At 41.3% G+C, this 144,179-nt stretch overlaps 2 protein-coding genes and 1 non-coding gene across 3 annotated transcripts; all 3 read right to left on the bottom strand.

Moving 5' to 3' along the window:
- Positions 1-32,099: 32,099 nt before the first annotated feature.
- LOC126412108 (odorant receptor Or2-like) lies at positions 32,100-77,671 on the bottom strand. Its single transcript, XM_050081539.1, has 3 exons — positions 77,585-77,671; positions 68,457-68,612; positions 32,100-32,209 (listed from the first exon to the last, which is right to left on the bottom strand). The coding sequence occupies exons 1-3, from the start codon at positions 77,651-77,653 to the stop codon at positions 32,153-32,155; spliced, it is 282 nt and encodes a 93-aa protein (XP_049937496.1). The 5' UTR covers positions 77,654-77,671; the 3' UTR covers positions 32,100-32,152.
- A 9,735-nt stretch (positions 77,672-87,406) lies between these two features.
- Positions 87,407-94,944, bottom strand: LOC126412974 (uncharacterized). Its single transcript, XM_050082866.1, has 3 exons — positions 94,100-94,944; positions 90,389-90,488; positions 87,407-87,589 (listed from the first exon to the last, which is right to left on the bottom strand). The coding sequence occupies exons 1-3, from the start codon at positions 94,942-94,944 to the stop codon at positions 87,407-87,409; spliced, it is 1,128 nt and encodes a 375-aa protein (XP_049938823.1).
- Positions 94,945-109,113: 14,169 nt separating this feature from the next.
- On the bottom strand, positions 109,114-109,188 carry Trnas-cga (transfer RNA serine (anticodon CGA)). The gene has a single exon. It is a non-coding gene; the product is annotated as a tRNA-Ser (tRNA).
- Between the last annotated feature and the right edge of the window lie 34,991 nt (positions 109,189-144,179).

Raw genomic sequence — 144,179 nt, 5'->3', positions numbered from 1 at the left:
CGCTCACGCCCCAACATCGTGCAGGCCGCCTCCAGTGGTGTCGCGACAGGCGTGAATGGAGGGACGAATGGAGACGTGTCGTCTTCAGCGATGAGAGTCGCTTCTGCCTTGGTGCCAATGATGGTCGTATGCGTGTTTGGCGCCGTGCAGATGAGCGCCACAATCAGGGCTGCATACGACCGAGGCACACAGGGCCAACACCCGGCATCATGGTGTGGGGAGCGATCTCCTACACTGGCCATACACCACTGGTGATCGTCGAGGGAACACTGAATAGTGCACGGTACATCCAAACCGTCATAGAACCCATCGTTCTACCATTCCTAGACCGGCAAGGGAACTTGCTGTTCCAACAGGACAATGCACGTCCGCATGTATCCCGTGCCACCCAACGTGCTCTAGAAGGTGTAAGTCAACTACCCTGGCCAGCAAGATCTCCGGATCTGTCCCCCATTGAGCATGTTTGGGACTGGATGAAGCGTCGTCTCACGCGGTCTGCACGTCCAGCACGAACGCTGGTCCAACTGAGGCGCCAGGTGGAAATGGCATGGCAAGCCGTTCCACAGGACTACATCCAGCATCTCTACGATCGTCTCCATGGGAGAATAGCAGCCTGCATTGCTGCGAAAGGTGGATATACACTGTACTAGTGCCGACATTGTGCATGCTCTGTTGCCTGTGTCTATGTGCCTGTGGTTCTGTCAGTGTGATCATGTGATGTATCTGACCCCAGGAATGTGTCAATAAAGTTTCCCCTTCCTGGGACAATGAATTCACGGTGTTCTTATTTCAATTTCCAGGAGTGTTTGTAGACGTGAAAAGGGTATTTGTGTACTTAATTTGAGAGTTCTAACTTTTGTTTTGGCCACCAATTTGATAAATATGAGTGTGTTAAAAACAATACTTGTCATAAACATTGTGTTTTGTGTTGTTGGCATATTTTTGCATTAATTTTTTGAATTGACGTTCTGGCACTTGACAAGCACCACAGAGAAATTTAGGTGTGGGATGGTAATTAAATTGAGGCTTTGTTGCACTTTACACAATGTATGGTACACAGATCGAAATTCGAACACTCACTATTGCTTCTTAACCAGAGTTCTTAGTTCTCTCTCTCTCTCTCTCTCTCTCTCTCTCTCTCTGTGTATGTGTGTGTGTGTGTGTGTGTGTGTGTGTGTGTGTGTGTGTCGCTGAAATGTTTTAGACATGGAAATACTGCGAAGTACTCCCTTTAAGTAATTATTTGGATAAATACTTTTGACCATGCCACATCAAATTCAGGTTGCATTTGAGCACAACCAAGATGGATAATTTGGGGCTACATTGTGATTGGTTGTTTCATTTAATGAAATGCAAAGTATGGGATGTGATTAGCTATTTCGTTTTAATGACGCCCACCTTTCCAAGAAATGAGGTGTGGCTTCGTGGAATGTGACTTACGTCATACATAATGACAGGTGTCAACTGTCACATGATAGGTGATGTATAAGGTGAGTACAGCTGCCACCATCTTCAATTGTGACATCTTCAGTGGGGCACTGACCAGGGTCATATTACATCGCCAATGCGTTCAAACGTAGCCAGGTAGAACACATAGTTTTTTAGTAATAGTCACTATTTTCATAAAATTTTAACTGATATGTATCTTAATAACACAAACTGATGTTCATGTGGATGTCTGTCATCTGCAGTACATGTTACTTTGATACGGTTTGTCATCTGCAACTCGTAAGGCTTGCTTTATTGCACACTACTTATATTGATTGAAAATGTTCGGCCTCAGAAGAAACTATTGGTGTTAGCCTTATTTACGGTGTATGATAATACGTTAATTAACTATAATTATTTATACGTTCCATTCTCCTGTCAACAGTGCTGTATTAATGAACTTTTCATATTTATTTGGTTGATTATTCTAACTGTTTTCGTAAACATTTCTTCTTGGTTGTCAAGCCATATTACTTGTGGATAGCTTTATAAAGTTGTTACTGCCGGTCAGAGAGGGTATGCCATTTTAATTTTACATGTACTTGCATTGCGATAGCTCTATGAAAATTGTGCTTCCAAACACTCTGTGTGTCACTGTTTATGGAAAGCTATAATGGCAACATATCAAATGGCAGTTAAAAGATAATTAGCAAATCAGTGTTGGCAGCACAACATAAGGTAATTGCAGTATTATAACACGACTTTAACAGAGTGGGGAAAGAAGCAATAGTTTAATTTAGGACTAAGTATTAGGAAAATAAATATCATATACTATAGAGGTATCATGATTGGTTGCACATGACAAACTTGGACAAAAATAAGCTGTACTTCAAATGACAGTTAGATGAACATCAATGTGGGATATTAAGATATATATTTTGTCAATAAATACCACAATCACAAAGCTGTATATGTTATCACGCTAAAAAAAATATACTTTATTAGATCGAAAATAAACTGAACACACTGACAACAGTGAAACTTCGCCAAAATAATGATTGGAATGCAAAGAGGAGATTGTGGTTGTTCAAGGCACAACCCACTTTTATTAATATTATATATTTCCGCCTAAATTTCCACAAGTTGTTTGACAGAAAATAAAATTAATCTACTGTAAAAATCAGAATCTCATAGAAACACATGTAAGTGAAAAAGATCAAAATATAAGACATTGGTTGTAAATGTTGAGTAACAAATTAGTTGATTTGAGAGATTATTCAGTTAAGTTCAGTTAAGTTAATTTTATCCAAGTTCAGTTAAGTAAGATATTTCAGTACACAGTTATGTTTTATTTATTCAGAAAAGTCATTAGTTTCAAATATTTCTAGACGAATGATATACTTTTCAAATTGCGAATTTTGTACAAAATTAAGGGGTACATAACATCGTTTACTTCCAAACTGGGTACAGGTACCTTGACCTAGCATTAATTTACAACCTGTTCACTTCCCACGCGAGTTAACGAACACTCCCGCGAAACCTCTCAAAAAAAGCCAATAATACAGTATAACAGCCCAAAAATTAATCTCTGATTCCGCACAACACAAAACTAATGTTAGTGCACTTAATTACAGCACATAAACGATGCTAAGAATGGCCCTTAACATGTCTGCCATCACACTGTCACATAAATACATGTAAAACTTGCCAAGGGACATATTTTAACATTGTTTCCTTGTGTAAATAATTATTCACGTTTACTTGATTAGCCAAACGTTTTGAGGCACATATGCGTTCAGGAACTTTTTCATGGTCTTTATCTGTGTCGTAGTTATCCATATCATCATTGGTTTTGTACAAATAGTCCCTGAAAATCATATTACTGGCGTGAGCATCACACACGTTAGTACAGCTGGCAGTTGTGTTTTCAGCACTTACTGCCGTTAGCATGCACACATAATGACAAAGTTGCCAGTAGTGAGAATCTAATATTAGAAACAGAGATTCCATTTGTGAAAAGATTAACTAATGTGGATAAAGTACATCACAGGTAGTAACTCAGTTTCTCATTGAGTGTTCCTTACCACAGTTTACAGCGAAATTCTTCACTTGTGTTTGCCCAGATCAGAATCTCTTAGAAAATACATCTATTTGAAAACAAAACTCGACAAAAAGTGACGTTTGTCTTCAACACTTAGTTGCCCAGGTCTTCCTTTTGTCACACAATATACCAGGTGCGCTCTGGGTGACCCCTATATCTAAATAGACACGAAAATTGCATTCAGAAATTTCAGTGGAACAGTTGACATTTGTGTAAAAGGTTGCATTAATACCACACAAAAAATACGTACAAATATATTTTAAAGTTAATTTTTTATCAAAAAAATGCGTTTCAGCAGAAAACGGTACAAAATGAACATAATATTACATGATAATGTTAAGGCTCTGAAAACTTGGGTACTTGTCTTGCTTTTTATCTATGGTGTCACCAACGAATTTACAAGCTTCTTCAACAATTAAAGCGGTTCTTATGAGTATTGTCTTTGTGAAGGACAAGCGCAGTCATTCCTTATACGCCCAACATGCGGCAAATAATCCCATTGCCCATCGTTGCAAGAGGCTTCAACGACGAATGGTATTTGTTTCGACCCACTGTAATGTGTTTCTAGCAGAACCTTTAGCTGATGATTTAGTTATCATACATGTGTCTTCACCACTTTGATCACTTACTTCATTCAAGGAATTCGTAGATGGAAAACATATTTGTCGTCGCATTTGCCCTGTTCCTACGCTGTATCATGTTCACTTCCAATTTCGTTGTCCAACATCGCTACCTAAACTGTCCTCAAACCAGTATCATTAAAATCAGTGTCGGTAACATCAATGGTAGACGTAGATCTGGCTACTGAATCGATGACAGAAAGTCCCAGGTATGGTCTCAGTCACAGCTAGCACGGAAGAAACTATAGGTTGCTATTGACAAAGGAAACCACGGCAGCTTTGGGAAAGGATGATTAGACAAATCTGTAATTTCCTAACCCACCATCATTCATAATCAACAGAGTAACAATACATGCCAGCAGTCTGTGAGACTGCATCTGGGACGTCAAGGGTCAAGATGAAAATCCAGTCAAATTACTCAGAGAACTCATAAAGGGAAGTGGTAGCTTCTTTTACAGAGTAACTAGAAATTAAATGTTGGAAATGAGCATATAATTTTCGAACCTGTTTTAAAGAATGGTTTGAGTTAGAAACTGAAATCAAAATGTATGATGTTGCCCATTTCATTAGAATTATTATGTAAATTCTTGTCTCTAGAATACATTTCAAGTTGCAAACCTATATCGACAGTTAAAGATATTTTTATGTTCTTGATCCCACCACCATCCTTTCCAGGGTGTTAATCAAATCAGCAGGTCATTAAGTCGGCATTCGCCACAGTGTCAGCTGCCACCGTGAGGCACTACCATCTGACCATCATCCTCATGGGACCTACTGCCAATGGCTCCAGCCGTAGTATTGACTGGTCAGGGTTCTAAATGAAGTCTTCCTAACCACCAAGCAAATCCATCATCCGCCAATACCAGAAGCCAACAACTAGATGTTGGGTCAAGGTTCCCTCTTGAGAAGTATATGCTCCAGTCGCCCACCATTGCTGCCAAGTTGCCAGTAAGTTCTACTCTGCTCTGTATTGCTGTACCAGTCTCCAACACCTTCTGCTGACGTAACTCGGGCCACCAGCCAGGAATATTTACGATTCAAAGGTATGCTGCACCTACAGTGCGCTGGGCGTAACCATTATAGGCTTTTTCACAACACTTCGCAGCTGAGATCCGTGGGTCGTTCTCCACCTTCCAGTGTCAATCGTATGTGTCCTTGAGATACTAATGGAACTGTTGGAAAGTAATAAATGGATTTTACTGTCATTTAGTGACCTTTATTCATCATGACCGATCGTCCTAGATCTGACAACATATGCCATACTGTCTAGAAATGGTTAGAAATAGGATCGGTGAGGTACTACTGCCATCGGCAGCACAATGTTATCGTTGTGTCCATTGCTCCTGGATTTGTTCTCTTCATGTTGTCTTGTATGTCTTGATTGCGTTAAGAATATACTGGGTTGTGGTACATGGGACGTGCCCAAGGGACGAACAGATGAAACTATCTATATGTACATTGAGTAAGCTTGAGTGGCTTCATGCCGCCTGCAGCTGTATTTTGGACAAGCCAGCAAAGAGGGCAGGTTGCTGGGCAGCGTAAAGAGAGTGACATGACAGACTATGAGTATCAGGGAAGTTTAGCCTTATGTAGAAAGCAAGCGATTGAAGGTGTACCTAATTTGTAAATAGTGTTGTCATGTGAATCATGAACTGAAGAGTCCTCCAAAGGTTTGTGCTATTAGATTATACGTGGTTTGGCGTCCACAGAGTGCCAGAGTCAGATGCGGAACTTACCTCTTGCACTCCATTTCTACACCACAAAAGCGCTGACTGAATAAAAAAGATCAGTGTCCCAACCATGTCTTACTATTTGGGTTTTTCTCTTCTCATCATACGACGCTAGCTCAAAACAGCGTAGCAAGGCAGTGAGGTACCACAGATGTCAGATGGGTCATTGGCTATGATGTCAACCCCTGCTTCTGATCCCTCGAAATTCAGTCCGCGTGTAATATTATTGATCAGATATACTCAGTTCACAGCTTGTACTCTTCACAATATACTATACTGCATCACTCAACTGATCAAAATACTGCTGTTGACCACCAGATCATCAGGCTGGGGCTCCTCTTTTAATCTGAAAGCCCCTGTTTATGTCTCAATTGGAATCGCTACCTAAGCCCCTGCACCTAAAATAACGGTCGGAATCACTGCAAGAAATAATGGGAGAACGTATGGGGTTTCAGGTAAATATAATGCGGAGAAAATGTTATCAAGTAATAAAAGTTTAATAAAGGGGCACATTTTGTTGCTGGGTCGGGGGTGTTTATGATGGCACGGACACCCTCCGGCACCAGATGGAGCAGCGCGAGATGGGAGCGAGGAGTCTTGGGGTCACCAGGACTAAAGTTGTTGGCCTGATCTGCGTGCGAGCAGACACAGGAGTCAGATTCTGGGCTGTGAGCAGTGGCCATTATTGGACTTTATTCCGGTGGCAGCAAGGAGCGGTTACCTGGAGTTGTTCTGCAGACAGCAGACATTCCTGACGCTGCATGTTCCACAAGCAGGGCGGTCAAAGCAGTGAGGTTTTTGCTGGCGGAGCAGTTGGTAGTGAAAGAACAACAACAAGCTTTCTCCGAACTGATACGCCAAGGATCTATCTACAAGAAAAAATAAATGTCAGCGTGGAGCGTGGCCTTCGTGTTGACACAAGGAATCCAGTGGAGCGATTAGTGTATCTTTCCTGACGAAAAGGTAGCGATTCCCATTGAGACATAAACAGGGGCTTTCAGACTGAAAGAGAAGCCCCAGCTTGATGATCTGGTGGTCAAGAACAGTATTTTTATCAGTAGAATTATTCAGAATAGTATATTCTGAAGAGTACAAGCTGTGCACTGAGTTTATCTGATCAATAATATTACACACTGAAGGGCCGTGGGTACAATGCGGCCATTATTCTGAGAGTGAGGATGTTTTCTCTAATGAGTGCGTCGTTGATTTTGTTATATGTATGCTGTTAGCCTGTTTGACGTTGTGTGTGCCATTGTACAAAGATGACATTATTATTATTATTATTATTCTGTGAGCATGACTTTTTGTTTGTACCATGGCATCGAAGATTGTTTTGTAATTTTATTCTGTAACTGTTACCTGTTTTATATGTTGTACAGAATTTTATAATGAGAAAATTCCGTAGGTACGCCCACAGATCGTTGGTAGTAGCTTTGCCTTAGTGACTAGTTGGAAGTGAAATTGGTAGTAGATCTATATTTCACTGAGTGCTAATGTAACTAGCCTTAATTAAGTCTGAAAGTTGTCTACTAGTTGTTGTCCAACAGTTCACTGCAGAAGTTAATTTTTCTGTCATTTTTATGTCTGTGTTTACTGGCCAGACATTGTAAGCTACTATTGTAAATTATTAGTGACCCAAACCCATCTGCTGGGACAAAGCCGATTTGAATTTTGTTTACATTGTGTTAAAGATGTTTCCTGTTCATATTCTCTTTTTGTGTCCTCTGTACTGAACTGTAAATTTAGTTGTTATTGTTGTCATTTCTTTACTGTCAAGACGAATATTTTATGTTTTATAAATTGTTGAGATCCCAACTGCACAACACCCTTCCGGAACTCCACACCACCAAAATCGTACGCTACAAGTTTTAGATTAAATTGGTAATTCTCGTGACGTAATGATCAAAAATGTGACTGCAGTGACGTAATCACGGATTCCTTTATTTTTTAAGTAGTTTATGTTAAGCCCATGTAGCTGATATTTTGTGATTCTTTCGCGATGTAAAGACAAGATGTAACATGCTGTTAAAATAACATATCACATGGGGAATAGGTTAACCAGGCTAAAATGTAAATATTATAGTGATTTTAGGTCATAAAAAGCCTAACCCTAATCATTATTTAGGTTGAATACGTCAGGATTTTTCTATTAGTATTTAATTCTAATTAAGTACTTTCCTACAGAGAGCTTGATTAGCTGCTCCACTTGCTTTTGAATATGGAAAATCATTCAAAATGCTTTTCAGATATGTGTGTACTGAAAGAAATTATTGAAGCAACCGCGCTGTTGTGTTTGTTGCTACGTTGCACCCACCAGAGGTAAACTCACCGTGGTCGGAGTTTTATAGTTTCAGTTCAAAAATTTTATATTCGTTCTACAAGCTGCTGTGGAGAAACTGTTCGACGAGGAAGAGTCAAGCTGGTTTTATTATACCTAATCTAACTGTGTGGTTGGTGTACCAGATCTTAACGAATATTCCGTCCAAACACTCATTAATATCAGCAATATTGAATTCACAGTTGATAAGTATGGGTGTGCCATGACAGCATGCTGTTCCGTTGGTCTACATGGTTCGCATTTATTCTTTATTTTTAGTTTTACCTTTCTCTGTCATTTCCTAGTACCGACAACATAAAGTATGTTCTCACACCTATACGAATTCCTAACGCTCTGAATGATCTGTTTGTTTGCTTGTTAGGTTTTACGTTTCATACGTAAACTGAGTTATAAGTTCGCTCTACTCTGGTACATAGTTATACGGTACTACGTACAATTCGATTCTATCGATGTTAAGTATTAAAATGTTGCCACACTGCTAAAAAGTGTAATTTATGTGGTCGTTTTTCATATGTTATATAGAGATCTTGTTATCAATATAAATTTATTTAATGTTCTTTGTATATGGTTCTGAGACTATTTTTTGGACACAAATGTTAGTTTAATATTGTCTATTGCGATTATAATAAAATCATTATTTAGAGCAGACGCCTTTCGCTTATTTTAAACCATCTTCAGGGGTCAGATTTCTCGTTTCATGTGTCATTCTTCAAGTTTTTTGCGTACGTATGGTAATTTAACACACAACACTTTCACTAATACTAAATATATTCATATTTCTATGCTGTTAAGGTCCGCTGTCATCTCCATCACAGCATAAAAATGTGAATATATTAAGTGTTACTGAAAGTACTGAGTGTTAAGACCCACCACGTATGTACAGAAGAACGTGAATGACATAAGAAACAAAAGTGTCTGCTGAAGATCGTTTAAAATAAAATGAAACGTGATTGGTCTTAATTAAATTTTTAATACAGCTGTGAAAGGCGCTATTGATATACATAACATGAAACGTTGTTACTATGGAGAAAAGAGTTCGTAAAACAAGCGAGGTTTTAGTTACTTATGTGGCTTGTCTCAATGTCACTATTCGTCTGATCGCTTCCAACAAGCTGCGTCTCGTGTAGTGTTATCAGTGTGGTTATCTTTTGGATCACTTGAAGAAATTCAGCTACCAGCTGCCGCATTTTTTTCATGTAATTGAATCCACAGCCACGCTGTTCAGCCATCATTGACATGGATATATTAATTGTTTTTTAGTGAATGGTTGTTTAACAGTTCGGTGAAACCTATGTTCGTCTTTTGCATTAAAGTCTGGGTGTGATATACATATTTATGTTCTTCTTGACTTTGTCATTATTTAGAGAATTGTTACAGAAAATTTTTGTGGGATCTACTATCCTCGTCATCTAATTTCTCTGCTAATAGTGAACGTACGTGTCAGACTCACAACAGGAATTTTTTATGTTAACAGGCACTTCGTTTTAACGGATTCTTCTGATTTTTCGCTCTAATTTTCTTCGTTTATTTATTTTTTTACCAGGAATCAATAATTCTCCGTTTTACCTATTTATGTCTATTACGAACTACATTTCATGGAATAAATATAGTCATAAAACATATCCTCTTGAAAAATGATTTTTTTATAATTTATTTAACTATGAGTAAGCTGGAAATTGTTGATAAAAGACTAAGAACCTCTGAGAAGTGTACTAGAGGCTAACAAACAAAGTAGATTTCCAAATTCTAAAACTTACCATAGATGGAAAGATAACTTGTTTGGTAGCAAAGCAAAATAACGCCTAAATGGATTGTTTGTCATTTCAGAAAACAGTAAGATCGTAATAGATTTTATATCAATACGCTTCAGTATCATGAAGGTGTGATATGGCAGATGACAGACCCTATACATTCTTTGCGGCATTTTCTCTACAGGAAGGGAATGTGTTCCAAGATTTTGAAAAGGCTGTTCTTCACCTAATGTGAAAGTAATTGCACAGGAGACCTGTATGAGAAGTTCAGCAGTCTTGTAGATTAAACTAGCAGCATTTTCAACAAAGATTGTGTTTATGTTACAAATGGCTTTAATTCATTTGTTCAGTACTTGAACAAGATGTATCAAATATTTTCAAAGGAATAGAATATTTGCTTAATTTCCATGGTTTCAATGTCTTTGTGGAGCGAATCAGTTCATTTATGAAGGCTAAATGGTACGACACAAAAAAACAGATATTTAACAGATTTAATCAAGGCAGAACTTCAGGTAACAGTGAATTATGAAACCATGTCCTGTTCAGTAATATTTTAAATTTGCGAAGTGTGATAGTCCATTACTGAAAAGTTCCAAAGATCCAGTGCAATACAATTAGAATCAATATATCATTGATTAGTTCTTGAAAATAACAAGTATTTATTTTTCGTGCCCTTTAGATGTGTCCTTCTGCACTATTCACTATTCATATTTCATGGACTCTATTAAATATATGGATCCGTTATATAATTTTATGTGTGATCTAATATATGTGCTAATTTTATTTTGACAATATTGTTGTAAACAAATAACTATTCGTCAGTCCTTTCTTTATTCTACAAAATCTGACAACCCTAGGAATTTGTCTTGTAAACCGGTGACTTAAACTGCCGTTAAAATATCATTGACGTGAAAGTCGGACTTCGAACTGCGGAGGCTGAAGAGAAAAAAACTGGAAGCATACGAAATGTAGGCTCTTAAAGCCATGTGCTTCCATGAGATGCAATGGGAAAAATTAAAGCGTATCCAGTGATTAAAATGACTCACGAAATGTATCAAGGAGTACAAAGAAAATTATGTGAATCCTTTATATTTAGCAAAAGCAGATAGGGCTACCGATTATCGATGGTGTAGCAATTTTGTTCACTTCTCAGAATCATCACTGATTAGCCTCGATATAAGGGCAATGTTGTATGCGGGACATCTTTGATGACAGTTGTAATTTGCTGAACGGACTTACGAACTACATCAAGATACAACAATCAGACGAATTTTAGAAGGTCACCCCGTCCAGATGCTCTTAAGATTTTACGTACTGGGAACTGTCCTTCCGCAGAATGGGCAGTTGGTCCTCCTTCCGTAGGCGTGACTTCAATGCCGGGATGCAAGTGCGATGTGTTGTTTAGCACGAATTTCCGCAAGCAAGAGATTTATTACAAGCGTTTTCCCGATGCCGCCTGATGCGTCTAAGTAAATAATTGGGCCAGTGTTTTTGTCGATCCGCTCCATGATAACATTATAAAATTCCTTCTGATTATCATTCAGGAGCTTTTTGTTGTGAGGAATTGTGTTATTTCGAGTTTAGCACATTGATAGGATTTTTTCGTGGTGCTTGCGTCCCAGGTTGTACTAAGATCAGGTTGTTCATTGTTGAACATTTATAGTCTAGGCGAATGAGTGTTTCATTGAAGATGTTGTCGTTAAATTCGATGTCAGTTAAGCATGAGCTTGTCGGATTTGGTACAGTATGTTATCACTCATACTGTCTTTGAAGGAGTCCCACAGCTGTTTCGGATTCAATGGGTTACATGTTGTTAGAATTGTGGCGAATAAGTCGCCCATTTGTTCAGCTTAGGCTGTGAGAGAGGCTTCCTGTAGTGCTAATTTGTTGGTATGCCTCTCTATACGTCTGGCTTAGGTAACCGTCTACAGTCTTGAGATCTGTGAAACATGATGGTTCCTGTATGTCCTGTACCAATATCCGGAGATAGAAATATTCGGCGTTGTTCGGATGAACGGTGTATAGTCGGCCTAGTGCGCCAAATTTTCATGATTCCTGGATAATCTTCTACTGGAGTTCCTTGTTTCCGTTAATGAAAGATTATTCTTGTTAAGTTCCACTTATAATAGGTAGGACGTCGACGTATATTAATGTTTCCGCGAATGAATCCGTTTGGCACAGTTGGTAAAAAGCTGTTAGTGTTGTGGTCTGAAGTGGTTCGCTTGTAGTTTTTCTGGCGATGTCTTTTGTGAAGTATTCTATTTTCGAGAAGTGCTACTAGATGTTTCACAGTTGGTTTCCTCTACGGGAAAACCGAAAATCCACCACGCTGCTTCGTTGCTGTCGATGTATCTTTCCATTTCTTACACGAGGATCTCGTCGTTTCTGTTTTGTCGTTCTCTGTCTTTGGCTATTTGAAACACTGCCATTTCACTGCCTTTGCTCACATACTTACAAACATATTTGATCGATTTCACTGAATTGCACTTATCTACGTTTATGTTTGTTTGGAACATTTTTGAAAGTAATGTGTTACATGGTAGTACCCATTGATAATCTATTTTCAGTTCCTCGCTGCATCCTAATCGTTTTTTTGTTGTCAAACCATCGTTTTTGGGTGACTGTCTTCTGTATTTGTGATAACCATCAACTCCGGTTTTTGTGTCGTCCAAGTATGATTTTGGGTATTTTTTTCTACATTTTCCGTCACTCATATATGGCGAATTGTGGTTTAATGGTACGCATAGTCCGTGAATTATGTTTTCCACAAGTATGTCGTACAGATCCGGATCTTCTTGTGGATTGGGAATTCAGCTTGGATGATTTTGTCGATATCCATGGAGTGAATCCTGCCCTGTAGCCATATGAGATTGTTTGAATGAATCAGTCCTCGTTTTTGCCTTTCGATTGTGTACATCCACCATCTAACGGTTCCAAAGATGTACTTTTTATGACTTCAATAAATCTTTGTTTTCCGGAAAACTCGGGTTATTGTGTCGTCTCGGTGCATGGAGGCATATCTTTATCTTAGTTGTTCTTTGAATTCTGCCTACGACGAGTTGCATCTGAATGATAAGAGCAGGTCCATTCGTACATATTTTTTTATGTAGATCAACGCCATCTTGAGTGTTTTCGTGCATGTATCTAGGACCTCCTATGTATGATGAGGGTAAGATTATCGTTGTTCCAATGTCGTCAGTGTTTCCGTCATTTATGACTGTGTCTCGAAGTTGGATGTATTGTACCGTGTGTAGTTTCTTCTAATTGTCTTACGTAAGACATTCGTTCCGCTTCTATTTTTGCATACACATCTGCCAGGAATTTTTGGAATAGACGGCGAGTGTTGAGAATGAAATTGTATGTTTCATTGTCTCGGATCATTAAGCTGTAAGCATAGATCTCCTTGGAAGCGATTTTTTCGTTTGTTTCTACGCCTGCTTCAGGTTGGATTTCTTTCACATTAAATTGATATCCGTCCTCTTCGAGCTGAAATATTAATGGGTAATAGAGGGCATCATATGAACGGTGTATCTCTGCAATGCGTTGCAGTCCTTCTGTTCTTCGCTGTATAATTATGTAACGGCTTGTATTTTCATTGTCCACAATTGCGATGGCCGCTTCGTCTATGTAACGTGCACTAAATCGATGTTCGTTTTCTCCAGGTGGTCTTTTCTCGGCTGGAATTATAACTTTATATTCATCAGAAAGCGTTCGGTCTAGTGCTGTTTTGAATATGTGAATCAGTTGATTGTATTCGTGTAAGATCCTCCGTACATCTCAGGCTACTTCGCATCTCAGTCCACTGATATTTTTGCATCGTTTATCAATTTCTGTTTCTTCATTTCCGAAGAAATACTTTCAGAAATTTATGGTCTTCGTTGGGCCGTAGTAGTAATGATCCTATGTTGCGACAGATTTGTCCTTGGACGGAAAAGAACATAATCGGTTTCATCTCCGTTACTGTTAATCGAAGTGACACCGAAAGAAGTCATTTGGAAGAGGGCGTTGTACACTTTTATATTATGAAGAAAGTGTTGATTCTGGAGTTTCTCCAGTCACGTAATTTAAAAATTCCTGCGGAGGCGCTTCAGGTAGTGGTAACCTAACTTTTCCATTCATCCAACAGAATCCTGGTGTTTCTCTACTGAAGTTTTTCGCGTTGCGAAATTGGCAGATTTTATCCTTTTTCCGACTACGATGTTCTTGTGTTTGTTATATTCGTTCGTCAGGTCATGATGGAATGCTTCATTTGTTACGTTGTACTGTTGACTTTTCCCCGTCTGCACTTCTCGTAGGGTGATATTTTCATGGCTGGCTTGAGTTCGCAGTCTTCTGTTATAAGATTGAGTCGCAATTCTTGACTGTTGAATCCACTCATTTCGTTGTTCTTCGGTTTCTTCACTTCTCACGGTGCTCACTCTCGTTCGTTGAGAACTTAAATGTGCTTCGCGCTCTTCGTCTGTTTCGATTTTAGGCTGAACTTTTTTCGCCATTTATCTCCACAACTGCAAGATCTCGTCCTCTTTTACTTTTGGGCGTTGTTCAAAATATAAATCAAATCAGATTTTTGTTAACAATTACACTAAGTACACTTTATACACTTTAATTTAGATTTATATCCGGTCACTGTATCACTTTGACTACTCACGTTCGCTGTTTGATTTTATTCACTCACTGCACTTCTTTTCTGGTTTCTCCCTTCATCACTGATAAGAAACTGACGTTCGACCCACGACGGGTCTTGCTTCATATACCCCTACAATTGCCTTATATACGCCTACCAGTGATGAATTCCAGAACATACCAAACAGGCTTTGAATTGTCGGCCTTGTTCCAGAACATTCTACAACATTCGAGAGTCCTCTGATATGTTCCACAACGTTTTCGATGTTCCAGGATTTTTGCGAACATTTTGGAATCTTCCCGATTTTTCCAAACTAATCTTGAATATTAAAGAACATCGCAGATCGTTGTGGAACATTCCGGAACATTCTAGAATGTTGTGGAATGCTCTCTAGTGCTCTCGAGTGTTGCGGAATGTTCTCTATCAGGTGAAGGCAGAAACTGGAAATCCGATCAAAATATTCTGAATCGGGAAGGCCTTTACCCGGCTGTCAGCCTGCTCGGACATTTGGCTGAAAACAAAATAGTTCTAAAACCGCCCTCGCAACTTTCACGAGTAGGGAGCGAATAATAGAAAAAATGCGCATATTTCATACGTGTAGTTCACTACGAAATGGAGCAACATTCTCATTTGTTTAACTGCAGCGAGGCAAGTACATTATACTTCAGCTGTCCGCACGCGTAGTTAAAAAAAAAAAAAAAAAAAAAAAAAAGTGTGTGAAATCTTATGGGATGTGGGACTTAACTCCTAAGGTCATCAGTCCCTAAGCTTGCACACTACTTAACCTAAATTATCCTAAGGACAAACACACTCAACTGTGCCCGAGGGTGGACTCGAACCTCCGCCGGGATCAACCGCACAGTCCATGACTGCAGCGCCTGAGACCGCTCGGCTAAACCTGCGCGGCCGTAGTTTACAGATGAATACCACTGATAACAACTCATACAAATGTTGTTGTTGTAGTTGTTGTTGTTGTTGCTGAGAGCTTCAATCCACAGGCTGGTTTGATGCAGCTCTCCATGCTACTCTATCCTGTGCAAGATTCTTCATCTTCCAGTACCCACTGCAACCTACATCCTTCTGAATCTGCGTAGTGTGTCCATCTCTTAGTCTCCCTCTACGATTTTTACCCTCCACGCTGCCTTCCAATACTAAATTGGTGATCCCTTGATGCCTCAAAACATGTCGTACCAAGCGATCCCTTCTTCTAGAAGTTGTGTCACAAATTTCTCTCTTCTGCCCAATTCTATTCAATACCTCCTCATTAGTTATCTCATCTAGCCATCTAATCTTCAGCATTCTTCTGTAGTACCACATTTCGAAAGCTTCTATTCTCTTCTTGTCTAAACTATTTATCCTCCATGTTACACTTCCATACATGGCTACACTCCATACAAATACTTCCAGAAACGACTTCCTGACACTTAAATCTGTACTCGATGTTAACAAATTTCTCTTCTTCAGAAACGCTTTTCTTGCCATTGCCAGTCTACATTTTATATCCTCTCTACTTCGACCATTATCAGTTATCTTGCTCCCCAAATAGAAAACCATTCTTTTACTTAAAGTGTCTCATTTCCTAATCTAATTCCCTCAGCATCACCAGACATAATTCGACTAAATTCCATTACCATCGTTTTGCTTTTGTTGATGTTCATCTTATATCATCCTTTGAAGAGACTGTCCATTCCGTTCAACTGCTCTTCCAGGTCCTTTTCTGTCTCTGACGGATTTGCAATGTCATCCGTGAACCTCAAAACATTTATTTGTTCTCCATGTTGTTGTTGTTGATGTCTTCAGTCCAGAGACTGGCTTGATGCAGCTCTCCAAGCTACTCTATCCTGAGCAAGCTTCTTCACCTCCCAGTACCCACTGCAACCTACATTCTTCTGAATCTGCTTGGTTTGTTCATCCGTATTTTTCTTTTGTTTCCTTTATTGCTTGCTCAATAAACAGACTGATTAGCATTGGGGATAGGCTACAACCATGTCTCACTCCCTTCTCAACCACTGCTTCCCTTTCATGACCCTCGACTCTTATAACTACCATCTGGTTTCTGTACAAATTGTAAATAGCCTTTCGCTCCCTGTACTTTACCCCTGTCACCTTCAGAATTTGAAAGAGAGTATTCAAGTCAACATTGTCAAAAGCTTTCTCTAAGTCTACAAGTGCTAGAATCTTCCTTAACATATCTTCTAAGACAAGTCGTAGCTTCAGTATTGCCTCACTTGTTACAACATGTCTACGGAATCCAAACTGATCTTCACCGAGGTCGGTTTCTACCAGTTTATCCATTCGTCTGTAAAGAATTCGCCTTAGTATTTTGCAGCCGTGACTTAGTAAACTGATAGTTCGGCAATTTTCACATCTGTCAACATCTGCTTTCTTTGGGATTGGAATTATTACATTCTTCTTGAAGTCTGAGGGTATTTCGCCTTTCTCAAACATCTTGCTCACCAGATGGTAGAGTTTTGTCAGGTCTGGCTCTCCCAAGGCTGGCAGTAGTTCTAATGGAATGTTGTCTACTCCCGGGGCCTTGTTTCGACTTAGGTCTTTCAGTCCTCTGTCAAAGTCTTCACGCAGTTATCATATCTCTCATTTCATTTTCATCAACATCCTATTCCATTTCCATAATATTGCCCTCAAGTACATCTACCCTGTATAGACCCTCTATATACTCCTTCCACATTTCTGCTTTCCCTTCTTTGCTTAGAACTGGGTTTCCATCTGAGGTCTTGATATTCATACAAGTGGTTCTCTTTTCTCCAAAGCTCTCTTTAATTTCCTGTAGGCATTATCTATCTTAACCCTAGTGAGATATGCCTCTACATCCTTACATTTGTCGTCTAGCCATCCCTGCTTAGCCATTTTGCGCTTCGTGTGTTTCTCATCTTTGATACGTTTGTATTCCTTTTTGCTTGCTTCATTTACTGAATTTTTATATTTTCTCCTTTCATCAATTGAATTCGTCATATCTTCTGTTATCCAAAGATTTCTACTAGCTCTCGTGTTTTTACCTACTTGATCCTCTGCTGCCTTCACTAATTCATACGCCTACGACATTATATTTTAAGCACGTCTGCAGTCGATTTTCTCCGTTGGAGTTGGGGTTCTTCCGTTGTTCGTCACTTTCAATCACAACTCTTTTTCAGCAAGTGTGTTTCATAGGAATTACTTCGCCAAGGTTTTTAATATTGTGACAAACCTTGCTGCGACTGTCCTTATAATGCGGTTTACCTTACCAAAAAATGTTAGCATGCTGAAGAATGCCAAATCACACTGTATTCTGGATATGTCACTAAACCATTATAAAGAAAAGACACAGTGTTATATGAAATAAAGACAGTGAACGTTGCAGCAATGTATAAAAGTGTGGCAGATTAGTTGCATTTTCCATACATCGTGTGAACGACTTTTTTTTTTTAATGGAAAGGCGTGGAACGAGTTTGTTTACAGGATATGTATACATGATTAATTTTATAATTAATGAGTATATTATTTTTCAGTTGTACTAATGGAAGTCCACATCTACATCTACACCTACATCTACATGGATATTCCGCAAATCACATTTAGGTGCCTGGCAGAGGGTTCATTGAACCACATTCACAATTCTCTATTATGCCAATATCGTATAGCGCGCGGAAAGAATGAACACCAATATCTTTCCGTACCAGCTCTGATTTCCCTTATTTTATCGTGGTTATCGTTCCGCCCTATCTAGGTCGGTGTCAACAGAATATTTTCGCATTCGGAGGAGAAAGTTGGTGATTGGAATATCGTGAGAAGCTTCCGTCGCAATGAAAAACGCGATTCTTTTAAAGATTTCCAGCCCAAATCCTGTATCATTTCTGTGACACTCTCTCCCATATTTCGCGGTAATACAAAACGTGCTGCCTTTCTTTGAACTTTTTCGATGTACTCCGTCAGTCCTACCTGGTAAGGATCCCACACCGCGTAGCAATATTCTAAAAGAGGACGGACAAGCGTAGTGTGGGCAGTGTCCTTTGTAGGTCTGTTACATTTTCCAAGTGTCCTGTTATAAAACGCAGCCTTTGGTTAGCCTTTCCCAATTTAAGTTGTTCGTAATTGTAATACCTAGGTATTTAGTTGAATTTACGGCTTTTAGATTAGACTGATTTATCGTGTAACCGAAGTTTAACGAGCTCCTTTCCGCGCTCATGTGGATGATCTCACACTTTTTGTTATTCAGGGTCAACTGCCACTTTTCGCACCATTCAGACATTTTTTCTAAATCGTTTTGCAGTTTGTTTGGATCTTCTGATGACTTTATTAGTCGATAAACGAAAGCGTTATCTTCGAACAACCGAAGACGGCTGCTCAGATTTTCTACCAAATCGTTTATATAGATAAGGAACAGCAAAGGGCCTGTAACACTAACTTGAGGAACACCTAAAATCACTTCTGTTTTACTCGATGACATTCCGTCAGTTACTACGAACTGTGACCTCACTGACAGGAAATCGCAAATCCAGTCACATAACTGAGACTATACTCCATAAACGCCCAATTTTACTACGAGCCGCTAGTGTAATACAGTGTCAAAAGCCTTCCGGAAATCCAATAATACGGAATCGATCTGAAATCCCTTTTCAATAGCACTCAGCACTTCATGTGAATAAAGAGCTAGTTGTGTTTCACAAGAGCGATGTTTTCTAAACCCATGTTGACTTTGCGTTAATAGACCGTTTCCTTCGAGGTAATTCATAATGTTCGAACACAATATATGTTCCAAAATCCAGCTGCGCATCGAGGTTAACGATATGGGCCTGTAATTTAATGGATTAGTCCTACTACCTTTCTTGAATATTGGTGTGACCTGTGGAACGTTCCAGTCTTTGCGTACGGATCTTACGTCGAGCACACGGTTGTATATGATTGTTAAGTATGGAGCTAATGCATCAGCATACTCCGAAAGGAACCTAACTGGTATACAGACTGGACCAGAAGACTTGCTTTTATGGAGTGATTTGAGTTGCTTCACTACTCCGAGGATATTTACTTCTACGTTACTCATGTTGGCAGCTGTTCTCTATTAGAGTTCTGGAATATTTACTTCGTCTTCTTTTGTGAAGGCATTTCGGAAGGCTGTGTTTAGTGAATCTGCTTTGGCAGCACTGTCTTCGAAAGTATCTCCATTGTTATCGCACAGAGAAGGCATTGATTGTTTCTTGCCGCTAACGTACTTCATATACGACCAGAATCTCTTTGGATTTTCTGCCAGGTTTCGAGACAAAGTTTCGTTGTGGAAACTGTTATAGACGTCTCACATTGAACTCTGCGCTAAGTTTCGTGCTTCTGCAAAGGATGGCCAATCTTGGAGATTTTGCGTCTGTTTAACTTTGGCATGTTTGTTTCGTTATTTCTGCAACAGTGTTCTAACCCATTTTGTGTACAAAGGAGGGTCAGCTCCGTTATTTTTTAGGTTATTTGGTATAAACCTCTCAGTTGCTTCTGATACTATTTCCTTGTATTTAAGCCACATCTGGTCAATTTGGAATGGGTAGAGATTGTCTGTCAGGAAGGCATCAAGTGAGTTTTTTTCTGCTTTTTTGGATAGGTATATTTTTCGACTGTTTTTCTAGGATTTGGGGATTACAAAATTCAATCTCGCTACGACAACCCTGTTTTCACTTATCCCTATATCGGTTTTGATGCTGGTTATTAAATCAGGATTATTTGTTGCTAAGAGGTCAAGTGTATTTCACAACCGTTTACTACTCGCGTGGGCTCATGAACTAACTACTTGAAATAATTTTTAGAGAATGCGTTTAGCACAATTTCGGATGATGTTTTATGCATACCTCCGCAATTAAACATTTGTTTTCGCCAACATATCGAGGGTAAATTAAAGTCAACACCAACGATTATCGCATGAGTCGGGTACGTGTTTGAAATCAAATTCAAGTTTTCTTTGAACCTTTCAGCAACTGTATCATCTGAACTGGGAGGTCGGTAAAAGTATCCAATTATTATTTTATTCCGGCTGCCAACAATGACCTCTGCCCATACTAACTCACAGGAAGTATCTACTTCAATTTTGCGACAAGTTAAACTACCAACAGCAACAAACACGCCACCGCCAACCGTGTTTAGCCTATCCTTTCGCAACACCGTTAGGCTCTTCGCAAAAATTTCGGCTGATCTTATATCCGGCTTTAGCCAGCTTTCAGTGCCTATAACGATTTGAGCATCAGTGCTTTCTATTAGCGCTTGGAGCTCTGGTGCTTTCCCAACACAGCTACGACAATTTACAACTGTTATACCAATGGTTCCTGTATCTATGTTCTACCTGTGTTCAGCCAGCACCCTTTGTGACTGAAGCCCATCTTGTGTTTTCCCGAGTCCCTCGAACCTAAAAAATCGCCCAGTCCACGCCACACAGCCCCTGCTACCCGTGTAGCCATCTACTGCGTATAGTGGACACCTGACCTATTCAGCGGAACCCGAAACCCAACCACCCTTAAGCGCAAGTCGAGGAATCTGCACCCTACACGGTCGCAGAACCAAGTCGAGGAATCTGCAGCCTACACGGTCGCAGAACCGTCTGAGTCTCTGATTCAGTCCCTTCACTCGGTTCTGTACCAGAGGTCCGCAATCGGTCCTCTCGACTATGCAGCAAATGGTCAGCTTTCCTTTCATCTTGCAAGCAAGACTGGCAGCCTTTACCACATCTGTTAGCCGCTCGAAACCAGAGAGAATCTCTTCTGATCCAAAGCGACACACATCATTGGTACCGACGTGAGCAACTACCTGCAGTTGGCTGCCCCCTGAGCTCCTAATGGCCTCTGGGAGGACCCTTTCAACATCTGGAATGACTCCACCCTATATGCACACGGAGTGCAAATTGGTTTTCTTACCCTCCTTGTCAGCCAGTCTCTAAGGGATCCCATATTACGCCTAACGCTGGATCTCCCAACTACCATTAGTCCCACCCTCTGCGATTGCCCGGATCTTGCAGGCCGCGTGGTTTCCTCTGTAACAGGACAGGCGACTGCATCTGGCTCAGCGACAGCGTCAGCCACAGACATAACTTGGAACCTGTTTGTCCGAAAAACCGGGGAGGCCTTATGTGCGGCCGCCTGGGAAGTCTTTTGCCGCCTGCTTCACCCCGGTGCGACCTCCCACTCAATCACAGGTTAGGGGTCAGCCTCAGTGCGAGCAGTAACTGGGTTGACCACCGGTGAGGACCTATTGGAGGGTCCTGACGTGCTAGACGTTCGTTGGATCCCCACGGCCAGCCCACAACAGTGGTGCCCATCCACTGCAGCCTCAATCTGTGTAACCGAAGCCATCACAGCCTGAAGCTGAGAGCGAAGTGTCACCAACTCGGCTCGCATCCGCACACAACAATCGCAGTCCCTGTCCATACCAAAGACTGTGGAAAACCAAACTATGCTGATAAACGGACTATGGGCACGTGCTGGGCAACTCTAATGTAGACGCTGACGAAAACGCACGAACTGTGTCTAGTAATACACAGATATTCAAGAACCTAACTACCAAAGCACTCAGGTGAAACTAAGTAATTTGCCCCTGATAAGGAACTTGTACTATGTCACAAAGTCGGTTTACTTTCTGACAGCCGGCCGTCGTGGCCGAGCGGTTCTAGGCTCCTCAATCTGGAACCGCGCGACCGCTACGGTCGCAGGTTCGAATCCTGCCTGCGGCATGGATGTGTGTGATGTCCTTAGGTCAGTTAGGTTTAAGTAGTTATAAGTTCTAGGGGACTGATGACCTCAGAAGTTAAGTCCCATAGTGCTCAGAGCCATTTCAACCATTTACTTTCTGACGCAAACAAAAACGCGAGAACTGTGGTTAATAAATTTTAAAATTACACGTAGAACTCAAGAAACTAAAGTATTAAAGCACACAGATGATATAATAAAATTCGCTCCTGGTTAGGAACTCGTGAAAGTCACAAAAGCGGTTTACTTTTCTGTTGTTGCGTCTGTCGCGGTCGGCTACTACTGCCTGACACATAAAAATTAATTTTTTAAAATAAAATATCAGATTTTAAACAAAAATTTGTCCGTGGAACAGAAATGGTTCGCAACAAATAATTTTAGGCTAGATTCAAATCTTTGTTTGGCAACTATCAGATATATTATGTTTTTGGCAAATGATCGAAAATTTTCGTTGGTTAGTATTGACCTCTTTTCTGAGCCACTGTCAGCCTTAACAATGCGTAAGAAAGGAAATTTTTTCTTCTAGTTTTGTAGGTATGGGTATAGCTATTCTACTTGATTGCGTTGGATTGTTTATGACGAATGTCACTAGCTAATACACTCCTGGAAATGGAAAAAAGAACACATTGACAGCGGTGTGTCAGACCCACCATACTTGCTCCGGACACTGCGAGAGGGCTGTACAAGCAATGATCACACGCACGGCACAGCGGACACAACAGGAACCGCGGTGTTGGCCGTCGAATGGCGCTAGCTGCGCAGCATTTGTGCACCGCCGCCGTCAGTGTCAGCCAGTTTGCCGTGGCATACGGAGCTCCATCGCAGTCTTTAACACTGGTAGCATGCCGCGACAGCGTGGACGTGAACCGTATGTGCAGTTGACGGACTTTGAGCGAGGGCGTATAGTGGGCATGCGGGAGGCCGGGTGGACGTACCGCCGAATCGCTCAACACGTGGGGCGTGAGGTCTCCACAGTACATCGATGTTGTCGCCAGTGGTCGGCGGAAGGAGCACGTGCCCGTCGACCTGGGACCGGACCGCAGTGACGCACGGATGCACGCCAAGACCGTAGGATCCTACGCAGTGCCGTAGGGGACCGCACCGCCACTTTCCAGCAAATTAGGGACACTGTTGCTCCTGGGGTATCGGCGAGGACCATTCGCAACCGTCTCCATGAAGCTGGGCTACGGTCCCGCACACCGTTAGGCCGTCTTCCGCTCACGCCCCAACAACGTGCAGCCCGCCTCCAGTGGTGTCGCGACAGGCGTGAATGGAGGGACGAATGGAGACGTGTCGTCTTCAGCGATGAGAGTCGCTTCTGCCTTGGTGCCAATGATGGTCGTATGCGTGTTTGGCGCCGTGCAGGTGAGCGCCACAATGAGGACCGCATACGACCGAGGCACACAGGGCCAACACCCGGCATCATGGTGTGGGGAGCGATCTCCTACACTGGCCGTACACCACTGGTGATCGTCGAGGGGACACTGAATAGTGCACGGTACATCCAAACCGTCATCGAACCCATCGTTCTACCATTCCTAGACCGGCAAGGGAACTTGCTGTTCCAACAGGACAATGCACGTCCGCATGTATCCCGTGCCACCCAACGTGCTCTAGAAGGTGTAGGTCAACTACCCTGGCCAGCAAGATCTCCGGATCTGTCCCCCATTGAGCATGTTTGGGACTGGATGAAGCGTCGTCTCACGCGGTCTGCACGTCCAGCACGAACGCTGGTCCAACTGAGGCGCCAGGTGGAAATGGCATGGCAAGCCGTTCCACAGGACTACATCCAGCATCTCTACGATCGTCTCCATGGGAGAATAGCAGCCTACATTGCTGCGAAAGGTGGATATACACTGTACTAGTGCCGACATTGTGCATGCTCTGTTGCCTGTGTCTATGTGCCTGTGGTTCTGTCAGTGTGATCATGTGATGTATCTGACCCCAGGAATGTGTCAATAAAGTTTCCCCTTCCTGGGACAATGAATTCACGGTGTTCTTATTTCAATTTCCAGGAGTGTATGTAGAGGGTGTTCCAGAAATGTTGCGACAAACTGCGAGGGTGTCTTTAGAACAACTTGACAATAGAAGCCATGTCCAGAGACGTCATCCAGCAACACTACAGAGCGTCAAAGTTGTACGCCATACATTCAGCAGCAAATGTGCCTTTGTATGGTGACGGACCATAGAAGGAACGTCTCCCATTCTCATTTCTTATTCAGTGATCGCGGGTGACTGCCACGATCGCCAGCCCAGAAGATGAAGCTAAATGCTGCTTCCATCCTCAGTTTATTTTTTTCCTGCGGCCTTATAAAATCTTTTTTTTTTTTTTTAAATCTTATGTTACTTAACTGCTAAGGTCATCAGTCCCTTAGCTGACACACTACTTAACCTAAATTATCCTAAGGACAAACACATACACCCATGCCCGAGGGAGGAATCGAACCTCTGCCAGGACCAGCCGCAACAGTCCATGATTGCAGCGCCTTAGACCGCTCGACTAATCCCGCGTGGCCCTCTAAAATCTCCATTGTTGTTCGAATTACAGGAGAAAAATAAACTTCGGATGGAAACCTATGTCCAAAACAGTCAGCCACTAAGGGAAAACAGACCATCGCATTCGTAGGAGACAAGGCCTATCTACACAGCAGCTAGCTCCATCTTCTCCACTGGCAATCGTGTCAATTGAGATCCCATCACAACATTGCTGCCGAAGGGGTGGCGTAGTGGCAGGCGCTAGTACTTCTAACTTAGACACACTGAAATGTTTTCGTATGATGTCCTACAGTTGTTGCTCAAGACACCCTTTTGAACCCCTAGCAATTTGTCGCAGCATTTATGGGACATACTATATGTTGTAAAGTTGCAGCTCAAGCGCCCAACTCCTTGAAGTGGTATCTACAAGAGGACTCCCAGTGAACACAACATATTATTTTATATTATTTTAATTTTTCTGTTTTGTGTCATCAATACTTCCACTCTACCTGATGAGTTAGCCAAAAAAATTATTCATAAGTCATTACCGGCTGGAAATATGCAGACTATTACAGCCGGCCGAAGTGGCCGTGCGGTTAAAGGCGCTGCAGTCTGGAGCCGCAAGACCGCTACGGTCGCAGGATCGAATCCTGCCTCGGGCATGGATGTTTGTGATGTCCTTAGGTTAGTTAGGTTTAACTAGTTCTAAGTTCTAGGGGACTAATGACCTCAGCAGTTGAGTCCCATAGTGCTCAGAGCCATTTGAACCATTTGACTATTACAGGACGTTAAATCGTTTCCTGCACTAGCAGTTATACAAAAAGCAAAAGTAGACCAACTCAATAAACTTTGCCCCAGAGAGAACGTACATGATGAGACACAACTTATAATATTAGAGAACAGTAGTTGATGTATGTCTGAGAAACTGTAATGATAAAAGCCTCCACTTGTTCCAAATACAGCCTCTGAAATTCGTGGCACGGATTCAAAGATAATACGCATACATTCTTGGGAAAAATCTTCCTCCAAGCTGTTTATTTGCGAGGCCACAAAGCAACGGTAAGGACTGTTGTAGTATCCTGACGAACAACATCCGAATAACTACATTCCAGACTTGCTCGACGAACTCCACGTCAGTCATATTTGCAGGCAAAGCAACCAGTGATAGACGTTGTCCTTCGGAGCACCTGTATATTTCTCACCACATTTGGCCAGAGATCTTCCTGCTAAACTATGGTTTGTGGATTGCTTGAAAGAAGGGTTAAATACGCCTGTGTAGCTTTTCCTGTTTAAATTTCCCGGAATATATAGTACTTGAAATCGATAAAGTCGACACAGAGATGCCCTATATTGCTAAACGTGGCGTTTTTCTGATGCAACAGTCGATGTAGTTTGTGTGACTGCAGTCGCCACGTCGGCTTCTAAAATATATGCAGCTCTCACTGTTTGACAAAATGAAGTGGGATTCGACCCCAAAATATTATACAATTCGGCTCTAAAGAGGTCAACGACAGCGTTCAAGTATCTATTGCGACGACAGTGAAACTCGATATTGTTCGCTGCAGAAAGTTCACACTACATACGCAGACTAGTCTACACACATAATAGTGCTGCAGCGACGAATAAACACGACAAGTTACGTTCCGATAATACGACAGTCGTCTCTTTCTGTAGCCGCACTTCGTGATTCAATAATGGCTTATCACTGCTTACCTGCCTATTCTGTCCACTGGCAGCAGTATCCCTCGTAAAACTGAAGGAAGTAATACAAGTCATTAGGATGGTATTGGGGGAAGATGGGGTTTGAACTCGGCTGTGTCCGTTCAGGAGAACTATCCCGGCATCTGCTGTTAAAACTTTAGGGAAATCATGGGAAAAACCTAAATCTGGATGGTCGAGAGTTAATTTTAACTGACGACTTCTCGAATGTGAGTCCAGCGTCTCAGCAATATCTCTTGAAGGAAACTAAATGTCATGGGAGAGAAAACTCATTTCCCACGGACCTATCAGATCACTCTGCCCCCCTCCAACTCCCTCACATGCTGTTATCGTGCCCTTTGACGTCGCCGAGACGATTTGGCTAGCGCCTGTTATTAGATTCACCAGTTAGAGTGACCGTTCGTCAGATTTTCTTGAAAACAGACCGATCCGGTCGCACAAGTGATACTGCGATTGGGCCAGATTTAATGACTTGTTATGAATGTAGTAAAATACTTTCGGTCGTTATAACGATCCTTTATGTAAAACTTAATAGAAACCGTTAATATCAACTGAAATGCACAAACTGCCTTAGCGAGTTGCCTGGCATTAAGCTTTCCGCTACGTGTTTCGGAGAATTCTACATCCACCATCATAAGGATTTTTTAAAGTTAATAAAACATGGACTATTTGCATACTCGAGTGTATGGTCAACTCGCGACAGTCGGCAGAAAACAGAAAACAATAAATGAGTTTTGAGGATGTTTTGATTAGGCAAGTATGCAGCGATATAAAAAACTCTCAGTGGTAACACTTTGATTTTCCCAGTCACATCTACGGTATGCATTTCACTTTTTTATGTATTGAAATAACAATAAATTGTAGACTAGGACGAAACAATTGAAAATAATTTATAATTTAATACCGTTGTCAACTGTGCTGAACTGGACGTAATATATAATTCTGTGTCAGTAATTATCCCGTACTGTAACTCAGTATGAGCGCTACTGCTCGAAATTAAACAATCGTATTCGCATTACTTTTGTACGTACCGCCAATTTTTTTAACTGTTACGTTGGCAATTTAATGTTTTTAAGGCACACAATGGTAGTCACTTGCAGTGTACATGTAACCTTGTAAAGTGACCTGTGAGGTCACTTTGCTTTGCTGCTTGAGGCAGTACTTTGGCTTTAAAAACATCGTGACTTTTACCAACGTTAGATTTTCATATGTTTTAGATGTATAGTTTTTAATTCGCTTGGCCAATTGTCACATTGCCAGAAACAACTAATTCGCCATTTTCTACAATTATCAGTCATTGGAAACACGTCAGACACGTGGACTTTACAGCGATGTGCTGTTTCACAACCGCGTCATTGTCAAACGGTGAAGATGTGCTATCATCGAGTGAAGCTCGGAGTGAAGTACAAGCCTCGCGACGTTGTAGTGATATGGTGACCGAAGTACAATAGGCAGTTATAGATAGATATTGTCTCAGATCCTGCAGAGGGATTACTACCTTAGCAACATCCACCGAAATGTGCAAAAAGAACCGAGGTAGTAAATTTAACATACGTATCATTTATTTAACCTGTGCGTAGCGTTCTGCAGCAAGTGTCCAAGGAGTTATGATTAAAGACAAACATACTTGCAAACTCGCACGCAAAAACGTTCATGAAACATCGTGTTTGCGTTAGCAGAGAAATTTCGTAAAGTGGAAGAACAGTACCAAAAGTCCGAAAAATCACATTAAATATGTGAAAAAGTAGAGATACATAAATCAGATAATGTAGTGCAGTTACAGCAGTTTGTCTGTAGCAAACAATGAACAGGGAACTTTTGAAACCACAACGGAACGGAAAATAATGTAACTACAACTTCTACGCTATGTTGACATGAGAATGACCAGCAAAATACCACGCGGAAGGACGAACTCCACTCAATACAAGGGCCATTCCATGGTATCCAGTGTTAGGTATTTTATATGTGGCATTTGTAACCAGAATTGGTTTCCTACAACAGTGAATAAACTACTTGCTCAAGGTTCTGTACCACATTTCTGTAATTTGTACTTACGGAGCTGAAAGCGTCTACAGAATGATCCAGGATTTGTGATATCTAAAAACAAAAACTAAAGACTGTCGTTGTGAGTCGGGGTGCCTTCTAAGCCAGTCGCCAGTTTTGCTATCTTCGATTCTGGTGCTAAGATTATTTTAATTTTGTGCAAAACTGTAACATCATCATCAAGAAATGTTACGTTGTTTCTCTGTAATACACTTATCCAAGCAAAACGCTTTATGTTACCTCCAATTCCAGCCACGGTATCCCTTTCTTAAGCCGTTTCAAAGAATTTCGCGTAGCTGAGAACACAAAATTTATTTCTCAACTGTGATGCTGCTCCATCTCACCACTCGTACCCTTCCGATACTGTCATTTGTGTCTTTAATGTCATATAGAATCCTCCCGTTAAACGTAAAAACAGTATATTTCTCATGCTTTAGCAAATCAGACACTATACGGTATTAGACTAACGAAAAATCTGAACTCTCATCTGAATGATAATATGCCACTGTTGAGCACAGAATCACAATTTTGTTGTCCAGTTAGATTCCATTACTTCACCTTGGTGTCTACACCCTTAATCCTCGGAAAAGTGGACATGAAACACAGGCTCTAAAGATATCTGTAACCTGTATGTCACCTCTTTATGGTATATAAATGCGTATTCTGATCTTCACGGTACCTTTAGAATCTTAAAGGTCTTTTGGCACCTTACTATTGTGCACACCATCAGGTTCTGCGGAGGACTCAATTGATCGTTCTTGCAGATTAGATATATCACCAAGGCTTTGGTAAATCCTGTTCCCACTGCACCTATCGCCCTCTTGTTTCATACATTACCAAGTTTCTGGTTGCAGAACAGCAGTAGTGATAATTTTTAGGTCTATAGGAAATGAAGGTTTGTCTAACAGCAACTCTGCACGTCCACAATAGTTATAGAGCCAAACATTTTCACCTTCGTTTGTTTTCTTGTCAGCGAACGATGTGCTGTTGCCGCTTCTACGATAAAATTCATGGACTGATTTTCGTATTTCACTGCTGGTTATACCACTATGTGTTTTGTGTTCATGTTTTACAGAAACTACGAGACTTATTTTTGTCGGACAGAGGCCACTTACAGTAGTTACCTGCTCTCTTGGTGGTTTTGGCGTACTACTGGATATTGTACTCACTGTCTTGCCCAGAGCTTGTGGAATACTAGCACACTTGTGACTTTGTGATACATTTCATGACCAATGACCTCGCTGTTTGGTCCCCTCCCCCAAATTATCCAACCACCGTATATCATTTATTAGTACAGGCATGTTACGTCTTTCAGTTTACTTTTCCTTTCAACAGATCTTTTCCTCTACATTTTTCTGCCTTATGTACCAATAGCTGCTTCAGAAACTCTTTCTTAGACTTTTTGAAATCTTTCTATTCTCAACAACTGTGTTTAAATCATTTTTTTATGGTTTTGCTTCTACATTTTTTCCACCTTACTTTCCCTGATTTTGAACGTGTTGTGTAACACTTTCTTATGTCTGATAAACTGTTTTAGAGAATTAGTCACTTCTTACATGCAATACAAAATTTATCACATCCCTACCGCAAATAGAATGTCTGTAACAAACTCCTCGCTTCTTATGACGAAGCTTCACATCAAGTCAAGAACAAATATTTATTACGTCCATTGTCACCATAAAATAAAGTTATAAGAAGTCTGTCTACACAAACATAGCAATGAACAGTACCTATGCCAACGGAAACTGATGTTTGTAAAAGCATGGACGTTATTGTGAACATGTGTCCGATAGCGTATAGTTCTTTATTTTCACTATCACGTCCCTAGCCCATTGTCATCAAGAATAAGTGTTACATCAGTAAAATTACCATAACAATGAACGATTACCCATAAAAAGCTTCACGGCGAAAGGTCTGAACGTTCTCTAATTGTTACACAAAAATGAGACCATAGAGCGAATGTTTATTTTTTTGGTGCTGATAGAAAGGCCCACCAACAGAAACGAAAACTGAAACTCGAACAAAAAGAATTTTAACGTTAGTAAGCGACATAAACATTATTTGCCACATGTTCAGTAGCAGCGATAATTTGTAATTACGTACGTTAAACATGCGTGATGATTTAGAAGTTTAACGAGCTGCAGCACGTAAAAGCCAGTACATTACACAGCATATCAATAAAATGCAAAGAACACTGAAAAATAAACTTTCAGTTCCAGATAAGTTAGTCGCTTAATATGACAGCATTACCATTATTTCAACCAAATTCATTTAGTATATAGTACGCCAACGGTCTGTACGTGTCCCGTTGGTGTTCTAATGATTTCTTTCCACAGACAAAGTACAACTACCTGTGCTACGTATGACAGAATAACAAATTAGACTAAAGATGTACCGGTTTAATGTTATACGTACACATCTCCACGTGATGCGTTTTCTAAATTTACTTAGCAGCCCAAGTAATAGCGTTAATACAACCAGAGTTAAAATTGTGACACAGTGTGTTTCTATGCGCTTACCATTCACCCGTGCACTATATTTTCCTCTATTATTTGGCAGTTTGTTGCTTAGTGTCTAATAAGCAGTTTCTGATTTGGTGCTATTTTATACAGAATAGAATGATAACACTAAATAGGCTGAGGAATACTAGAGACGTTACCATCCGTTTCTTTTCTGCTTTTACATTAGTAGTAGGAACAGTGTCAGAAAATTAAAAACAGGGTGCTCAAATTTACGTATTCTCTAGCGTTCTTCTTAAGCTCCACAGATTCCATTATGGTCATAAATTCATGTCGCAGTCATATAGTCTTTTATAGCCTTTTTAGGAAACATTTCACAGATTTAATGTTTGCTGTGGTGCTTACGAGAACATAAAAGAAGCTCCCTTCATTTTTGGTAATAACTGGAATCTGTTAAATGTATTCAAACCATACAGAAGACATTTCAGAACTCTTTAAAAAGTGGTCTGTAATCTTTCAAGTAAAATGATAACGACTGGTTACTCAAAGATAAATAGAAAATAGTAGGTGCAATTAATATTTGTAACTTCGCCATAATTATTGAACTAGCAGAAACAACAATTGTAGGTTATTTGGTTTTATTCCACGAATAGAGTTTCATATATGTTTTGTTTGGCATCAGCGCAAACTAGTTCTGAGGTTCCATAAAAACCAAAGCAGTGGTGTATAGCCAATGTGCACTGATTTTTATTGCTGACTTCTGCGCAGATCAGGAGAGTTTCAAGCATCTAAAATTGAATCAACTATACTAGAGTATGCAGAGGTGCACAGATTTACAAACAGAATACTTACGTGGCATTCTGGTGAAACTACAATACAATCAGCATTAGTATTAGAAATGTTGTAGCTGCTAACTATTTCAGCAAACCCTTCACGTACAGAAAATGTGGAACGTTACAAAATGTAGTATAATCTTAGCTGGACTTATGCTCAGTTAATGTTGTTCTATTCTTTTAAATATTGTCTGGTGTAACTTATTGTCTGGTGTAACTCTGACGCTGTAAAATTGGTAAAATTGCAAAGTGACTCCAGATGTGTGTTTCCAGCAGATAAGTGCTGCTGCATTTTCTTCTTCACAGACGATGTCGTTGTCGATCAGCGATTTTTCATGTGGCGTAGAACGGTGTAGAAAGAAAACGACGCGTTTATCAACTGTTAACAGAGAAAATAACAACCTGTTTCAATTTATCGCACTGCGCACTTCGAGTCCTGACAAAAAATAAATCACTTTATTACGTACTGATAATGGATCAAATGATAATTGCAAAGAATTGTAACATAAATTGAAGAGGAGATAAAAGCACCACGATATTCTTATTTTTCGCAACATTATTCCTAATAGCGTGTCAAATGTCTTCTTCTGCTTCAGAGGATTACTTTAAACACTCCTTATAAGTGAATTCACCTTTTGGTGAAATTTGAGTATTGTAAGTATTGCTGTGCTCGTAGGCGCAGTTTTACATCTAACGTTCCGTGTGCTGCGGGAGACAGTGTCATATACTATATGACTATAGCAAAACGTTTATCACGTATTTGTTTTAGACATCGTCAGTAATCGATAACATAATTTTGTACTCCATGTCCTGTCTTTAACACACAATTAGTGCCCACGCCTAAAATCAGTAAGACTACTGAGACAACTTATTCGAACACAGGCACAAAGGTTGTCATGTGACATTTGATAATTCGAGTGGAACCTCAGTTTACGAGTAGTCAAAGACCGTGTAACTAGGTTGTTGCTTCGTTGATGAAATCATTCTAGCATTCACTTGTTCAGACTGATAGAAAATTGTAGAACAGAACTGTGTATATAAAGTCCCCCCTTCCCCCTACCATAAGCTTGCTGAAGATTTGGGAGGGAAGGAGGGGAGGAAAAATTTCTGTTCATCAACGATACACATAGCCGTACCATGGAAGTAAGCATAATGGTGGGATATCTCGGAGAGGCCAGACAAACCTGTGGCTGAAGAGGCGCCGTAGCCTTTCAGAAGTTGAAGGGGAAATATTCCGCATAATTGACCTGCAAACAACTGACAGCAAAGGAAAAAGTACAGCCGCTATTTTTCCTGGTGGCACAGCCAAATACCGAATGTCTTAAACATGACAACTTCATCTTGGGTAAAATATTCCAGAGACAAAATAGTCCTCAGTTCGGATCTCCGGCTGAGGGCTGTTCTGGAGAGTGTTTTCATCGAGAAAAACAGAAGTGGCCTCCTACAGGTATGTGTGTGGAATGTTACATGCCTTAATCGGGTTGGTAGGCCATGGAATTTTAAAACCAAAATGGATGGGTTGAAGTTAGACTTGTTAGGAATTAGTGAGGTCTGTGTCTGGAAAGACAGGACTTGTTATCAGGAGAGTACAGGGTTTATAAATACAAATCATGTACAGATAACGCAGGATTAATGAAACTAGGAATGCAGGGTGACTTAGGACAAAATATGTGTCCTGCAGTTCCTTGGATTAACTCAAGCGGAAACTAGGACAAACGCTGGATGCTTTTTCAGCACAGGTCACACAGTTTTATCAGCATTTGCAGAACACATACAAAGCTTGATCACCTTTCGCAAAACAAACACAACTTTGACAGCGTTCACAGAATCCGCACGGCTTTTCCGGCGCACACTCACAGACAAACTGACAAACACACACACACACACACACACACACACACACACACGCACACATACATTCACACATTTTGCCCTCCCAATCACAGTCCAGCATTTTAGCATGATAAAACGTTAAAACAGCCAACAATAAATATCCCAAACCTGCCTTCATGTTTTCTGTACCCTCATTTGGCATCAGAGTCCAACATTAGGATATCTTCATTCCAGCCTGGTGGCAGGCTCAATAGACCCACAAATTACATGCTACAATGTTATTACAACGTCTTAATTTTCTGTATTATATGTCATATTGGGTAACAATTTGTTCCATAACAGTACCAAACACAAGTGATACACTTTGTAGTACCACTGACGTAACTTACATGTTGAGGTACACTCGGCGCTGAAATACGCAGTGCGCCCTCAAGTTAAGTGAAAGTGTTATTTCCACATCTAAACTGTACGTGTTATTTGTAGAAAACTCCCCTTAGTTTATCTAAAACCAACAGACCAATTGTCATAGCCCAATGATGTAAGCAGTGATAGGAGCGTGCCTCCTCGCACTCGAATCCACACAACATGCACAGCACTCGTGTACACCAATTACAACTCTTGTATCAGCGTACAGCATTCAGGAATATCAGTTTAGACTTCTATTTCCCACTTGGAGTTATTGTTAATACATTCGACATCCTCAAGTGCATATGATGCTAAATCTTCCCCATCTTCTAGCGAAATTTGCGTGTGGAACCCTACATTTACCACCTTCGCAATGAATGGTCGTTAAATATAGTTGTTCCATCAGCTTTAATGTCTGGAAATGACTTTTCTGTTACTAGATGAACAGTGTCAGGACCACCACATCTACATACAATGTAACCAGGCTTCCTTATTAGATCGAAATAGCGATGATGGTTTACAAACAGATTTTCCTGTATTCTCTACTGCAGTAAACGACCTTGAAGTCATCATTTTGTGTGACTACTCCAACGTATCCCACTTGCCAATAATATTTACAGTAAGTGCTGAGTTACTAAATTCAGATTTTTCCATCTAGTGCTCTTAAAGTAATTTGTAAGTCTTGTTTGTACATCTGAAAAGTAGTGTTCTTTTTCCAATAACAGTTATAGTCTTCTTTTGTGGCAGCTGTTGTCGCCAAATACTCCTGTTTATCCAGAATGAATTTTCACTCTCCAGTAGACTGTACGCTGATGTGAAACGTCCTGCCAGATTAAAACTGTATGCTGTACCAGGACGCGAATGTGAAATTTTTTACTTTTTTCGGGGAAGAGTTCTACCGACTGAGCCAAGCATGACTTATGACCCATCCTCACAGCTTTACTTCCGGTAGTACCTCATCTCCTACCTTCCACACTTCACGGAAGATCCCCTACGTCACTTGCAAGACTAGCACTCCCGGAAGAAGGGAATGGCGCACACATCGCTTAGCCATAGCCTGTGGCATATTACCAAAATGAATTCTGGATAGCTAGTACTGTAAGTTTCGCAGGAGAGCTTCTGCGAAGTTTGAAAGGTAGGAGATGAAGTATTGGCGGATGTCCAGCTCTGAGGATGAGTTGTGCTTGGGTAGCTCAGTCGGTAGAGCACGCCGTTACAGAAGGCAAAGTTCCACATTTGAATTATGGTCCATTACATTGTTTTAACCTGCTAGGAAATTTCACCATAGTTTACGTTTTTTTTTTTTTCATTTCCTCTATTCTATTTCCATTACATTAAGTACACTTACAAGAAAAATTTCGGTAACATGAAATGGTTTATGTCGTTTCAATACATTGCTTCGATTATTAAGACCTGTAGAGTAATATTACTTGTGGGAGATGATTCTAATTTGGCAGTAAATATTTTTCACAGTATTGTTGCGAACAATGACCTGGATTGAGAAAACCGTCTCTCTAGCTTTAATTTAACAGTTTTATGGTCCTTGTTGGTGTCTAAATTAAGAACTTACACATAACTTGCAGGTAATTAATTAAAGCACCAGGCATTCATAATTTAGTTAATAATATTTTCTCCGTCTTGATTGTCTACAAAGTTTACTTGTACACCAGTTAACTTTTGTGTATTGTTATTGCCACCAATAGACAAATTACAGAACTCTGTTACACACAATACAGAAACATTTCTATAAGCTGTCTGAGGGCTTACACCACATAGAAGAGTATGAGAAAGAGTATATATTGCTTGAAAGTGGTTAAGTGCAGTGTAACCGAAAATTCCGTTAACATTGGAAAAGTCAGTACTTCATCGAATAATGTAGGTAAAGAGACAAAAAATTGACACACAAGCTTTAAATGAAATGGGGATGCTTTTAAACAAAAAAAGTATGCAAAACGACCAACAGACAGGGCTTCATATGATGAAAAAGGACTAATTAAAACTATAATTGATTCTTATGAAAAAGGATGGTCTTTATAACAAATGTTCAAAACGTCACCCATCATTCATCAACAATACCCGTAGTCGAGAGACAACTTTATAAACAGCACTGTACAGCGAGGCACTTAGTATGTGAAACATTGCGGCCAGATGTCGTCTTTTAATGTCCTTAATGACGTCGGACGATGGCGGTAGACTTGCAGCCTCAGGAAACCACACAGTCAATAACAGTACGGATTGAGACGTGGGGCACTGGGAGGCCAAGCAAGGCGTACGTGGCGGCTCATCAGGAGGTCCTCACCAAACAATCCGCTCCAGTTGTGGATGTTGACTAACCTTCGGAGTCCATAATTCATCAGACAGCCAATATTCATTTTACCCCATTTTTTGAAGTGCCCCTCCGCAAATGCTCTCCACGTCACAAAATCATTGGCCAACACTTCGTACTGATTCTTGATTTAGTCCAGATAGCACTGACTGGTACCTCTTAGTGCTCTCCTAAACAGTAGTGCGTGGAATGCCGATGCAATGTGGGACTTCATGAGCTCTTACTTCACAATGAGAAGATGAACTCACTAAAGTCTCCATTTCTTCTTGGACTGTCCGAGCAGCACTAACACTTACACTACATGATCAAAAGTATCCGAACACCTGACTGAAAATGTCTTACAAGTTCGTGGCGGCCTCCATCGATAATGTTGGAATTCAGTATGATGTTGGCCCACCCTTAGCCTTGATGACAGCTTCCATTCTCGCAAGCATACGTTCAGTCAGGCGCTGGAAGGCTTATAGGGAAATGGCAGCCCACTCTACACGGAGTGCTGCACTGAGGAGAGGTATCGACGTCGGTCGGTGAGGCCTGGCACGAAATCGGCGTTCCAAAATATTCCAGAGGTATTCTATTGGATTCAGGTCAGGACTCTGTGCAGGCCAGTCCATTACAGCGATGTTATTGTCTTGTAACCACTCCGCCACGGGCCGTGCATTATGAACAGGGGCTCGATCGTGTTGAAGGATGCAGTCGCCATCCCCGAATTGCTCTTCAACAATGTGATGCAGTAAGGTGCTTAAAACATCAATGTAGGTCTGTGCAGTGGTAGTGCCACGCAAAACAACAATCGGTGCAACCCCCTCCATGTAAAACACGACCACACCATAACACCACCGCTTCAGAATTTTACTGTTGGCACTAACACACGCTGCCAGATGACGTTCACCGGGCAATTCGCCATAGCCACACCCTGGCATCGTATCGCCATATTGTGTATCGTGGTTCGCCACTCCACACAACGTTTTTCCACTGTTCAGTCGTCCAATGTTTACGCTCCTTACACCAAGCAAGGCGTCGTTTTGCATTTGCCGGCGTGATGTGTGGCGTATGAGCAGCCGCTTGACCATAAAACCCAAGTTTTCTCACCTTCCGCCTAACTGTCATAGTACTTGCAGTGAAACCTGATGCAGTTTGGAATTCCTGTGCGATGGTCTGGATAGATATCTGGCTATTACACTCTTCGAGCCTCTTCAACTCTGTACTGTTACGTCTACATCTACATCTACACCTACGTGGATATTCTGCAAATCACATTTAAGGGTCTGGCAGAGGGTTCATCGAACCACCTTCAAAATTCTCTGTTATTCCAATCTCGCATAGCGCGCGGAAGTAACGAACAACTGTACCTTTCCGTACGAGCTCTGATTTCCAGTATTTTATCATGGTGATTGTTTCTCCCTATGTAGGTCGGTGTCAACAAAATATTTTCGTGTTTGGAGAAGAAAGTTGGTGACTGGAATTTCGTGAGAAATTGCTCCGCAGCGAAAAACCTACATCCCAAATCCTGTATCATTTCAGTGACACTCTCTTTCCCATTTCGCGATAATACAAAACGTGCTGCCCTTCTTTGAACTTTTGCGATGTACTCCGTCAGTCCTATCTGGTAAGGACCCCACACGACGCAACAGTATTCTAAAACAGGACGGAAAAGCGTAGTGTACGCAGCCTCTTTAGTAGATCTGTTAAATTTTCTAAGTGTCGTACAAGTGAAACGGAAACTTTTCTTAGCCTTCCCGACCACATTTTCTGTGTGTTCCTTCCAATTTAAGTTGTTCGTAATTGTAATTCCTAGGAATTTAGTTGAATTTACGGCCTTTAGATTTGACTGATTCATCGTGTAACCGAAGTTCAAGTTATTCCTTGTAGCACTCATGTGGATGACTTCACACTTTTTGTTATTTAGTGTCAATTGCCAATTTTCTCACCATACAGATATCTTTTCTAAATCGTCTTGCTGTTTGATTTGGTCTTCTGATGACTTTTTGCTAGTCACTAAACAATAGCGGCATCTCCAACGAACATAATACGGTTGCTCAGATTGTCTCTCAAATCGTTTACATAGATAAGAAAGAGCAAAGATCCTGTAACACTACCTTGGGGTCTGTCAGAAACCACTTCTGTCTTACCCGAAGACTTTATCCCAATTACTAGGAACCGTCACCTCTCTGACAGGAAATCACGAATCCGGCCACATAACTGAGACGATATTCCATAAGCACGCAATTTCACTACAAGCCATTTGTGTGGTACAGTGTCAAAAGCCTTCCGGAAACCCAGAAATACGGGATCAATTTGAAATGCCTTATAAATATCACTCAACACTTCATGCGAGTAAAGAGCTAGTTGTGTTTCATAAAAACGATATTTTCTAAATCCGTGTTGACTGTGTGTCAATAGACCGTTTCCTTCGAAGTAATACATAATGTTCGAACACAATACATGTTCCAAAATCCTGCTGCATATCGACGTTAATGATACGGGCCTGTAATTTAGTGGATTACTCCTACTACCTTTCTTGAATATTCGTGTTACCTGTGCAACTGTCGAGTATTTGGGAACGGATCTTTCGTAGAGCGAACGATTGTATATGATTGAATCAGCATTCTCTGAAAGGAACCTAACTGGTATTCAGTCTGGACCAAAAGACTTGCTTTTATTAAGTGTTTGAAGTGGCTTCACTACTCCAAGGATATCTACTTCTACGTTACTCACGTTGACAGCTGTTCTTGATTCGAATTCTGGAATAATTACTTCGTCTTCTTTTGTGAAAGCATTTTGGAAGGCTGTGTTTGGTAAATCTCCTTTGGCAGCACTGTCTTCGAGAGTATCTCCACTGCTATCGCGGAGAGAAGGCACTGATTGTGTCTTGCCGCCAGCATACATACGACTAGAATATCTATGGATTTTCTCCCAGGTTTCGAGACACAGTTTCGTTGTGGAAACTATTATAAGCATCTCGAATTGAAGTCCGCGCTAAACTCGAGCTTCTGTAAAAGATCTTCAATGTTGAAGACTTTGCGTCTGTCTAAATTTGGCATGTTTTGTTCGTTATTTCTGCAACAGCTTTCTGACCCGATTTGTGTACCAGGGAGGATCATCTCCGTCGTTTGCTAATTTATTTGGTACAAACCTCTCAACTGCTGTCAATACTGAAACTTTCTGGCAGATTAAAACTGTGTGCCGGACAGAGACTCGAACTCGGGACCTTTGCCTTTCGCGGTCAAGTGGTCTACCATCTGAGCTACCCCAGCACGACTCACGCCCCGTCCTCACGACTTTACTTTTGCCAGTACCTCGTCTCCTACCTTCCAAACTTTACAGAAGTTCTCCTGCGAACCTTGCAGAACTAGCACTCCTGAAAGAAAGGATATTGCGGAGACATGGCTTAGCCACAGCCTGGGGGATGTTTCCAGAATGGCATTTTAATCTGCCAGGAAGTTTCATATCAGCGCACACTCCGCTGCAGCGTGAAAATGTCATTCTGCTGTCGATACTATTTCTTTGAATTCATGCCACATCTGGTCTATATTTATATTAATTTGGAAGGAGTGGACACTGTATCTCATGAAGGCGTCAAGTGAATTTTTATCTGCTTTTTTGAATAGGTATATTTTTCGTTTATTTTTGGAGAATTTGGGGGTCACAACATTCAGTCTCACTACGACAACTGTGTGTTCACTAATCCCTGTATCCGGTTTGATGCTCATTAACTCAGAGTTATTTGTTGCTAAGAGATCAAGCGTGTTTTCACAACCGTTTACTATTTGCGTGGGCTCATGAACTAACTGCTCGAAATAATTTTCAGAGAATGCGTTTAATGCAATTTCGGAAGGTGTTTTTGCATACCCCCTAAATTAAATATGTATTTTCGCGAGATGGATACGTGTTTGAAATCAAACTCACGTTTTCTTTGAACCTTTCAGAAATTGTATCAGCTGAGTTGGGAGGTCGGTGAAACGATCCAATTATTATTTTGTTCCGGTTGCCAACAATGTCCTCTGCCCACGATAACTTATAAGAAGTATCTACTTCAATTTCGCGAGAAGTTCAACTACTTTTGACAGCAACAAATACGAGACCGCCAATCGTATTTAGCCTATCCTTTCGGAACACCGTTAGGTTCTTCGCAAAAATTACGACTGAGCTTATATCCGGCTTTAGCCAGCTTTCAGTGTCTATAACGATTTTAGCATCAGTGCTTTCTATTCGCGCTTGGAACTCTGGTACTTCCCCAACACAGCTACGACAATTTACAACTGCTATACAATGGTACCTGTATCTATGTTCTTCCTGTGTTCAGCCAGCACCCTTTGTGATTGAAGCCCTTCTTGTGTTTCCCAAGACCCTCTAACCTAAAAAACCGTCCAGTCCACACCACATAACCCCTGCTACTCGTGCAGCCGTCTCCTGCGTTTAGTGGACACCTGACCTATTCAACGGAACCCGAAACACAACCAACCTTTGGCGCAAGTCGAGGTATCTGCAGCCTACACGCTCGCAGAATCGTCTGAGCCTCTGATTCAGTCCCTCCACTCGGCTCTGTTCCAGAGGTCCGCAATCCGTCCTCTCGACTATGCTGTAAATGGTCAGCTCTGCTTTCATCTCGCAAGCAAGACTGGCAGTCCTTAGCACTTCTGTTAGCTGCTCGAAAACAGAGAGAATCTTTTCTGATCCAAAGTGACAAATATCTTGATACCAAAGTGAGCCACCACCTGCAGTTGGCAGCACCCTGTGCTCTTCATGGCATCCGGGAGGACCCATTCCACATCTGGTATGACTCCACCTGGTACGCACTTGGAGTACACATTGGCTTTGTTACCCTTCTTGGCCGCCTTGTACTTAATGGGCCCCATAACGCACCTAACATTGGAGCTCCCAACTATCATTAATCACACTCTATATGATTGCCCGGAAATTGCAGGCTGAGAGGTTTCCTCTGAAACAGGACACTCATTGGCATCTGGCTCAGTGACAGTTTCAGCCACAGACAGCACCCAGAACCTGTTTGTCAGACTAACTGGGGAGGCCTTACGTGCGGCCCCCTGGGAAGTCTTTCGCCTCCTGCTACACCCCAGGATGACCACCCATTCGACCACAGGTCAGGGGTTAGCCTCAGTGCGAGAAATAACTAGGCTGGCCATTGGTGAGGACCAATCAGAGGACTCGCATGTGCTGGACGTCTGTTGGCTCCCCACGACTGGCCCATAACAGTGGTGCCAACCTACTGCAGCCACAAGCTGTGTAACCGAAGCCATCACAGCCTGGAGCTGAGAGCAAAGTGTCACTAACCCTGCTCAGATCCGTACACAACAATCACAGTCCCTATCCATGCTGAAGACCATGGAAAACTACCCAGATAATAGGACTATTGGCATGTGCTGCAGAACTATACTGCGGGAACTGTGCAGGAACTGTGAGTAACGAATTAATTTGATATGCAGAGATTCAAAAACCTATCTACCAAACCCCAGGTGAAAGCATATAATTCGCCCATAATTAGAAACTTTTAATATGTCACAAAATCGGTTTGCTTTCCGAATCAAAGAGAACACGAGATCTGTGGCAGTTAGATATTAAATTAACATGCAGAAACTCAAGAAACTAAACTATTAAAGCACGCAGATGATACTATTAAATTCGCTCCCGGTTAGCAACTCGTATAAGTCACAAAATAGATTTACTTCCTTGTTGCTGCATCTGTCTCGGCCAGATGCTGCTGCCTGCAGCCCTGCAGGATTCATGGTGTCAGTTCCCTCCAGCACTATTATGACATTAGTCAAGTCCATGACACGTCATGTTGCAACCTTTCTGCATGCTCACAGAAGCTGTACACGATATTATGCAGGTGTATATTAAGGCAGTAACCCTGGTGTCATTTGCGTGTGGCAAAGAGAGAGTAGGAGGAGGTGCTAAAGGAACCACTATAGTTCTGGAGGCACTAGAGAAGGTTTAAGATATGTTATATATTGATAAGACACAGTTTATGAAACCAGATTGTAGTTGCAGATGATGATGCTGACTCTGATCTTAATTAATTACTACGAAATACACATTAAAATTGAAGAATTTGCAGAGCATTAGGGAAGTAAGGAGATAGGACCTGGATAACTGAAAGAACCAAAAGTTGTTGATATTTTCAATACGTGTAGCAATGCTTGACTGAAAGAGAAAAATGAATAGAATAGTAGACATATGATTAACTTGAGAGATGAAATACTGAAGGCAACAAGAGGATCAAATAGCCAAAAGACAAGGTCCAGCAGAATTGGATAGCAAAAAAGGAACTTAATTTAAATCGTGAAAGGAGAAAAATATGCAGCAATTGAAGCAGGCAAAAAGGTATATGGATGGCTAAAAAATATTTGAGACAGAGTTTAAGATGGCTAGAGGACAAATGCAAGGTTCTAGGAGAATAATGTATGATTAAAGAAAAAGATAGGTCACCTGTACGGAAAAAAATAAGAAACTTTTGGAGAAAAGGGATGCAGCTATATAAAAATCAACAGCTGAGATTGCAACCCAGCACTAAACAAAGAAAAGAAATCTGAAAGTTCGAAAAAATACAAGGAGGGGGTACATATGGAGAACGGATTCCATGATAATAAGTACAAGGTGAAGAAGGAGTAAATGAAAAAGAATAGTGATGAGGCGTATGCTAATGCGAGACGAATCTGTCAGCACTCAAAACCATAAATCGAAATAAGGCTACTGTATCTGGTGTGCAAGATATATAAGGCAGGCTAAATACAGTCGGACTTTAAGAAGAACGGAGTAGTTCCAAATATAAAAAAAAGACGCTGACAGGTCTGCATGTTACCGAACTATCTTTTTGCTACGTCATAGCTGCAAAAAAATTACGTTAATTATTTGCAGAAGAATGGAAATAATAGTAGACGTCGATCTCGGGGATCATCAATTAGCGTTCTGGTAAAATGTGGGAATACACGAGGATGTATTGACGTTTGACGTATCTTAAAAGATATGTTCTCAAAATGCCGACATACATTTATAGTATTCGCAGATTTAGAGGAATTTTTTGACAAATTGAACTGAATTTCCGAAGGTAGCAGGGATGACATTCAGAGGACGAAAGCCAGACTGCAATTATGAGTGTGGAAGAACATTGAACGGAAGTAGCGGTCAAGAAGGGAGGGATCAAGTTAGTGGACTATCCCCGATGTTATTCAAACTTTTCATTGAGAAAGCTGAGAAGAAGACCTAGGAGAAATTAGAAGAGAGAATTGAAGATCAGGGAGAATAAACAAGAATATTAATTAAAGTTTCCAATGTATTAGTAGTTTTGTCACAGGCGGCAAAGGACTTGGAAGAGAATTTGAACAAAATGGATAACGTCTTGAAAATAAAAGCTGAACATCAACAAAAGTAAAATAAGGTTAATAGAATGTATTCGAATTAAACAAGTTGATGTTAAGGATACTGTATTATTATTTGAGGCACTAAATTTAGTATTGCTATTTGGAAAGTGAAATAACTGATAAAGGCCAAAGTACAGAGGGTTAAATGCAGACTGGCAATAGCGAAAAGACATATCTAGAAAAAAGAAATTAATTATCATCGAATTTAAGTTTAAATGTTAGGAAGACTTCTGAAGCTATTTGTCTGGGACATTTTCTTGTACAGAAGCGAAACGTGGGTAATAGGTAGTTAAGACAACAGGAGCGTAGAAGCTTTTGAGATGTGGAGCTACAGGAGAACGTTGAAAATTAGATGGAAAGGTCGAATAACTGGTTAGGAGTTACTGAATGTAGGTTTGAATAAAGGAAATATATGGCGAAACTTGGTTAGAAGAAGGGGTGGTTGGTATGAGCCAGCAAGGAATGGTCAGTTAGAGTAAACAAGTTCACATGGATGGTTGCCGTAATTATGCATAGATGGAAAGACATGGACAAGATAGGCTATCATGGAGAGTTGCATCAATCCATTCTGCGGAGTGAAGGTCACAACAGCAGCAAGAATGGCGATTCGATCTTGGGTCATAGATTATCGGAGGGGTAGTAAACTGCCAAACACACCGTTCGGGAACGCTTCACGGACAGGACCAAAACTTTCAGTTCTGCAGTATGTTATATATCTTCACGGAAGCATTACCGATGCTCTGGGTTTAACCCAACTCCACTCTTCCTGTATTTCAATTTTTACGTAAATAGTTCTTATTAGTATTTTGCAGCCTTGACTTATTAAGGAGATAGTTCTGTAGCGTGCGAACCTCTCAGGGCCTTCTTTTTTATTTTAGGGATTTCACCATTCTTCTTTAAGTCTGGTAGTATTTAGTGTGCACACCACATGGATCAGTTTCGTCGTGGATGGCTCTCCAAAGGATCTCAGTAGTTCTGAGGAAATGGCTTCTTCTCCAAGGGGCCTCGTTTTGATTTAAGGGTTTTAGAGCTTAACCAAATTCGTCTCACATTATCATATGCCCCATCACAGCTTATCGTCATTTACTTCCTCTTCCCCTTCTACATACTGTCTTGGAATCCGTTCACCTTATGTAGCCCCTAAGTGTATTCTTCCGAACTTCCAGATTTCCCTTCTCTTATTAACATTGGCTTGGAACCTCAGCTGTTGATATTCATACCCCTGCTTCTCCTTTTTCCAGAGGTCACTTCAATTTTTCTGTAAGTGGCATTGTCCGCCAGTCTGATTCTTTAATCATCCACATGCCTTTTTGCCTGCTTCATTCGGTGCATGTTTTTCTCCATTTGCCAATTAAATTAAATTTCTTGTCATATGTCTCTCAGAGGCCATTGGCAAGTTGATGTTATGAGTGGTTATGTGATGCGTGTTCGGACTGTGTTGTCAACGTGAGTATCACTACGGAACTCTTATGTCACCGCTTGAACCACGTGCACTTAGACACTCTGATAATGACGTTTGGCTGGTTGAATCCTGTAAAAGCTTTCGTGATTGTTGTCGCAAGACAATGAAACACCATAATAATAACTTTGCAGTAGAGCAGTTTTGATGACCAAAATAATTATTTAATATATTTTTTATGGGATCTAAAATTTAAAAACCTCTCTCACACCGGCCTGATTTAGCTTCACTGGTCAGGATAGTAAAAACATGCGTATATTAAGGGAATTTTCATTGACAAAGCAGGCTTATCACATTCACAAAGTTCAATACTGTTCTATCATGATTAAATTAAGCTTAACTTAAATTCCATAAGGCAGTGAAGCAATTTCGAAGTCTCGGTGCGACGAAAATTGTCAGTCGATCTCCTGGAAACATTTGTAATAATTATTAACTTTCGGTGATCATATGGGGAAGACCGGAGATCTGCTGGTAAGACCGTGTTAGCTTATTTATTTGAAGTAACTGGATATCTTGAGCATACAAAACGGCAGGTTCGTCCTGTGTAAATCAGACGTTCCCCACTGATCCCGTGTGTAACAAGTAAAACGGCTTCTGACATCAAATGTAACAGTTGTGTTACTAAATGTGACAGTTCTGTCACTCAATGTAACTGGGTTTTCTCTTTTGATGCTGTCAATTGTCAGGATGAGCATTCTAAAGCATTCTGTCAGGGTGAAAATATTAAATAAATTAACTTTTCTCTCTTAACAACATGTGGGCAGGGTGGGTTCTTCCTTGGCTCGGGTATGAGGTCGAATGAAACATCATTTTTACATAAGATAACTTTTATTGAAAGTTTCGTACAACTGTATCTTACTGGGACGTTCTGGTTCGGAGAGCGGCAGCCGTGTCGTTTGCGTAGCCTTCTGCTGCGACAGCGGCGGCGGCGGCGGCGGCGGCGGCGGCGTCTGATTACGCGTAGTGGTGTGTATCTCGTGTCGCCGTCTCGCCCAGCTGACCGGAGACGCGCAGCGCGAGGTGGCCGGTTTTAACTATTGCGAGCGAAGTCGTGCATCGGATGATACCTTGGGTGTGGCGTCCCAGTGTTTCTCTTGTCTAAGCGGCCGCGTGTGTTCTGCGTCGGCCAGCGGAGCGGTGCGGCGGGAGAAGGCCAGTGTGGCGGACTCGAACCACGGACTCCCGCTTGCCAGTCTTCGGCTGTCAGCTCTTCATCCCAGCTCACAGGTGACTGCTGAGGTGAGTCCGTCTCCTTCCCGTCCTCACGAGTCACCCGGGTACGTAAAAATCAGACTTCAAATACCTGTCTTCTGGCGCCGCGGCTGCTGCTTGCTATTCCATTACAGCGGCGGACTTGGTGCGTCTGTGCATGATGCAGTCTCTTCTTGCATGACGGTCTTCAGCACCGAAACTGACTGAAAACTACTGCTACTCTTCTTCCTTCGTCTCTCGTCTTCGTCTCTGTCTTCGTCTTCGTCTTCGCCCCCGTCTTCATCCGTCTTCATCTGTCGGGCCCTCCGCGTCTCGCGTATTTATACACTTCAGTTTACTGGAGGTGAACGACTTCACGGCCATTGCCTCTTCTGTCACGTTGAAAAGCTTCTCGAAGAATCTTCTTGACCTCGGTCATTGGCTCTTGGAATGTAGGCGGGGGCCTCTGATCGCATGTGACGACTGAGAAACACGTGAGCCGGTCATTGCCTCTTCCGTCACGCTGAAAAACTTCTCGAAGAATCTTCTTAACGTCGGTCATTGGCTCTTGGAATGTAGGCGAGGGCCTTTGCTCACATGTGACAACTGAGAAACACGTGAGCCGGTCGGGCGATGCCCTGACGGCTGAATCGACAGCGCCCGCTTATGTGGAACTGCTGACTACACGGTCATTGTCTCTTCTGTTCTGCTGTTCTGCACGCTGAATGCCAGTATGTAACTCTCTAAACTAAACCAAGTTTTCCATTTATATTCTAATTTCTAGTTCACTTTGATTTCACTAATTTATTTACTTAAGTAACACTCAACATTCCTCCACCCTTCGGAGAAATTCGCCCTCGAATTTACCACTCAACATTCCTCCACTCTTCACACGGCAAAAGCACAAACACTGAAAACTCTCGACTTAGAAGATTACACACGCTTCACATTAAGTATGTGGAAAATACTTTATCACTTTACAAAAGCACTGTACGGTCATGAATCACATAGTTCTTACATAAATGGTTGTAATAAGTGTAACAAATCTTGATGACAATGAATACACAAAAAATAGATTTTGCACTTAGAAAATTACAGGGCAACAGCTGTTTAATCTACCCTATACTAATGTAAGAATATCTATTCTACAGTATTGTTTATGTTAACAAGAGACTGTTTAATAAAGAATGAAGTACAATAAACAAAATTAATACACTAATGCTCAAAAGTAACTGCTGAAGTACACCAGTTAAGAGTGTGGTATCCAGTTAACAGGGATTTGATGAAGTGGTATATTATTATTTGGCTTATTTTTTCGTCTTAAATAAAAGAAAATTGTACAAAGCAGAAACACCAACACAAAGGTTCCAGATATTCCCGTTCCTAGCATTATAATTTTAGTTTTGCGTTCACCTTTTAATTTTAAGACATGTTGCATCATAACATTGGCATCAATTTTGCCTTGCTGCGAGTTTATGAACATATCTAATGACTTCAGAAGGGAACTGTCAAGGGAGTCATTGAGGTAGGATAGGTTTTGTGTAGGAAATGCTTGCATGGCGTTTTCTGAAAAAAGCAAACAACATGGTTATGAACCTACCAACCTAGTAAAAACAAAAATTAAGAAAAGAGGAAATACATTGTTAACTACAAGATCTACATGTTTCTACGTTCAACTTTTCTTTCTTAAAAAATAAACCATTATAATTTATTAATTATTTACATTTGTATACTGTCCACAGTCTACTAAGATTCAACTAGGACATTCGCACCCTTGAACGAAGATTGTATGGTGCCATGTCTGTATGTTGTGCTGGCGTGGCCACTCTTTTTCCTTTACGGGAACTTACTCCACCCTTCGGAAAAGCAGACACTATTGTTGAAGTAATTACATCTGGAGCGCCCTTAAAAGGTTTTAAACGACTTGCATGGACAATGGTAGTTCGGGTGGGCAGTTGCAATTTAACATTGACTGGTGACGTGATCTCAATAATTTGATAAGGACCTCTGTAGTTTGTTACAAATTTCTTCGTTTTTCCTTTCGCTATGTAAGGAGTTCAAAGCATAACCCACTGACCGATTTTGTAATTTGGATATTTAGCTTGGGTATTACCTATTCTTTCCTGTCGTTCCAAAGCCTTTGTATTAGATTTTTGAACCTTTTTCCATACATCCTTCATCATTCGACTGAAATCTCTTACTGTTTCTCCGACTTTTCCGTTTTTCTGCCTGATTACATCAAAAGGGGACGGCATTTTTTTTTCCATAGACCACTTCATAAGGTGACATGCCAGTTGCTTCATGCGTTTTGGCGTTGTATACCGACACGATTATTGGTAAATAGGTATCCCAATTAGAATGTTGTTCGTTAATATAATAACTAAGCATCTTGCCAATTGTCCAATGAACTCTTTCTGTGCGCCCGTTGCACTGAGGGTGTAACGGAGTTGTGCGTAATTTGCGTATTTTTAGTAAGTGGCATAGCTGTTTCATTAATTCAGACATAAAATTAGATCCCTGATCTGTGATAATAGCTTCAGGTACTCCAAATTTAAGTATCCAGTTGTTAACTAAAGCTTGGGCAACTGTATTTGCTTGCTGATCTGGGAGACTCACCATAGCTAGATAGCGTGAAAAGTGATCGATAATTGTAAGAACATACTTATTACCAGCAGGTGTTTTATGAAATGGCCCGTAGAGATCGACTCCGCAGGTTTGAAATGGACATGAAGCCTCGGGGAGCCTCTGTAAGGGTATTTTTGAACGAGAAAGTTCAGCTCTTTGTGCGCACGCAATGCAATTACGAACGTACTGCGCAACATCCTGCTTTCTGGTTTGCCACCAAAATCGCTCTGCTACTCGTCTTTCGGTTGTCCGCTGTCCACCGTGTCCTGCAAGGATATGATCGTGGGCCTCTGCCATTATTTCTTGTCTAAGGTGTTGGGGAACAACAATTCGCGGTCCAAGTTTTGTTTTACGGCATAATACACCATCTTCAAAGTAAAATTGTTTTTGAGTTGCGTATTTTTTACATTCTGTATCCTCATCTTGTGCCTTTCTCCAGTCCTCAGTATCTCGGCCTGTTGCTTCCAAAATTGCTATTTTCCGACTTAGGCAATCTGCATTCGTGTGTTTTTTCCTGGTTTATGGATAACTTCTAAATCCATTTCGGAAAGACATAGGGCCCAACGGGTAAGACGACTAGATGGATCCTTTAATCCAAGCAACCATTTTAAAGCTGCGTGGTCTGTAATGACCTTGAATTTCCTACCATACAAGTAGCATTTAAAGTATTTGATACCATAAATAACACTTAACAATTCTTTCTCCGTTGTGGAATAATTTCTTTCTGCCGTTGTTAGTTGTCTCGAAGCGTAGGCTATGGGGTGTTCCGCGCCATTAATATTCTGACTCAAAACAACTCCTACTGAATGACCACTTGCGTCACAGGATAAAATAAATTCTTTATTATAATCTGGGTAGGCTAATACAGGACTGTGTGTTAACTTATCTTTAAGGGTTTGAAATGCAGATTCACAATCTTCAGACCAATGAAATTTTGCACCCTTTTTCAATAACTGGGTTAAGAGTCGGGCAATTTCAGCAAAATTTTGAACATATTTTCGGTAATACGATGCGAGACCAATGAAACTTTGTACCTCCTTAACGCGTTGTGGTGTTGGGAAGTCCTTAACTGCCGAACATAATCGAGGATCTGTTTTAATTCCTTTTTCACTAATGACATGCCCTAGGTATGTAACCTCTGTCAATGCAAAAGTACATTTTTCCATATTTAATGTTAATTTAGCTTTTCTAAGTGTCTGAAAAACATTACGCAGACGCACAGCATGTTCATTAATGTCTCTGGAGAATACAATAATATCGTCTAGATATACACAACATTGCTGAGTTTTGAGTCCTCGCAATACTCCATCGAGTAGTCTTTGAAAAGTTGCTGGTGCATTTTTCAAACCGAAAGGCATTCTTTTAAATTACCAGTGGCCTCCAGGGGTAGAAAATGCTGTTTTATGCCTATCTTCAGGTGCAACTTCCAATTGATGATATCCGCTACGTAAATCGATTGTTGAAAAGTATTTACTGTTACCCAAACTGTCAATGATATCTGTAATGTTTGGAAGAGGATAAACATCTGAGATAGTTTGTTTGTTAAGGTGTCTGTAGTCACAACAAAATCTATATCGTTTCGTACCGTCGGGAGACTTCTTTGGAATAATTACAATATTTGAATTATAAGGCGAATCAGAATATTCTATAATTCCATCTTTTAGATGTTGTTCTATAAATTCATCCAGTACTGGCTGTAAGTGATGCGCAACTCTATAAGGCTTCCTATAAACTGGGGGGCTATTTCCTGTTGGGATCCTATGCTGTGTGATGTCTGTTGCTGGCAATGGACCTTCTGCATTAAATAAATCTTGGAACTCAACTAAAACTGCTTCTATCGTGTCTCTATCCCTTCCTTTCAAATGCTCAATCTTCTGGCGCAATGCGGTTTTATAGGCGTCTGGTTTCTGACCATCATTAATATCTGACCAAATGAAATCTTCTTCTTCAAAAGTACTGACTGTAGCTACTAATATTCCCTTATGCAACTCTTTGTCCTCCACTCCGAAATTGTCAATATGTACCGGTACTTTTCTTTCTCCCTCAACGTCTTGAACCCGTACAACACTCCTACGTACAAAACAATGTGATACATCTAATTCCTCATTTTCCTCTAAAGGCTCTATTAGACACACTGTATCTGTAGGTACTTCGTGGTCAACGGTCATCCAGAGAAGTTTTCCTGAGCCAGATGGTATCTGATCCCGCGAATCAACCTTCAAGGACGTTGCACGCAGTATAGTTGATTTCGCCTTCCGGTTAGGCAAATCTTGCGGCAGAGGGCCCTTTGCAGCGGTGTCACCTAGCTGAAACACTATTCCGCTAAGTTCTACAGTTTGCTGTCTGAGGTCGATTTTAGCGTGATGTTTATTCAGGAAATCCAACCCTAGGATCGCGTCGTACCCGTCAGTTACCTTTGTTACCACTCCTACATCTTCTTGAAATTGTACACCGTGAATATAGAAAATCAATGATGTACATCCTAATGACTTAACTGTACCTCCTCCTACTCCACTCAATCTATACCTTGGAGGGTCATATTTCTTTTCTCCAATACATTCATTACGTACTATTGATACGTTTGCGCCTGTATCAACTAGTATCCTTGCCTCTTTATCCTGTATGGTAGCAGATAACCAGCATTCCGCCCTTTATTCGCCTTAATGGCATGTAATTTTATTGGGAACGCCTGGCGGCGGGTCCGACATTCCCGTTTGAGTTTAACTGATTTCTATTTCCAAAAACTTTCTTAGACCTGCATTCCTTGAATGTGTGACCTATTCTTTGACAATTAGTGCATTGAGGTTGTCTGCAATTTTTTGCTATATGTCCCTGTCGATCGCACCGAAAACATCGTACTCCTGCTGAAAATATATTTCGCTTCTCCTTGTATCTGGTGGCAATGTCAATTTCTTCAAAAGCTGTCGCCACAGATACAGCTTCTGCTAAATTTTTAGGAAACTCTGCCCTGACACGACGGGACGTTTCAGGAGGTAACCAACGTAAAAATGTATCCAGAGCTCTATTTTCTGCCTCTTGTAAAACAACTTTATTTGCTTCATCACTAGTTGTCAACTGATAGGTGTTAATATTAACTTTTCTAATCCTATCTACAAAGCTTTCTAACGACTCGTTTTGCCTCTGAGTGATAGTGTTTAACTGTTCCCTATAAAATCTACAGCTGTTCTGTTTTTGAAAACGTTTAAGCAATCCTTTCTTCAATTCCGCAAATGTTGGAGCATTCCGTAATTCTTCATGGTATAAGACGTGTGCTTTAGCCTCTCCTGTCAATCTTAACTTTGTCATTTGTAAGAGCTGTTCATCTGACCATGATCCTAACTTTGCAGCTGCTACTAAATCATCAAAAAAGGCTGTTATGTCCTCGCCAGGTTTACCTGAAAAAGGAGTTACTAAGGCTGCTGCTGAGGAATCTAGGGTGGGAGGGATTGAACTGGTTTGCCTAACCTCACTCAACTGTTTAAATAATGCATTATTATCACTTTTAAGCTGTTCTATCTGATTAACTAAGATCTGAATAGCGTCATCAGTAGAAACCGCTTGTGGTGCTGACTCTGACTTTGTACGATTTCGTGTCATCATTTTACAAACTGTTAGTTACACAATCTTCCTATACTGAATTTAAAAGATGTTTAAATATTTTCGACAAACCCTTAAAATCATGAGAGAAAGTACACTTCTACATAAAGAAAATATTACGACTGCTAGGCAAACCTCTATCCCTTCACACATTAAAAAACACTAACTGTGGACCTTTAGTGACTGTCATTCACACCTCATATTGAGCCAAGGGTTTTTTCTCTGACACCATTGTAACAAGTAAAACGGCTTCTGACATCAAATGTAACAGTTGTGTTACTAAATGTGACTGTTCTGTCACTCAATGTAACTGGGTTTTCTCTTTTGATGCTGTCAATTGTCAGGATGAGCATTCTAAAGCATTCTGTCAGGGTGAAAATATTAAATAAATTAACTTTTCTCTCTTAACAACATGTGGGCAGGGTGGGTTCTTCCTTGGCTCGGGTATGAGGTCGAATGAAACATCATTTTTACATAAGATAACTTTTATTGAAAGTTTCGTACAACTGTATCTTACTGGGACGTTCTGGTTCGGAGAGCGGCAGCCGTGTCGTTTGCGTAGCCTTCTGCTGCGACAGCGGCGGCGGCGGCGGCGGCGGCGGCGGCGTCTGATTACGCGTAGCGGTGTGTATCTCGTGTCGCCGTCTCGCCCAGCTGACCGGAGACGCGCAGCGCGAGGTGGCCGGTTTTAACTATTGCGAGCGAAGTCGTGCATCGGATGATACCTTGGGTGTGGCGTCCCAGTGTTTCTCTTGTCTAAGCGGTCGCGTGTGTTCTGCGTCGGCCAGCGGAGCGGTGCGGCGGGAGAAGGCCAGTGTGGCGGACTCGAACCACGGACTCCCGCTTGCCAGTCTTCGGCTGTCAGCTCTTCATCCCAGCTCACAGGTGACTGCTGAGGTGAGTCCGTCTCCTTCCCGTCCTCACGAGTCACCCGGGTACGTAAAAATCAGACTTCAAATACCTGTCTTCTGGCGCCGCGGCTGCTGCTTGCTATTCCATTACAGCGGCGGACTTGGTGCGTCTGTGCATGATGCAGTCTCTTCTTGCATGACGGTCTTCAGCACCGAAACTGACTGAAAACTACTGCTACTCTTCTTCCTTCGTCTCTCGTCTTCGTCTCTGTCTTCGTCTTCGTCTTCGCCCCCGTCTTCATCCGTCTTCATCTGTCGGGCCCTCCGCGTCTCGCGTATTTATACACTTCAGTTTACTGGAGGTGAACGACTTCACGGCCATTGCCTCTTCTGTCACGTTGAAAAGCTTCTCGAAGAATCTTCTTGACCTCGGTCATTGGCTCTTGGAATGTAGGCGGGGGCCTCTGATCGCATGTGACGACTGAGAAACACGTGAGCCGGGCATTGCCTCTTCCGTCACGTTGAAAAGCTTCTCGAAGAATCTTCTTAACGTCGGTCATTGGCTCTTGGAATGCAGGCGAGGGCCTTTGCTCACATGCGACAACTGAGAAACACGTGAGCCGGTCGGGCGATGCCCTGACGGCTGAATCGACAGCGCCCGCTTATGTGGAACTGCTGACTACACGGTCATTGTCTCTTCTGTTCTGCTGTTCTGCACGCTGAATGCCAGTATGTAACTCTCTAAACTAAACCAAGTTTTCCATTTATATTCTAATTTCTAGTTCACTTTGATTTCACTAATTTATTTACTTAAGTAACACTCAACACGTGCAACACAGCGTAGTAAGCAGACACTGTCAATAATAATAATCCGTTAAATAATACGCGAACACACATACTTTAGTTTAGTTCATGTATTAAATTCCTTCTCATACAGAATCTCATCAAGATGGCGACTAGCTCAACAATACATACATATACATCCTTCTTTCATGACTAATCGGCAAGAAGTCCCCCATTCTTTTCATAAGAGAAAACATAGATAGCAGAGAAGCTATTCCATGGAGTAAATGGACGCTCCAAGGAATAACTGGGCTTGAAACTACTTTGCCTTGATAATCGGTAAGATAAGAAGAGATATTTCGAGATATGTACTGAGTTATATGATTTATAAAATTTCTATAAATATCGCGGAGAGACCGCTGCAAGAGACATTACAATTAGTTGGGACAGTCCTCCCTAAAGTAATTCAGTTGTCAGATATTATTAAAATTTTGGTAATTCTAAACAAAGAGAAATGGAGTAACCAGTTGTAATTGTTTATTTTCGCTGTCTACAGATCTCTTTGTGTTACATCACGTCCACATAGTCCTGTCGTGATTATTCATCTGTTCAGACTGTATCATGCTACAAAATTGAACTTAAATAAAAGATTTCATGTGTGTCGTAGGGGAATCTCAAAAGTACACAAAGAGGAAATTAACTCAACGATTCAGTATAGAGAATAAATTTTTTATCTCTTTATCTTTTTTTTTTTTTTTTTTTTTTTTTTTTTGCTTTTATATTTAGAAATTTCATCATCAGAATAAGGTTTCCAGTGATTTCCTTAAATTCCTTCATGTACATGTCAGATTGATTCCTTTTGAAGAAACAAAGCTCATATCTTCATTCGTTCCCGTTTGATGTTGTGTTTTGTTTAAAGGAACACGTTGCCTTTCGGATGTTAAATCCTAATTTTTTCATTTATTTTGCTTCGTACCTGCAAAATGTCGAGTGAATGATTAAGCAATCAGTCGGACTTTACTGGGGGTTTGTTAACTACGAGGGTTGGAGCCTTAATAGTGGCAACTATTTATTTACAGCTCGTACAAAATAGATAAGTGTTTCAAAGTTTTACTGACATTGAAAGTAGTCACCAAAATTGTGTATAACCCGTTGTCAGCGATGTGAAAGTCGTAGGATACTCTTATCAGCGCCAGTTGTGTTGACAGTTCGAGCGGCGCGGTCTATTGCCAGACGAATTTGTAGCAGTTCTGTAGCGAATGCCGTGAAGTGTTTCCTGCAGTTCAGAAATCGAGTTGAACTCACGAGGGCTTAAGTCAGAGGAGTGCAGTAGGTGGTATAACACATAGCAGTCCCACCAGTCAAACAAATCAGTAACAGTTTGCACTGTATGTGCTTGAGCATTGTCCTGCAAAATGATGGTCAGGTCCTGCAGAAAGTGTCATCACTTCCGTCTCTAAGCTGGTCGTAAGTTGTGTTCCAAAAATGAACAGCATAGAGATAGAAGTGGTGACACTTTCTACGGGACCTGACCATCATTTTGCAGGACAATGCTCAAGCACGCACAATACAAGCTGTTACTGATTTGTTTGGCCGGCCTGGGTGACCGAGCGGTTCTAGGCGCTAGAGTCTGGAACCGCGCGACAACTACGGTCGCAGGTTCGAATCCTGCCTCGGGCATGGAAGTGTGTGATGTCCTTAGGTTAGCTAGGTTTAAGTTGTTCTAAGTTCTAGGGGACCGATGACCTCAGAAGTTTAAGTCCCATAGTGCTCAGAGCCATTTGAACGATTTGATTTGTTTGACTGATGGAGCTGCTAAGTGCTGTACCACCTACTGCACTCTCCTGACTTAAGTCCTCGTGAGTTCAACTTGATTTCTAAACTGAAGGAAACACTTCACGGCATTCGCTTCAGAACAGCTACAAATTCGTCGGGCAATAGACCACGCCGCTCGAACTGTCAACACAACTGGCACTGCTAAGAGTATCCTACGATTTCCACATCGCTGGCAACGGGTTATACACAATGCTGGAGACTACTTTGAAACACGTGTCTACGGTATTTGGTACGAGCTGTAAATAAATAGATGCCACTACTAAAGTTCCAATTCTCGTATAGTATTAAGTTTGTGTTATCATGAGTCGCACAACAAGATCTTTACTCGTTTTTTTTCGTACAATTGGTGCAAAAAACATTAAATCAGAAGTTCGTAGTAGTGCTAATACGGTTCTATCTGTAGGTTATTGGAAATGCAAGTCATGAATTCCTCCAATGAAGAAAGTATTGTGCCTTCATAAGCTTGGAGATTCGGGGATAAGGGTTCAATTTTCGCTATAGTGTTTCCTATCAGTTGTTACTTTATTCTCCTCTCCCTTTTATTTCTGAAAGAGATAAATCGCAAGTTTCGCGAAAGTCCGTATTTCACTTTAATTGACGAGTTCTACGGTAAGTGACTGGTTCAGTCAGTTCACATGTAAGTGAAGTGCGTAACTTATCCAGTAAGAACATGTGCATGACGTTGGTGCTGAAACCAACTTTCTAGTTGAAGACATCAGCTCTTTGCATGCAGTTGCATTATTGAAGAACTAGGGTTAAAACTAGAAATCGTACAACATTATTGTCTGCCTGATTAACTTCCTCATAGTTGACAAGTCTGGCTGACTTGACTTCTCATGATTTATAGCTATTATATCCTGTAATGTGTACGTATAACAGTGGTCTAAGTGGTTTAAGTTTTCTTATGGGTAATTATGGGCTATTATTTACAATGGGTTTCAATCAAGATCACCGTTTGGTGACAGTTCTTTGCTTTCTGAAAAGACAGAGCTGACTATCATAACTGACACACTCCGTCAGGAATAAATAACTCTTGAAATATTGATGCCTCACTAATTTATACTGCAGTGTCACACTTTTTTATTAATTCTTCAAATGCTGTTGTTTAGTCTGAATTGCAACAATTCTATTGTAGTTAACACTAGAATAGTATGGGTGCACAATTCTGACTGAACTACAATATTTGGAGAATTATTTTAAAAATAGATGATACTGAGGTAGAAAGGAGATAGGCATCAGTATTTCAAGACCTATTTATTTGTGTCTTGAATAAGTCATTTCTGGTAGTCAGGTATCTCTTTTCAGAAATCAGAGAACCGTCACCAACTGGTGATCTTCATACATAGAATACAATGATTCTTAATATTTACTTTATGTCTTAAGTAACTTACAGCTGCTACAACTTCAAATGAAAATATTTATTTGATATATTTATAAAATAAAGTATGAAGGTAACAGTTTAATACTCATGTTCAATTGATTAGCAGCATAGTGGAGAAAGAATTGAAGCCTTTAATATGGAAATGTCTAAAAAATTATAGAAGATCCTCATTAAAAGCTGTTTTCTGGTCGATTCAAGGTTTATCAGAACTTTAAACAAATAACTAGACATTTCAGGAAATACATTATACACATTTGAGACAAAAAAGATAAATTATATTTAGACAAATAAGGGATAACAATTACTCAGCGAGGAGATTATGGAAAAAGAGTAACACAAGACTTTCGTAACAAATACGAAAATTTTAAAAAATGGTTCAATCACAGAGATTAAAGATATAGATAAGTGTCACTAAAAAAGTCTTACAACACTTGCCTAAATATTTGACTTTACATTAAAATACGATTTAAATATTTAATGCAGAGCTTTACATCACATTTGAAGGCAAAATGTATCGCTAAGAGGTAACAATAAAACCACATTAATATCAGTAAGTAGTTCAAACTATTTTGTAAAAAAAAATGTCAAATACTTTTTTAAAGCGCTTGTGGAAGATTGATAGTTAACACAGGTGATCTGATCAGTGGTTATACAGTAGTTTCATAAACTATACTACTTGAGAATTAAAGATGCTAGATGAAACCTAAGAAACAGATTGCTAACGCAAATGAATTGTTACGAAATTAGTGATAATGTAAAACCTTTTTGACTTTGTTTGATAAAATACCTTTAGATAATTGAAGTAATAAGATGAGCGTAATTGTTCGCTTCTAAAAGGAAGGAATCCAGTGTTCAAAATTTCGGGTAAACTAAAACAAAATTTCCAGAAATATGAATTATATGAAAATATTCGTTATTGTGATATTCCATAATGCTTTTTACATATTAAACACGTATTTTTACTCTGAAAGAATGTCTTCCTGAAGTCTTAGAAAAATTCTTTCTTGTTATGAAACAAAAGTCCTTCCTGCTTTTCGGGGATAGACTTCATTAAAAAATTCAATGTACACGATAATATTTTATTCTGTGTAATCTTCATTGGAATGTCACATTTTCTCCCGTTATAATCCGAATTTCATTTTTCCAACCACACATTCTTCCTCGGTACCGGTAACGTCTGGCTCATCCGGTGCATTGTTTGCGTGTACGAGGCTATAAATGACAGGACTGATACTATCACAGAGGAGGTACACATGCGCCAAAGATGAACGACGAATAGCTGTGAAGCGTGAAGCCTTCTCAATGGAATTCGGCACCGCTGGTGTCTGTAGACAGATCAGAGCGCCTGTAGCCTTAGTTTCGGTAAGAGCTGCTTTTTGTTTCGCCATAAAAAAGACAAGTGTAATAATACAGCAAAGAATTGTATGAAGTTTTACATAAAACTTGGAAAACCTGCTGCTGAATCTACTTTTCAATAAAATAAGTGTGTGGTGAAAACCAATTATCATGTAAGCAAGTTTTTGAGTAATTTAGGCGTTTGCAAAATGGACAAGATGACGTTGAAGATGACTCATGCCTAGGACACCCTTCAACATCAAAAACGAATGAAAATATTGAAAAAGTAGGTAATCTGATTTGATCTGACAGTCGGTTGAATATTCGACAGATTACTGAAACTGTAGGAACAGACTACGAGTGTTTAAGGCAAATTTTATGTGACCAGTTTAACATAAGGAAAGTGTGTGTAAACTTGTAGTGGAAATTTCTCACGATCGAACAATAAGGAGCACCTGAAAATATTTGCATTGACATTTTGAATACCACTGAAATTGATCCTAATTTCTTCGAAAGAGTGTAACATGTGACGAATCTTAGTTTTACACTTACGCTCCAGGAAGTAAGCGCCAACCCATGCTCTGGAAAAATACATCATCACCGAGAGCGACAAAAACTTGAATGAGCGAAACCAGCTTCAAAGTGATGATCGCTGTTTTTTCCGATATTCATGGAATTGTGACTCTTCACTGATTCCTTGAAGGTCGAATTGTTAATGGAAGTTACTACCTCGAGGTTCTTGCTCAAGTTCGTCGGAGAGTAAGGACAAACGTCGCGAATTGTGGAAGAACAAGTCTTGGGCTCTGCTTCAAGGCAAAGCACCGGCTCGTACCGGATTGTCTGTTTACAGATTTTTATCGAATTACAGCTTCCCAGTGGAGACCAACCACTCGTGCAACTTTTATCTATTCCCCAAGGTCAGACCTGTAGTAAAAGGAACAAGATTTCAGTTCGTTGAAGCAGTGTAAGAAAAGGCGGCATGCTCCACCAAGATGTGCACAGAGGAAGACTTCCAGAACTGTTTCCATCAAAAGAAAATTCTCAGGCCGGCCGAAGTGGCCGTGCGGTTAAAGGCGCTGCAGTCTGGAACCGCAAGACCGCTACGGTCGCAGGTTCGAATCCTGCCTCGGGCATGGATGTTTGTGATGTCCTTAGGTTAGTTAGGTTTAACTAGTTCAAAGTTCTAGGGGACTAATGACCTCAGCAGTTGAGTCCCATAGTGCTCAGAGCCATTTGAACCATTTTTGAAAATTCTCATGGAGCATTGTAGAGATCACCCCTTAGTATATTGAGGGCGACAATAACTTATTATGTACTTTCCTGAAATAAAACGTTTTACAGCAATAGTCCCATTATTTTACAGCCCCACCTCGTTTTCGGCTGGAAAAACAGTTACGATCATGTGATAGGGCTGCAAAAAAATTAAAAAAAATAAATAAATGGTTCAAATGGCTCTGAGCACCATGGGACTTAACTTCTGAGGTCATCAGTCCTCTAGAACTTCGGACATGTCCGAAAGAACAGATACCATCTTAGTATATATATAGTTAAGGCTCACCGGCCACTTGACCACCTTCTTCTTCTGTGCGAATGCACAAATAGTGCCCGAACTCTTACGGGAATCGGCAACGCGCCGCAAGTAATGAGCATAATGGGCGGGGGCACTACGAATGTAGTGCGGGACAATACGTTGAGAATATGGGTTTCGCGGGAAGCGTGCCAGAGATAAATCCCTGCAGTCGCGCTATCCTCTGTGTCCTCGGTGGCTCAGATGAATAGAGCGCCTGCCATGTTAGCAGGAGATCCCGGGTTCGAGTCCCGGTCGGGGCACACATTTTCATCAGCTAAGGGTGTTCATTTCATTGTAATTTCATTCTAACGAGCTGCATGGTCACCGATGGTATCTGTCCTTTCGGACATGTCCGAAAGAGCAGATACCATCTTCAACTTTTATAGTCCTGTCTTCCTCAGTTGCGTGTAATATTACGGTATATTGATAATTTTTACTTATGGACCGTCTGACAGCAACTGAATAAAACACAATTTTAGTGCCATACGCGTTTCGCCCTTATTTTCTGCAAGGCATCATCAGTGGCCTGGAATATGTACATATGTTAGCTATTTTATTTACATTTTTGTCACTGTGCCTATAGGTTATAAACAGTTCTGGTGGTTGCTATTTCCTATTAAGTAGTAATGTTTTGAACTGTACTTACAGGTTGCATGGACAATTTCTTACATATTACGCTCCTGTTGCGTTTTTGGTGTTGTTCTTCTTCTTGTGAAGATACCATCTTAGTATATGTAAGTACATGATGAGTTACAACGTAGGGTCTGCTGTAAAGGGACTCTGTAGGATGCCTTGCTTTGCAGTCTGAGTGGTATCCTTACACACCACTGTCCTGCCATATATTCAGTTACATGGGACATCAGTGTCATATGCATATTCAGTATGGTTTGGCATTGATATTTCGTAGCAGCAAGAACCCCACCAATGTTCTTGAAGCTTTCTGCCCTATACAGGGTGTTACAAAAAGGTACGGCCAAACTTTCAGGAAACATTCCTCACACACAAATAAAGAAAAGATGTTATGTGGACTTGTGTCCGGAAACAGGAGTAGTCACATCTCCATTCTTCATCTTCGAAAACAAGGGGAGTTCAAGATATCCTGCTTAAAGCAGACAATTCTAGCCTACATGACAGTTATTTAAGTAGGTATTTTCGGTTGTAAGAGGTTGAGAGGGCATGTAAAAATATTATTAATTTCACATACAATGGTACTTACAGGACGTCTGAATTCTAGAATCAAAAATCAAACTTTTTAAGTCGAAAATTTGCGTCATCTTAAAAATGAGTATTGAGACCTACACCTCTTTTTGTCAAGAATAAAATTTGTCTCACCCCCTTTCGTTTTCTGCAAGGATTCATTTACTCCACATGTTGGTATGTACACCTAATTTGTTTAATATATTTCTCTTCATTTCCTTACATTCTGTTGTCTGAATAAACTGAAACTTTATATGCCATATTAAATTAATTGTACCTCAGTATTACACTCCACAATCATGGATGAACTCAGATATTGTCTGCCAAGTTAGGATAACTGAGTACTAAAAGGCATGTTTCATGAATTTCTGTCGCTGTCAATATGAAATTATATTTTTTTAAAAAGCAAATACATCTGCCTAAAATCAATGTCTTAACTTTGCAACATTCGTCTGAACTGAAATCATGTATTTGGTTGTTGAATAAGTTCGTAGAATTTTTCCGTAAGTTAATAAACGCAATAGATGGACATAACAGCGACTTTAATCATCAATAATATATTCTCCTTCACTGTTTACAATAGTTTGCCAACGTGGAGGTAACTTTTCGATTTCGTGACTGTAGAAACCACGCGGTTTTGAGGGGAAGAGTTTGTCTAGCCAAGTTCGCAGCGCATTTTCGCCTGGAAACAAAGTTCCTTGAAGGCTGTTTCACAGAGAGCGGGAAAAGTGGAAAATCCGAGGACACACGTTGAGATGAGAAGTTTGGTGCCGAAAGTCTTCCCAACTCAGCTCCTGTACTGTGTTTTTGACAGTCTAGCAGAATGTGGGAGGGTGTTATCGTGGAGTTGCATCACTTCACGCGGTCTGCCTGTACATTGTTCTTGGATTGCGTCTGCAGGATATCTCAGTCGTTGACAATAAATGACAATAAATAACAGTGATGGTCACACCTCGGGGAAGCGATTCGTAGTGCACCATACCTTCGCTGTTCCACCAGATGCGTAACATTATCTTTTGTGGATGCACTCAGGTCGTTTTATGGAGAGTTGTTGTTTCCTTTGGGGTCAACCACCCCTTTCTTTTCCTTACGTTTGCATAAAGACACAATTTCTCGTCACCGGTAACGATACAGTATAGGAATGGTCTGTGTTGTTCACGGACTAATCGATGCACGTATGACCACCAGCTGATTTTTGTGATTTTGCCTAAGACCATTCTATAGGAATATCGTACAATGGCGGTATGATCATGTTCATAACATTTCCGAGTTCTCGAGTTCACTAAAGTGTATCATTGGGGATTAATCAAACCACGAAAGGTATTCCTGAATGTGACAAGTCACTAATGTCAAAACAATCCTCCTTAAAACGAGAAAACCTTTTCCTTCCCGTGCTCTGTCCAATGGTGTTAACCTCATACAAGTCGAAAATGTTTCAGGTTACCTCTGCTACTGTCATTCCTCTACTGAAGTCGAACGGAAGAATATGTCAGAAATGTTCCCATTTCTTCACTTGGCACTCCATTTTCTAGCATCTACAAATCCACTCACTATCTACAAATGACATGACAGTATGTAAACTCGAATGGCAACAGTGAACTACAAATAAAAAACGACAATCGATAAGTAAACAAATTTGAACCAGAACACCAACGTACATAACAAAAATGTTACGAACTTATGCGCCAATCTGATATAAGCAGTTTTGTTATTCAGAGAACACAGAAAATGCACTTACATATGTTATACAGGGTGTTACAAAAAGGTACGGCCAAACTTTCAGGAAACATTCCTCACACACCAATAAAGAAAAGATGTTATGTGGACATGTGTCCGGAAACGCTTAATTTCCATGTTAGAGCTCATTTTAGTTTCGTCAGTGTGTTCTTCCAACTATGCTCAATGGAGCACGTTATCATGATTTCATACGGGCTACTCTACCTGTACTGCTAGAACACGTGCCTTTACAAGTACGACACAACATGTGGTTCATGCACGATGGAGCTCCTGCACATTTCAGTCGAAGTGTTCGTACGCTTCTCAACAACAGATTCGGTGACCGATGGATTGGCAGAGGCGGACCAATTCCATGGCCTCCACGCTCTCCTGACCTCAACCCTCTTGTCTTTCATTTATCGGGGCTCTTGTCTACGCAACCCTGGTACCAAATGTAGAGACTCTTCGTGCTCGTATTGTGGACGGCTGTGATAGAATACGCCATTGTCCAGGGCCGCAACAGCGCATCAGGGATTCCATGCGACGGAGGGTGGATGCATGTATCCTCGGTACCGGAGGACATTTTGAACATTTCCTGTAACAAAGTGCTTGAAGTCACGCTGGTACGTTCTGTTGCTGTGTGTTTCCATTCCACGATTAATGTGATTTGAAGAGAAGAAATAAAATGAGCTCTAACATGGAAAGTAAGCGTTTCCGGACACATGTCCACATAACATATTTTCTTTCTTTGTGTGTGAGGAATGTTTCCTGAAAGTTTGGCCGTACCTTTTTGTAACACCCTGTATATACAGGGTGGTCCATTGATAGTGACCGGGCCAAATATCTCACGAAATAAGCATCAAACGAAAAAACTACAAAGAACGAAACTCGTCTAGCTTGAAGGGGGAAACCAGATGACTCTATGGTTGGCCCGCTAGATTGCGCTGCCATAGGTCAAACGGATATCAACTGCGTTTTTTTAAAATACGAACCCGCATTTTTATTACATATTCGTGTAGCACGTAAAGAAATATGAATGTTTCAGTTGGACCACTTTTTGGCTTTGTGATAGATGGCGCTGTTATAGTTACAAACATATAAGTACGTGATATCACGTAACATTCCGCCAGTGCGGACGGTATTTGCTGCATGATACTTTACCCGTGTTAAAATGGACCGTCTACCAAATGCGGAAAAGGTCGATATCGTGTTGATATATGGCTATCGTGATCAAAATGCCCTACGGGCGTGTGCTATGTATGCTGCTCGGTATCCTGGACGACATCATCCAAGCGCCTCGACCGTTCGTCGGATAGTTACGTTATTTAAGGAAACAGGAAGTGTTGAGCCACATGTGAAACGTCAACCACGACCTGCAAGAAATGATGATGCCCAAGGAGGTGTTTTAGCTGCTGTCGCGGCTAATCCGCAAATCAGTAGTTGACAAATTGCTCGAGAGTCGAGAATCTCAAGAACGTCGGTGTAGAGAATGCTACATCAACATCGATTGCACCCGTACCATATTTCCATGCACCAGGAATTGCATGGCGACGACTTTGAACGTCGTGTAAAGTTCTGCCACTGGGCACAAGAGAAATTACGGGACGATGACAGATTTTTTGGACGCTTTCTATTTAGCGACGAAGCGTCATTCACCAACAGCGGCAACGTAAACCGTCATAATATGCAGTATTGGGCAACTAAAATCCACGATGGCTGCGACAAGTTGGCGGGTTAATGTATGGTGCGGCATTATGGGAGGAAGGATAATTGGCCCCTATTTTATCGATGGCAATCTAAATGGTGCAATGTATGCTGATTTCCTGCGCAATGTTCTGCCGATGTTACTACAAGATGTTTCACTGCATGACAGAATGGCGATGTACTTTCAACAAGACGGATGCCCGGCACTTAGCTCGCGTGCGCTTGAAGCGGTATTGAATAGTATATTTCATGACAGGTGGATTGGCCAGAAAGTTCACCGGATCTGACGTCCCCGGATTTCTTCCTGTGGGGAAAGTTGAAGGATATTTGCTATCGTGATCCAGCGACAACGCCTGACAACTTCCGTCAGCGCATTGTCAATGGATGTGCGAACACTACGGAAGGCGAACTACTCACAGTTGAGAGGAATGTCGTTCAAGTATTGCCAAATGCATTGAGGTTGACGGACATCATTTTGAGCATTTACTGCATTAATGTGGTATTTACAGGTAATCATGCTGTAACAGCATGCGTTCTCAGAAATGATAAGTTCACAAAGGTACATGTATCGCATTGGAACAACCGAAATAAAAGGTTCAAACGTACCTAAGTTCTGTATCTTAATTTAAAAAACCTACCTGTTACCAACTGTTCGCCTAAAATTGTGAGCCATATGTTTGTGACTATTGCAGCGCCATCTATCACAAAGCGAAAAAAGTGGTCCAACTGAAACATTCGTACTACACGAATATGTAATAAAAAAGGGGTTTCTTATTTAAAAAACGCAGTTGATATCCTTTTGACCTATGGCAGCGCCATCTAGCGGGCTAACCATAGTGCCATTTGGTTTCCCCCTTCGAGCTGGACAATTTTCGTTCTTTGTAGTTTTTTCGTTTGACGCTTATTTTGTGAGATATTTGGCCCGTCACGATTAATGGACCACGCTGTATAACTAGAATATACAGTGAAATAGCAAATTTGTAACTGTGACGAAATGTATGAATCTGTTTATCAGAATAAAGGTAACGAATTTTCGTGTGATACCTGAAGGTGGATGTTGTTAGTTTCGAGTACTATTCTCTTGTATTGTACAAACTTTTAAGAAATATTCCATCTATCACAACTTTGGTAGGTTGTAATTCACTATAAACGTTTCATAAGTAAAATAATGAATGGTGAGTTAGTGATATAAATACTACAATATTTTTTCAATGTCGCTGCCTGAACGTCTTAAAGCGGGCTTTGTGGATCTCAAATCCTTATTAACGAGAGTGTGAGGCGTAGCGCCGTATGACGATCCTGCCTTGGAGGCAGTTAAGTCGGAGATGTGTCTCAGAGCTGGATAGTGACGGATGGTGACGCGAGACTAGACGCGCACGTAGTTTATGTATCAGCCGACAAAGGACAATATTGGATGGGGGGACTGTGATTTTAGTTTCGATTGTGCCCACTAGAGTGCACTAAAGTAATAGAATGTGTTTCGTAAACTGTTCTAGTATTTTCATAAAGTGTTGTTATGTCTTTTTGTGTATGTAAAATGTTATAAATGTGTTTTAGCAGTATGAATGATGCTTGAGTGTGGATTAATGTTAATATGAAGATAATTGTTTAACGAGTTATGTAGTAGGATTTAGTGTGGGAACATTTCGAAGAAATATGGATATTGAAAAAGGGGAGTTTTGTAGAATAGTTTTGTAAAGTAAGTTTGTGGTAAAGGAAAGTTAATTCAGATATAAATAACAACAGTAAATAACTTTATGCATAAGCAAAACTTCAGCATATTTGATAATTACGTCGGTAAAAAGTGCAGTCGTTAGGTTTACTACTTTGCGATTGGTTATTGAAAAGCGCGAACTGACGCCGGAGAATGTTGTTTTGCTATTGACTGTTGAGTAAACTGACCAATGGTAAAGCAATATTCTTCATGCGCCATTCTCTGCTGATAGAGAAGACTGGGAGTGTTCTAGGGAGGAGTCGAAGCCTAGCCATGAAAGAGATCGGACGTGTGCAGTAGTAGTTCCGATGGAAATGATAAGTTGCCGGATCTAGCAGTGTTTCATACATCAAAAGTGTTGGAAAGTGACGGCATAATTATTCCGATGTGTGTGTAGAAATTTCGATTTTTTAAGTGAACTTTGTGACGAGAAAAGTCATATATTCCGCCTGGCGTATTGAGCAGGTCGGTGGCAAAAAGCTGTGACTGCATTTGGTACCTACAGACTTAATATTTGGCGAGCATTATCAATCAAAAACAATCAGTATTTTTGTAGCTATTACGTTTTCGGGAAATGCAACACCATAAACTTGCTAACGAAAGTGAAAGGGATGGTGAGTGACTGTGTTAAGACTAGCACAGGCTTTGCAGTGATACTTGTTCACCTAAGTTTCAGAATAAATTAATTGAGGACAAAATTTCCAACCTTTCATTTCGTATTTCTCCCGAAACGTAGATTAGTGATTTTAATTGAACCCTGCTTCACGTCGAAGTACAGTAGATTTCACTCGGCTTTCCTACTGATGACCTGCTGAGACAATGTTCACAGGTAGGTGCAGGTTCGTCGTAAAGGGACGGAAAGAACCACGCCGCCGCAAGTGTTTGCTAATGAATCATTTCATTTCGGTGAACTATATATTTTACATGGCTGGAGATAAGGACTTAGAGTAAAATTTAATTCACGATTCGAAACTTTTCCACGACGCGATTTGCAAGTGGTCGGTTCATGTGGTTGCTGGTAGGGCTCCTCGTTGTGCAGCTACTTCACTCTGTTACAGGTGTCACATCCCTTGGTTTGCTAAAGTCCTAACTTTTTCCTAAACTGCGAAAACGTGCTAAAAATTATTTCATTTTTCAAGAGGACGAGACACCACCGCACTGGCACTAGTTCGGGCGGTAGGAGCATACCGCACGACGCCGCGTAGCAACAAAAGTAAACGCTTTAACTCCAGAAATGCTCGCAAATGTATGGAACGCGAAAGTATCCTCCACACAGAATAAAGGTAAAAAATTTTCGTGTGATACCGCAAGGTGGGTGTTGTTAGTTTCGAGTACCACTCTGTTGTCTCGCACCAACTTTTAAGAAATATTCCTTCTATCACAACTTTGGCAGGTGCACAGTGAACATTTGTGAAATGTAAACGAAATTTTTGAACCTAAGCGTAATTGTAAAGAGTTCCCCAAGGATGCAAGTGAGTGCATGTAAGCGATATGCCCTTCTAAAATCGGATGATTTTTTTAAAAATTGTAACAGTTTCGTGTACAGGCAATTGATCTGTCTGGAGTGGCTCCCTACTTTGCTGTACCTACCCTTCACTCCCCCAAGTCGTGGCATACAAATATTATTTTTAAGACGCCACTAAGAAACCGTCTTGCGAGAAGTGCATGATGGCATTTACTGGGTGAATTGGTGCCAGTGTTAGTTAGGCAGTATGGAAACTCACGGAGACGAAGGTGTCCCTGTTGACGGGGTAGAGCTTCCCGGCATGCAGCCGCAGCGGCCGCTGTGCCCGGCACATGAGCATGCGCAGCGCCCTGGTCACGCGTCTGCCGGCTCCCACCCACTGACTGCTGTACGCCGACAGCGACACCGAGAGCCCCTGCAACACCGGTGGATAGATGCACAACTTCACATCCGTGACCCTCGTTCAGATGTTCATGTGACCACTGCTAAGTTACCGTATCAATAATTTAATAAGTACATTTACGACGGGGGTTTCTCGGTCAATTTCAGATGGAAAAATGTGAAATCAGTTGTGGAACATCGTGGAATATTACCTCTTCAGCCTTTGCAGTTCCGTGAAGTTCCGATAGGTAGTAACCCTAAATGTAGGTTTCAAAATGATGTCTGTGAAGGAGGTGCGTTCCAAGCAGAGAGCTATCATTGAGTTTCTTTTCGCGGAAAACCAGAGTAGGCCCTTGCAGAATGTCTACGGCGATTTGTAAGTGAACAAAAGTACCGTGAGTCGTTGGGCGAGGAGCCTGTCATCATCGCAACAAGCTCGCGGAAAGCTCTTTGATCTCCCTTGTGCCGGCTGGCCGCACACAGCTGTGATTCCTGCAGTGTTGGAACGTGCGGACATTTCCATTAGAGGTGATAGACGGACCACACTCAAATACCTCGCTGCACAACTGAATGTCTCTGTTGGCAGTGCTGACATACTCGTCCACTTTTTGCGATGCTCAAAGTTGTGAGCCCGCTGGATTTCTCGCCGCCTAACAGAAGACTATAAAGAGCAACGAAGGATCGTCTGTGTGGAATTACGAGACTGTTCGCCACAATTTTTTTAGAACGTCGTACGGGCGATGAAACATGGATTCATCACTTAGAACCGGCAATCCGTGGAGTGGTGCCACCCGACCTCTCGTCCGAAGAATAAGTTCATAGGCGCACCCTCAGTCGGAAGTCATGGCGACAGCCTTCTCGGACTCTGAAGAGGTTACTCTGTTTGATGTCCTCCCTCGTAGTGCAACGATCATCTCTGAAGTGCATTGTGCTACCCTCAGGATACTAAAGAAACGATTTCATCGTGCTCGTAGCCACAAAAATGCACACGTGCTTTTCCTTCTCCACGACAAGGCCTCAGGCAAGTCTGAACACCCGAGAGGAGCTCAGGAAACATCATTGGACTGTCCTTCCTTATCCACCCTACAGTCCAGATCTCAAATCTTCCGACCACCAACTGTTTCGCCCAATGAAGGATGCACTCCATGGGAAGCAATACGTGGATGACTGGGACCTTTTCAATGCAGAAAGACGTTGCCTCCGGCGTCGATCAGTAGAGTGGTACCGTGCTGGCACACAGACCCTCCCTGTAAGGCGGTGTGTCCAGATCTCAAATCTTCCGACCTCCAACTGTTTCGCCCAATGAAGGATGCACTCCATGGGAAGCAATACGTGGATGACTGGGACCTTTTCAATGCAGAAAGACGTTGCCTCCGGCGTCGATCAGTAGAGTGGTACCGTGCTGGCACACAGACCCTCCCTGTAAGGCGGTGTAAGACCGTCGCACTGAAAGGAGATTATGCTAAAAATGCGATTTTGTAGCCAAAAGAGCGGAGAAATATATGGGGTATTGGAATCCTGAATAAAAGCAACAAGCTTTCGCAAAAAATTTGTTCCCTTACTTGTTGAATGTCCCTTGCATAAGATTGTTTTTTGATGACGGATCGGTTGTATTCATTCTAAAGCTATGATAATACTGAGGAAAGTTTGTAAGAAATCCGCTTTAATGCAATATCTTCAAGGCCAGGTATCGAACCCGAGTCACCTTACTAGGCAGGTGCGTTAGCCAGTAAGGCTCCTTGGCACAGAGGTTAGCACAACTGCACAGATTACCCTGGGACGCTTTTCTGCTCCATCCAAATTCCCACTGCCGCCCCAGACTAATTTAAATTCCTACTCCCACTGGATTCAGGTCGGAACTCTGGGTAGGTTAGCTCATTTCAACAACGTTCTTATCGACAAATCAATGCCTTACAGTTGCTGCTTCGTCACAGGATATGTTGTCATGCTCATACAATCATTGTCTCCAAAATGTTCCTCTACTATACGCAGTGCACATTGCTGTAAAATGTGTTCCACATTCAGAGTTTTCTGAAGTGCAATAAGGGGACCACACCCTACATCGAATCCCCCCCCCCCCCCCTAATACTGTCACACCACCTACTCTATACTAGTGGAACTCCTCTTGCTATTAAGTAATGTTCTCCAGGCAATCGTAACACCCAAGGCTCCCCGTCGGAATGCTACAGCGTGTATTCCCAGTCATCCACCGTCCAATGGTTTCGCTCATTACACCATCTCAAACATCACTTAGCACTGATTAGAGAAGTGTGTGGATTACGAGGAGTTTTTGGACCACTGTACCCGATTCATTTTAATTCCCCATGCACAGAGCAATTTTGCTAGTCTGATTACTGGTAGCACTTTGAAACTTACCATTGTTTACTTCCACTGATTTCATACCACTTTTGTTACAACAATTTGTCCCTATCAGTGAGAACGAGAGGTCCTCTCTGGTCTTGGTTTAGCTGCGGTCCTACCTTCGCGTTTCTACTTCACTATCACATCACCAGCAGTAGTTTACTCGGTCAGCTTGAGAAAGGTTGAAAGGTCCCTGATGGATTTGTTGCTCAGGTGACATCTAGTGGCTAGTTCACATTAGAAGCCACTGAGCTCTCCTGATGGACCAATTCTGCTGTTGCTATTGCTCTTCTGACAACACAACACTCCCTTTCTTCTTCTCTATTGGAGGGTTCGTTTCTCGCGACATTTAGTGGGGTCAACTCCGCATTACATACTTCCGATCAGACACACCTACAGCTACAGCTGGGAATATATGGCGACTTGAGGATGAGGATCAAATATAATTTGCCTGTCGAAAAGCACATCCAAGACACCTATTTGAAGGAGAAAGGCGATTAATCAAAAGAAAGATTAATCATAATCCGCGGTTAATACAACTGCAAAAAAAATTGTTCAAATGGCTCTGAGCGCTATGGGACTCAACTTCTGAGGTCATCAGTCTCCTAGAACTTAGAACTACTTAAACCTAACTAACCTAAGGACATCACACACATCCACGCCCGAGGCAGGATTCGAACCTGCGACCGTAGCGGTCTCGCGGTTCCAGGCTGTAGCGCCTAGAACCGCACGGCCACTCCGATACAATTGCACTCTAGCTGCTGCACGTACTTGGCAAGCAAGTAAGTGAATCAACTGTCCGGACGATTACAAGAGAGGAAGACTGAAAAGGGAACGCCATCGTGAGCAAACCGAATCGAGACAAAAGACTGTAGTTCCCAGGGGATCACATTAATGAATGGCCTGAATGTGAATTGAAGTTACTTTTACTGATGAGAGTAAATGTAATGCCTTTTCAACAGAACGAACACCAGGATATAGCGACAACTAAATGCCTAGTTACAGATTAAGCATTTGCAATCTACAATAAAACATGGTTGTGAAGCGGCAGAGGGGAGGGTTGTTGGAATGGGGGTTTTCTTTCGTCTTTTGGTGTGAGACCGAGTATCTTCGTTGACAGTACGCTAAATAAAGAGCGATATTTTAATATCTATATCTGGATACATAGTTCACATGTCATCACTTTTCTGTTCATTCGCAAATGAAGCTGTGAAGAAAGGGAAACACGACCGTTAATATACTTGCGTACAAGTCATAATTTCTCTTATCGTCCCATTGCAGTCCTTATACGAGATGTGTGCTGATGGCAGTAGGATCCTTCTGCAGTCAGTCTCAACAGTGTTTTGCGAAAAATACGTCTGCTTGCCTCCGTGGATTCCAATTTCAGTTCTCAGAGCATTTGCATAATACTCTAGTGCTGATAGAACCTGCTGGCCACATATCTTGCACTGTGAATCTGAATGCATCGATATCTTCCTTTAATCCAACCTGGTGGGGGTGTCAGACACTAGTGCTCAATAATGGTTTCCTCAGTAGATGAGCAATGCTTTTCTAGATTTGTCCCATTAAATCTAAATCGACAGTTCTCATACCCTAAAAGGGACGATACGTTCTGCTTCCTTTTCATGTTGTTTTGGAACATTACGCCCAGCTATGTAACAGATGTCACTGTATCAAGCAGCATACTACTAATTCTATATTTAACACTACAGTAATGTTTTCCCTACTCATCTTCATTAACTTCACAGAGAATATCCTTAATACTCTACTGTTGATCGAACCTGCAGGCAACATACCTTCAACATGAATCTGAATTCCCACATTTAGTATAAGTTGTCATTCATCACGCTAAATAGAAACTCTATATAAGTCATCTTCTATCTTTCTACAGTCACAGAAGACGCTTTCCCGGAGATTACAGCGTCATCGGCCAACAATCCGTCAACCCTGTTCGTCAGATCGATTATTTACGAACAGAAGAAGAACGGTCACGTTACACGTCCATGGGGCTCTCTGGATGATTCCTTTGTCGCTGACGAAAATTTGTCGTCCAAGACACTGTTTTGGATTCTATTACTTCAAAAGTCGAATTATTTACGTATTTGAGAAACTATTCCATATCCTAGCACCTTCGTCAAATCTACACTGCGTCTCTCCGTGAAACGCCTTCATCCATGGTTCAAAGATGAAGTGCGAGACAAAGGCGAGCTAAGATTTGCACAAGCGCTGCTTTCTAATTCCGTGCATATTTATGGACATTAGCTTTACTCTCTCGATCTTAGAATATGCTCAATAATTCTACAGCAAAACGAAGTTACAGATATTGGTCTGTAATTTTGCAATTCTGTTGTTTTGCCGTTTTTATGTGCAGGAGTCATCTGCACATTTTACAGATGTTTGGAACTTAGCCCGTAGCGGAAGATTCGCTATCACAATGTAAGTAAGGGGTCAATGCCGAGGAGTTCCCGCCTAACCGAACTGGTATTCCATTCAGAAATGACTAGATTTTTTTCCCCAACTCTTTCAAATGCTTTTCAGTGCAACGGATGCTTATTTCTACTTCTGCTGCGGTCAAGCCATGATATGGCTCTGAGAACTATGGGACTTAAGATCCGAGGTCATCAGTCCCCTAGACTTAGAACTACTTAAACCTAACTAGCCTAAGGACAACACGTACATCCATGCCCGAGGCAGGATTCGAACCTCCGACCGTAGCAGCAGCGCGGTTCCGGACTGAAGCGCCTGGAACCGCACAGCCACAACGGCCGGCAAGCCATGATATGTCTGTACGATTCTCCTGCATGAATGATTTTTTTAAACGCGGCATTCAAAACTTTAGCTTGCCTTTTGCTGTCTTCTATTGCCCACCAGACTGTTGCCCGCATCTCGTGGTCGTGCGGTAGCGTTCTCGCTTCCCGGGTTCGATTCCCGGCGGGGTCAGGGATTTTCTCTGCCACGTGATGGCTGGGTGTTCTGTGCTGTCCTTAGGTTAGTTAGGTTTAAGTAGTTCTAAGTTCTAGGGGACTGATGACCATAGATGTTAAGTCCCATAGTGCTCAGAGCCATTTTGAACCAGGCTGTTCGACAGGTGACTTAATAAACAGTTTCCGCTCACTTGCTGATTTTACGCAGGACCTGCATTTTATTAGGATTTTCGGCAAGATCACAATTTTGCGGTGGAAGTTGTCGTACAGTTCGCACATCGATCTTTTTATAGATGCACGAATTTCTACTAAATTTTGGCTGTTGACCTTTAGACGTTTTCTTTATCCTTGAGTGCAAAAATCTCTGTTTCTCCAGCATTTTCCGCATTTTGTTATTACGCCCAGCGTTTTTTTTCCGTTCTTAACACACTTAGTGGGCTCATACGACTCCCGAGCGCGAGTTACAATCAGCTTAAATTGTCTGTAATTCCTCTACGCCTCTCATATTCGAACTAAATTGTCTGCAGTCGTCGTCTAAGTAGATAGAATGCTAAATGTTATTTGGTCTTCACAGCATAAATACTCACACACTGCATTTGCCGGCCGGACTGGCCGAGCGGTGCTAGGCACTACAGCCTGGAACCGCGCTGCTGCTACGGTCGCAGGTTCGAATCCTGCCTCGGGCATGGATGTGTGTGATGTCCTTAGGTTAATTAGGTTTAAGTAGTTCTAAGTTCTAGGGGACTGATGACATCAGAAGTTAAGTGCGCTCATTGCGGATTTACTTTTAATAACTATCGTAGCTAAAATTATGATATCGTGATTGTTAATCCCTGACTAAACCGACACTGTCGGTAAATATCACGCCTGTTTATAGCTACCTGGTATAAAATACTTCCAATGGATGTTTATTATCGATGTAGTTGTTGAAGACAGTCCTCGGAAAAAGAAATAAGTGTCTGTGTCATTTGGCGCAAACTGAACCGAATCAGAAGTGGGACTGGGAGAACAGCTGCGGCTCCTTAAAGCTGTGTATGGCAAGACTTTCCAAGTTGTGCTGCGGCAGGCGGTGCCACACAACGTCCGGGACTGTCACTTATGTGCTTTCGCCGAGACCCTAGAACCTACATGAATTACATCAACATGTTTAGAAATGCTGTGTTCAAATGGTTCAGATGGCTCTGGGCACTTAACTTCTGAGGTCATCAGTCCCCTAGAACTTAGAACTACTTAAACCTAATTAACCTAAGGACATCACACACATCCATGCCCGAGGCAGGATTCGAACCTGCGACCGTAGCAGCAGCGCGGTTCCAGGCTGTAGTGCCTAGCACCGCTCGGCCAGTCCGGCCGGCAAATGCAGTGTGTTCCTACATCGTATTGCGGATCCGAAGACGACAACAAAGTAATCTTTAAACCGATCATCAATTCAAAATAAATATTTAAATATGGTCTTGACTTTGAGACATTTCTTGCAACAGTGTGTAAATAAGCTGTCAAATTCGTTTGGTATAAGTAGCACATTTGCTGTAGGCAGGGAAAAGAAGGGAACCAGCGGGAAAGTGCTGCTGTCGGAGAACAAAAATGGCGAACAAGTCCCTGTTTAAAAGATTTTGACATGAGAGCATGTTTGCGCTTTTTTGTGCTGGAAAAGATCAATAGTGAGACAGTGACAGTGGAAGAGAGAGGAAACAGTACCAGTGGGAGAGAAAGAGAGATGAGACAGTGATGTCTGGAGAGAGTAAGTGTCAACGAAACAGATAGAGAGACAGATTAAGACATTGTCAGTGGGAGCCAAAAAGAGAAGAGATAGTGTAAACGAAAAATATAGATGTGTGGAGACCTTACGTACCCTAGGGGGGTCCCAAGCCAGCAGCTAACAGGTAGTACGGGAAGGCGCAGTTTGCACCGGAATTTTAAACACATGGGTGTAGAGGAAAAATAGGTTGGACACCCCAGAATTTTTGAGCTGCCGAGACATGGTGGATCATTGGCATTGGGAAAGAAAGACAAAAGGAGACAGAACATGTGAGAGAGGAGACAGCGGCAGTGAGATATACAGTAAATCTAAGGGAGAAAAAGTGGGTGAGAGACACATATAGACAGGGGCAGTGAGAGGAATATGCTGAGTGTGAATGGTTAAGTAAAAGAAGAGACTGGGTAAAAAAAATTAGACTATTTTGTGGTATAAGAGAGCGATTATGTTCACATGCCAAAATTTTTGGTGAGGAAGGCGAAATGAGCAGCTGGTTGCCCACTTTTCTGTCACAGTCTTTTAAAGAGGTATATGTTCGTCTGTTTTGTGCCCAACAGGAGCATTATTTTGCTGCTTTAAAGCAGAGTTTGTTGGAAGCGATGTTAGTACTTCAGTTCATGGAGGGTGTGGCAAATACCCTGAAGAATCTATACCGTATGTATCGCTGGCTTTTAATACTGCTCTGAAAGCAATTGTTGCAAAAGTGCACATCAAAAACTGGGTAAAATAATTTTCCGCGAGCTGCTGCCACATGCAGCCCTAGATAAAGAGGCATGCGGTGCCACTGCACAGACTATTTATATGCTGTACAATCGTTCAGAACATGTAACGGGTTGTTGCAGCAATCTTGTGGACATATTGGGAAAGCGAAACTTAAGACTGACACGTGTGTATTTGCAAAGTCACATGTTTCGTACCGTATCACAGTGTTCCATATGAAGGTCAATTCTTGCCACTATGCTGCTACAATTATGGAGTCGAATCCATTTCACTTTGCCGGCGGGGTAGCCTCGCGGTCTGAGGCGCCTTGCCACAGTTCGCGCGGCTCCCCCTGTCGGAGGTTCGAGTCCTCCCTCGGGCATGGGTTTGTTCAAATGTTTGTGAGTTCCTAAGGGACCAAACTGCTAAGGTCATCGGTCCCTAGACTTACACACTACCTAAATTTACTTAAATTAACGTATGCTAAGAATAACACACACACCCATGCCCGAGAGAGGACTCGAACCTCCGGCGGGAGTAGCCGCGCAATCCATGACATGGCGCCTCTAACCGTGTTGTCACTCCGCGCGGCTCGGGCATGGGTCTGTGTGTTGTCTCTAGCTTAAGTTAGTTTAAGTTAGATTAAGTAGTGTGTAGGTGTAGGGACCGATGACCTCAGCAGTTTGGTTCCATCGGAACTCACCACAAATTTCTAATTTCTATTCAACATTTTGTAAATGTTTGTGGGGTCTTGATTGGTGAGTTCTGTATTTAGAAACGATCTTATTTTGCCACGTATGTGCTTCTTCCTCATTCCTGAGAGTCTCTCCCACATTCAAAGAAATACATAGCAACATTAACTCCTTAACTGACTGCTGTGATAATCTGGAAAGATGTAAAGTGACGAATTCTTCCAGGGATTCCATCCTCGTGGCTGCGTTGAAATTCCGCGACGTTTCGATGATTATCACTCTCATTATCTTCTGTCACCTTCTTGAGAAGATAATGAGAGTGACAGTCATCGAAACGTTGTGGAATTTCAACGCAACCACCTGGATGGAAGACCCAGAATATTTTTTCAACATCTTTTGCTGGTAAAATCTACATCCACATATAAACATGCAATTACTTTCTTCTTCTTCTGAACAACATGGCTAATGAATGGTAAACGTACTGGTTGTGTCTTTGATAATCTATGATAATCAAATTAAAGAGTTTGAGCATATTAAACCACTAAATAAAAATATTTCAGAAAACCCATCACACATTTTCCATGAGTTCGTGTCCGCCCCAGCAGTAGACGAATATTTGAAGCGCCGGAATGGGTAGGTACATGAGGCACTTGAGACTCGAGTTTCCTTCAGGATTCTGAAACAAAATAATAAGGAATCAGTCCTCGGCAATTTTTAGCTTCAAAATTAAATTCAGAGTGTACAACATAAACACAAATTTCCATCATTGTTACATGTAAGTGAGATAATCTGTGTAATGCGTACGGTCATTTTCGTAACACGATAGATCGACAATGTATATTGAAGTGATACTTGTAGAATAAGCGTAGCTCTTGCGAAATAACGAAAATTTAATTAAGCTCTAATTAAGAAGTTCATAGCACTAAAATTACAACAGCTGCTGCTGTTCCATACAGTTACAGGAGCAATAAGGAAGCGGGTAGCACTGTTTCAGTACTTTACTATGAACTTGTGCACTCCGTTACAGACACTGTATTGACTTCATTTCTGAGAGACATACGAAAATGTGAGGATCTGTAAGGCCATAGAATAGGCGCTACAGCATTTTCCTCCAAGAACCCATGATCAGAAATGAGGAATGGATTATATCAATATTGTTAAATATTTCTCTTTTGTCCTTGTAATGAGACAGACTAGATTTTCCACTTTCAGAACTTAAGTTAAGCTAATTTTGACAGCTGCATTTGGCATGCAAAACAGTTCAAGCTTACCACTATCATACAACAGCTCCAAGAACCCTTGAGACAGACCATCCACGATTATCCTTCATATACACATAATACATCCAATATCCAATATCAGTACGTAGGTATGAGATTGGGGGTCCTTGATCTTATAATCACATCGAATGTGGACAAGGACACAGTTCAAAGTGACTTAAAAAAGCTTTCTAAAATCAAATGTTGCTCCAACGATCTGGGAAGAGAATCTCTATATTTAATTTCTCCATACAAATCATGACACTGCTGGTGTGACTCGCCTGCCAACTTCCTCCCTTCGATTCATCCTTATAACCATTGAAATATGCTGCGTCCGCATTTATTGCACATTTGGGTATCAGCCCAAGGAAAATCGATTTTTTTCATGAGATTATGAGGGCTATAGAGACCTTTAGTAGATGATCGTAGCACCAATTACCGAGCTTAGCGAGGTTGTGGTTAGTGAGTAGTGCGGCTGAGGTTCTGAGTTGCCACGATAAGTTGAACCAGTCATACTCTCACGTGTCTGAAAGCCGGGTTAGTGGAATGTTAAGCAACTTCTGGATACACAGTGGGGACGACTACGACGAACTCGAAGACAGCATCCGAAAAAATCGCCGTAATAAACTGCTTCCTATCAGAAAGTGCAGAAGCATATGGGATACTTATTTAACTGGTCTATGTGAGTGAGGACTCGAACAGGTTTTTTCAGATTTCGCACGCAGGGCGATGACACTCGCCATTCTGTACCGAAAATGGAATCCGGAACGCGGTCAAGGTGGCGGAAAAAAGCATTCAATTCTGGGTGTAATGTTACCGCTGTCACCGCACGGGACACTGTCGAAGAGGTTGGTGTATTATTTATTCTCTTGAAACTATGTTAGGACGTGTTACCGGTGACAAGAATATAGGCAAAGACGAATCTCTGCACGGAGTACATTGGTCATGTGACGACCTGCATGCATTGAAACGGACGAGGAACTGCAAGGAGCACGGAGCAACGCTTGTAGTAAATAAAACAGTCGTCAACAGTGCGCGGTGTCAGTAGCAAATATTTATACAGGGAGAAAACAAGTATGCGTACAAAACTTTAGATTGTGTAGAGGTGATGAAAAGAAACACATTTTTTACATATGTGACTAAAGTGCCACAGGTGTAGAGTTTTCCTGCTAGGGCTCAAAGAAGGTTTTGCTGCTAACGATGTTCAGAGACGGTGCTCAGCCACTGTGTGATGACTATTGTTTTAGTGATAGTGCTGAAAAAGACGCTGGTTTATATTAATACGCAACGGGCATCTCTGTGCTGATGAATGTCTAACATGCTCAAAACAACCGTTGATTCACGAATTATGGCTACAGCTTTAGCTAAACCGGCAACTGGGTCTTCTAGGGCGTTTATCTATGTATCGTATACCAAATGCTTCGTCTCCCCCAACAAAATCTAATTGTGTTGTACATTCGATTCCAGAGTCAACGCCTTGCATACGAAACAGTCAAACTAATTGTGAACGTTGGCCTTAGAGGAAGTCTACCGCAAACACTTCAAGGTCCCATTGCAGGGAGCGATATACCTGTGGCATTTGTGTCACATAACAAAAGTATATCGTATTATTTCGTCTAACAACTCTACAGTTCTACATACTCGTTTGTTTTCTTCATCCTGTATAAGAGGTAGGATAAAAGAGCGAGACCAGAACAGAACTGTCAGTTATTTATTTGTCGCGAATGGGGTTATTCGTTGTTGACTCAGCGAGATGATGGAAATGGCAGCAACCTAGCATGGGTACAAAGGGTTAACTTCCATTTACTGATGGAAATACTTCCCCAAATATACAGTGGTTAAGATGGTATCATTGAACTGCATATACGCTGGTTGTAAAATTTACATATCAAGCATTTCGCAGATACATGAGTACTCATAAATACAGGGTGTTTCCCCAGAGAGTGTTCTTGCACATTTTCTCTGGTGCTTCGGCAGGTGTTTGTCACATTTTTCATGCTACTCCCAGTGTCGACAGAAAGCATAGGTTTGTTTCCCATTACGAACAAAATGATTTTCAAACCGGAATTTTACGTGCACATTCGATAGAGCGATAGCAGTTAGTCTAGTGCGATATTTGTTCTATCGATATGTGTTATCAACGACATTAAAATTCTATCATTTATCAGACGATATTTGTTTTATCGACATGTGTTAACAGGGACAGTAAAACTCCATGAATTATCAGTACTCCACCAGCAGCAGCAGAGTCCCGGCCAACGCTGACTGCTACCGCCAAGCATTCAGCCCTACTGGGTCGCTTCTGGATTGTTATTATTCTCCATGTTTTACTGTCTCTGTTAAGACATGACGATAAAACGAATATCACACTGGAATAATCTGAAACCGCTCTGCAGAATTGTCACGTATCTCCGGTTTAAAGACAATTTTATCTCTAACGAGAAACAAACTGACGCTTTCTGTCGACACTGGGCGTTGCAGGAAACACATGTCGAGCAGTAATTGTTTGGGTTGACTCGAGCTATGCAAATATCTACGTAAAAACTAGAGAAAATGTGACTGATGACTCTTAGGAGAGACAACCGGTATGAGCTTTCTCAGGTACACTTGCCTTTCTGATTTAGCATGTTATCTAAACATCTAGGTCCACAGCTTATCTTAGTATTATGGTGATACTTCAACGTTAAATTACCAAAAATAAAATCAGTTCTGTTTTAATGCTTCTTCACTTTCTTCTTGAGCTCAAAATAGAAAATATACTGTAGCGCAGACAGTGGTTAAAAATTTTAAGTTGTACACGTCACTGGTGCCTGAAGGTGGTACTGACTTATTAACATTAGCCATTTTGTTACAGCAGAAACAACTTTAGTACGTGAAAAACTTGCTTAAAGAGGCAAAGAGCTTTTAGTTGGAAGGAACGCGTAAGAGATGGTCTAGTGGCGGCAATAAAACTTTGTTAAATACCAGCTAGCTGAAAAGTATGTCACAATGCCCTGCTTCTAAACATGTAGTACACCCAGTGTTACTGTGATAATCTCCAGATTCATAGAATTAAATTTGTCTCAACAGATAATCTAATGAAAGAAAAATTACTGTCGTACTGTTCACATAAATCACAATGAATACAGTGTCATAAATTGTAATCATAAAAGTTCTATGTACTAACAAAAATGGTGTGTGGTCCAATTCCGTGCCTAACATTATAAAAAGACAAGTCAACTACATGTAAGCAAGAGCTTAAAGTACTTGAAACATCGTGTCTCACGAACAACAGAATTTTTTTGGAAATTGTATGACAGATCGTAACGAAAATACATGTTATTGTAAACAAGTCATAAATTTGAAAACATGGCTGTATAATAAATCATAATAAACAAATATAAAGATATTTACATTTCCTTACATACTAGTCCAATGCATAAAAGCATGAATATGATCAGAGTAGTGAATCAGAATGTGCGCTATGTAAAACGTACTGTTATATAAAAATATATTAAGCTACAAACTAGTGCACATGTTACAAAATTGAAATATACACATATGTAAACAGATGAAGAGAAACATAAGCAAAAAAAAGAAAAGGCGTCTTTTTCTATCTTTATGTTGTAGCGAAAACCTATCAAGCGATCTACACATTCCTGGTATAAGCTTTGGATGATTCATCTTCTTAGTGATTAAATGAGGTTTTGTAATGAACTGAAACATTCGAATTCATCATGAGATATTGATTAGAGAATTTGAAAGTGGCTGCTTGCAGCTGACAGTACGGGAGGAAAGAAGAAATGTTTAAGTTCTATTTTCTCGTGAGCAGTGTTTCTCGCCATATCTTTTAGGTAATCATCGGTGCCTTTGATTGTTAAAATAACTTTGTTTAGAACCTTCACCACTCGAGGATCAGCATGTGCCCATTTTAACTGGAACAATTTCATACTTTAGCACATCCAGTAATTCAAAACTATCAGACAAAGTATTATATGAGATGTACCATGTGACGATGACATATAAACCAGTGTCTACCTATGCTAAAAAATGATATTTTTCCCCTTGAGAATGGTCAGACACTGAAAATGAAATTGTGAGATTTTGTAAAAATAGTTATTTTAAGAGAAGAGGTGACAATGGTGTCTTTAAAAAATGACTGAGTTCTGTTACACTAACAAAGAATATTAGTATGCTACTACTTGTAAAATTGTGTGAATTTGACAGTTATCGTGATGCAGAGTAGTAACGATAAATTTACAGTGAAGTCGAGTGTATTGAAAGGAGTACATTGCAGTGAATAATAGTAATTATCCATGGTGGACGACCTGCCCTAGCTCACGAGAACAAATTTGTAGATGTTACGAAATAAATATACCAAGTAATTTCCTAGGTAAGGAATGGTTTCAACGCCTGCGAATGGACTCAAAATATAAAGACCGTTAACCGTTCATCATATTTAACAAGTATGTTGTATGTTAACTATTTTCTTACCGTTATTCATAAATTTCTCAATAATAGTGATACTTTCATTAAAGCGAAACTTAATCCTGCTATGCCATCTTTGAGACGTTATTTAAGTAAATAATAAGATAGACCGCTAATTTAGAAAAATGTGGTGAACATTTGAAAAAGTTTGATGTTCTATTAACTCTGTCCTAAGCTCTTGAGATGAAGATTTTACTGTGTTGTCGACTAGTTTGATCATCCTTCCTTTAATCTATGAATTATTGTTAAATATTCCTTTTTTTATCTCTTTTGCATATACTGTTAACTAGTGGAAAAATCTAATCATTAATTTATCGTATATATATATATATATATATATATATATATATATATATATATATATATATATGAAGGGTATATCTTGCAAAGGACAGTAGTAGGTGTAGCTGACATATTCAGATTTAGTGGTTGGTGTGGGAGAGTTGTCAATGCGTTCGGTATCGAACCAGCTCACGATTACTATCAAATCAAATATTTTTACTGGACACGTTATAACAGGTGGAGGAGGGCACATGGCGCACCAGAATCCATTTCTCCTCTTCCAGTTTCATTCACGAATGGTGCATAATAAGACAGAACGTCGGTAGTCTTCGAACATCTCAACGTCCGCAGCTAGTGGTCTAGTGGCTAGCATTGCTACCTATGGATCACGGAGTCCCAGGTTCAATTCCCGGCCGGGTTGGAGATTTTCTCTGCCTGGGGATTGGGTGTTTGCATTGTCTTCGTCATTTCACCATCATCATAATCATCATTTGTGACTGTGGCTAATTTGGACTATGTAAAAAACTGGACTGTGTGCAAATTGGGACTTTGCACGGGCGCTGATGACCACGGAGTTGATCGCCCCCCAAACTAAATATCATCATCGAACATCTCAACCATTCCAGCCGTGGTCCTTATTCCAGATGAATTTTGGAGAACATTATAAGATACTTTTCTGGAAGAAGGACAATGGGAATTTGGCGCAAAAGAGTAATCTTGGTTTCTTGAGCTTTTATACTTTCAGATTAAACTCGTGACGAATCGCGTGTCTCTTCTTTCAGTCTTCTCTGTTTAACGATGTTGAGTGTTCGATGCCAAAGTTTACATCAAAACGCATTCCTTCTTATATCAATTATCAAGAAAGTTAATAAATATTTTCTTTTGCGATAGACTGATTTCACTAGTCGTTTCCCCTACATCTACCATATAAATCATCGCTCTTCGGTGTTCATTTTCCATCCGCAACTATAACGACTTTCCAGGTTGCCTCCACACGTTGTGGCAGACTGTATAACTGTTTTGAGTGAGAGGAGTACCATCAGGAGGAAATAAGAGTTTCAGTTCAATCTCGACTCAATGGTGCAGCCAAGATACCAATTCAATCTTCGGGTGTGACATACCCCTAAATTGAAACATTCCTTCAAGTGCCCACTATTTCTATTCCACTCCCTTGTCATAATTTCCATTCTGAAATTTATTATCCGTTGACGTCTGCATAAAGGGGTACGATAATCATTTAAAAGATATATTCTAAAAGTGTTAATTTCTTAAAATTTTCTCAGTTCGGTCCAGATTGTGGAAAATGTTGAATAATTCCAAGGAGCACACTAACCCTGCTTCTTGATTTTTGTATACTAGAAATTCTATATTGTATTTCATATTGTATTACAAGTAACAACCACTCTTATGAGGCAATATAAATAACCCTAACTAAATTCTAACTTGTCTTTCAACTGCACATCATTAGAAACGCCGAATGTGGGTTTACATTCTCCTCGAGCTTCAAGTCGTATGACACTAAACGCTCACAATATTTGACGATTTTTTCCTTTGAATTCATCACGCGCCACAGACGTGGAAACTGAAAATGTAATAACTGCCACTTTTTTCAAAAACATGTTTCCAGAAATTTTATGTTCTCGATATTCCGGTGCATGTCCCTAGACTTGTTCTAAGTGTCAAATCATGGAGAAAATGTTTGAAAGATTCTTTATTAGAGGCTTCGTGGTTTTTTTGCAAGGCGATAATTCACTCAGGAGTTCCGTTTGCCATTCCAATGCGTGCAAACGTCTTCTTTCATTTTCAGCACGCACCTGCAACATTGTACTTAATGCAAGCGTGTAAGGTATCTAAGTCAATGTGATAAAAGGCTCTCATACTCATCCAGCTCAAATAGCAATTAAAAATATTACTTTGAAACAGGAGAATGGAAAAATGTCATGTATCACAAAAAGAAAAGACCATGACACACGTATGCAATGCGTACTTGATCCGAAAGACCCCCCACATCTATCAGTAGCAAAAGAAAACGACTTCTTCAACAGCTCTGCGAATTTTACAGCAAATTTTGCAATGTCTGATCGTAATAACTGAGTTGTGTAAGAAACAGAAGACAGTACTGAGAGATTTTTATTCATTAATTTAATTTTGTTAGTCAGTGGTACAAATGTAAAAGAAATGAGAAATGGTTTTTGTTTTCTACAATGCTGCTAGCTAAAATATTTCGGCACTTGTATTATCACAAATAAAAAGTACTGCTGTTGTATTAACGAGACTTGAAGCATAAACTTTCTTCCTGGCGTATAGAACCAGATAGTTTCCTTGTATGGCACATAGAACGTTCTTAATAAATTATTAATTTTCTAATTTGCCAGAGTATATTTTGCAGTGATGAGATGGCCAGCATAATTCAATGGTATAATAATATCTTCTTAATGTTTTTGGATACAGGTAAGCTATGTACAAAAAATTGATTTTTTTATTTCCTTGACAAATGTGAGTTTTCACACCTAAGACGTTTTCCACGTCCACTCTTCAATAGTAGTTTCAATGTCCAGTTAACTGATGCAAGGTGGGAGATCTTCTTTGATTACTCAAAGTCAGAGAGGGTAGCCTAAGACGTAGAGGAATCAGCTGTGGTTGAATAAGGGGTCTTCCAAAAGTATGTCACACATTATCATTGCAGACCAAGTACGCTGCAATACACATAAAAGCGACACATACACGCTACTCTATTTTTCAACGTGTTCACCAGGTTTCTCTAAACAATGCTTGGAACGTTCTTCCAACCGTTCGATTCCTCAGCGATGTACATCTCTTTTTTGCTCACGAACTCATTGATGAACCACTGCGTGAACGTCTTCTTTCCCCCACAAACGTTCTTTCCTTTCGCCGAAAGTATTGCCTCGATATTGTCGTTTGTGGTGGGTGTCAAACGCCTTCCTTCCCGATCAGCATCACCCACCTCTTTGTGGCCTTGGTCAAACTGTTGGGGATATTTCACAAGGGCTGAGTGCCATATTGCGTTTGGTCCATATGCGTCCAGAATTTCACGGTAAATCTGTGTGCAATTTAGGCGTTTGCCCACAAGAATTATACTGCCCCGCGTCAACTCGCTCGCATCCTCTGATGTACCTGTTATCCGCAGCGCGGCAGAACTGTGTCTGCAGTAAACATTGAATGTGTACTCTTTCCTTACAAGACGCCACTTACGTTGCCCGATGGTCTTAGCATAACAGACGTGTGTAACTTCCTGTCTGAAATCTTTATGTATTTTGATCTGCCTACGTCTAAATATACATCTGAATTTATACTCCGCAAGCCACCCAACGGTGTGTGGCGGAGTGCACTTCACGTGCCACTGTCATTACATCCTTTCGTGTTCCAGTCGCGTATGGTTCGCGGGAAGAACGACACCCGGAAAGCCTCCGTGCGCGCTCGAATCTCTCTAATTTTACATTCGTTATATCCTGGGAAGGTATAAGTGGGGGAAGCAATACATTCGATACCTCATCCAGAAACGCACCCTCTCTAAACCTGGACAGCAAGCTACACCGCGATGCAGAGCGCCTCTCTTGCAGAGTCTGCCACTCGAGTTTGCTAAACATCTCCGTAACGCTATCACGGTTACCAAATAACCCTGTGACGAAACGCGCCGCTCATCTTTGGATCTTCTCTATCTCCTCTGAAAAAACATTTCGCGACAATCGACCTAGGCACTAGTGGGTAAAATCTTTTCTGAAAGGAAATAAAAACTGTTAGAGTAAATGAAAATGTGAAGAGGACAAAGGCAGCAGTTACCCGAGAAACAGTGATTGGTTAGTTTAAAAACCTTGAAGTGACCTTAGTGTTGTCCTCCCCTCCAACACTATAAACTAAGACGAGACAAACTTTTGTGATAATCCTGGACAAGTGAAAGTAATAATGAAGCGAGGCACAAGACATCCTGAAAAGAAAGTGGATAGTTCTAAGTCAAGTATCAGTGTGATGATAGCAGCAGCTGCCGAAGGCTCAGTCCTCCCATCACACACAGTTCAGAGAGCAAAACACCTCTACGATACTTGGACAGAAGGTGCAGTTTATAATAGGAATCAAAGTGGTTGGTTTGACCTAACAATGTTTGAATCATGGTCAGTTGAAATTGTCTTGCCTTATGCCCGGCAATTAGAGGGACCTAAGTGATTATAGGTGACAATTTCTCGAGTCATCTAACGCGATTAAATTGTGCCAGGAACAGGACATTAAATTTGTGCCTCTACTACCTAATTCTGCTCATTTGTGTCAGGCACTTGATGTGGTCCTTCTTAGTCCTTTAAAACTTGCTTGGAGAAATGTGCTAGACGATTGGAAAAGGAAGACTAGAGGACTGGTGCAAAAATCCCAATTTCCTAGGTTGCTGAAAACTTTTTTGAAAATATAGCTATCACGTCCAAATCAAATGTAATATATGGGTTCAGAAAAGCAGGAATCTTTCCTTTCTGTCCCAATAAAGTTATTTCACAGATTTCAGAAGCAACCGATAGCAATGCACATGGCACCAGCTCATCAGAAGTTTCTTGAGCAGCAGCCTTCTAAAAGCAATTGAAACAAGTTCGCTTTAATGAAACAAAAGGAAAGCCGCGCCATGCAAAGCGTTTAGCATTAACTCCAGAAAAAGGAATTGTTATTAGCGACTTCAATTAAAATGATATTGACAGGGTGGCGAGCATGGAGTCCCTATCTGGAACATCTAACAGTGATCTAGAACAGCACGAGTCAAATGCAAATCGCAAATGAAGAAAATGACAAGGAGGAGGATAAGGATTGGCATGAATTTAAAGAAACTGACTTCACGATGGTAAAATTTCCTACATAAAAAAGGTTCAGGTTTTTTATTGGTAAAATTGAAAGGACCTCTAGCGACACCTAAGAAATGGCATTTCTGAGAAAGAAAGTTCTTGATGGTAATGTTTATTTTTTCTTTCCCGAAATTGACGATGCAACTGGGGTAGAAAGTGCTGAGATTATTAAATAAGTTGTTCCAGAACATAGAAGGCGAAGTAAATTTAATTATGAAGGGATAGACGATTATGACATTGAGTAAATACCTTCCGCATTTATTATGACATACAATAACTAAAAATTAATATTTGTTTGTCAAATTTCGTGAATGCCAGTGTTTCTATAGCAAAAATTTCAAGCTTAGCGTGCTTGTAAAAATTTGTTTAGTCTAACAATTGTAAAATTTTGATCCAAATACAGCAATATATTTTAAAAATCAGAATAGTGATCGACTTAACTCCACTGGACAACTTATTCCGTTCCTGCATACAAAATACAACGGCGATCTTATTCGCCCCAATTGAGGAGGTTAAACCGATCAACAATTAACTTCAAATAATAACTGCAGTTATAAACTAAAAATAATGTAATACGTGATTATATCATTACACAGGTTGTGAAATTAACACACTGAATTTTTATTCCTATATCAGAACAGTAAAAGGACGAAATTTTTAAAAAACTGCTGTTTCTGATCGGATTCACCTCATTTTACGGCCCTTCACGATTCACATGGTCGCCTCATCACACTTTCAGTCCACATACCTAGGTCATACTACCCAAACCAAACAGCTAGTGAAGAAAAATGCATACTTACTAACATCAGATAGCAAATCTGTCAGGAACATGAACAACTATACTGGTGCTCAAAATTAAAGCAACAAACCGCTATTTCCCCGTTCTGTGTCTGTTCACGATGTATTCATAGGAACTGTCAACAGATGTCCGTACGATGGTGCTCTGCACGGAAGGTGCCATTCCGGTCAACTGACAACCACGTCAGGGCATCTATCAAACGGAGTAGTGCTTTCCGGCAGAGTGGCCTTTATTGTCGGAGACCTGCTGTATGTGTGCCTCTGACACGTCCTCACAGAAGGTAACGCCTAGAGTGGAGTCGTCAGAATGCCACCTGGACGGTCTAACAGTGGACCAATGTTCTTTTCACAGATGCGTCCCGAGTTAGTCTGGATAGCTATTCTCGATGGATTTGCATCTGGAGGGAAAGTGGAACTCGATTTCGGGACCCAAACATTGTGGAAAGAGACCGATATCGAGGAGGATCACTACCGTTGGGGCAAGGATTATGTTGACCGCATGAACACCTCCTCATGAAATTGTATGGGTGAATCGGCAAAGTTGAGCTGCTGTCAGGTGTCTTGACGATATCTTGGGACTACAAGTGCGATTGTTGCGAGATGGTGTGGGCCCAGACTTGGTACTGATGGATGATAACGCTCGACCTCGTAGAACACAGGTGTTTGATGTTTTTTTGGAAACGGAAGATATTGCACCGATAGCGTGGCCTGCTCGCTTTCCCGATCTGAACCGCATAGATCATGTCTGGGAGATGGGCTGCATCACGTCAGCTTCACCACCCACTCTCCAAGACTTGTGAGCAGCTCTGCAGGAGGAACTGTCGTTATTGCCTCAACATGAGACTGATGACATCATTCACAGCATGCCCCGTCGTCCTCATTTCTGTATTGATGCCAGAGGTGGTCACACCCCTTACTGAGCACATTAACCAGTTATCAGAATGTGCGTGCAAATCCGTTAAGTTGGAAAAACGAGAAACATCTTTGTCTACCGTTATGGACGTTCCAGCTGTTTACATCCTGTATTCTTTACATTCTTTCTGCTTTACTATCGCCTGTGTATACTGTATTGCGGCAAAAGAAACGCAGCCTTGCAAAATTTCCATTTTTTGCCTTAATTTTGGACGCCAGTGTATATTTCCACCATTTACAGAAAACAAACATTTAAAGAAAACAAATTTCTTTCATATTATTTTGAGAAGGTTTCTATGATGTAAATATATGAAGCTTTTGATTCAGTAACGACAGTCCCTTTTAATTAATTACTTTGAAATATAGTTTTATATTGTCATATTCTAACAACAATATTTTGGTCTAAAATTATCCTATGGTTGCAAACTTATCTGACAACAAAGCCTGTTTCTAGCCATTCTACCATGGTGAAAAGGCTCACTGAGTCTGAAAAAACGTTAGCGGTCAAGGTACCGTTTACCTGCACCCAAAGTTCCAGTTTCAAAATGAGTTATTAGTGTCAAACTACACATTGAAATTAACACCTCACAGAAATCTCCACTGATGTTGAGAATAGAAATAATGGAAAAACAAAATCACGATACACCATATGTTGTTTTGTCTGCGAAATAGATAGACTGAAGCCTACATTCAGGACTTTCAACGATGTGAAACACTGACTAAAAGATCTGTCTGAATGACTAGCGTGAGAATTGTAAATAGATCCCTGTAATCTTACTCAAACTGATAAAATCTAAGTTCGCACAAAATGTACCAGCTTACAAACGTTGCCTGGTACAGTGTGACACACGCTGCTCCAACGCTGCACATGAACTGCGCCATGGCCACTGGACTCATCACCTGCTGCAGGAACTGCACGAACCTGCGCAGAAAAAGAGGAGGCAACACTACTCAAAAAACACTCGTGAACTGTTCTTACATAAACAGGGCTTTAATGGGGTGTAGCTCAAGTGTACCCCATGAGAAATAGCAAAAATTTTAAATATTTTCATGTGTTAATACTGATTTTTCTGCAGAATACTGGAAACATCGATGTATCTACGTAATTAGATAACGAAGAAATATTTACCAATATTAGCAATTGTGACAATAAAACAAGTATTAACACAGAGATAGATTCTTCCCTAAAGTAATTGCACCCAGACGCTGTTAATAGCGCTATTGAATAATATTTAGTAAAAACAATAGTCCCTTTACTTGTTTCGGACCGATAGAACAACCTCAGAAAGTAAGATACAACACAGTGGTGTGTGTGTTATTCCAAATTACGATGCAAAGTTCCTTCAGACATGCATGCATTCAAATCAAATGGCTCTGAGCACTAAGGAACTTAACGTCTGAGGTCATCAGTCCCCTAGAACTTAGAACTACTTATACCTAACTAACCTAAGGACATCACACACATTCATGCCCGAGGAAGGATTCGAACCTGCGACCGTAGCAGTCGCGCGGTTCCAGACTGTAGCGCCTAGAACCGCTCGGCCACCTCGGCCGGCACAGATTATTGGGAAAGGCGTTCACCAGTATCCAGCAACTAACCGCTCTGGAGAGGTGAGCTGCATAGTTGGTCGAAACGTAGGCATTTAAGGGTTTTGGTGATTTATAATGATCTGGTCTAATACCCAAAATTATTTTATTCAAAATGATCACACAACCCAAGTTCTGGCCCGCCGTGTTTACGTAAAGAATTAACAACTTGAAAAACTACAAGTCCTTGCATAAAACCCAAGGCAGAAATCCAGCCAGAATCGAACGACAAACATATTCCAAATTTAAACGTCCTGGTGGTTTAAAACTGTGTATCGGGCCGAGACTGGAACTCGGGACCCTTGCCTTTCGCGGGTAAGTGCTCTACCAGCTTAACTTCCCAAGCACGACTCACGCCCCGCCCTCATAGCTTTACTTCCGCTAGTATCTCGTCTCATACCTTCTAAACTTCACAGAAGCTCACCTGGGAACCAAGCAGAGCTAGCACTCTTGAAAGACAGGATATTGCGGAGACATGGCATGGTAGAGCTCTTTCCCGCGAATGGCAAAGATCACGAGTTCGAGTCTCGGACCGGCAGACAGTTTTAATCTGCCAGGAAGTTTCATATCAGCGCACACTCCGCTGCAGAGTGAAAATCTCATTCTGGAAATAGTCCAAATTCACAATATTGCTCACCAACAAGAGGACAGCTGCCTGTTAAGGTGCTAATACGTAGACTGAATACGAGACTGTCGTAATTCCACTGTGGGGCAGCCTTATCCCGCTCCAGAGACCACGGGGTTACGTAGCGTAACGTAATGCGGCGAAGGAGAACGTTTCCCCCTCCCGTTACGGTGTGCTCACTGTCTGCTGGTCCTCTGTGGCGCCGCTGGTTATAAGAGCGCGTAGATAGTACCGGTATTTCAAAGCCATTGTGGACAGTATGGCGGAGGATGTTACTCTACAGCACAAGGCTATATAACTAATCTAACTTGTTTATTCTAAATGCACGCAACAATGTACTAAAACAATGTAAGTACCTTTCCCTTTGGAACGGAGAACAGGATTTTTGTTTTCAACAAATAGCATTATTAGCAGCGTCTGGGTACTGTTTTATTTCTTGGTAATAATTAAGTTAATATACTACGCAACCATGGTATCACCAAGTCCGTTCTGCTTCAGTGTGTTGTGTGAGACCGTTTTACAGTAAATAGCACTGACTCTAACCGCTTCTGAAATTCGACTAAAATACGAGAAGTATCCAAAAACTAACGGGAATTTCAGCTTTATTTGTTTGTTCAAAGAATTTAGTTACTTCGACAACATCAGCGTTACCCCTTCAGAAAATCCCATCAGGTATTATACTCTTTTCCAGTCTTTTACCAACGCCTGAAACACTTCTCGAACTCGATGTTTGCGAGAGCCCTCAGCCGTCTGAGCGATACTTCTTCAATATCACCGGTGCTTCTAAAATGACGGCCCTTTAAGTTTTCTTTAATCTTGCGAACAGAAAAATGTCATATGGAGCTATGTCTGATACATGCGAAGTTGGGTCATCATTACAGTACTCTTTTTAGCCAAAAATTCGCAAACGAGACTCGAAGTGTGCTCAGGTAAATTATAGTAACGTAAAAGTCATGAATTGTTTCCTCACAAATATGGACACTTTCTTCAGATTTTTTCACGTAAACGGCTTTGAACTTGTAAGTAGTACTTTCTGTCGATCGTTCGACCTTGTGGCAAGAAGGCACGGTGAAGTATCCAGTTAAAACGACAGAATACAGTGGCGTAACACATTTGAGCGTACCTGACTGGCCTGTTTTAGTCTCGGAGATCCAGAATGCACCCGCTGGGACGATTGAGCCTTAGTTTAGATATCATATCCGTAATCCCGCTTTTCAACCCTGCTATGACACATTTCAGTAGCTTCCTTGGGCTTCGTCTAGCGATTCCTGAGCAGCTTGCGCTCGCCGCTGTTTTTCCGAAATTCAACGATATCGAACGTTTCATGCTCAGAACTTCGCAAACAATATCATGGAATGACTCAGTTGATATGCGAAAAGCATCAGCGATTTCTCTGATTGAGATTCGGTGGTCGTTCATAGCCATATTTTTCACGTTTTTTTGGACTTCAACTCTCGATGATGTGCTGGGGTGTCCAGGGTGTTAATTCTCTTCTACTTCTTCGAAGTGTTTATACTACTCGTAAACAGTTGTTTTACTCATAGCACACTTGCCACATCATTATTTTCGATTTCTAAACTTCCGATGCAGTTTTTTCGGGGCCTATAAAAAAAGTTAATACAAATTCTCTGACACATTTGTACATGACACAACCAATCTTCGATACCATTAAAGTAAATGTAACTTCTTTGACAGCTGATGTTGTTGTTGTGGTCTTCAGTCCAGAGACTGGTTTGATGCAGCTCTCCATGCTACTCTATCCTGTGCAAGCTTCTTCATCTCCCAGTACCTACTGCAACCTACATCCTTCTGAATCTGTTTAGTGTACTCATCTCTTGGTCTCCCTCTGTGATTTTTACCCTCCACGCTCTCCTCCAATACTAAATTGGTGATCCCTTGATGCCTGAGAATATGTACTACCAACGGAACCCTTCTTCTAGTCAAGTTGTGCCACAAATTTCTCTTCTCTCCAATTCTATTCAATACCTTGTCATTAGTTATGTGATCTACCCATCTAATCTTCAGCATTCTTCTGTAGTACCACATTTCGAAAGCTTGTATTCTCTTCTTGTCAAGCTGATAACTGACAGAATGAAATGGTTAACACTTTACAGATATCCTCATACACATTTAAAAACATAACAACTAAAAAAAACACGCTAATTGGAGTAGTGCGACACGCCAAAGAACAAAACTTCTCGTCACCTTTTGAGCACTCGTGTACCCTACCATCTATACAGATTAGAGTCGTGGAGTTCTTGACTGGATTTAAGATGAAAATTTATTAATTCAAATAGACTCATAAATACTGTTCAACTTACTTGAGAATTTCCTGATGCGTCGTGATGCAGTTTCGAAGCTCCGTGTACATCTCGTCAGACATTGGTTTCCTCTCACACGTGCCACAGTCCTCTGCTCTACAACTGTAGAGCCGCCCAAATTCGTTGTCGGTTTCCTGTCCTCCGCCCAGTTTCGACAGACGAACATTGAGAATCTGCAGCTGGGCAGCCACGTGAACCATGCTCGTCACGAAGAACATGTCCTGCCCGATACTGATGAAGCACCAGTAGAAAATCGAGTGGCACTGCACGAAATAGATGGCAACGTATAGAACGAAATCGTAACAGTCAACTCCGTGGAGGGTGAAGAAAGGCAGGAGTCTCTTTTCCGAACCGGTGGCCCAGGAGATGACGGGTATCATGTACCAGCCGAACGCCAAAAGGTTGAGGTATGCGATGGGCCAGAAGGTGAGTCGCAGTGTCTTGCGGTGGGCGCCGGTGAAGACGGCCATGAGGCTGGGGGTGCTCTCGCAGTGCGGGCGCTGAATCCTGATGACGTCACGCAGCGCCCCGACGAGCCGGCAGTAGGCGGGCACGTGCGTCGAGAGGTGCGCCAGCTTGAGCACGCCGCCGACCAGAGTCATGGCGTTCATGAGCGCCTGCGTGATCTCGTGCATGTCGCCGCGCGCCGAGTACATGAGCTGCAGCGCCATGGCGATGCTGGCCACCTGGCTGAGGTAGACGGAGGCGACGTGCAGCGAGAACAGCCGGCCGAGCCCGCGCGGCGACGACGGCGGCCACACGCCCGCCAGCTGCAGCAGCCGCACGTTGCTGCGCAGCACGTCGTCCGGAGACACGTCCGGCCGCTTGCGCTCTCTTGCTGACATCCGCTCCGGTGGACCCAGTTCTGTCAACTGATATTAGTTTACATATCAGCTCGCGCTATTCGTCCACAAGACTCAGAGGGTCATAGACACGGGTTCCCCGGTAGATGCCGCGTTTCTTGACTTCCGCAAGGCGTTCGATACAGTTCCCCACAGTCGTTTAATGAACAAAGTAAAAGCATATGGAGTATCAGACCAGTTGTGTGATTGTATTGAAGAGTTCCTAGATAACAGAAAGCAGCATGTCATTTTCAATGGAGAGAAGTCTTCCGAAGTAAGAGTGATTTCAGGTGTGCCGCAGGGGAGTGTTGTAGGACCGTTGCTATTCACAATACACATAAATGACCTTGTGGATGACATCGGAAGTTCACTGAGGCTTTATGCGGATGATGCTGTGGTATATCGAGAGGTTGTAACAATCGAAAATTGTACTGCAATGCAGGAGGATCTGCAGCGAATTGACGCATGGTGCAGGGAATGGCAATTGAATCTCAATGTAGACAAGCGTAATGTGCTGCGAATACATAGAAGGAAAGATCCCATATCATTTAGCTACAATATAGCAGGTCAGCAACTGGAAGCAGTTAATTCCATAAATTATCTGGGAGTACGCATTAGGAGTGATTTAAAATGGAATGATCATATAAAGTTGATCGTCGGTAAAGCAGATGCCAGACTGAGATTGATTGGAAGAATCCTAAGGAAATGCAATCCGAAAACAGAGGAAGTAGGTTACAGTACGCTTTTTTGCCCACTGCTTGAATACTGCTCAGCAGTGTGGGATCCGTACCAGATAGGGTTCATAGAGGAGATAGAGAAGATCCAACGGAGAGCAGCGCGCTTCGTTACAGGGTCATTTAGTAATCGCGAAAGCGTTGCTGAGATGATAGATAAACTTCAGTGGAAGACTCTGCAAGAGAGACGCTCAGTAGCTCGGTACGGCCTTTTGTTGAAGTTTCGAGAACATACCTTCACCGAAGAGTCAAGAAGTATATTGCTTCCTCCTATGTATATCTCGCGAAGAGACCATGAGGATAAAATCAGAGAGATTAGAGCCCATACAGGAGCATACTGACAATCCTTCTTTCCACGAACAATACGAGACTGGAATAGAAGGGAGAACCGATAGAGGTACTCAAGGTACCCTCCGCCACACACCGTCAGGTGGCTTGCTGAGTATGGATATAGATGAAGATGTAGATCATAGCAGTTCATTCCAAGAGTGGCTTAAACTTGGTGTTGTCGTGGACCCGTTACTTTTCTCACTGTACACTGTTACAAAATGATACTGAGAAACTTCGAGGGCTCGCCTTGAGGGACAAATTCAGGATAGGAACCTAAGTCTGGAAACGTCGTCCAACGACACGATAGAGGCGCCTATTGCTAGGACACCACTTCCACAACGATGTGACTTCGTAGGCGGAACGTCTTGCAGTGTAGTTTGTTATTCGGTGACCGCGACTGATTGCCTCGATGGACAGAGGAGAAGATGGAGTAGCTACTGCATAGCCAAGCCTTATCTCCTATGAACGCAATGCTTTGGTGCGTCGGTGGATGACGCTTCTAACAATACCACCACTTGCAAATTAGGTTAGAAATCAGATTAATAATGTTGCTCACGCAGCGTATGTTCGCTTCATCGGGCAACAACAAAGTTATTGACTGTGGATGGTATCGTCAGAATGGAAATATTGAAGTCACTGTAAATAAGTCATTAATTTTGGCACTTATCTTGAATGGATTCCCACGTAGATTTCGTCGAAGTTGTTATGGCTTATCTTGTTGCTTCTAGGGTGATTCCACTGTGACTGCTAGAAGGTCCAGATCTGTATTTTAGCAATATTTGAAGACCTAACAAATACGTTTTTCAGGAAATTCTTAATGATCAAACAATCCCAGATCTGAACAGTGGTATGGTAGAAATAATTTTTGACTTGGTTTTTCACGATCCACATTTTTGTTAAACTTCTTGTAAATTCACATATACTTCTTCTTAATTGTCACATCATCAAGAAAATAGTTTTGTACCAATATTCATATATTTAATTTTCACTTTAACCAAACACAAGACTTGACCTTTTACAAAGCGAAATAACATCTTAACTTCTGCAAAGTGAAACAAAGACTGCTCTTTGCGCATTCGCGCCAAAACGGTTACAAGTAAGTCAAAGATTATGACAGTCTCACAGAAATGAAAACACACAAGAACCATATCACTGTAATATATCGGTACATCGGAGTACCATATACATTAATAAAAGCAAATGTGAATATTGTCACAAAAATATGTCTGTTACTTCGCAGAAAAGTAGTACGATATTGCTGGTATCGAGAACTGGGGTTGGAGTGCCGTAATGGTCACGTAAATAAAGAACCATTACACGCTTTCGGATGCGGGTTTCCATCTGTAGTTTATTTTTCTCATGAAACCCTCTAAAATATGCTTTTCGTTATAAAGGACATAAATAAATTACGGACGGAAAACCGCGTCCGAAACCGTCCTCTACCATGGCAACAGAATATGACATTCATAGGAAACAAGGCCTGTCCATACGGCACCTAGCTACATCTTCTCCACGGCGATCGTGGCAATCAGTGGTGATCACTGAATAACAAACAACATTGAGAGACGTTCTGCCTACAGTCCGTCAACGTAATAAGTCACGTTTGTTGCCGATGGGGTGGCCTAGTCGCAGACGCCAGTGCCCGTAATTCCGACGTTCTGTAGTGTCTTTGGATGACGTTTCCATAAAAAGGTTCCTACACTCAGATTTTTCCTCTTGCAGTTTGAAGGTATAGTTTGTATGTTAATGATGTGTCAACTGTTCCCTCCCATTCCCAATATCATCTACACACGGACGCTCATCAGTTATATCTAAGTGCAAGTCCAACAAACCTGCGCCCAGCCATACAGCATGGAAATGCTGATTTATTGCCCTATCGTAATGGATATAGAATATAGATTGGAAACTTAATACAACTAAAACCTAAACAATGTTATTCACTCGCAAAAGAGTCATTACCACTGCATTGAAAGAATCTCTTTCACACATAATCCTAAAGGGCACAAAATTACTTTCTCTTCTTCACCAAAGATCTTGGGGATAATTGTGGACTGCCCCTTACACTCGATTGCACACAGAATTGTAGTCTTAAGAAGGTATCATCGTCACTACAGAAATGTAAAGAAGTATATCGTTTCGAATTTAAAATGAAGCTTGACTGTAGACTTTTGCATGAGAGCTCATATGGGCGAGAATTGGCAATTGTGTACGATAGACATGTGATGTCCCATAGTGCTCAGAGTCATTTGAACCATATAATCTCATCAGCACAGCAGAAATATTTGTTCTGAACAAAGTAAAATTCTCTCCGTGTTATCACATAACTCTGTCATATTCTATAATTCATTTTCTGTAGCAGGAACCTGACTTTGGAACAATCTTCCTCAAAATATGAGAGAAATTAAATTCCTTCCAAATTCCTAAAGGCAGCTAATGGCCCACCTCCTATCATAATCGCCATTTCTTCGATATTACTTGCCTGCAGCTTACTGTCGCCATTGATACCCCCTTCGCCACACCATCTCCCTCCTGCATATCTCCAGAGTTCTTTATTTAAATTCTGTTCTTTGCCAACAGCCACTGTTACTTTCATTTCAATCTTCTCTTTCTTTATCCCTTCCTCTTCCGATAATATTAAACATGGTTTCGAATGTGCTAAACTAATTTATATCATTCTTACTTCCCTTTCCTTTTATTATTATTATTATTATTAGTGTTAGTGTTGTTGTTGTTTCTATGAATGTTTTTGTAATATCACTGGTATGTGTTTCCTGGAACAGAAGTGAGAGAGGACCTTAAGCCTCTAATCTGGTCAGGCTAAATGAGCAATAAATAAATAAAATAAAGTCACTGTTAGGTGAAGAGTTTGTTAGATTACATGATGATCTAATATTAATAGGTGAGGGTAAGATAGTGTTTAAGCTTTAAATGAAGAAGTAATGAAACCATACACATACAACAAATATAATAGTGTCTGCTCTGAATATGTATCGAGTGATCTTAGCATACTGTGCGTGAGACAAGAATTGAACTAGCATTGATTTTGTGACGTGTCTACCACCTTTTGTTTAAGTTTTGTGCTAAGAGCTAGACTGTAAAATTGCATATATTAATTTAATGGTAACAGCAGGAATGGAAAATGATACATGTCGAAGGGCAAAAAGTACAACAAGGAAGTGTTCCCTATTTATTTGTTTTTATACACAATCACAAGATTAACTAATTTTAGCTGACATATGTTACCTTGTTAGCATGGCCAGAAGCGTCAATTTGCATACTACAGCGTTGTATGTTTGTAACCACGTTTGTAAGCGGTGGATAAATCATATATACTGACCATCATAAAAAGAACAGCTCCCAGCAGGACAAGGCCAATTGTGATCATTGATTGCAGGCAGGTAGATGGTACCATACATTCGAAACGATTACCTTTTCAGCTACAATGGACCAACACTTATTGTAGCACACAGCCACAAATCGAACGTGTTAATGTGGCGTCCAGGCCCCATAGTTCAGAATGCAAGAGTTCGAAAGTCGTGGCATGGAATTTTACGGGTTTCAGATGTAGTCCAATGATACACCTTCCCATTCTGACTATGCCTAAGGATGTAGTTCTGACAGACTGGTGAGTAGAGGTGGAGTCTTGATGACACATTCCCTGACACCTCACACATGGTTGAGTGAGGAGAGATACGGCGATGCTGCAGGCTATAGTGGAGTATCTACAGCCACAAGTGACACTTCGGAGGTGGCAGTGGTTTTATTTATTTATTTATTTATTGTTCCGTGGGACCAAATTAAGGAGAATTCTCCATGATCATGGAACGAGTCAATACATGAAATTATAACACGATAGTAGAAACAGATAAAATGAAATACAAGAAACGTATTCAGGCGACAATTCGTAAGTTTAAATAAAGAAAATCAACAATGTAACACTGGAATTTGCTTAATTTTTCAGCTCTTCCAGGAGCTCCTGGACAGAAGAGAAGGAGTGAGCCATGAGGAAACTCTTCAGTTCAGAATTAAAAGCGGTTGGGCTACTGCTAAGATTTTTGATTCTTGTGGTAGCTTATTGAAAATGGATGCAGCAGAATAGTGCGCTCCTTTCTGCACAAGAGTCAAGGATATGCATTCCAAATGCAGATTTGATTTTTGCCTAGTATTAACTGAGTGAAAGCTGCTAACTCTTGGGAATAAGCTAATACTGCTAACAACAAACGACATTAAAGAAAATATATACGTATTAAAAAACTAGAAACCCGCCTCGATTGCGAAAAAAGCACCTAGTGTTAACCAAGGTTTCGGTGTAGATAACTACGCCTTCTTCAGAACAATGAAACCGACAAGTGCCTAAGAAGACCTTTGTCAATGATTAAAAGAACACCATAGCTATATATTTATAAACGAAAGAAGGAAAACACAAACAGTACATATGTACAAAGTCATAGCCATACTTAACTTAATGGTGCACGCTCCACCTCACACCGGCCTATAGTCCTACAGGCCGGTGTGAGGTGGAGCGTACACCATTAAGTTAAGTAGTGGCTTTGACTTTGTACGTATGTACTGTTTGTGTTTTCCTTCTTTCATTTATAAATGTATAGCTATGGTGTTCTTTTAATCATTGACAAAGCTCTTCTTAGGCATTTGTGGATTTCATTGTTCTGAAGAAGGTGTAGTTATCTACGCCGAAACTTAGGTTAACACTAGGTGCTTTTTTCGCAATCGAGGCAGGTTTCTAGTTTTTTAATATATTAACCAACGATTGCTGACGGGATGCGATGTTCAAGGTTCGAAAATATATACTGCGAGGGCAATGCCAGAATTCCCAGACTATTGAATAGGGGTCGACAAGAGGTTCTCGAACTTACACCACATATAGCTCGAACAGCCCGTTTTTGAGCCAAAAATACCCTTTTTGAATCAGAAGAATTACCCCAAAAAATAATACCATATGACATAAGCATATGAAAATATGCGAAGTAGACTACTTTTCGTGTTGAACTGTCACTTATTCCAGATACTGTTCTAATGGTAAATAAAGCAGCATTTAGTTTCTGAACAAGATCCTGAACATGGGTTTTCCACAACGGATTACTATCTATCCAAACGCCTAGGAACTTGAACTGTTCCGTCTCGCTTATAATATGCCCATTCTGTCTCATCAAAATATCAGCTCTTGTTGAACTGTGAGTTAGAAACTGCAAAAACTGAGTCTTACTGGGATTTATCATCAAATTATTTTCCACAAGCCACGAACTTATTTCATGAACTATATTATTTGATAATGTTTCAATATTACACACAAGATCCTTCACTACCAAGCTGGTGTCATCAGCAAACAGAAATATTTTTGAATCACCTGTAATACTAGGAGGCATATCATTTATGTAAATAAGAACCAGCAGTGGCCCTTGCACCGACCCTTGGGGAACGCCCCACTTAACAGTGCCCCATTGAGACTGAACATCACTACCACTCTCAATATTGCGGAGAATTACCTTCTGCTATCAGTTCTTAAAGTAATAGGCGAACCAATTGTAAGTTACTCCCCTTACTCCATAATGGCCCGACTTCTGCAGTAATATTTTGTGGTCAACACAGTCAAAAGCCTTCATTAAATCAAAGAAAATACCTAGCGTTCGCAACCTTTTATTTAATCCGTCCTAAACCTCACAGAGAAAAGAGAATATATCATTTTCAGTTGTTAAACCATTTCCAAAATCAAACTGTACATTCGACAGAAAATTATGTGAATTTAAATGCTCCAGTAACCTTGTATATACAACTTTCTCGATAACTGTAGCAAACACCGATGGCATAGAAATAGGTCGATAATTGTCAACATTATCCCTGTCTCCCTTTTTATAAAGTGGCTTTACGACCGAGTACTTTAATCGGTCAGGCTCCTACAGCCTCACGATGCAGCCCCTCTCAAACTCGACCAGCTGAGCAATCCATTGACAGATATGTCACCTTAGCTTATTGCATGTTCAGGTGATGCTTTAGTGACCGTCCCCAGTAACAGGTACAGTCATTTGGGGCCCTATTACATCAACTGATGGGCATCACATTATGGCATCACTCATTCTCCCCAAGAGTGCTGCTAGCAGTGCAAATTTAATCATTAAAATAGCTGATAGTGCGCATAACACTCAGCTAGTTTGCAGTGGATCAGCTGGGTCCTTCTGGGTGCAGCTATTTCTATATCGAATAGTTTCCAGTGAACATGCATCTTTAAGTGTTTGTGAGGTAACTTTGAATGTATGAGCCGCCACTTGAGACAACACAAGTAGGTACCACCAGCAGTGGCGGTTTTTTTTTTTTTTTCAAATGGAACCCCTGGAAGACAAGCATAGCTCAAGCTACAGGTGGTGACATTGCAAGATGCAGTTGACTCCCACCACAGTGCTGCATATGAGTTGGCAAGCAACAGTGTAGCCAGTACAATTCAAAAGTATCTGAATTTTGTGTTAGTTAACGTTACACTCACAAGCAGCTGAATGATCGGAATGTGATTTATACTGGCACTATGTTCAAAACTATTCAAACGATTTATTTGAAGGTTTAATAATGCTCCAATATTTTTCATGATCAACAATTATACCGTAGACTTGGGTTAATATATGATGCTTGACAAAATAATTCTTTGGAAAGTAACGAACAGCTCACGATTCTTGCCTGTACATTCGACTTGGCTTGATGTAAAATGCCATGCATCCTGATTCCTATGCGTAGACACGCCGGTATAGGCAAGTTTGATCTCGCTGATTGGATCGCCAAGTTTTATCTTGCTAACATTGACAAGAATGGGCACAGATACATTTTTGTCAGGTTGACGAAATATGACATGCTTGGTGACTAGCTGACTAAGTGAAAAAATAGATAATAAATCAAAGCAATGAATCATAACAAGTCACTGAATTGGTTGTTGCTGTCTTCTATCCATGTGTCATCAAGACATTTTGTGCACACAAATACAGCTTCAAAATGTAAGTATGAAGTATGTTGCAACAAATAGTCCTGATTTTTGCTTATCTTTTTTCGTATTTTTTAGTCTTGCAGACAAAAATATGTCCAGTGGGAAGTCATATACCAGAGCGAGAGGAACTTACTGACGTTTTTGCGTTGTGTGATACAAATGAGTAAAATTTTAATAATTTCTGCTATTTTTGACAAGTGCTAATGATGAATTGATAAGCAATTTGGAGAAGAATGTTTTAACTTGAATGCAGTTGACTTCGATTAGTACCATGTTTATGTAATATTTATAACGGCTTTGCTAACATTCATTTAGTCTTTTATACTGATGACGTTATCTCTCCGTATCAACATTCTTATGAGCATTAGTGAGTGACCATGAGGTGTCAGATTTCTAGCCCTCCTATTAAACTGAATTGTACAACATATAAAAGAGGTAATGTGATGAAAATAAAAGATCAACATTAATTATTATGATTTAATTTATTTTTACGCATTACAATCAGTTACGTCGTAGTGACCGCACGCTAGGGTATTAACTTTATCTTCCAGTACTTTCCAGTACTTTATCTTCCAGTACTTACATCGAAAGTTTTGCACAATAGTGTATAATATTTAGCTGGCCTTAATATCAGTTTCGGAGGCGAGGGGATGATTTTTTATGATGAATTTAGACACGGGAATAACATTTTTACGTTAGTAATTCTGTCAACAAGAGCTCTAAGTTGGATGGGCAGTAGTGTGCCTGTGTGTTTTGTAATGCCATAAAACGTATTTTTATGCATTTGTATGAGTTAAATGCCTGCTACAGCTACGTTCATATGGCGTTAACGAATTCAGATAGTTTTGAACAGGGTGGGCTGTGCACATTGATTAACAATAAAATATTGTGCTGTCATTGGCTGTTTCATTTTAATGAATACTGGAAAAAATTACCGCCAGCGCCATTTTGCATTTTTAAGCATGTTGACTGGCTATTTCATTTTTAACTAATGCTAAAAAAAATTCCGGCTATCGCCATTTTGTATTTTTTCAGCTGTGATTAGATGTTTCATTTTTAATGAAAGCTTAAATATTTTAAAAAAACTTCCAGATGAAATACAGAGATAGAACGTTGCTGCCACGATATTTCCGTGCAGAGTCTCCTGGACCTTTCCTGTGAAACTGGTGAAAATTCGCTGAACTACCCCTGTTAAACACCCCGTGGTGTGCTCGGTTGTCACAGGGCACGCACAGCTTTCAGCGCATATGCTTCCGCTGCCTGACAGAGAACTGGAGCACGTGCCATCCATGGTGATAGCTTGTAACATCGATATCAAATCGTAAGATCACAGAACGACGTCGGTTACCCAGAGCACTAAGTTTTTCTGTGAGAGGATTTCATGATTAACCTAACGGGAAGGCGCCATGGTTGATAAGGAACTCAGTCGTATTTCCATTGATGTTAATGACGGAACTCCAAAAAATTTGACGTACGGGCCATAATTTTTCTTCCATTGAGTCTCAGAGTTCGGCCAGTAGAAATACAGCGTTTCGCTATAGCGGATTTCCTGTTTTCAAAAATGGTTCAAATGGCTCTGAGCACTAGGCGACTTAACTTCTGAGGTCATCAGTCGCCCAGAACTTAGAACTAATTAAACCTAACTAACCTAAGGACATCACACACATCCATGCCCGAAGCAGGATGCGAACCTACGACCGTAGCGGTCGCTCGGTCCCAGACTGCAGCGCCTAGAACCGTACGGCCACCCCGGCCGGCTTCCTGTTTTCGAGGAGGCGAGTATGCCACCGGTATTCCAAAATATTCTCCTGGACAGTGCGCGTCTTTTGTTCTGTATATGATTTGCCACATTCACACTAAATCTTATAATCACTCATCTTGCGCAGCTATTAGTCATCCTTGATTGATTCCAAAAGGGCTGAGACGTGATGGAAGACGAAAGGTCACTTTATGTCTTCTTAATACTCTGCTAGTTTTTACGGACGCACGTTTTATGAAAGATTTCGAGGAAAGAGCACTTGTCTCAGCACTTTTAAAAGCAACAGTGTTTTGGCGGTACGTTGATGATACGTTTATACACCCCTGAAATTGAAATAAGAACACCGTGAATTCATTGTCCCAGGAAGGGGAGACTTTATTGACACATTCCTGGGTTCAGATACATCACATGATCACACTGACAGAACCACAGGCACATAGACACAGGCAACAGAGCATGCACAATGTCGGCACTAGTACAGTGTATATCCACCTTTCGCAGCAATGCAGGCTGCTATTCTCCCATGGAGACGATCGTAGAGATGCTGGATGTAGTCCTGTGGAACGGCTTGCCATGCCATTTCCACCTGGCGCCTCAGTTGGACCAGCGTTCGTGCTGGACGTGCAGGCCTCGTGAGACGACGCTTCATCCAGTCCCAAACATGCTCAATGGGGGACAGATCCGGAGATCTTGCTGGCCAGGGTAGTTGACTTACACCTTCTAGAGCACGTTGGGTGGCACGGGATACATGCGGACGTGCATTGTCCTGTTGGAACAGCAAGTTCCCTTGCCGGTCTAGGAATGGTAGAACGATGGGTTCGATGACGGTTTGGATGTACCGTGCACTATTCAGTGTCCCCTCGACGATCACCAGTGGTGTACGGCCAGTGTAGGAGATCGCTCCCCACACCATGATGCCAGGTGTTGGCCCTGTGTGCCTCGGTCGTATGCAGTCCTGATTGTGGCGCTCACCTGCACGGCGCCAAACACGCATACGACCATCATTGGCACCAAGGCAGAAGCGACTCTCATCGCTGAAGACGACACGTCTCCATTCGTCCCTCCATTCACGCTTGTCGCGACACCACTGGAGGCGGGCTGCACGATGTTGGGGCGTGAGCGGAAGACCGCCTAACGGTGTGCGGGACCGTAGCCCAGCTTCATGGAGACGGTTGCGAATGGTCCTCGCCGATACCCCAGGAGCAACAGTGTCCCTAATTTGCTGGGAAGTGGCGGTGCGGTCCCCTACGGCACTGCGTAGGATCCTACGGTCTTGGCGTGCATCCGTGCGTCGCTGCGGTCCGGTCCCAGGTCGACGGGCACGTGCACCTTCCGCCGACCACTGGCGACAACATCGATGTACTGTGGAGACCTCACGCCCCACGTGTTGAGCAATTCGGCGGTACGTCCACCCGGCCTCCCGCATGCCCACTGTACGCCCTCGCTCAAAGTCCGTCAACTGCACATACGGTTCACGTCCACGCTGTCGCGGCATGCTACCAGTGTTAAAGACTGCGATGGAGCTCCGTATGCCACGGCAAACTGGCTGACACTGACGGCGGCGGTGCACAAATGCTGCGCAGCTAGCGCCATTCGACGGCCAACACCGCGGTTCCTGGTGTGTCCGCTGTGCCGTGCGTGTGATCGTTGCTTGTACAGCCCTCTCGCAGTGTCCGGAGCAAGTATGGTGGGTCTGACACACCGGTGTCAATGTGTTCTTTTTTCCATTTCCAGGAGTGTAGTTTGGCCTCGTGGTTTGGACAGCCTCCGTGAGTTCGTTGAACATCGGTACTGTAAGCGTGAAAACATAAAATTCAACATGGAGATGGAGAAGGAAGGTTTTTTGTCATTTTTGTCGTCTTGATACGACGTGCTAGCGATGGAACCGTTGGTCACTCCGCTACTTAAATCACCATCCGTAGCCGGCCAGGATGGCCGAGCGGTTCTAGGCGATACAGTCTGGAACCGTGCGACCGCTACGGTCGCAAGTTCGAATCCTGCCTCGGGCATGGATGTGTGTGTTGTCCTTAGGTTAGTTAGGTTTAAGTAGTTCTAAGTTCTAGGGGACTGATGACCTCAGAAGCTAAGTCCCATAGTACTCAGTGCCATTTGAGTCCATCACCATCCGTCACAAATAATGGATGTTTTGCATGTCACGACACACCAAGCCCACACCATCTCACATGCCGATAATGTGTAAGCGTAACTAGAACACCTATGAACTGAGTTCCTGAACAGTGGATAGTCGTCTTAGCAAGCACAGAGGGAATTGCATCGTGTAAACGGCAGAACAAGAAGAAGATAAAGGTCTTCAAACCGACACTTTATCTACCATATACACAAATATGTGTGTAAAATTAGGCAGAGTATTAATAAGACATAATATGATGTTTCGTCCTCAATTGAAAAATCTCGGCGCTCTTGGGATCAGTTAGGGACCACTTACAGCTGACCGAGATGTGTGTTTATAAGAGTCAGTGTTAGTGTCCCAATGATACACCGTCCTGTCAGATTGATATGACCACGACTTGTGTTCGCCGCCAACGTGTAATAACCACTTAAAGACGGCAGGTGGCAGCACTACCAGTGGAGGCTATATAAAGCGTGTCTGGGGGGCGTGGAAAACAGTGCAGTCGTTATCGCAATGCAGAAGCGGAACGATTCAAAATTTGGCGTCCCGAGGGGCACGGTCATTGGTTCCGTTACAAGACTGGAAGTACGGGGTGTTCAAAAAGTCTCTCCGCAGTGCCGTACGATTGTTAGCCGGTTATTTTCAACAAGATGGTGCAACCGCACATACAGCTCGCGTTTCAGTGTCACTGCTTGCTGATTATTTGGGGATCGCATAATTTCACAGGGACTTTGGTCTCCACTATCGCCTGACCTAACACCATCTGACTTTTTCTTCTGGGGTGCAACGAAAACAACTGTCTATAAAAACCGTCCAAAATCCATCGATGGATTGAAAACTGCAATATCCACTTTCACTGTTTCTGTTACAGAATAAATGTTATAGCTTATGTTTCGAAACATGATTAGACAAATTGAATTGTGTATTCATCAACAGGTGGGACACTTTCAACATATAATGTGAAGATTTGTAAGTAAAATGAATATTCAATAAATTAATAACTTGTGTTTCACTGAGTTTCGTTTGGGTATATTCACTGCGGCATACGGCACGTGCGGCTAACAATCATACGCCACCGCGGAGTGAGACTTTTTGAACACCCCGTATTTCCGTAACAGCTAACCTTGTAAGCCATAGTTAACCATAGTTAACGTATACCGTGCAGGTCAAAAATGCGCTATCAAAAACCGGCGCCGAGGCAACTGCGAAGCTTCACGGTCCGTAGATGACGGGGAAGAACGACGGCTACAGAATCTGTAGTGGTGAACAGACTGAACAGACATGCAACTGTTAAGCAACTAACCTTGCAAATGAACCAAGGGGCTACCAATAATGTCTCCTCAACGACCAGTCTGCGAACTTTGCTGCATTTGGGCATCCGCAGAAGGCGCCTGTTTCACGTACCCGTGCTGGCCCCTATTGATTGGCGGCGAAGGCTGGAATTTGCACGCCAGTACCGCAGCTGCACATCCATTTTTCAGATGAATCACTTTTCATGCTCCACCGGCGTGAAAATTCTGAAAGAAAACACCTTGCAACAATAAACGCTCCAGGTCAGAGGAGGGAGCTATATGGCCTGGGGAATATTTTTGTGGTATTCTCTGGGTCATCTTTTCATTGACCATTTCTACATTTACATGTAATTTGTTTCTCCACGGCACGATGGCATCTACTACACGACAGTGCGAAGTGTCACACGGCTCGGAGTTTACCGTACTATCCTCGCCACCTAACTCCCGGATTTAAACCCAATAGCGAATCTATGAAACCATCCTGATCTGGCTGTTCCGTCCATAGATCCTCAACCGTGGAACCTAGCGCAGCTGGTCCCAGCACTGATGTTGGTTTCGCTCCGCATCCCTGTCGGTTCTCTCTAGAATCTCACTGACTCTCGTTCTACACGTCTCACAGTAGTCCGGAGTGTAAAAGGTAGTTATTCAGGTTTCTGACAGGTGGTCACTTTAATGTGACTGGACAGTGTATACGCGGACAAATACGCTCACCGTTCAGGAGAGTATTGTGGAACACAAGCGGCAGATGGCCATACTATGAGATTCAATGAAGACAAAATTGTGGCCCGTACGTCAAACTTTTGGACCTGCATCATCGATGAATATGTGAAATTAACGACTGAGTGCATTATCAATCGGGTCGGTACCTTCCAGTTAGACCCATCGTGGAATCCTGCCAAGAAAACTTTGCTCTCTGAAACTTCCTAGCAGATTAAAACTGTATGCCGGACCGAGACTCGAACTCGGGACCTTTGCCTTTCGCGGGCAAGTGCTCTACCAACTGAGCTACCCAAGCACGACTCACGACCCGTCCTCATAGCTTTACTTCTGCCAGTACCTCGTCTCCTACCTTCCAAACTTTACAGAAGCTCTCCTGCGAACCTTGCAGAACTAGCACTCCTGAAAGAAAGGATATTGCGGAGACATGGCTTAGCCACAGCTTTGGGGACGTTTCCAGAATGAGATTTTCACTCTGCAGCGGAGTGTGCGCTGATATGAAACTTCCTGGCAGATTAAAACTGTGTGCCGGACCGAGACTCGAACTCGGGACCTTTGCCTTTAGCGGGCAAGTGCTCTCTGCTTAGCTGGCGTCGTTCTGCGATTTTACGATTTGAAGAAGATCGATTCGATGTCGACGAGGCAGGCTTTCGCCTTGGAGGACGAGCGGCGCAGTGCACTGACTTGTAAAAAATGTTCAAATGTGTGTGAAATCTTATGGGACTTAACTTCTAAGGTCATCAGTCCCTAAGCTTAGACACTACTTAACCTAAATTAACCTGAGGACAAACACACACACCCATGCCCGAGGGAGGACTCGAACCTCCACCGGGATCAGCCGCACAGTCCATGACTGTTGCGCCTAGACCGCTCGGCTAATCCCGCGCGGCACTGACTTGCAGCAGAAGCGCAAGCTCTATTACAGCGTATGCACTGTGACAACTGGGTACACTACACATGTGCTGACGGGGGTTTTAAATAGGGGAGCTCAGCTTATTTTCGCCAATATTCAGCTCATGATGGCCAGAAAACTCTGCGCCGAAATATAATGGCAGCAAGTAACAAACATCCTGCATTTCATCCGAAATTTAATGGAACAACAACAGAATAACTTTGAAAATGCTCCTGATGAAGCTTGTGGAAATGCTGCAGTATAACTTGATGCTTCTGATTACGACGGGCTTTGGTAAGAAAAAAGACTCGCTGTACTTGGCTGTAAGAGTTTTTTTCCGCCACCATGCATTTTTAAGTGCTATGATTAGCTGCCACTACCTAACTGCCCATTTTAAATGTATGTCATTGAAAATAAGGGCATGGCTTGAGACGTCATGCTGATGATGTCGAATGTGGTGAGACATGTCTTGTGATGTGACAAATGTAAACAAAAGTATTCCACAACGCCCAATGCAGACAGAAAGCACTGGAATCCGCATAGCAGTCCCATTAACGGTTTTGCTACCTTTAGTCCCTCGTAGGCTGATTCTCTCAGCATCACCTGATTCAATTTCTCTACATTCTGTTACCTACGTCTTACTGTTGTGCTGTTCTTTTTATAAATTCTTCTCAGGTATTATCCATTCTGTTCAATTGATATTCTAATTTCCTTGGCCTCACTGAGAAAATTACATTGTTGTCACCAAACCTCCAAGTGTTTACTTCTTCTCTTTTTTCCGTTAAAATTTTTTTCTTCATTTTCTTCATAGCTTACTTAGTTCCAATACTGAATAACTTGTGATGACTACTTAACTTAGTGATCCCCAGTTCTCATGTTAAGCTTGTCACTATTCTCATAATTTTCTGCTACTTCACCTTACTTTCGTCCTTCTTCGATCTACTCTCAATCCATATCCTGCACTCAGTAGACTGTCCATTCCATTCAAGAGATCTTGTAACTTTTCTTCACTTTCAGCAAGGATACCAACGTCATCAACAAGTGGCATTGATGTCTTTCACCCTGAATTTTGATTCCACTCTCGAACTTTTATTTTCATTATTGGTTCTTCGATTTGTAGACTGAACAGTAGGGGCGAAATACTGTTTTCCTATCTTACACCACTTTTAATCTGAGTACTTCGTTCTTACTCTTCTATTCTTATTGTTTCCTCTTTGGTTTAGTATGTATTGCATATTACATTTCTTTCACTATAGCTTACACCTAGTTTTCTTAGAATGTCGAGCATGTTGCTATATTTTACACTGTCGAAAAGTTTTTTCTAAATCTACATAGTCTGTAGAAGTGCAATCATTTTTTTAATTCCTACTTCCTTTATCAAGTATAACACTACCTAAAGCAAATTTCGTCATCTAAAAGAGGCTCTATCTTGTTTAAATCTGCAAATGCTATACACATCAGTCTGCCCTTTATCAGTCTCTCTTCAACAATAAATAGTTGGGCTAGTAAGGCCTCGCTGATTCCTACATTTTTCTGTAACCCAGGTTAATATTTCTCAGTCTTTCCATTCTTCCATAAGTAATTCATCTCATTATTTTGTAACAAAGAGTTATTAAATTGACATTTCTGCAATTTTCACACCTGTCTGCACCTGCGTTTTTGTATTAGGAATTATTAGATTTTTCCGTAAGTCTAAGTATACTTATCCTGTACATTATATTTACATTGCTTATCAATTGGAAAATTTCTGTCTTGGCTAGCTTTCCCAAGGATATCATTAATGACGAGTGAATGTTTTAAACTACATGGGCCTTGTTTCGACGTAGGTGTTCTCGTGCTCTGTCAAATTGTTCTCGCAGTATATCTACACTACATGATTACTCTGCAATTCACATTTAAGTGCTTGGCAGAGGGTTCATCGAACCACAATCATACTATCTCTCTACCATTCCACTCCCGCGCCGGCCGGGGTGGCCGAGCGATTCTAGGCGCTACGGTCTGGAACCGCGCGACCGCTACGGTCGCAGGTTCGAATCCTGCCTGGGGCATGGGTGCGTGTGATGTCCTTAGGTTAGTTAGGTTTAAGTAGTTCTAAGTTCTAGGGGACTGATGACCTCAGACGTTAAGCCCCATAGTGCTCAGAGCCATTTGAACCATCCACTCCCGAACAGCGCGCGGGAAAAACGAACACCTAAACCTTTCTGTTCGAGCTCTTATTTTATTTTGATGATCATTCCTACCTATGGAGGTTGGGCTCAACAAAATATTTTCGCATTCGCAAAAGAAAGTTAGTGACTGAAATTTCGTAAATAGATCTCGCCGCGACAAAAAACGTCTTTGCTTTAATGACTTCCATCTCAACTCGCGTATCATATCTGCCACACTCTCTCCCCTATTACCTGATAATACAAAACGAGCTGCCCTTTTTTGCACCCTTTCGATGTCCTCCGTCAGTCCCACCTGCTAAGGATCCCACACCGCGCTGCAATATTCTAACAGAGGACGAACGAGTGTAGTGTAAGCTGTCTCTTTAGTGGACTTGTTGCATCTTCTAAGTGTCCTGACAATGAAACGCAACCTTTGGCTCGCCTTCCCCACAATATTATCTATGTGGTCTTTCCAACTGAAGTTGTTCGTGATTTTAACACCCAGGTACTTAGTTGAATTGACAGCCTTGAGAATTGTGCTATTTATCGAGTAATCGAATTCCAACGGATTTCTTGTGGCACTCATGTGGATCACCTCACACTTTTCGTTATTTAGCGTCAACTGCCACATGCCACACCATACAGCAATCTTTTCTAAATCGCTTTGCAACTGATACTGGTATTCGGATGACCTTACTAGACGGTAAATTACAGCATCATCTGCGAACAACCTAAGAAAACTGCTCAGATTGGCACCCAGGTCATTTATATAGATCAGGAACAGCAGAGGTCCCAGGACGCTTCTCTGGGGAACACCTGATAACACTTCAGTTTTACTCGATGATTTGCCGTCTAATACTACGACTGCGACCTTCCTAACTGGAAATCTCCCATCTCATCTTCAAATATTTTCTCTTCTCTTTATATAATATTGACTTCAAGTCCGTTTCCATTTAAGGGCCTTTTCAGATGTTTCTTTCACGTTTCTACCGTCCTTTTTTTTGCATAGTACTGCTTTGCCTTCCTAGTTCTCGATACTCATATAGCGGCTCCTCTTGTCTCCATTTTTTTTTAAATTCCCTATATGCGGCATTTATGTTTGGTAGGACACAAATTTACAATCCTTTTGCCTGTTTCTGTCAACTATTACGTAATGCTCCATTTTAAACAAATTCTGATTCTTTCTATTTATCCAGTCCCATTTCATAATTTCTTACCTTTTTGCAAATTCTTCAGCCTTTTTGCAGTTCATAACCAATAAATTATGCAAAATTAGATAAATCAAGACACCCGCAGCATTCGGGCTTGAAATAAATTCAGTGGTGAAAGATGAAAATTTTTGTAGGTCCTGGACTCGAATGTGAATCTCGCACTCGCGGTTGCCCTAACTAGCTCGCACTGTGTCACACGCTAGTAGCCTCTCTGCCCATTAACCTTAGTGCTCGCAGCATTATCTGTATTACTGCAAGCGTTCAGACGTGGTGTGAATCTGTACTGAAGGTATTAGGAGCCTTCTCCGCTCATTACTCTATATAGGATGCAGATGCACGTCACGTCCCAACACTTGCAGGAATACAAATTATACTGCGAGCAATAAGGTTAATAGACAGGGACACCACTAGCGCGTGAAAGGCTAAGAATTTGGGTCGGCTCTGATGCATAACTGATCTAAGGTAGTTACAGCAACCACTCGTATCAAGCCGGAGATCTAATTTGCATTCCCAGTCCTGCACAAATTTTGAACTTCCACCTTTGAATATATTTCAGTGCCCAATTTAGGCTGATGTTTTGATTTTCCTTATCTTGCGTATACACGGCCGCTCTATCACAAGGTGGTGTCTGTCCTGTTGGGCGTATCCGCCAGAACAGACACCGCACATATATACATTACATTTTAGTTACAGTTCACATCTGCCCCTTGGAATGTTTTACAGTTTAAATCTGGTTTAGAAATCTCTTTTTAATGTTACATAACCTATTTTAAACAAACTGAGGGGTCCATTATCACCAAGTAATCTAACTGAATCCTTCTGGTATCCTCACGGCTCTCCTCATATACACCATTCTTTCATGATTATTGAACCAATTGTTCGGAAAGATTAAATTGTTCCATCCATGTCTCTTATGTACAATATTAGCAAATAAAATTTCAATACAAGGAAGTGAAACATGAACCCTCTGAAACTATCATTATGTTTTATTAAGATATTACACAGATTGTGCATTGTATGGGAACATTATCACACAGTCATATTAATGTGAGAGGAGTAGCTCTGAGACCTTCGGAACTCTTTGATCGATCTTGAACCCTGGTAATGTAACGTGTGGCCATTGAGCTTAACAGCATGAAATTACAAGCCATGTTCCCCTCACATATGACATCATAATCATGACGTCATAAGCAACGCCAGGATCTTCCCTGATGTAATATTCATGGCGTCACGATCGAAACCCCTTTTCTATGAAATCAGATTGACAGGATATTCAAAAACACCGACGAAACAGGCAATCAGTATGTAGCCTGAATCTAGAAAAATGTATCCAAACAATCTGAATTTTTAGCCTTTTTCGAAAGAATTTGAAATACGTATGTTATTTATGAAAATAGGTCAGCTTCGCCTAATTTTGTAAGTTGCTGTGATGATCAGAAAAGTATCTGAATGAAGTTTGCAATGTTCAAAAGTATTTGAATCACCTGTTATTTATTAAATATACGTAAGTAGATACATAAACACACACACACACACACACACACACACACACACACGTTGCTTAAGGTTCCAGCACTGTAGTCTTCATCAAGATTGCTTACGTCAAAAATTATATTGGTTCATCAGTATAAAACACTTCCCACTCTCTTTCACACTTCTGTCTCATCAGTTTCATATCAGTAAATTTAATATTTCACTAAAAATATTTATGGCAAATACTGTACTTTACTGCTTCATAAGTAAATTTCATCTTTCTATGTCTCTCTCTCCCTCTCTCTCTCTCTCTCTCTCTCTCTCTCTCTCTGGTACAAACCATTTGTGGCTAAAAATAACGTGGTAAGCAGGCAGCTGAAACTTAATTTTAAGCCCAAATAAGGATATCTACAGAAACTAACACGACCACCATACTCGTATAACTGTAAAATGTACACGTTGACTGAAATACTATGTTAAGAAGGCAAGCAGTGATAGCTGACGGATACAAGTGGGCAATCTGAATTACTTTCCTATAACTGTCAGCTGCAGGAGCAATGCAGTTAGTATGTAACATTCACTTGACATCTGAAACATGAGTGCACACTCTCAAACGAAGTGCCAAAAATGCTATTTCCTTGTCTATATTTCTCGCGGTTCTAGGCGCGCAGTCCGGAAACGTGCGACTGCTACGGTCGCAGGTTCGAATCCTGCCTCGGGCATGGTTGTGTGTGATGTCCTTAGGTTAGTTAGGTTTAAGTAGTTCTAAGTTCTAGGGGACTAATGACCACAGCAGTTGAGTCCCATAGTGCTCAGAGCCATTTGAACCATTTGAACCTTGTCTATATTGTCTTCGATATTTATCTAAGTATGTAAAGATGTAGTCACCTCGACATTAGGCGTTATTGAGGTAGTGTACCCTAGGTAAGGTCGAACTTTCATCACATAATACTTTGGAAGTTTTTCAGTAAGTCTTCATCTCACTAACTAACAATACATTTTCCACCCTAGAAAAATGTGACCCATGTTACTGGAGATAATGTAGCTTTTTTATTACATTTAATCTGGGATCTACATGTTTATTCATCAATATTGCATTTCTCTGACACTTTCGCTCAACAAACTGTACTAAAAGTGATGCATTGTACCAAGATATTTAATGCCCTGAATCATTTGAACTACGTATTTTCGTAATACACAAAGGTAGCTTCATAATGCTCCAAACAAGAAATGTAAACAAAAACTATGGCCCAAGACAGAGATGGATGAGGTTCTGCTCAGAGAGGAAAGTTCTTCATCTCAACAATACGATCTTTACACTAAACTACATAAAGATTTAGAGTCAAAACATATGCAGGTTGCTTTTCGTAGTACTCAAATATAATAACAGATTTATCATCACGAATAAAATTCGATCTTTGCACTAAAATAAAACGTGTGTATTATTAGCAAATTATCCGTCGTCATGTTACTCCAAAATTGTATAGTGTATCCTCATAAATCTTAAATGCATTTACTCTACAGTGATGACGGTCACCATTGGCAGGGTGACTTTAGTTACTTCTCAGTCACACTTACCAAAGATACTCGAGGAGCAGTAAAAGTCAATTACAGAATGACTGTCTTTACTCCAGATACTGCTGGGTGAGACAGTGATGGGCGGTTGACATGGTAACTGAAAATACCCCTTTTGTCGTGGTTACTGCCATTACACCAATCACATGGTAGATAGCGTTGGGGGGACGGGGGGGCAGTGACGGTCAGATGAGAAGGTGATTACCATTACCCTGAATGCATATGAAAAAATAACAAATTACCTCATATAGCATCACGTTGCAGATAAGCTTCAAATGAAATTTTAACGAATTGCACCACGCACAACACATTGCAGCGCCGTCACCTCCTGCATAATCATGATGGGACTCCTACTTATACCTGCCAGTTTATAACAAGTTTCTACATATTTGTAACTTTGCTAACAAAGTATACATACACATTTCACTATTTTCCGCCTTGACCCTACCCCGCAATTGGCGACGGGATAGGGATCGGACTGGGAGGGAGTAACTCGTGTGTGACATGAAGGGGAACTATGCTGAAATGTGTATTTATGCCATTATCACCAAACTTACAAATGATTCGAGACATGTTCGTTCTAAGTTTAGGACGCATAAATGAGTTCGAACCTAGATTTTTGAAATTTCGATAAAAATTATCAGCAATGGATGCCAAAGAGTTTTGACATAAGAAGTTACCCTCATATCGCTAATGGCCTTGTCGATGATGGCGGACGAGTGGAACAGAGATTGGCGCACTGTCTTGCCCTTGGGATGAAAAAACGCACCTAAGTAACAGAAGGAATAGCAATTATCAACGGTATGGGGATGCTAGAGGCAACGGAATCAACTGCATAAAAGACAAATCTATAAGACATGAGGCCTGCAACTGAAAAAGTGGCATAATGATCCCTCCATCGGAAAAAGATTCTGGATTAGTACCCCAATCCTATCTACAAAAGGACAGTGCTAAAAGGGAGAAGCCCATGAAAAAAATAAGGACTAACCAACGAAAACGTAACATTCAACGAATCAGCGAGTAGAATGTCAGAAGATTGAGCGTAGCAGGAAAGATAGAAAATCTCAAAAGGTAAATGTAAGGCTCAATCTAGATACAGTGGTGGTCAGTGAATAGAAATGGAAAGAAGGTAAAACCTTTTCAGACGAAAACAGCAGACAGGTATAAAGCAAGTACCATTTCTTATGACCACTAAAGTAGGGCAGAGAGTGAGATAGTGTGAAAAGTTCAGTGACAGAGTTGTTCTCATCGGATTCGACAGCAAACCAATGCCGACAACAGTACTTAGATATACATGTCAACGTCACATGCAAAATAGGAAGAGATAGAGAAAGTAGATGATGGTATTGAGCAGGTAGTTCAGTATTTAAAGGAAGATGAAAATCTCATAAAGCATAAGGGATACATAACATTCCATAGGAATTTCTAAGCTCTTTGGGGAAAGTGGCAACGTACGTCTATTCAGCATGGTGTGTAGACCTTGAGACCGGTGACATACCATCAGGCTTTCAGAAAAACATCTTCCACGCAAATCCGAAGATAGCAAACGGAAGATAAGTGCGAGAACTATCCCACAAGCAGCTTAACAGCTCCTTAGCCAAGCTGCTGATAATAATAATATATATGAAGGAACAAGCAGTCTTGGTTCCCAATGACACGTTTCATTTTCATTAAGGCATCTTCGTATTGCTGGCTGATATATGAGACGCGGCGCATAAAAATATCCCAGCTGCTAAATGTCCTTGTCAAAGCTTTAAAAACACTGTACGGTGTTCTCATTACGTCATGTGGCGCAGTTAAGTGCAAACCAAATGGAATCAGGCCTACAGTAAGTCTTTACAGCAATAACATGCCGGAGCTGTAGTGCATATCTTGGCTTCCCACACCACACAATAATATATAGAAGAGTGGAAACGAATATTGAGGATCTGTTAGATGACGATCAGCCTGGCTTTAGGAAAGGTAGAAGCACCGGAGAAGTAGTCCTAACGTTGCACTTGATAATGGAAGCTAAACTGGAGAAAAATCAAGACAATCACGGAATTTGTCGACCTAGGAAAAAATTTCAACAGTGCAAATTGGTGCAAGATGTTTGAAATTCTGAGAAAAACATGTGTAAGCTATAGGGAAAGTCATGTAATATACAAATACTAACATGAATCGAGAGGGAACAATGAGACTGGGAAACCAAGAACGAAGTGCTCAGATTAAAAGGAGTGTAAGACAGGAATGTAGTCTGTCGCCCCTACTGTTCAGTTTATACGTCGAGCGATTAACGATAGATATAAAAAGAAATTTTCAGGAGTTGGATTAAAATTAAGGTGAAAGGATACCAATGTTAATATTCGCTGATGAAATTTCTATCGTCACTGGAACTGAAAAATAGTTACAAGATCGGTTGAATGGAATGAATAGTCTGAAGAATATAGAAAATGGACTGAAAGTAAACAGGAAATACCAAATCAATGAGAAGTAGCAGGAATTAGAATAGCAAGAAAATTAATATCAAAGTTGGTGACCACTACGTAGAAGAAGTTAAAGAATTCTGATCTGTTGAGATGAAAATAATCCATGCTGCACTGTGCAAGGAGGACGTAAAAAGCAGACTGGCGCAGCCAAAGAGGGCATTCCTGGCGAACGGAAGCCTGCTGGTATAAAACATAGGACTTAATTTGAGGAAGAAATGTCTGGGAATATACGTTTGGATCACTGCATTGAACTGCTATGAATCATAGACTGTGTAAAAACAAGAACAGAAGAGAATCTAAGCACCTGAGATGTGGTGCCAAGGAAGAATGTTGAAATTTAGATTGTAAGTAATTAAGCGGTTCTGCACAGAATCGGTGAAAAAAGGAAGAAATCATAATCTCTGACAAGAAGTGACGGGAAGATTGAACTTGTATAACACATCAGCGAATAACTTTCATGGTACTAGAGAAACCTGCAGAGGGTAAATCTGTAGGGGAAGAAATAGATTGGAATACATCCTGCAATTCATTGAGGGCACAGTGTGTAAGTGCTATTATAAGATAAAGAGGTTGGCAAAGGAGATGAATTCATGTCAGGCCACACAAAACCAGTCAGAAGACTGTGCCATGATTATGTAGAGAGGACAGTACTCAGGTGAGTATGTATGCTTGGTCAGCTACGTGTCAGGTGGGGTATAGAGCAATTTGTTAGAATTTAGCATTCATTCAGGATACTGATAATCACGTGATTTTAGTAATGGTAGTCACTATGTCAATCATAAAAGAGCTAATGACACTCACTCATCATTGCCTCATGCAGTGGTACCTGCAGTAATGGCAGTCTGCATGGTTAAGGGATAGTGGCGATCACACTGTCAATTGATCATCACTGCTCCACAGTAATATCCATTATTTGACGTATGGAGTAAACTGTTACAATTTATTTGTAACTTAGCAATGTACGGGACAGTCTGTTACAATATTGTTATAACATGTCAATGTATGGGTCGTTTGATATAAATTTGCCTGAACATGTCTATGTATGGATGTGAAGTATGGTGATAATTCTTACCGAGCGAGGTGGCGCAGTGGTTAGCACACTGGACTCGCATTCGGGAGGACGACGGTTCAATCCCGTCTCCAGCCATCCTGATCTAGGTTTTCCGTGATTTCCCTAAATCGTTTCAGGCAAATGCCGGGATGGTTCCTTTGAAAGGGCACGGCCGATTTCCTTCCCAATCCTTCCCTAACCCGAGCTTGCGCTCCGTCTCTAATGACCTCGTTGTCGACGGGACGTTAAACACTACCAACCACCACCGTGATAATTCTTAAAAATTTTCTGTAATATGACAATGTCTGGGGCAACTTCTTACAGTGTTGCAGGAACATAGCGCTGTATAGTGGTAATTTCTTAAAATTTTTGCAATGTGATGCATGGGCAATTTGTTAGAATTTTGCTATAAGATGACAGTTTATAGGACAAAATGTTACAGTTTTTCAGTAAAACAACGATGTGAAGGAGCAAAGATCCATGTTGTCTCTAATGTCTGACAGCATAAGTTAGCATTATAAGCATAAGAGAGCAAAAGTTTGCTGCAAAATAAGGCTAATACCCTAGCATGTGGATTACTGTAATGTTTGGCTGACTGTGAAAAGTAGTTGAAAGTGGGGAGTTGAAACTATATCAACCCTAGTTTCTTATCTATACATGAGTGTGTTACTAATCTCAGTATGCTATTTCATTTAAGTGTCATTTAGTTTGCACAGTACGAAAGTTTTTGTAAGCGTAGATTCATTCAGTCTTTAGCGCAACAGTTGCTTACTGAACAGCTACGTAGCTCATTAACGCATCAGCGTCCACTGGTGACACATCAGGAGGGTAGTAAGTCGGATATCTAGCATTGTCTACTTTTATAGTTCACTTCTTCAGTTAGCCTTCCTAGGCTGGGTAGAATTTGTGCATGCTGTGTACGAACGCAGGAACAGCTGGCCACAGTTCGCGAACACCTGAACGTGCTGTTGGCTACAGCTACCTACAGGCTGCTGCCTTGGAGTGAAGCGGTGGCGGAAAATCTGGCGCGTCGCATGGGACATCTCAGGTGTCACTTGTTTAGCCCACAGGCTCAGCTTCCGAGGCACCTCCTAGTGCACACGACGTGGTGGGTCTCTACTTACATCAAAGTAAGTGGCAGTTGGTAAAGCGTTCACGTCACTCGAGGCAGAGGGCCAATGTGGAGATTGGCTGCCTGGCCTCGCCTATTTACCCTGTCAATGGAAAGGTGGCCGCTCCTTCAGCAGGGTCCGAGCAGCCATACGGGGGCAGGGATTTGCTGATTATTGGGAGCTCCAATGTCAGGCGCGTTATAGACTCCCTTAGGCAGATAACGTTCAGGGCTGGAAAGAAAGCCAATGTGCACTCGGTACGTCTGCCGGGGTGGCCTCATCCGAGATGTGGAGCTGGCCTTGCTGATGGCTATCGAGCGTGGAGGGTGCAGTCGTCTGCAAGTTTTGGCTCACATCGGCACCAACGACTCCTATCACATGGGTTCTGAGGCGATCCTCAGTTCGTACAAGCGGCTGGCGGAGGAGGTGAAGACTGATGGCCTCGCCCACGGGGTGCAAGCAGAACTCGCAATTTGCAGCATCGATCCTAGAACTGATCGAGGTCCTTTGGTTTCGAGCTGAGTGGAGGGTCTCAACCAAAGGCTTCGTCGACTCTGTGATGGTCTTGGCTGCAGTTTTTTGGACCTGCGTTGCCGTGTGGTTTGTAGGACTCCCCTTGATAGGTCAGGGGTGCACTACACTCGGGTATCACAGTACTTGTGGAGTGCACATGATAGTTTTTTAGGATAGGCGTAAGTTTGAGGTGCTCTGATGGACACTCGCCAGTCGATTCACAGCAAGGGAAGTCAAATGGCATTCAGAATAAAGACACTTCGACTGTCACAGTTTTGTCAGTAAACTTTCGAAGCATTCATAATAAAGTTCCCGGATTTACTCCCTTCCAGGAAAGTTCTCGTGTTCAAATTATTCTTGGGACTGAGAGCTGGCGGAAACCCTAAGTGTAAAGCCCTAAGAAATTTAGCGAGTCGTGGAACGTATATCGGAGAGACTGATTAGAAGCCATAGTAGGGGGAGTTCCCATTGCAATTGAGGTCGAAGTTGAGTGTGACAGTGAAATCGTCTGGTCACGTGTAAAGTTGTAGATGAAACTAAGTTAATTGTTGAATGTTTATACCGGGCACCGGAGTCCACTGTGGCAGTTCTAGAGTAGTTCAGAGAAAGTCTACCGCCAATAGCGCGTAAATACTCAGATCATGCAATACTAGTTAGAGGCGACTTTAACCTGCCGAGTATAGACAGGGATGTCCGTGGATTTATTGCGGGGGTTGCAGACAGACATTCATACGAAATACCTTTGAACACATTTTCTAATAATTGGTTTGAGCAGCTAGCTCGGCAGCCAACACGCAATGGAAATATCTTAAATCTTGCAGTTACAAGTAGGACAGAGCTTATTGACAATGTCACTATAGAAACGGGGATCAGCGATCACGATGACGTTATAGCAACTGTGATTAGGAAGGTTAATAAATCAGTGTTTCTGCTGGGTAGAGTAGATAAGTATTTATTAACATCTGATTTAGACAGTGAATTGGCATCACTTAATACCAGTAAGATGGATGTAGACGAATTATGGGCAAAGCTTAAGCAGACTGTAAATCGTAGTCTGGAGAGTTACATGGCTAGTAAGTGGATAAAGGATGGAAAAGACCCGCCTTGGTTTAATAAAGAAATATATAAGCTGCTGAGAAAACAGAGGCTGTTGCACTCTAGTTTCAAAAGAGGACGCACAAACTACAATAAGAGAAGGTTAGTAGAGACATATGCGCGAAACATACAGCTACTACCACCGTCACACCTTAGCTAAAGATCTGGCAGAGAACCTGAGAAAATACGGGTCGTACGTAAAATCACTAAGCGGGTCTAAGGCTTCCATTCAGTCCCTTGAACCGTCTGGTGTGGCAGTTGAAGATAGCAAAATGAAAGCCGAAATTTTAAACTTCACGTTCAAGGAATCGTTCACGCAGGAGAACCGTGTAAACACACCATCATTCGATTATCGGACAGACTCCTGTTTGGACGATATAAAAATAAGCATACCTGGCCTAGAGAAGCAACATAAAGATTTGAAAACAAATAAATCACGAGTTCTGGATGGAATCCCAATTCGATTTTTCAAAGAGTGCTCTACAGCATTGGCCCTTTACCTAGCTTGCATCTATCATGAATCTCTCGCCCAGCACAAAAACCCAAGCGACTGGAAAAAAGGGCAGGTGACTCCAGTATATAAGAAAGGTGAAAGAACAGACCCGCAAAATTACACCAATGCCCCTAACTTCTGTTTCCTGCAGAATCCTTGAACACATTCTCAGTTCGAATACAATAAACCTTCGTGAGTCTGAAAAGCTTATGTCCACGAGTCAGTTTTAGAAAGCATCGCTCGTGCGAAGCTCAGCTTGCCCTTTTTTTCGCATGATATACTGAGAACTATGGATGCAGAGCAACAGGAAGATGCTGTATTACTAGATCTCAGGACACTATTTGTCACAGTGCCCCATCGCAGACTGTCAGCAAAGGTACGAGCATATGGAGAAATATATGAGTGACTGGACGGGTTCTTAAATAATAGAACTCAGAATGTTGTCCTCGACGGCGAGCGTTCAGAGACAATGATATCGTCAGGAGTGCCCTAGGGAAGTGTGATAGGACTGTTATTGTTCTCTTTATACATAAATGCTTTGGCGAACAGGGTGGGCAACCCTCTGCGTTTGTTTGCTGGTGACGCCTTGTTATACGGTAAGGTGTCGATGTTGAATGACTGTAGGGAGATACAAGACGACTTAGACAAAATTTCCAGTTGGCGTCATTAATGACAGCTTGCCCGAAATGTGGAAAAATGTAAGTTATTGCGGATGTGTAGGAAGAACAAACCTGTTATGTTCGTATACAGTATTACTAATGCCCAGCTTCACACTGTCAAGTCGTTTAAGTATTGGGCGTAAGGTTGCAAAGCGGGATGAGGTGGAACGAGTATGTGAAAACTGTGGTATGGAAGGCAATTGGTCGACTTCGGTTTATTGGGGGAATTTTAGGAAAGAGTAGTTCAGCTGCGATGGAGACTGTAGGACACTGGAGCGACCTATTCTTGAGTACTGATCGAGTTTTTGGTATCTGTACCAGGTCAGATAGAAGGTAGACATCGAAGCGATCAGAGGAGGGTTGCTAGATGTGTTACCGGTAGGTTCGAACAAAACTTAACAGTTATTGAGATGCTTCAGGAACTGAAATGGGAATTCCTGGAAGGAACGCGGCGGCCTTTTCGGGAAAATTTAGAGAAACTGTATTTGAAGCTGACTGTCGAACGATTCTGCTCCCTCTAACATATATCGCGCGTAAGGACCACGAAGATAAGATACGAGAAATTAGGGCTCATACGAAGGCGTACAAATAGTCGTTTTTCCCTCGCTGTTTGCGGGTGGAGCAGAAGCGGATATGACAAGTGATGGTAGAGGGCACGTACCGTCACACACCTTACAGAGGCTTGCGGAGTATCTATGTAGATGTAGATATAACTCACGCTATGGCAAATGCACTTAAAATAGTAAGTTACATCAGTATCGCCATGTGTGTTTTGATACATAATAAAAACTATTTTCTTAACTTCTGTTATATGTAGTAGAATGATCGAGCAGTTCTCATCACGAAGGCACTTTAAGCTGAAGGATCAACAGTAGTGTCCATGTGAGTTTTGTAATGTTATAGAACACATCTTTAAGTATTTTGATAAATAATACAGACAATTTCATTTTTGTGCAAACAACGAATTTTTATTCATATTCAGAGATCGTACGTATTACAGTAAACAGCCTACAGCAAATTTGCACTTGAAATCTTCACCTATTCCACAAATAACATTATTTTTATACGCAAAAAATCTTTGTATTTTTGAAAAATAATTTTATTTTACTGTAAAGATCGTATTTATGAGATATGGAACTTACCTCTATGTAATATCATACCCATAACCATCTTTCCCCATGCTTTATGTTTACATGTTGTATGTGGGGCATTACTAAGCTGCCCAATTTTTAGAAGCTATGATGTCAAAAGTGTCAGAAAGATGTAACTTCAATGAATAAACATGCTACACACACAGGTCCCAGATCAAATGTAATAAAAAATTTATACTAACATTCAATAAACTTAATTATAATTTTTTAGTGTGCAAAATGAACCATTATCTTCTTCCCCATTACTATCTTTGTGCCACCAGCACACTGCCTCAAGTAGTCCTCAGATCGAAACGCCAATATCTTTACGTATTTTGATAAGCATTACATATGGTATAGATGTTACCGTGAATGACCGAAATTGGAGAATGTCGACTTTCACCGGTGAATGTCAACAGTTACCAAATACGTTGGTGAAAGATCGAATATTTCATTACATTGTTGTACATTCGGACCCTCTGCGGTGTGTGTCGACAATCACAGATATGCTCTGGTGGACGTCCAAAACAAGAGAGTCAAAAAACAAGCGACTGGCTCGCTCCCGCCAAATCCTTTGATCTGCTCGGAGTCAGTCAGCTTTGTCAGTATTATGCAAGGTTTGATAACGCGAGCAACGTTTTCTTAATTTTTTTCCGATGCTCTAATTTATACTAAATGGATACTACAGTAAATCGTGATCCTTTTCACGAAAAGTTAAATGAATTAATTGCGGGTAAATGAGAAGACAACTGTTTTTATTTTTCTCAAGAAAAGTATTCTAAAATACTTTATGAAGTGATTTCTACTAAACTTAAATGCAACACATCTTTGGATTACAAACGATTAAAACGTTTTGATGTTTTAAAAATTAATGATGAAGAGAAGTTAATTGTTCCATTAAAACCAGGGGAAACGAACATACAGTAGTATGTTACCAATGAAGAATTGTACATTATACTATATGAAACTCACATAAGAATAGGCCACGAAGGAAGAACACGTATGCTTAAAGAGTTTCAAGTTGAATACAAAAAATATTACATATGAAGTTGTAATGTTGTATTTAAATTTACAGTGTCAAATGAAACACAGTGCACCTAAGAAAGGTATTGTTGTGAATCCAACGGTTAGTTCTGAATTAAACTCAAGATGTCAAGTTGATCTGATAGATCTGCAGTCAAACAGAGATCTACATCTACATCTACATCTACATGACTACTCTACAATTCACATTTAAGTGCTTAGCAGAGGGTTCATCGAACCACAATCATACTATCTCTCTGCCATTCCACTCCCGAACAGCGCGCGGGAAAAACGAACACCTAAACCTTTCTGTTCGAGCTCTGATTTCTCTTATTTTATTTTGATGATCATTCCTACCTATGTAGGTTGGGCTCAACAAAATATTTTCGCATTCGGAAGAGAAAGTTGGTGACTGAAATTTCGTAAATAGCTCTCGCCGCGACGAAAAACGTCTTTGTTTTAATGACTTCCATTCCAACTCGCGTATCATATCTGCCTCACTCTCTCCCCTATTACTTGATAATACAAAACGAGCTGCCCTTTTTTGCACCCTTTCGATGTCCTCCGTCAATCCCACCTGGTAAGGATCCCACACCGCGCAGCAATATTCTAACAGAGGACGAACGAGTGTAGTGTAAGCTGTCTCTTTAGTGGACTTGTTGCATCTTCTAAGTGTCCTGCCAATGAAACGCAACCTTTGGCTCGCCTTCCTCACAATATTATCTGTGTGGTCTTCCCAACTGAAGTTGTTCGTGATTTTGACACCCAGCTGAATTGACAGCCTTGAGACTTGTACTATTTATCGAGTAATCGAATTCCAACGGATTTCTTTTGGAACTCATGTGGATCACCTCACACTTTTCGTTATTTAGCGTCAACTGACACCTGCCACACCATGCAGCAATCTTTTCTAAATCGCTTTGCAAATGATACTGGTCTTCGGATGACCTTACTAGACGGTAAATTACAGCATCATCTGCGAACAACCTAAGAGAACTGCTCAGATTATCACCCAGGTCATTTATATAGATCAGGAACAGCAGAGGTCCCAGGACGCTTCCCTGGGGAACACCTGATATCACTTCAGTTTTACTCGATGATTTGCCGTCTATTACTACGAATGGCGATGGCGAATATAAGTTCATAATGGTATATCAAGATCATTTAACTAAGTTTGTCCAGCTAACCTTTGAAAACTAAAAGAGCTGAAGAAGTAGCGCATCACGTTCTTTCAATATTTTTAACATTGGTGCACCAACAATATTGCAATCAGATAATGGTAGAGATTTTAGTACTCCGAAATATGCACTATGTGGAAAGATGTTAAAATAGTTCATGGAAAGCCTCGTCACAGTCAAACACAAGGCTCAGTTGAAATGGCCAATCAGGATATACAGAATATGCTAACTGCATGGATGAACGATAACGATACAAATAAATGGGCAGATGGTTTATCCTTTGTTCAATTTTCCAAGAAAACTACATACCACGAAGGAATACGCCAAAGTCCTTATGAAGCCATGTTTGGCGTTAAAGCAAAAAGAGGCAAAGCATCGTCTTTTTTGCCTGGCGAACAAATCGCAAATATTGAAACTGAAGAACAACTCGAAGAAATTGCCAATTCTTCAGAAACCGAAAAACAGCTTGAAGAAACTGTTAATGCCTATAAAAAATTTGAGACATGTTCATACCGAAAACCATATTCCAAAGAAAAATATTGAAGAAGACCTACAACCTACAACGTCTTCACATCAAATTCTGTCTGAAAAACACGAGTTGATTTCTACAAAAAGAGCGGCTGCGAAAGAAAACCTTCCACTGCAAGCAACAAAGATGTTACAAACCTCAAAAAAAAAAAAAAAAAATTCCTCCAGCTCAAATTGGTGATAATGTACGAATACAAGTCCCTGATGTCGACCGTGGTCGTACAGATAGCCGAAATGTTTTGGCGGTTGTTGTTGGAAAAGAAGACTCCGACTTCTATAAACTGGCAAATAAAAATGCTACCCTCAAGCAGCTTTAGACACGTAATCAGTTCGTAATTTGTAAAGAAAAGTTACTTTCCATAGATGAGATTTCTTTTAAAGAAATGTCGCTGAGACAAGCAGCTGCAGCTAATTCGAGAAGCGGGGGACAAGGCTATACACGCTGTCATTGCAAAAGGAAGTGTTCCACAAATAAATGCAGTTGTAAAAGCAAGGGACTCTTGTGCAATTATAAGTGTCATAATAGTTTAAGTTTTTGCAATAAATAAGATTTGAATCACATAAGTAAGTAATTTTTTTATAACTATTACTTTCTTTTCTCATGTAGAATGTACTGTGTATTTTAAATTCTTGGTCATTCCTTTCAGAAACAGAGGCGAAAAAGTTATGTCACACTTGTGACGTTTTATAGCGACTGAATTACGGAGAAGAAAATATAGATCTCCGACATGTTCAACATTCACCATTTGTTCATGATGAATGTCAGCATTTACCGGTGTAAGTCAGATATAAGGGTATTTAGCAAATATTTCGGACATACACTAAGCGACTATATGAATGTTGACATTCACCGGAGAGCCCACAGTGGTGTATTAAGACTCAAATTTAAGTCACACGTATCTGCAGTCTTGCATTCTTGCAGCAGCTTACGGTAATGGAACTGTAATTCAGATTGCCTATTTGTTTGTCTCAGCTGTGACGGATTTCCTTCTTAGTATTTTATTTTTAGCCACATGTATTTCGTTCCGTTATAAAAAAAAAACATTACAGAGAGAAATGAAATTTACTGATGACCCTGTGCAGTATTTTACACACATTTTTTTGTTAAGTATAAAACTTGTTGAGATTAAATTTACTGACGTGTCAGAGTTTTAGGTGCTTAGATTAATTTTTTTATATACCGTACAGTTGTGTAAAGACTCTAAGATATGAAAGGCATTAGTCATTCCGCTTCTTTCTTCTCATTTATTCACCTTTAGTTATGCATCTGGATGGGAGTTGAATTAGTTCTATGGGAGTCATGACATCGCAGTGACTGTAAGAGCTGATTTCATTTCCTCTTCCTAACCTTCTTGAATCTAACATGGTACTGGGCAATGCAGTTTTATTTACAGGTGAGCTTTGAAAGTGAGGAGTGCTGTGAAAGTGAGACAGGCGACTTGCAGCTAAGGCCAGCGATATGAGACACAAGGAGCGGTGTGCACATTGCCCTTCATAGGTAGGAGACGTGCAGTTATGGGGAGCTGGGCTCACCACATTGGGGCTGAAAGTTGCTTTTGAGAATGGTGAGCAGGCAGAGGAGCTGTTGTCCCGTTTACAATATGGCCTGTGGGATGGCTGACTTAAGAGCCTCTGTTTCACAAGACAGAATTCTGTTACGGGCTGGTAGGTGGTAGGAGCCTATTAAAAGAAACAGTTGTGCAGATGAGCAGCTCCTGGTTTTCCTAAAAACATGAAAAAACAGCTTTGTCCTTAAAGTTGAAAAGTTTCAGCAGAGCCTGTGACTAGCGTAGAGGACAATTTTTTAACACTTTCTGTGGACCTGTAGTGTGAGGCTAGTTGTTGGCTGAATGAGCACTGATTGGTGTGTCAGAAGTGTGGACAGGACGACGTAACACTTATAGGAAGAAATTCAGTTCATTGACTTATTGAAGTTATGCCCCTTCTAGGTGGAATATTTTGTCAGAAAACAATTATGCCATTGGCGGGATGTGGTAACTTTTGAGAGAATTGGTGGATGCCCTTTTTTTTTTTTTTTTTTTTTTTTTTTTTTTTTTTTTTTTTTTTTTTTGCAGGAAGAGAGGAGCAGTCTTCTTGTCAGAGACTTAAAAAATATCAGCAGCAGACAAGTCGCGTTAAGAAGATGGTAAGAAGAGTAAGAAGCGGTGGAGTCATCTGGAGTCCAATGTTCGAGTCCTCAGCTGCTGGATCATAATGCTGAACTTCAGAGAGCTGCCGTGTCTCCACTCTGCTTGCTTTACATTCAAGATTATCGTAAGCATCGCTTAAAACCCAGGCATATTAGTAGAAGCGATAATCTGTAGTTGAAAATTATTATAGCTTTCACTATCTCATACTCGTCAGTGCTGCCTCATCTTGGGGGTGGATTCTTAGGTCCTTGTTGCAGACAAACAATCACTGTGGTCATCAAGGCCATGTTGAAATACGTTTCACAGAATCAGATGCGAGATTATTAAGCAACCCCACCTCATATAATAACTTTTCCAACTCAGAATTTTAGTTAACAGTCTCACAGGAACGTACGTATTTAAAAAGGTTATACTCACATTAATGTTTTTAATTACTTGTAATTACAATTGCCTGTGGCAACGAACCGTAAGTGCAGTTAAGTATTGAGTTTATTAAAACATTCAGTCCTTTCAGTGGTAAATATTATGTCAATTCCCTCACCTTCAGATTCACTGCTAAGGCCTAAATGAATTATAGCGTTAGTAAATCCATTGTGTACACTGATTTCAGCAATAGGTCTCAAGGTTGTGCGTGTTTCATGATTCAGATACAATTAAACTTCACTGACACACAAGCAAGGATTACAGTTATGCGCGATAAGTATTTTTTGATGACGTGTGCGCACATGAGGGACGAAATTTACTGATGGGCCATTATGGTATTTGGCATACAAATTATTTCAGTGAAGTATGAAACAGAGAGAGAGATGCAATTTACTGACGAGGTAATACACTGTGTGCCATAGACGTTTTTTGATAAATAACACAGCAGAGGAATGTTACACAATGTGTGTGTGTGTGTGTGTGTGTGTGTGTGTGTGCGCGCGCGCGTGCGTGCGTGTGTGTGTGTTTGCGTGAGGGAGAGAGAGAGAGAGAGAGACAGAGACAGAGAGAGAGAGACGGAGAGAGTATGTTTTAGTATATATGCTTAGTAGGAATCGTTATACGTAGACTTACATCTATAGCTCTACTCCGTGATCCACCATCGGGTGTTTGACGATGAGTACTTCATTCACCACTTTCACTTCTCGACTTCCTTGTTCCGGTTCGATATGGTGAGCGAGAAGAATGACTGTTGATAGCCCCCCCCCCCCCCCATTTGATCTCTAATCCCTCTTGTAGCGTCCGCCACTTCAATTGGATGAGCATCTTCACAAGGCTTTTTTGCCTAACAACCTAACCTATGCTGAAACGCACTGATGTTCTTAGTGCCTTTTCTACTTCCAGAATCGGTCGGACGGGGTTTTGTCAGTTGCATTCTTTCTAGAACAAATCCATACTTATAATTCTGGCAGTTCCGAAAAAAGCGTGGTCCTAATTAATAGCACTGACTCGCTGTTTTTCTTATGAGTGGGTTGGTGGATATCACTTTGATTCACACATTGCATCATCTCCAGCCCAAATTGGTATTTATTCAAGTAATACTGTGGTCGTATGTGAAAGTGTGGCAGGCCAGGAAATTCGTTTCAATAGAATCATTACAAAGGAATGAATGGTAAAAATTGCTCATAAGTGGTGAAATACGCAAAAAAATTTAAAGTTTTAAAATGAAATTTCAATCGTTACTAACACTAGAGGCGGTGCTATACGGTATTACCATGATGCCTCCCACGGATGACCAATGTTTTATATAGAGTACTCACCTAAGTGTAATGGAATAACTTTGTAGCAGATAATTAATTCACTGTGTCTGGATCCTATGTTGAAACCTATTGTGGATCTCCATCAGCAGTAAGTCAGGAGCTAGCGTTCATTTTCAATGCGTCAACCATACTCTACGGATGTGTGATATCATTGGTCATCTCCACCAATGCAAGTGCTTATGGCATCTTCCAGATTTTAGATGGTCGTATGTTACTTTAGATCATGTTAATTTGATGATCCGCGAATTAATTTCAGAGTCCTCGATTTTTCAGGTTCCCTCGTATATCAGAATCTCATTTTTGAAATGTTGATATCTTATCTTATACGTCTCATAGCATGACCTATAAAACCAGTCAATCTTACAAACGTATTCGGTAACAAAATTAATGCACGACCTAATAGGATTGACTAACAAGACACTGTGAAGTAACGCTTTATATCTTCAACGCCAGAGTACCGCTGCGAAGTCAAATGTAGGAAGAAATATCCGAGCGCGGTGATCGAGAATAATTATTAAATTACCACAGTGAGGCAAGGTGTGCTGACGAGACAAATAAAACTGGGCAAATGTGCTTACACATCCAGAGCCATCACATTATTGGCACAGACTCGGCCCTTTAAATGACAAGGCTTTCAGAACTCAAAGACGCATTCAGCCTGCTACCTTCATGCTGACTTCAACACAGAGATACACCCAACCTGACGCATACCACAGTCGTTGTCTGCGGTTGTTGCCTACAGGGCCATCACGTATGGCGAGACTGGTGTGCAGCCAACCCCTCCCACACTATGTGCCATTGACTCTTGACCGACGCGGTGGACATCTGCTGCAGTGTTGGTCAATCTACGTTGAATGATGAAGACCTAGTCTTCAGGACAGCCGACTCCCTGGACAACAGTCAGCAGCCTCCACCCTAGCATGCGACAGGCTGTCTTTAAGAGCGCTGATATGGGAGCCGTACTGTAACGCAGAATGTTTGGCAGGCGACACCTTCTCGCCCTCACATTACTGTCAGCACAGTATGCAGCCCCGGTTCACTGACCTGCAGGATGACGTCACGTCTTTCTGACGAGGCAACAGCATTTCTTTGCAGCGTGCGCTTATGCCCTGTCACCATGAAGACGCTTTACAATTCTGTACATTCGACCACTCACCATCTACCCTCCATGCCCATCCTGCTGCTCACAGCGCGACCCCAGCTCCCTGGATTGTATTGCAACAATATGGTACACAAGAGGGGACAACGCAATCCAGCAAAACCTTCAGTGTAGTAGGTAAGGTAACTGAACGAAATAGGCAGTGATACGAACAGAACGGACACTTTTATTCAAAGGCAATAATTACACTGACGTCACCACGACTCAAGATGGTCCTCTGGATATTAAAAAAGGCAGGATATGGCTCTTAATAGGGCGTGTGAGCACCACAGACGGCAGTGCACGCTGTCCAACGTGTTTCCATGCTGGCCACAAGATTGATAAACGAATTCTCGTGGGAGGGCTTCCCATTCTTCGGCCAATGAGTTACACTCACCAGCCAATGTTATTGTGACGCTGTTCTCCTTCTGAGTGTACTTCTTTTCAGGTATGCCTTCGGCTGTGACCTAATTTTTATCGGTGACAATGCGCTACCGCATCGAACAGTGCCGGTGTAAGAGCTCTTGCAAGGAGAGGATATCAAGCGAGTGGATTTCCTTGCCCTGCCCCCCGATTTAAATCCAACTGAGTTCGTGTAGGATGTATTAAGGAAATGTGTTGCAGCATGTCCATATTCACCAACAAGCATTCAGCAGGTGTCAGCCGCGCTAGTGAAGGAATTGGATGAACTACCACAAGAACTCCTTGCCAACTTTGTGGCCAGCATAGAAGCACGCATTGCTGTCCGTGATAATCGCACACCTTACTAAGAACCATGTCCTGCCTATTGTAATGTCTAATAGACCATCATAAATCGTAGTGACTACATTGAAATTATTATCTTTGAACAAAAGTGTCCTTTCTCACTGCACGTTTCTTTCAGTACTGTACGGTACGGTACTGTAGCAGTTCTATGTATGGTTCCAGATCCATCGAGCTATGTTACTTGGTAATGAGACGTCATGCGAACATTATTTTTTGTTTTGCACGCTAGTGTAGTTCCGCTATGTTCAAGCTACATACATATTTTAGTTTCTACACAAATTTCAATAATTATGGAAATCTCCAAACTGAGCACTCATCATGCATATACCTTTAAATTTCCAGCCAAACCATTTACTATTGTAAGACTGTTTTTAATTTCTTTGGATGTTTTGCCTAAAGTTTCTACAAATTCCTAATTTATAATCCCCAACTACATTTATACAAATCTGTTTCCTACTTAGTTTATTCTGCCCTAATTACCAGTCAATCCCGTACCTCTTCTTCCTGTACTTCTGTGTCCGTGTATAAGTATACTTTGTTGATGCCTTACGAACTTAAGAATTATGTTTATCTACTTTACTGGTCTGTATTTATTTATCTCTTCTAGCTCTAAAAGTTAAACGTTTTCACTATCGAATTCAGTAATTTTTCAAACACACCCATAATAAGGTTTCAAAATACCATGTAAAACATAAATATTCTTGTTGTACCAATAAATTGGTAATCCTAGAAAGATACGCACAGTCCTCGTCGTCTTGTAATGGTATAGTATGGAGTAAGATTGTGGTGGCCTGTTCATGCTGACGTTTGGTACAAGAGTGTTCTGGTTGTCTTTGTAGGATGCTAATACAGGACTGGCTGACAATTCAGGCGACTGCCCAGGCGGGGACCCGACATCACTTCGTGACATCCAATACCGTTTCTCACCTCACTATGTTACTACACTGATGTCAAAATGTAAAGCAACAAAAGGAAATTTTACAAGGTTGCGTTTATTTTGCCACAAAACCGTATAAACAGGTGACAGTAAATTAGAAACAATGTGAACGATACAGAACGTAAACAACTACAAAACACATAACGGTAGACAAAAATGGTTTTTTTTCCAACTTGACGGATTTGCACACACATTCCGACAATCGATTAATGTGCTCAGTACGGGGTGTGATCACCTCTGGAAGCAATACTGGCCTGAAAACGACTGGGCATGCTGTGAGTGATGTCATCAGACAATAACGTCCATTCTTCCTGCAGAGCTGCTCGCAAGTCTTGCGAAATGGTTAGTGGATACTGACTTGATGCAACTCGTGTCCCTAGTGCATCAAAAAACATATGCTCGAAAGGATTCAAATCTGGAGCGCGAGCGGGCCAAGCAGTACACCCAATATCACCGTTTCCAAGGAAACATCACCCACGTTTGCTTCAAAAGGCCGAGTATTATCGTCTTTCCTACAGTACCTCGCAACAGCCGCACATAAGGTCCGTAGGTCTCGTCGCGATACCTGACAGAAGTTAAATGTTGCCGTGTCAACTATACAATTTCATGAAGAAATGTTCCAGTGTCAGCATAATCACTACCTCCACCATTAGGGATCCTCTTCGATATCGGTCTCTTTCCTAAATTTCTGGATCCCTTCCCTACAGATGCGAATTCATCAAGAATCACTATCCAGTCTGTGGCGTTTCTTCCCGCTTTTAATTACTTCTTAGTTTGTTGTCCTCAGTGTCGCCGTACTGGCTGAAAAATGGGTTGTGTGGTTCCAACGCTGATTACTGTAAATAATGTAGCCTACACGTATACAGATGCGTTTCCCGTACTTTAATTTCACTTTGCACCCCCCCCCCCCCCCAATAATACACAGTAACGTAGCCAGTGCACTATTATGTAACATTCGATAAGCCTCATTAACAATTTGCAGGTGAAGCTCCACATATTGCTACAATAGTTTCTTGTTGAACAGCTACGAACAGTAAAACCTAACTACAAAGTTCACAATTCTTGAAGAATAATCAGTATGTATGGAGCAGACATTGTCACTGTTCTTACACATAGCCTAATTGTTTAACACTTATTCCACAGTTAATTGGAAGCATTGTTGTTGTTCTAACCAGCACAGGCAACTCGTCAGAAACTCGGCCGTAGACTGACTGTCTCGTGACCAAAACTTGGGCCCTTATATATCATCACAATAATCGGTACTGAAGCTACACGTTGTTTGAAGTTAAATTTACAGAAAATACAGTTAAAACTTAACTCATTAAATTAACTAAATACATCGAAAAATCGCTTATTTTTAACAGTTTCTTCCACTACAAGGGTTAAGCCGAATTATTTGTTTAAATCAGGGAATTAATAAATATAGTTATGTCAACAATACTTTTGACAAAACTGTTAATTACTTTGGAATTAATTAAGTGCTGGATTTGCTAACATGTTTTCGAAGAGACCCAAATAGATACTTTAAGATTACTAGTTTTCCGTCTTCCAAATGTTTATATTTAGTAGAGAATTTATATTTATTTATATGTAAACAATAGACTTTAAGTTACGAAACAATTACTGATTTCCACCTGTAACAAACGATATTAACTAGGAATAGTAAAAATAAATTAGAAAATCAATTATGTATATAAAACTAAGCACGAAATTAGATCTGTTGTTATTTACTTTAAAACTGAGGGCCAATCTTTGTCTTTTGTGGAAATGCAGATTATATTCACGTATGTTAATGATAATTAGTTAAAAGTAACAAAACGAATTTAAGGAGGCACGTGGAAAAACAAGGCGTTAATTAAAATTATCCCAGCTTGCTTCGACACAAGTCCAGATGGGACTCATCTGTGAAAAGAACATTACTGTTCGAATGTCCAGGTGGTATGTTGTTGACTCCACTCTAGACGTTCCCTTCTGCGAGGACGTGTCAGAGGTGCTCATACTGCAGGGCTCCGACAATAAAGGCCACTGTGATGCTGCGAGGTCAGATGCCAACTGCCTTGCAACACTAACGCTATACCGCCGTGCCCTTACAGCCAAATAACGATCCTCTCTTTCTGATGTCACACGTGGTCGGAACTGCCCTGGTCTTCGGGATATAATTATGGACTCTATAAAGATTCGCCACACCCAAGAAACAACAGAATCTTTCACATTAAGCCATCGGGCCACAACAGTTTGCGACTGACCTGTTTCCATTCTGCCAATGACCCTTCACCGTAGAGTCTGGTAGGCGTAGGCTCTGTGCCACAGTGCACCTTCTGTGCCTGTGAACACAGCGATAGTGGATGTAGGATTACCCAGCAAACACTACGCCTTTCCATGGGTGTCCTGACGTCATCGTTGGCGTGGTTGTCCGTTGACCAGAATGCCACTTTCCGATCTTACGTACGTCCGATGAGAGTTTGTATGATTACATCATGAATTAGACACAGGACGGGGAAATGGGTGTTTGTTGCTTTAATTTTGGACACCAGTGTATTTTCTGATCCTCTGAAGACCAATTAATGTCTACTAGACCAAAGTAAGGGCGCTGCACAACGTGCTGTGTCCGAAGCAACTGCAGGAATACCCTCTGCAAGCTAATGGATAACGTCTTACTAGCATTCCGTATCCTCATATTGAGCCTCATGCAGAAATCTTGATGTTTAATGCTGCATAATATGGCTTGTTAACCCCATGACTAGTTTTCAGCAGTTACTGTCATTGTGTACCTGCGCTGGATTGCGACACTGTGAAAGGCGGATGTACGGGCAATTTGAAATATAGCCAATCGAATCGTAAAATGTTTGAATTAGACAAAAATTTGATAATTTTAAAGGTCACATCCAACTACCTTTCGCTATCGTACTCACAGAAACGTTTCTAGTTTACATCATTCTGCTACTGCTTGCTTCCGTACACTAAATTACATTCCCCCGTCAATGCGGTAGCGCCCGACTTCGAGATAGCTGGTAAATTCTGTTTGAGTAGGAAATTTTTATCACCATACTTAGGCATCCCAGACGATGTGAAAAATAGGCGTAAAGTTCTTTCCAGTACACTGGGCATCATTGTTCCGCAGTAAATCCCAACTGCGGCAGCTCCATTCGCACCACTGCACATGCACAAAAGTAGTCCATAGGCCATCATCAGCTTCCAGTCAGTCGCTTCTCTGTCATGGTATCAACAACGTACATGTAGACACGGAGCTTTACAAGGACATGAGTGATCTACAGCATAGAGTAACATTTCATGTAGGAAATTAGTTGTCTGACGTTCCCTTAGAGATTCCTATCCACCACTGCTGTCGAATATATGTTCTTAAACTGCAGACAATTTAACCTCTCTTCAACGTTCGCAACGAGATAAATGCAACAGCTTTACCTATTTACTATCTTTTAGGTCGGGTTGTCATTTATAAACGCCAGTATACCGCAACTAACCCGTGACTGCTGTATTATTAACATACACTATATGAGCAAACGTATCTGGACACCCCATATAATGCTGAACTGACTATTAGATTTGACGAGGGGAAGATCGCCGATATAGAAGGTGGTTTGGAGTATAGTGTTGGCAGTAGAGAAACAGTGGGCCTAACAGCAAGATGTGCCGGTCAGGAGAGCTCACAAACTTCGGATGTGGGCTGGTCATTGATGTCGCATGAGTAACAAATCCATCAGGGAGATGGAAAACCTTGTAAGGCTCTCAAAGTTAACTGTTTACGATGTGATTTGAAGTGGAGACGCGAAGGAGCAACTACAGCTAAACCACGAGTAGGCAGACATTATGTACTGACGGACAGGGCCGTCGAGCATGGCGGACGGATGCTGTAAAAAATCGCGTGAAATCAGCGAAAGAAATGAGTCGTGAGTTCCAAAGTGCAGGGTGTCCCAAAAAGAATGACCCGATTTTAACTGGTAGTAATATTGAGATAAATGTCACTAGGTAATTGAAACAGCGCTAGATGTAATCTGCATGGTCCAGTGTCTCAGAAAAAATCTGCTAGATGTCACTACGAGCTCTGACCTGGAGCATTCAGCCAGTCTCGTGCAATATGGCGTGCGCGCAACAGAAGGCGTATTGTGTTACTGAATTTAGTCGTACTCAATTAGTGATCGCAGTTCAGCGGTCGTTTCATATTCGATTTCGTGCTAAACCACCAGCGCCAAGGAACACTCGACGATGGTATAAACAGTTCGAAGAAACAGGGTGCCTCTGTAAAGGCAAAAGTCCTGGCCGGCCACGCGTTCCTGAACAAACAGTGGAACAGGACAATCCTATGTTGCAATGCTACGGAACTGATTATCCCCCAACTTGACGCTGACAAATTCAGCAAGATGGAGCACAACCGCAATGGCACAACAACGTGCGCAGTTTACTCAATGCCAACGTGCCTCAACGTTTTATAGGGCGTACAGGACCGCGAGACAAGGCTTTACACTCTTGCCCTCCTTGGTCCCCTGACTTATCATCATGTGATTTCTTCTTGTGGGGATATGTTAAACAATGTGTTTACATTCCTCCCTTACCTCGTGACACTGATGAACCAAAAACCAGAATATCAGCTGATGTAGCTTCAGTGACAGAAGACACCTTACGCTCAGTTTGTGATTAATTCGGTTATCGGCTAGATGTCGTCCGTGCAGCCACTGGAGGACATATTGAACATTTATGATGGATTTTTATAAACTTTTCTGAGTAATTTAGTATGCAATTTGTTGGTGTTAAGCACTTCTTTCTAATAAATAATTCGATTTAAAATCGGGTTATTCTTTTTCTGACACCATGTACTGCCAACAGCCCATCTAGCAAAATGACTGTGGGCAGGTACTTGGCGCAATGGTCGGACAGTTCCTCATAAGCCGCTCATTTCTGTAATCCACGCCAAGTGACGATTGATGTGGCGTAAAGGCGACACCATTCAACAGTGGACGACTGGAAATGAGTGATTTGAAGTGATGTATCACGGTATACCCTATGACAATCCGATGGACGGTTTTGCGTTTGGCGAATGCCTGGGGAACGCTATCTGCAACCATACTTGTTAGAGTGCCAACAGTAAAGTACAGAGACGGTGGTGTTACGGTATTTGGATGTTTTTCGTGGTTAGGGTGTTGTCCTCATATTGCGCTTAAAGAAATGCTAATTATGGAAGTATATGAATACGATTTATAGCATTGTGTGCTGCGTACAGTAAAGGAACTGTTTGGATACGACGACTGTTTGTATCACTACAACAATGCACCCTGTCATAAAAGAGCATCTGTGAGGCTATGATTTGTGGACAATAACATTTGTGGAGCGGATTAAACTGCTCAGAGTCCCGATCTGGACTCAATGGAACACCTTTGGGATGAGCTACAACGTCCAGTTCGCTCCAGACCACAGCGCCCTCACTACCTTCTCTGGTTATGACTCTTGTGGAAAATTGGGTCGCCATTCCTTGACAGATATTTAGACATCTCTCTGAAAGTGTCTCCAGCAGATTTAATGCCGTGAAAAGCGAAATGTTGACACACTCCATTTTTCACCAACTGCGACATGGTCCCTTTACCAAACAGTTATCCATCACTGTCAAATGTTTTTTTTTTATTTTTCCAGTCTTCGGTCAGAATATCAATTCTTTAAACGATATAATATTCATTACCTCAGTATCGATTTTCTGCATCATTTTACAGAGCCTTTTGACTCTGTGGTAAGCCAGACATGGCACTAGTTTCACCAACTGCGACATGGTCGCGTAACCAAACAGTGATCCAATACTGTCAAATCTTTTTTTTTTGTTTTTCCAGTCTTTGATCACAATATCAATTCTTTAAAGAAAAATAAAAAACATTTGACACTGCATTTTGATGTCCACTGATAGATGCTCAAATACTTTTCATCAGATAGTGTGTGATAAGGGAAACTGAGATTAAGATGTCAACAATTCATGTGAGAATTATTGTATTTGTTGTTCCTTACTGTCAGTACAGTATTTTTCAAGGCTAAATTCACCTGTCAGTCAAGTTCATCATAGCGAGTCGAAGAACCACTAGCTGCACAGGAATACTCCTGCCCTTTACAGATCCCAATTTCTGTCGCAGAGTGTAAGTTAAAATGTTACCGCTTCTTCGAATAAGGGCATCCGTGAGACGCCTGAATTTCAAAAGAAACGAAAAACACCGAGTGTATCCCAAGGAAGCGTAATAAGATCTCCGGTGTTGCCAGTGTTCGCCGAAGGGGTGGCGTCCAGTCGAAAGGCCTGCGTCGACCATTGAACTACACGCACTAATGCGAATTTTCAAGTAGGTACAGCAGCATTATCAGTCTGTTCGCTGACATTTACGTTATCTACAGCAAAGCATCTTCGTTGAATGATGATACGAAATGCAAAAGAACTTGGACAAAATTTCAACTTCGTGTAATTAATGGCATCTCTCTTAAAATCCATGCACATTATAGAAATTTATGTATGTACTTACGTTCCACTTCTCCTCATAACCACTTGACCGATTTCAACTAGACTTACTACACATGTCACTTACCGTGTGGAAAGAATCGCTGTGTGGATAAGAACCACCTACCTAGCAAAGGGGTAGGGGTGCAGAAGAAGTGCAGCCAATGACACGCAAGTACCCGTACTTCGTCCAGCATTTGAGGATGAGATGAACAACAAACTTTACGAATAATTTCAAAACTTTAGAAACTTTTTTGTCCCTGAAAAACCCCAAAAAATGATCAAGGTTTAGCTCCTACTGGATTTCCGCTGTTCATGCAGTAAAACTGCCCCATCAGGCACGATGTATTTATATATTATTTCTTTACTACTAACTGTAATTTAGCATTGGAGGGCAGCGTGGAGGGTAAAAATCGTAGAGGGAGACCAAGAGATGAATGCACTAAGCAGATTCAGAAGGATGTGGGTTGCAGTAAGTACTGGGAGATGAAGAAGCTTGCACAGGATAGGGTAGCATGGAGAGCTGCATCAAACCAGTCTCAGGACTGAAGACCACAACAACAACTACAACTAACTGTATTTGATGACAATATTCACACACTCCACTGAATGTACCTGCAAAATTATGTCTTTGTACGACGTATAGTTCAGGTGATATGACGTCATAAACATTGAGCAGAGTGAAATAATATTGAAGAGCCAAATTCGTTAGAGATACAGGTGAAATTTGTATATAAATATGTGTGAAATATATTAAATATATGTGAAATATACTTGACATTTGTGTACGAAGGCAAAGAGGCGAGTAAAAAGCACCTCCTACATCGCCTGATGTTGAGGTATAGTGATAACGGGGATTGAGAAGGAGGGAGGAATAGATGGTAGACAGAAAGTGGGAAGGAAAACGTGGACACATTAATGGGGAAAGGGGGAGAGGGAGAGATGGGGAAAGGGAGAATGGACAGAGAGAGTGGGGACGAGCAGATGTACAAAGAGAGGGGGTGTAGCAGATTTACGGAGATAGGGACTGGAGGAAATAGAGTGGTGGACAGAGGAGGTGAAGAGAGAGAGAGAGGCAAGGAGGAGGTGCGCTGATTGACTTAAATAAGTACATACCCAAGTAAAACTGGGTGCTCAGTTGATATTCATGTATACACAGTAAAACTAAACTCTGTCCAAACAGACCTTGAAGGTCCAACAGTACCGACCAACCGCTGTGTCGTACTCAGCCCACAGGGATCACTGGATGAGGATATGGATGCGGGTTGTCAGTTTTCGTGACCGGAGCCGCTACTTTTCCATGAAATAGCTCCTCAATTGGCCTCACAAGGGCTGAGTGCAGCCTGCTTGCCAAGAGTGCTAAGCAGATCTGTAAGGTGTCAGGCAAATCCAACACCTTCCATGAAAACACTGACATGACAGCAAATCCGGCAATATGTCACATAGCTCCGAATAAATCCTGACGTTAAATTAACCAAAGTCATCCGATCAATGAGTGAGCAAATGGAACACCACAGTCCAACACAAGAACGTCTAAATGCATTTCATACCTTCCCACCGTGAAACAGACGCAGTTCCACGGGGAGAAACGAGAACAGAAGCCGAGAGCAGAGCCATGTAGGCTGAAGGCCCTACGATAAGAGCGGGACAATGGGACACCCTAATCGCCGGCCGACCGCCAAAAGGTCCATCCCCCAGCCCATGTTAAAAGATAGAGTCCTCCAGAAGAACAGTATAAAAGATGGTTCAAATGGCTCTGAGCACTATGGGACTTAACTTCTGAGGTCATCAGTCCCCTTGGACTTAGAACTACTTAAGTCTAACTAACCTAAGGACATCACCCACATCCATGCCCGAGGCAAGATTTGAACCTGCGACCGTAGCGGTCGCGCGGTTCCAGACTGTAGCGCCTAGAACTGCTCAGCCAATAAGGCCAGCTAAGAACAGTATAGATCTTACGATAACACTAAAAGGGCCACACCAGCTGCAAGTTTTAGCGTGAGAGTATACGTGTCTCTGTTATGTAGCAAACATTAAAAACATTGCCCCACTATGAAAAGTATATCGTTTCTTATTGGATGGACAGAATTTTTGTAGGCGGAGCTTAAACTTAACAATGAGACACTGATTGGTCAGTTGAAAACACAGCCAGATATCTCTTTCTTAAACCAACTTCAGCAAACAGTAGTAAGGATAAGTTCGAGAGAGTTGCTAGCAAGACGGCAAGGTGTGTGGAGCTGCGCCACCAGCCGCCCCTGACGCTGCCTAACCACTGACAAGGTAATGAACGCACGTGATGCCGCATAAGAGTGCATAAGGCTTCACTCAGAACTGCAGAAGTCTCATCTGTTACATCACCTTTTTACGTATTACTAGTGCCGATCGTCAATTAAACTTCGTCGTATTCACATTTGCTACTTGAAGTTAAAATCTGAAACGCGATGATTTTTCTGTCATATAATTGATGAGAAGCCACATCAGCCACTGTGATTTATCACCATTTCAATAAGTAATTAAAGATAATTGAGGGTCACTGTAGACCATTTTTGACAGTTTTCTCTTTTATGAAACTTAATTTAAATCTAGATTATAGATATGATATGGCATGGGCCATCCTTCGATCCATTATAGAACTTGGAAACCCATTCAGGGAATATTCGTTGAAATCTTTGTTGAACGCAGTTGGTTTTTATCATCCTGTATTAAAATATTTCCTTTTGTCAATAGTACAATTTATAAACAATGTTTTGTGAGTAGAATAAAAATTCCAATGGTAAACTTAACTGCTTTTTCGACGCTATTTTACCAGCTAACTAAAAATGGGAAAGCCTTGAACCCCTTCCACTAAATTTAGTTGGTATTAAGATTCTTTTACAGGGATTGCAGTGGAGGTGACACTGAAATCATTTAGTATTTGATTATATCATCGCTAGTCCCACTGAATTCTTCTGAACTCTACATGTCATGTGTGGTCTGGCGTCTCCTTACCAGTAACAGGTTCCGGGTTCAAACTAGTCAATTCAATAAAAAAAAAAAACACGCTCAGAGCGTCGTTGCGCGAAAGTGGTAGGGAGACACGACTTAAAACAAACAGACACCACGCAGAATGTTAGAGACCGGATGGTCACCCATCCAAGTGTTAGCCAAGCCCACAGTGCTTAAGTGATCTGACGGTAACTAGTGTTATCACTCTGACAAGGCCTTTGGCATGTATCCACGGTAATGCCCGCAAAAAGAGAATGAATAAGATAAAAAGAGTATTAATGAGCTTGACACACTATATAGAAATCCTACTAGGAAGCAACGTTAAAAGAGATGAAAACGTAAAATATGTTGTAGGGAAGGGAAGAGGTAAATTTCAATTTACTGGTAGTGTTCTGGGAAAGTACAATACATCTGTAAATAAAACCTCATACAAGACGCTTTGTGACCGGTTCTAAAGTAGTACTCCATAGCTTGGGATCTTTTTCAGTTAAGAATGCAGTAGGCATCAAACGAACTCACAGCTTGGTTCGCAACAGGTCGGTAT

Source organism: Schistocerca serialis, chromosome 7, assembly GCF_023864345.2.
Source record: "Schistocerca serialis cubense isolate TAMUIC-IGC-003099 chromosome 7, iqSchSeri2.2, whole genome shotgun sequence".
In the NCBI taxonomy this organism is placed as follows: domain Eukaryota; kingdom Metazoa; phylum Arthropoda; class Insecta; order Orthoptera; family Acrididae; genus Schistocerca; species Schistocerca serialis.
This window is presented reverse-complemented; position numbering and strand designations above follow the sequence as displayed.

Coding starts and splice junctions, on each gene's coding strand:
- LOC126412974 (XM_050082866.1), bottom strand. CDS start 94,944: ATGTCAGCAAGAGAGCGCAAGCGGCCGGACGTGTCTCCGGACGACGTG. Junction 90,489..94,099: donor ACGCATCAGGAAATTCTCAA/GTAAGTTGAACA, acceptor TTTTCTGCGCAG/GTTCGTGCAGTTCCTGCAGC. Junction 87,590..90,388: donor CACTGTACCAGGCAACGTTT/GTAAGCTGGTAC, acceptor AATTGCTTTTAG/AAGGCTGCTGCTCAAGAAAC.
- LOC126412108 (XM_050081539.1), bottom strand. CDS start 77,653: ATGTACCTACCCATTCCGGCGCTTCAAATATTCGTCTACTGCTGGGGC. Junction 68,613..77,584: donor GACACGAACTCATGGAAAAT/GTGTGATGGGTT, acceptor CCGGTGTTGCAG/GGGCTCTCGGTGTCGCTGTC. Junction 32,210..68,456: donor ACAGGGACACCTTCGTCTCC/GTGAGTTTCCAT, acceptor CTCTGTTAACAG/TTGATAAACGCGTCGTTTTC.